The sequence below is a fragment of the Thermobia domestica genome, chromosome 10, assembly GCF_964235325.1.
Source record: "Thermobia domestica chromosome 10, izTheDome1.hap1.1, whole genome shotgun sequence".
In the NCBI taxonomy this organism is placed as follows: Eukaryota; Metazoa; Arthropoda; class Insecta; order Zygentoma; family Lepismatidae; genus Thermobia; species Thermobia domestica.
The window spans coordinates 161,581,707-161,707,311 of record NC_137463.1 but is presented as its reverse complement, the minus strand read 5'-3'; the positions used below and the strand labels follow the sequence as shown (position 1 = coordinate 161,707,311).

Genomic DNA, 125,605 nt, shown 5'->3' with positions numbered 1-125,605 from the left:
CTCCCGATGAACATACCCACATAGTACTAGTCTCGTTGTGATAGCGAACATCTTTAAAGGAATAATAACGCATCAAACTACTCTCATACTATATAGTATCTGAAGAATACAGGCAAAACCAGCTAGATCTTGAAAGAACAAAGAAAATACATATATATCACGTAAACAACCACAAAGTTTATTTTATTGCTAAAATGGAGTTTCACAACCGTTACAAAAGCATAAGCGACTATTTATAAAATTCTTGTAATTTATGTTATAAAAAGTATACAGAGTAACCACAGAGTAGAAACATCCATTTATTGCCAATTTAGTATGAATTCAATATGAATTTTGATTATACTATTTACTGACACGTACAAGGAACAAAATGTTATGATTTTAGAGTTGAAAGATAAGAAAAAAAAAAAGTATCTACTTTGCAGTTATTTGTTAAAAATAGTATTCATTCTTAGTCTTGAAATCCACTTGAACATTTAAAGGATAGATTACGTTCAAGATACAGGCCTAAGTAATCATAGTTGTCTGACTTTCCGATGCTGTTTGGTGTCACTTCTTTGTAAACCAACAAACTGCATGCGCTTTAATTGAAGTTTTAGTACGTGCACGAAACTCAACACTAAAAGCAGTAACAGATTCTGTTTTGTACTATTTCAAGAGTGTACATTCGATCCTTTCTAAGGCCATCATTGAACTGAAAGGTAAGAGAAACAGAAAAAATGAGCTTTTTGAGTCTCATGATGACCTCAGAAAGGACTGAATGCATACTACTACGATGGATAATGGAATAAGCGAAAAATAATTCTATACATTATTAATTATAGATGTCGATCGATGTTTTTTTATTATTATTTTTATTTTACATGTATACACAAGAAGTTTTAAAACAATTCTAATAATTTTAACCCGATACTCAAGTAAAATATATAGTAGCTAAATTTAACGTAGTTCTCTGCTATATTCCTTACCATATGAATACATAGAAACTTTATGAAATTCTCATAATTCATTGTCATTTTGTCCAAATGTAGAACAATGTAACATTCTCCGTCTATATTTCTCTCTTATCTTCTTCAAGTACACTAGCTAAAGATTAACTGAACTGAATTTTGAATGCCTAAATGTGTTTACTGGTTTACAAAAAAGAATATCATAATAGCACCGAGAAGACTCAATGAAACTTACAGAAAAATAAATATTTTGAATAAATTATTACACTTTCTATCATGCTGAATATTTTACGAGTAGAATTGTAAATTACTGTACAAAACACTATCGTGAAATCCGTTCGAAAAATTTTACAGAATATTAATAATGCACAGTTACTAGCAAAAATTGGTACACACATATCCACTAAAATTTTTAGTCAGTAAGTTCTGCATGAATTTACCAATTGGAATACAGTTTTCAATACTGTACAGAGAATTATTGTTCTCTTTACATTAAATGAAATTAAATTAAAATTGTTCAGCTCATTTCGAAATTACTGACAAAACAACACGTCGGATGTGTATACCAATTTTTATTGGTAATAAATATGTTTCATAGTAATTGAAAATAAGTATGATTATTACTTTTATTTTTTGAGCAAAAGATAGTTTATAATTTTATGAACACTTGGTTTTTATTTAGCAGATATTGTGCACTATATTATTAAAGAATTAACCACATGAATAACTATTCATATACAGCATGCTGGAAATGTTGTACCGTTTATAAAATTCTTGAAATATTTAGAAAGCTTTGTAGCTACACTGTGATAACTTTAAACTCTGTGTAAAAATGTAATGTAGAAAACTCCTTATTGTATGCTCTACAAGGCAAATAAAGCAGCATTGAAAATACAATGACTTCTTTTATTGATAACCATTAGTTGTTACACCTACGATGATAATGATTCAGTTGCTATTACACAAGGTAAGCATATTCATATTTGTAGTCAAGATATAATTCATCCTCATATACATAATTTCAATACTCCCCATGAAACTAGTAGATTCATTAATGTACATTTTATGTTCTATATACATACTTACGGACATCATTATATTGCTTCCTGCGCAAATCATAGGTTTACATATTTCTATAATCTTATTAATTTGTGATGTTGATAGAAAATGCTAAAGAAAGAAGTTTCCTCTGAGTTTATATTTACATTATAAGTTTATAGTCAAACTCTTTTGAAAATGCGTACGTACGAACAAAAATGTGAAAGCGTCTTCACGTTTATTTTTTTTATTTCCTTGTAAAACATTATCTAATCAATATTTTTATTTAGAAAAATAATTTAACTAACATTACGAACACGGCAATTTTATTCAAGTTTTAAAATGAAAGAATTATTTTATTAGTACCGCTTACTCCTTAAAAATAAATAATTCATTCCTCAAAATATTCTTTTGAAAAGGTCACCAGCATTAATAATTCTTCATAAAACTGTATAAAAAGTGAGAAAACTGAAATGATAATGAAAATGAAATGTTCAATTTATTGCCAAGTTGCTGTTCCCTATTCGCTAAGGTGGAGGCATAATAATTACTGACAGAATTAGTGAAATGAAGATAGTGGAAAGAAACAGATCTCTGAGAAAATCCTGAAACAACGTTATAAAATCAAATACGTGTACTGGGAGAGCATCAAAATGTCGTACAGTAGTTCGGATTCCACATTAAGCTGTAGGCCCAAGTCTCATATAGCTTCGGTGATTAAAAGACACGCTAAACTTCAATAAAACAAAACGACTTTGTATTGTCCACTAACTGTCCAATTTTAACATAAAATTTTGTTTTCTAGAAATAAACTAGAAATTAACACCTGCATTAATTTTACGCTAGTTAGTTTCATTATTAAACAGATTTAAGTCTACGTAATGTTGTTATGCTCCAGCATCACAGCTATGCTGTTGTTAATGGTTTTCATTGTTTCTTATTTATTTATTTCAAGTGTTTCTTTTTTTTATAATACATAACCGAAAAAATGTTTATTTAAATATGAGTATTTTAATAATTTTATGAAAGAAAGATATAACTTGATTAGTGAACCGCCTTGCAGACGGCTGCCTGGTGAAAATAGTATTTGTATATTTATCCAAACTGGATTCTTATTTATTTCAAGTTTCAAGTGTTTCTTATTTATTTATTTCAAGTTTCAATTTATTTGTTCTTTTGTCCATGAATCATCAACCAATATAAATTTTGATATTAAGAAACACATGATGTAACCAACATATTATCTATCTGCACCAATAAATAACTCTAATGGAAAGTACTACAGGAACGTGATCGTTGGTCTGTATCATATTGTAGAAAAAAAAGAAGAAAATCGATTTGCAGATATAATACTTCTGATTTCAGATGAAATGAATGCTGTAAATTAAATACAGACAGTGTTGCCAGAGCTACTGATTTTGCAGGAGATCTCCTGCTTTTTCTATGTTCTACTGATCTACTGCGAAAGAAAATGAAAAGTGAGCAATCTCCTGCTTTTTCTTTACTTCGAGAAGTTAAAGAAATGTATTATTATTAATATTAAATTGTCATATTTTTCCTTACATAAAAGGAAATTTCTTTGTATGCATACACAAAACTCCGTAGAGCATATAGTTCTATAGGTTTGCTGTATATAATATGAATACAAGGATACAATTATATGTCATCTCGTATATGCATGATGATTGGCGATTTTTATGACTTACTGTAAGATTTACGAGTATGTGTTATTTTAGATTGGGACTTGGGTTGGAAGAGTAGCTTAGATCACCTTTTCATGATCGTCAGCGAAAAATCGTCTTACGTCACGATAACTTGCGAGTGTATCATATAGTTATACCATCGCTAGGTGCATGATAAGGCTTTTTCCCACCCCACTTTGCTCTTTCACTATGTCTTACTTCACACACGTATGTATCAAACATTATTAATGTAAAGGGGGCATGAGGGTCTTTCTACCTCCAAAAGATTACCTAATCATCAGATAAAATTTTCCTTATGAAACATCTTGAAGTAATTAAAATTCAAATTTGTTTTGTATGTATTGTTTTATTTTGAAATGAAAGTAATAATGAATTCTGGACTGCTTGTTTGTCCATTGTCCCCTTAAGAATGGCAATTTTTTTCTTCCCCCTGGATTTGCACTAAAATTCCGCCACTTTATGTGTCTACTGCTTACTCCTGTTTTTTTATCTTCCGAATCTTCTGCTTTTCTAACTGATCGGTCTGGCAACACTGAATACAGAATAATTTAATGGTGGAATACGTTTGAGTTGTGCTAATTACTCAGTAAATTTATCTCTGAAGAAAATAATAATTAGTGACCTTTTCAAGGTAATATTAAATTTAATTTATATATTGTCTAAAGATATTTATTTTGTGAGTTATGAAGATGGATAAAATGTTTAACTAAGCAAATCTTCGGGAAGCTTTGCTTCCCCTTTTCCTATGCTACTGCATAGCCATGCCATTAACAAATTCTAGAATGCGTAACTACTAACTCGAAATATTTTCAATAATTCAAAATTATCAGTTTGATTTCATGATGGAATTTTACATAAATTGATATGTTTATTCGTATTCTGCTTGTAATACATGACGATGAAGCAGCACGAATCGAAAGGATATAATAAAATTACTTTCAAGACACATTAATTACCTACTGTGGCATAGCAATATTCACGATAATATTGTGTTAATGAAGATCCTGTTCTAAATAGTTCTTTTGTAAGCCTGTATTTTTAAGCCTTTTCATTACAGGTACCGTAGAATCTGTGTGTAATAACAGGAATAGAATGTTGCCAATTGTTAAATGAAGTTATATACTGTATTAATAGTTATACAGTTAATGGAATATGTATGGTGTATACATATTTTGAATTAATGCATATGGCAAATAATTTAAATAATTATTTAATATAAAGATAAGAATTTTATTTAGAATGCACATTCGCCCGTTATGAAGACGCCAGACCTAACTGTATGAAGAAGGATTGGGTTATACTAGGCTTCTGAAGCAAATGATACATGATGACGTATTACTATCTGAAAGTAGTTGTATTTTATGCCACATCTTCGGTAATCTAACGAACTAACAGCTTTATCTTTGTCTCAACATTATCATGTCTATTTGCACAGGATACGAGTAACTATTCAAAATTTAATCTAAATTAGAAAATGCATGCAAAACCTGAATAACATTATGTCAGCTTAACCTAATTTAAACTCTTGAAAGCTTACTACAAAACTTCTGAACTTAACCTAATTTTGCTACACTTCGGAAATGCACCACAATGATTAAATTTAAATTGTACCATGAAGGCTGCCAATATATGGAATTGTAAAAGAAGACAGTCTGATGCCTACCTTTTAGCTCTGTATTTCTTCTGTGAAGTTCAATATTGTAATGTCACTTTTCTGAAAAGGTTGATTTCCTATTATGTTTCAATATTTAATGATGCATTGCTATTTTTATCAATTATGTAATATCCATTGTACTTTAGCGTTAGCTTTGAAGATGAACTTCCATAAAGATATTATCCGTTATAATTACTTTCATGTATTTATTATCTGAAATAATTTAAGTGTCATAATTGTTTCTCTGCATTTGGAGTATAAGAAATTCATCCAATCGCTCATCCACGTATTTGAAGACACGGTGTTAAACCTGTCCCGTGCAGTGTGATTTTGGAACTTAATCGGTACCACACTTACTTTCCACCGAACCGGAATCAGCGTTATTTTCTGCGGTTTTCTACACGCGGTGGCGACCTAGAAATAATACAATGATTTAACAATTTTCCGTTGCGATGCTGCCGTCAAAGATCTGAAGAAAATCTGATGTACGTTTTTCTTGGAGAAGGACGGGAGTGCTACAGGGTGAGTTTGGCTCCCTAACAGCCAGGATTTGGATAGTTGATCTCAGTTCTTTTTCATTTTTCATCCAAGTTATGTCGACGAGATGTGGAGGAGCATCATCAAGACGGAGTTCGCCAAACTTGTAAGTCAAAACTGATTTGGTGGCTGGAACTGGATGAGACTTCGAACAACTATCTAGTGGAAGTTAGTGTTGAGTAATGATTAACCAACTTTATAATACGCGTGTGCTGAGCGAAATAGTTGACTTCATAACGCAAAATCTGGTTTTCTTTTATTCCTAACCGATAAGTGTAAGGAAAAAACAAACGTAATTTAGTGGTATTAAATAAAGTGCATGGCTAACGGAAAGGGAATTGCGAGGTTTCCCGAAACCTATGAAAAAGATATGGCTACTTTGGAAGTAGCGAAAGAACAATATAAGTGTTGCGACGAAGTGATTGTTACCACAAGAAAGGGTAGCAAAAAGAAAACTGTGAATCGTGAGAAAATAATAGTATGTGAGAACTGTCACAATATTTTTCATTGTAACTGCATCGAGATGGACGATGATAGTTTTAATAAAATTTTGAAGCGAGAAGTAAAATGGTGGTGTGACACGTGTAAGACGGACTCATCAGTGTTTCCTAAAGGTGACGATTGTGACGAAACTAAACCTGATGGCGATGCAAGTGAAGAAGGTAGAACTTCAAACGAAGATACCACTGGAGAAGACGAAATAAAACGAATTGACCCGAATAATGTAATAACACAAACAATGAAAGCTGATGAAATCACTACTGGAAAGAAACTTCCTCCAGATGAACATTCAGAGACAGAAGAGGAGAAGGACATCTGTATTCTCATGGAGTCTATACAAATGCGTGATCCAGAAGAACAACCTACAGTCCCTGTAAATATTAACAAAGCTGAAGATATGTTTGCACTGATGATGCAACGATTCGATCAATTCCGTACTGATGTAACTAACAGCATGACTGCGTTGGCTAGAAACATGCATATATTTGGAAAGGAACTAAAACATGAAATCCGTCAGGATTTGAATACTGCAGTTGCGGAGATGAGAAAGGAAGTTGAAAGCATTCGAAACAGGGAGGACATAACAGAACAACGGTTGGGAGTAATTGAAAATAATATCGAGCATTTAGCTGAAAAACAAGACGACACCGTTGCTAGACTGGTGACAATGCAGAATGTCCAAGATGACAATGTATGTAGAATTGAAAATAACGTCTGCAGAATTAACACATTGGAAAAAGAAATGAGAAGTCGATTGACGAAAGTAGAGAATGAGATACAATTCAGAGAGCGGAATGTGACATCACACCAAACGAATTTAGAATGTGTTGGTAATGAGGAACATCATGCCGTACCAGTGATGCTAAGTTCAGACACCATTTGCAGCACTACTGTAACCACAGTGACAAGTAATATTCCCAGTTTCACATCTAGTAAGTGTGCATGTACATGTACAAATGCTGTGAACTGTTACGAATTTTATGGAAACGGTATCTTTGGAAAATGGAGTGGAAGTCTCAACGGACAGAAGTATCACAAGGAAACCCATTTCGTCAGTGCGTGACGCACAGCAGATTGCTGAAGGAAAGAGCTCACCGCATAAGGGAAGTTCAATATCCAAGCGGAATGCATCACAGAATGGTCTACGAATTCAAGTGAGCGATTTAAGAGAGTTTCCTAAATTTGATGGTCAGTTGGACGGATCTGCGAAAACATTTCTGGAAGAACTGACGCAAACCATAAAACTCTTCGATTTCACGGAAGAGGAGAAATTAGTTATAGTACAAAAATGCATGGTGAAGAGAGCTGGAGCGTGGTTCCGAAGACAACTACCGGAATTGCGTACGTACCACGATTTTGTTAACCGCTTCCAACGGAAATTTATGTCATCTAGAATTGAAAGAGCACAGAAGCGTCAACTTCAAGCAATGAGATACGATAGATGCAAATATGCGTCTTTGTCTGATTACGTTTGGGATCTAGTTGACAAATACCAGTCCATAGCAACGGATTTCGACGATGAGGAACTAATAGAACTTATCCTCGAAAGTATTCCTTACGAAGACGCGAAGATTTTCAGAGCGAATCCTAGTCCTAATGTGGACGACCTACTTCTTAGGCTGACTGAAATGGAAGATGGTCGTGGTGATAATTCAAGAAAGTCGACAGATTGGAGAGACATCCGTAAGACTGATTCGAGAGTGCCACGTGTCAATTATGCTAAGCGTATGAAGACAGATTCCGCATCTCAGACGGATAATGAAAATAATAATTGGTCGAAGAAGTCGAATTTGTCGCAGAAAAAGAATATAATTAAATCCGCCAATGCACCAGCAAAGAACCAAAACTGGTCAGATGGAAGACCGTTAATGCAGGGTTGGTTTCCTCCACCTTACTATTATCCTCCACCATGGTGGAACAATCGACGGCAATATTATCCGCCTGGACGTAAATCAGCTAAAAGGCAGGAATTAAAAGATAGTAATGAATCTTTGGAGGATAAATGCAATAACGAATTGGAAGTTGATGTGACCAAATCAATAACTAAGGCGTCGACTTCACAAAGTAAAGTAACACCGGGAAACGACCAGCGCAACTGCTCTTAGAAGGGGATGCAAGTTGCGGGGATGTAGGAAACCCTTCTACCAATGATTGTTCCGTCCGATCCAATAAGGAGAGTATTCAATACCAAGTGTCATTTGTGATCGACAATGACACTGATAAAGAGGAAACTCCGATGGAATCCTACTGTTATCCGTCCCCAGTAGTTCAAGGTAAGATTGGTGATATTAGTTTAACTTGCGTTATTGTGTCTGGCGCAGAAGTGAACATCCTTAGTTATAGAATCTGGAAACAGATAGTGGATAAATTTCCATCGGTGAAATTACGTCCGTATTCGATAACATTAGGAGCATTTGCTGGATCAGAAAGTTTTCAGGTTAAGGGCCTTCAAGTTGTAAATCTTATGTTAAAAGGACGATTATTCGAAACACCACTGTTTGTGGTAAAGAATGTAAAGCCAGATCTTCTATTGGGCAGCCCATTTTTGAAAAAGTTTAGATGTGTCATAGACAGCGACAAGCAGGAATTAACTTTGATAGATAACAATAGTCAGCAAGTACGAATCGATATATCCAAACCAAACTGTGTACAACTTTCTTTACCAAATCTAGAAATGATAGATGTAATACATACTAGTAACACTATGAAAGAGGTGGAAATTGACAATGTGGAAGGTCCGGAGCCCAATGTCACTGTAGAACAGCTCACAGAAATGGTCTCTGCAAGGAGTGACATGGACGAGGCAGCGAAAAAGTTATTATTAAATCTACTCCTACGGTACAGACATTTGTTTACAGAATACCCAAGACGAATCAAAACCGAACCGTATTGTATTCAACTTACTGACGAAGAACCTGTTGTCGGAAAACTATATAGTGTGCCGCAGGCGATGCGAGCCGAGTTTGAAAAGGAGTTGGAGCAATGGGTTAAGCATGGGATTGTGGAAGAGAAATCTTCACCGTATCGTAACCCCATGCATTGCGTTCATAAATCTTCTGGAGGAGTTCGGCCAGTATTAGATTTGCGGGGTCTAAATAAAAAGGTGATATCTCCCAAGGTTCAAGTAGAACCTATCTTCGACATACTTGGGAGGTTATCAGGAGCAAAGTATTTCACCTCCTTCGATTGCGCTTCAGGATATTATGGATTACCTTTACATCCTGACTCATAAATATACAAGCTTTGTTTACTTAGGACGTCAGTACTGCCTAAAATCTCTCCCGATGGGTCTACGATCATCTCCGGCTATTTTTCAAATCATGATGAATAGCTTCTTTGGAATGTCTACCCGATCATATGTAACTGTGTACTTAGATGATGTTTTATGTATTTCACCCGATTTGGAGACTCATTTTAGACACTTGGAGAAGGTAATGAAGATTTTTGATACGGCACGATTTTCTTTGAACTTTAAAAAGTGTAAATGGATTTCAACAGAAATCAAATTTCTAGGACACGTAGTAAATGGAACCGAAATAAAAGCAGACCCGAAGAATACAGAAGCTATCCGATGTTTTCCGATTCCGAAGAATCGCAAACATTTGAAATCATTTTTAGGGATTATAGGATGGATACATCGGCATATACCTGATTACTCCGAACTCACTGCTCCATTTTATAACTTGCTGAAGAAAGATATACCATTTAAACTGACTGAGGATTTAATAAACAAATTTCATCAATTAAGGAAAATTGCCAGTAGTCCTCCAGCATTGAGTCAACCAAATTTTGACTTGGAATTTCACATTTATAGTGATGGTTGTAGTGAGAATCTTGCGGGTTACTTGGGACAGCATCTGCAGGAAGGAAATGGCATCAGAGTCATCGCATATGCAAGTCGTCGCTTGAAATTACACGAACTGTCGATGTCAATCTTCCAAATTGAATTACTTGCAATCCTTTTTCTTTGTGAGCGATTTGCTTATTACATTTTGGGTCGAGCAACGATTGTACATTGTGACAACCATGCAGCAACTTACGCTATCTCTTTGAAAAACCTGGATTCCCGTACCACCCGAATCATACTCAAGTTGCAGAGATTCGACTTGAAATTCGAACATGTACCTGGTAAGGATAATTTTATTGCTGATGTTCTTAGTCGATATCCACCGGAATTGGAAGCTGAAGAGGATGCGAACAGATGTGGGGATACGGTTAGAACTCCTGTCCATCACAAAAATCCTGTTATAAATTCTTCTCACGTAGCGAAGCATCAAGTGGATATCTTCCAGTTATATGGAAACTTTATATTTCGAGAGGATCCAGAATTATACAATCCAAATGACCTGGGAAAGAAACAATTAGAAGACGAGTACTGTAATACACTGCGCAATAAGTTAGTAAACGGCCAGTCGACGTACATCAAGATGTATAGATCTATGATTTTCGTTAAAAATGTCAAACGAGGTAGTTGGCTCTTGGTTATACCCCAATCAATGGCTAAAGAATTAGCGCGGAAGCTACATTGCAAAGGGCACTTTGGACAAAAGAAGTGTTTAGCTTTCTGCCGTTCTATCTTCCATTGGAAGACTTTGAAGAAAGACATGGTTCAGTGTATACAGGATTGCCTGGAATGTGCTAAATCGAAACCGAGAAATAATCGTATCAAACAAGAGACTCATCATTTGACTGCCCACTCCGTTCACGATAAGATCTGCATTGATCTAGAGGGAAAACTACCTGCGAGTCAGGGATACCAATATATTTTGTCTATCGTTGACGTTTACTCTCGATTTGTGTGTTTTCATCCTTTACGAAAGGCCAATACGGCTGAGATTGTCCGCACGCTGGAACGATATTACTTCCATGTGTTCCTTTATCCCTCAGCAATCGTCACAGATCAAGGTCCACAGTTTATGTCTGCTCTATGGAGAAAGTTTTGTCAGGATAAGAATATCAAACATTGTCCTACTTCCCCGTTCAATCCGAGGGGCAATGGAATCACTGAAAGAAAACATCGCGATCTCAATAGAATTATCAGAACCTACTGTGCGGAAAAACAAGGTGAATGGAGCAAAATGCTAAAGTTCGTACAAAACTTGTTAAATAACTCTGTGAACACCACGACTCGTCAGATCCCTTCGGAAATTTTTTTGGGATATTCTGCGGTTGACAGTTTCAAGAGATCATACCTCTGGCCTGAGGAGTTATATCCACTTGATATCCACGACCGAATCTTGACGCTTCATAACCCTGTACTTCCAAAGGAGAGTAGTTCAAGGCACAAAACTAAAGACATCCTTCTGAAATCAGGAGACTTAGTAATGCGTAGAACTCATTATCTGTCATCTGCCCTTAAAAGTGAATGCCCTAAATATTTAAACTGTTACGTTGGGCCATATGTAGTAACGAAAATTCTAAGAAATTGTGCGGTACTGAACACACTGAATAATCGTCCAGCAGGAACACAGAACTTTAGAAATCTAAAGCTCTTCAACTCCTCTCCTGAAGAAAGAATTAACCTGTTAAAGAAATATAACACTGTCTGTGAAAATGCCAAAAAGACAACTCCCTGATAAAGTAAAAAAAAATACCTACGGATTTTTCTTCTGGACAAGGGGGAGAACTGTTATGCTCCAGCATCACAGCTATGCTGTTGTTAATGGTTTTCATTGTTTCTTATTTATTTATTTCAAGTGTTTCTTATTTATTTATTTCAAGTTTCAATTTATTTGTTCTTTTGTCCATGAATCATCAACCAATATAAATTTTGATATTAAGAAACACATGATGTAACCAACATATTATCTATCTGCACCAATAAATAACTCTAATGGAAAGTACTACAGGAACGTGATCGTTGGTCTGTATCATATTGTAGAAAAAAAGAAAATCGATTTGCAGATATAATACTTCTGATTTCAGATGAAATGAATGCTGTAAATTAAATACAGAATAATTTAATGGTGGAATACGTTTGAGTTGTGCTAATTACTCAGTAAATTTATCTCTGAAGAAAATAATAATTAGTGACCTTTTCAAGGTAATATTAAATTTAATTTATATATTGTCTAAAGATATTTATTTTGTGAGTTATGAAGATGGATAAAATGTTTAACTAAGCAAATCTTCGGGAAGCTTTGCTTCCCCTTTTCCTATGCTACTGCATAGCCATGCCATTAACAAATTCTAGAATGCGTAACTACTAACTCGAAATATTTTCAATAATTCAAAATTATCAGTTTGATTTCATGATGGAATTTTACATAAATTGATATGTTTATTCGTATTCTGCTTGTAATACATGACGATGAAGCAGCACGAATCGAAAGGATATAATAAAATTACTTTCAAGACACATTAATTACCTACTGTGGCATAGCAATATTCACGATAATATTGTGTTAATGAAGATCCTGTTCTAAATAGTTCTTTTGTAAGCCTGTATTTTTAAGCCTTTTCATTACAGGTACCGTAGAATCTGTGTGTAATAACAGGAATAGAATGTTGCCAATTGTTAAATGAAGTTATATACTGTATTAATAGTTATACAGTTAATGGAATATGTATGGTGTATACATATTTTGAATTAATGCATATGGCAAATAATTTAAATAATTATTTAATATAAAGATAAGAATTTTATTTAGAATGCACATTCGCCCGTTATGAAGACGCCAGACCTAACTGTATGAAGAAGGATTGGGTTATACTAGGCTTCTGAAGCAAATGATACATGATGACGTATTACTATCTGAAAGTAGTTGTATTTTATGCCACATCTTCGGTAATCTAACGAACTAACAGCTTTATCTTTGTCTCAACATTATCATGTCTATTTGCACAGGATACGAGTAACTATTCAAAATTTAATCTAAATTAGAAAATGCATGCAAAACCTGAATAACATTATGTCAGCTTAACCTAATTTAAACTCTTGAAAGCTTACTACAAAACTTCTGAACTTAACCTAATTTTGCTACACTTCGGAAATGCACCACAATGATTAAATTTAAATTGTACCATGAAGGCTGCCAATATATGGAATTGTAAAAGAAGACAGTCTGATGCCTACCTTTTAGCTCTGTATTTCTTCTGTGAAGTTCAATATTGTAATGTCACTTTTCTGAAAAGGTTGATTTCCTATTATGTTTCAATATTTAATGATGCATTGCTATTTTTATCAATTATGTAATATCCATTGTACTTTAGCGTTAGCTTTGAAGATGAACTTCCATAAAGATATTATCCGTTATAATTACTTTCATGTATTTATTATCTGAAATAATTTAAGTGTCATAATTGTTTCTCTGCATTTGGAGTATAAGAAATTCATCCAATCGCTCATCCACGTATTTGAAGACACGGTGTTAAACCTGTCCCGTGCAGTGTGATTTTGGAACTTAATCGGTACCACACTTACTTTCCACCGAACCGGAATCAGCGTTATTTTCCGCGGTTTTCTACACGCGGTGGCGACCTAGAAATAATACAATGATTTAACAATTTTCCGTTGCGATGCTGCCGTCAAAGATCTGAAGAAAACCTGATGTACGTTTTTCTTGGAGAAGGACGGGAGTGCTACAATGTCTGATATCTTTGATATGAAAGAATAACTGTGACCAAATATATTTTCAAGTTTAATTAATGTAAATAAGAAAATAACAATAAATTCATTTGAAAGAAACTTTTACCTGAGCAAAGTAAAGTGTATGTCATACTTGCACATATTACATGATTTTGATTTTTTGAATCCAGATGTGTAAATAAATTTTACACATTACTGGAAAAACTAGAATGGAGGTTTGCAATAAACCACGGATTTAACTCTAAATATATAATGTAAACCGTTAATACAAAGTACCTCTAACAGAGTGTCTACTAAAATTCCAAAATGAAATTTCGTGACTTTTTCGCTATCTTTTCTTTACTAAATCATAAGATTTAGTAACATTCTCAAGAGCAAATTTGGGTGCGAATTTCTATGCATGCGATAGAAGCGTGCTCTTCTTGCGATTTGGTAGCATCTAAAGCCGACCATAGACATTTTTGGTAGTGAATTTTGACGTTTTATGGAAGAAAGTTTTCAAGTTTCTACTTATGTGTACAGATTTAAAAAAAAACAAAATAAAATAAATAACCCTTTCTCTTCCCTTCGTTTAATCGAGGCTCTCCTTCCTCAAGGCTACCACCTGGACCCAGATGGGATAGTTGAAGAAGGCTCTACCAAATGGATAAATATAACAGATACGGACCTTCCAGAAATCAGCAAAAGAGGTTCTCAGGCATCTTGGTACACACCAATAGCAGTACATTTCCATAAACTTCTTTTACAATCCGTTGCTGCTCCAGAGGATAAAGCTAGACTTCTTGCTGCGTCATCTCCCCATGCTGGTGCATGGTTAAATGCGTTACCTTCTCCCCAATTAGGTCTTCACATGTCTAATGAAACCTTTCGAATCGCAGTAGCCCTAAGACTAGGTTCAGCTGTTTGTGAGCCACATCGCTGTCCAGCTTGCGGGGATCAAGTTACCCAACGCGGCCTGCATGGCCTCTCATGCATGAAGAGCATAGGCAGAAACACCAGACATTCATCTGTTAATGACATCATTTTGCGAGCCCTCACGACGGCAGGAATTCCTTCGATTCGTGAACCGTCAGGCTGTTGTCGTTCCGATGGTAAACGACCTGATGGTATGACATTAATACCCTGGATGAGAGGCAAATATCTAGTATGGGATTTTACATGTTCGGACACATTCGCCCATTCAAGCCTGCCGTTGACCGTTGTGAATGCTGGAGAAGTTGCTAGACGTAGAGAGGCAGAAAAGGAAAGGAAATACAATAATCTCCGAGATAAATTTATATTTGCTCCAATAGCTATCGAGACCAGTGGAGCATGGGGTTCTAGAAGCCTTGATTTTATCAGAGAGGTAGGCAGACGCATATCTATCGTTTCTGGAGATGTTCGTTCAGCATCCTTCTTATTCCAACGTATATCCATTGCGGTCCAACGTGGCAACGTTTCGTCAGTTCTTGGTACGTTGCCACCTGGAAAGGAACTGAAGGAGGTGTTTCTTCTCTAGTGCAACAGAAACAAGCGAACAATAGAATAATAAAAATAATATATCAACTGTTCAGAAAAATTTTACATATGTATTATATTGTTATCCATTGTTTCTAAATACTACATACTATACGCCTTATCTCCGAAACTTATTTACATATTTTTACAATCATATATTGCTGTAAATTACTGTTTGATGCAAATGTATAATTTTAATTTATTTATTTTAAATAAATAAATAAATAAAAATAAAAAAAAGGTAAATTTCGTGACATTTTCTTGACTTTCATGACGGTTTTCTGATTTCGGGACTTTCATGACCGATAGACACCCTGTCTAACACATTTTCGAAGGTGTTTCAATATTCGGAGAAATAAGGGAGAAAAATTGCATCACGTCTACGAATTAAGTTACAGTTAGCTAAATTTTTTCTATACACAGCTTTTTCCTCAAAATAGCTATAGTTGTGTACCTATCTTATAATAATATAACTTTTTATATAGTAAACCCTAATATGTTAGTACAATTTATGGCCAAGACTAAAATGTCGCTCTAGTAATTTTACGTTTATGTGTTTATATTTTCTTCAGTGAAATAATCTTTCGCTTTAGACTTGCTAGATGCAACAACCTGTGTTCTGATGTGGCTTTACTTAAGTCATAATGTCCGCCAATAAAAATACTAACCATTAAATGCCGCAGCATTTAGTGTGACGACCAATGAAATTAATTATCCTCTTTTATTTTATTTATTTTTACCTTTCATTCGACTGTTGTTAATTAACAACGAAGTCAAAATAATCTGTAAAATGAAACGAACAGAACACAAAGGAAGGATTATGCAAAGAGCTTTTCTAAGTACAAGAATGCAAGTATAAATTAATAATAAGCTGTATACAAGAACATTTTCTCTTAAATTCTGTTTATTGTTATAATTTATAAAATAAATACAAATATATATATACATACATATAGTATGATAACTGTGTTAATACATACACTTGATTCAATATCACTTGTACCGATATAAACCATTGGTAAGAGAAAGCAATTGTATTAACAGAAACTTTCAACGACTAAATGCACACATACGAAGGATTTTATATTATTCATTTTACAAAACTTTTTACTTATTTACTTTGGTCATGAATTCACAATTCCATATTTTTAATTTTTTTTTTAAATATGGGGAAAATCCTAATGGAGAACTCATTGTGTACAAGAATACATACGTGAAAGAACGTGTCACATTTGTTTACACATGTAAGTATGAGATCATTTATGACAAGAAAATCTGTCAGTCTTCTTATTAGCGTCATCATAAATTATGCTATCACTTCAAGTTTAAAATGGTTCTTTGGTGAAACATATATAACGGAGCTAGAAATATATACGTTCAACTTTCAACTGCAGAGCGAAGTTTTTTTTTTTTTTTTTTTTTTTTTTTTTTTTTTTTTTAAAGGAAAAAAGGAACTTTAGTATCAACTAGAAATTACATAGTAATTTTTCGTCTCAGAGTTCAAATAAGCAAAGATACTGTAAACTCCCTTGTACAAAAGGATAACTTCTAAATCTCTAATAATCAATATTTCGTTAATCTGGTCAGCTTAATCTTTCAACACAATTTTCAATCTTTCCCATTTTGTACTAATAGATACACTGATGTTTAGTATTTCCTTGAATACGGACAACACAGAAATCGATAAATATGTCATAACAACCCGCGTTAATTTTTACTTCCTCTCCACATTATTTAAAAAAAAAAAAAAAAAAAAAAATCAGATTATAGAAAATGAAGGTACACGGGAGCAATAAATCTGTTAAAAACAGATATGAAATACATTGTTATCAAGTACAATTAAAAGTGGATGCGAATAACGTGTAGATTAACATAAAAGCTACACAAGGAAGTAGTGGAAGTGAACAGCAATTCACTCTCAGATTTTAAAGTGAGATGTCTGCCGTGTTTGCATATATGAGTTCAGACTCGTGTCTCTTTCCGTGCTTTTTTCAGCTTTCGCTATTCTTGAACTGGAGCTATCAACTATTATAACGATTCACTTCTCGCAGTGTCTCTAAAATTTTGTCAATTTCAGCACGATATGAACAGATTTGTTTGTTTTTATTCAGGAGCTTTTCTCTCATAGTAAGAGCATCACAGTTTTCAGGATGTTCGGCATTCTTCCTCAAAAGTTCTCTTACAATTGTCTGCAACTTTCTCTCCCTATATTCATGGCGTCTTTCCAAATCATTAATCTTTTCTTGAAGTGCTTCATATCTTTCGGTTTCCTGAAAATGGTAATTAGATAATTTAGCAACATTTCTTCTCAAAACTATTCAAGTTATCACCCTTTACTTCGATATTACAAACAAAACCTCAACTAAAAACTGGTCAAACAGTAACATTGACACTATATATATAAACATTCTCACGTAGAAAAATCTTACACCGTTCGACAATTAAGTAATGAGACTGCTTTCATTATGACAAACAAAGACCTATTTATTATTCAAAGTACATCCCTCCTGCGTCAATACAGGGAGTGGCACGATCACACAATAAATAGAACAACGTGTACAACTCAGTTTGCGATATGTTCCGCAATGCTGTTGTCACAGCTACTTCGAGTCCCCAACATTGTCAAAGAGTCGTCCTTTAAATGGTAACCTCAGTTTAGAGAACAGAAAATAGTCGCGGAGGGAGATATCTGGAGAATACGGAGGGGTGCTCCAGCACACACACTTGTTTTTTGGTCAAACATTCTTGAACAATTACTGTCCGGTGAGCAGGTGCATTGTCATGGATAAGGAACCAGCTACCTGAAGCTAGGTATTCAGGCCGAACACGACGAATTCTTTTCATGAAACGCTTCAAAACACTTAAATAAAACTAGGTATTCACTGTGTAACCTTCTGGTACAAATTCATGATAAATGACATCCTTACTGCTCTAGAAACACAGGAGCATTGTCTTCACTTTTGACTTCTAAATTCGAAGTCTCTTGTCTTTTGGAGATCCTGTAGACTTCCATTTGACACTCTGACGTTTAGTAGCTGGATCATAACGATAACACCAACACTCATCCTCCGCAACAATGGAAAGTAGGAAATTTTTATTCCTACGGGCCGTTGCCAGGATGTCACGGGCATACGGAATACGCTCTTGTTTTTGTTCCTCAGACAATGCGTGCGGCACAAACCGCGATGCGATCTTCTTCTTCTCCAAATCTTCCACTAAGATCTTACGAATTCTCTCTCTGTTAATACCAAACTTATCTTCCATGTCTCTCACAGTCACGCAACAATCTTCTTGCACACCTTCACGGACCTTTGCAATGAGTTCTTCGTTACCAACAGACCTGGACGACCTGGTCAAGGTTCATCTTAAATCGATTCCACATCACGTTTAAAACATTCACACCATCTGAAGATCTATGCACGAGACATACACGTATTCTCATACACTCTCTGTATCAAATCAACAGTCTCTGTGGCACTTTTATCCAGTTTAACATATAATTTGATATTCGCTCTCTGCTCCATGCTACTAGCGTGACGAGGACCTCTCAGTGACTGCTGGTAATAATGTTGTATTTCCCGTTATGCTTGTTGTGTGACAATGCAACGTTGCCTTGTAGAAGAGGCACATATTGGTTTACGGATTGTATTTACTGTTTCTCACAATAAAATCAGTCTCATTACTTAATTGTCGGACGATGTACATTCGCAAAAGATAGTTTTAATCAATGAATAATGAACTTGCATCTTATTCAGTAGTTCGGAATATCTATATTCATTTTCGAAATAAGATATTCAGTTCTTTTTTCTTGAGTTGTTCTTTCTTCTTCAGATTTTTCTCTTTCGTGTCTCTCTCAATCAGAAGAAAGTTTGGAGAAAATATGTACGACTCCTGAAATGTTAAGGGTGCTCTAAAGTCTGAAGAAAAATATACACGCAGAGAAGTATGGAACATACCAGTGTTACGACAACTGTACACTTGTTTTTAATCTTTGTGGACATTTACTGAAGAAATGGACACAATATAGAACAGATGAAAATTATAAGCGGAAATTAATATCTTCGAAAACTACTACGACTAAAAGTAAAATAACCAAGGCATTTTAAATAAAACATGGCATAATAAAATAATAGATGAATTGATTGGAATATAAAATCAATTTTTAATGTGAATGATTTGGTAACACAACAAGCCACTCAAACTGAGAATATTACAACTCAATATCTAAAACAAACAACGACATTTATAAATTGTGAATTTAATCTAAAACTTTTGCCCGCCACTGGATTACACCTTAAACTGTACATCAATGTCTCATATATCCTCGATACTGAAAAGGGACGCTAAAATTCAATCAACGAGCTCTTCTTCCCTCTATTAAAATTTGTAACAAGCAATATAAGAAATTAGCAAATCTTTCAACGAAAGAGGTAAATTAAAGAGAATGGAGTTATTCAATTCGGGACTTCGGACGAAGAGAACTGTCTCTGCTTCGCCACTGCACATGGGTAACACTCTACGAGTTGAAAAGGTCGTTTCACGTTCATAGTAACGATTTCGAATACCAGGAAACCACGTGTTCACACCAGAGAGCAACCCCAGAGCTACCAGAGCTGGTAGTGCGAAAGTATTGGGTGTTGATTTGCAAAGACGACGGATAGTGTGTGTGTGAGTGGTTACATGGCACCGAAAATTCCAGCCTTGTAGGAGGGGTACATCTGTGCCCTTTCCGACATTGGTTATCGTTATAGCCAGATAATCAGGGTTCCTACTCTCTTTTTCCAAAAATTTCCAGGACAAATCATCAATTTTCCAGGACTTTGACACAGGAAGGTATAACAGGATTGCAAGGTATAACAGGATTGCAACTGTAGGTTCAAAACTCACAACAGTGAAATGAAAAGTGCAGTAGCTTAAATACACAAAGCGGAGTGTAAATGTACTTCCCCCCCCCCACCCCTCCCAACTCTCCTTATAGCCATCCGATCCATTCACATCCAGCACATGTATTTTCATTCTTTCTACGTGACATTTTAATTGTGCACCGAATAAATTTACAAACAACAAAACTCTACTTTTCGTACACGGCATCTTCATTGCGTGACAGTGTGATAGATACAGTTAGAGGAAAAAAAGGAATTATAAGTCTTTCAACTGAGTATGGAGTCGGTAACATTTCCTCTCTATAGACATTCTATATCTTCTTTAGCGAAGGTCCTCTACGGATAGCATTTGGCTTTTGAAGCTTGTAAAGCAAGACTTCTGCTCTGCTTCATGTGCAAGTTGGTTTGCTTCAGTCTCCGAAGCTTCAATTGTTTCCATCAATTTCCTTTTCAGCAGCTGCTGTACATTTTCACTTTTTTCTTGCTCTGCACTTGACTTTCTCTTTCAACAGTCATTATTTTCTTTAGCTCTGCCATATAGCGCTAATTTGCATGGAAGGTATGATGCAACATTTCTTTCATGATGTTGATTGAAGTAAGGTCTTTATGGGAAAGTTATCATACATCAATCTCAAACCAACCAATGATTTCTCCTTCATATTTTCAACAAGCAGATCTTTATTTATGCTGTAGAGTCGTTCGACAGCAGCCTGTTTATGAGACAAAACCAGAAGCTTCTTTATGACTAACAACAGATGTATAAATTCTTCCCAACCATCCAACAGTTTTGTGTAAAAACAATCCAGCCTCTCAGAGTGCAACTTATATCCAACAAGTGCATCTTTAAACTGCTAAGTAAATTTTCCATACAAAACAAATAGCTGATCACATTCTTTGGGTGTAGCCCATTTCTTCTCCAACAGTGACTGAAAGACACTATGAAACTTTATGGATGACACACTATCTGGATCTAGGCATGTAAGGCCTATATTTCAGTGGACTCTTGTGTATGAAATACAACACCAATTTGCACAGGAATGTCTCGCATTCAACTCTAACCTGGAATTTTTCTCTTTCAGTAACGTTTCTCTCTTTGCATGTAGTACGAAGACTTTATGAAGATGCAAATCCCAAGTCCATATTTGATGCACTCACCATGTTGCTCTTTGATGGGGTGAATTGTAACAGTTTAACAGCAGAAGATAATGTCCCACGAACAGATTTCCGGATGATTATGCGTGTCACTTTCATTCCAACTTCATACAAATCTTTAGCTAGGAATGGAAAAATATGACATTCAGTATTTCTGTAAATTACAAGGATAAAAATGTATTTTCAAGGACATTTCCAGGATGTTTCCAGGACAAACTCAATTCAAGGACATTTCCAGGTTTTCCAGAATTTCCAGGACGAGTGGGAACCCTGGATAATTTAACAGTGCAAGACGAAGCCTTCCATGTGTCAAAGAAAGGTATCAACACAGTGTTGAATCGCTGAAAAGCGTACATCGTACCTGTTGCTAGAACTAGTCGAAGTGGACCTCGAATATATCGGAAGCCTAAGCGTCTCCCCGTTATTGTACGGAAAGTGAGCTCCCTGGTGAGACGTGAAAACCCAGTAACACAAAGAGCGATTGCACAGGCAGTCCAATGTTCTCCCGCAACTGTAAATCGCATCATAGGCCAAGATTTACAACTCGTGCGAAAGTACAAGGCTCAAGTTCATAAGGTGCGCGCTTCCCATGATCAAGAATGGAAGACCACCAGCTGAAAGCTTTACTAACGTCATCTGGTTGGTGACCGCTGGAAATATGTAGTGTCACTGGATGAAGGGTAAGTATATTGTCGGGATGTATAAAAAAAGGAACATCTACTATTGTCCACGTGATTCCAGAGGTCGATCGGAGTGGGTACGTGAATGTGCCGAAATTTTTCTACGTGGATTCATGGTCGTTGGTGTTTACTATAACGGTAAGCTTCCGTTGCGCAGAGTGGACAAAAAGGTAAAATCCATGCTGCCTATGACCAGAAGAACATTTTAGAGCCAGTCTATAGATATGATATTCGTTTCCTCTATGGCAGCGACCATCTTGTACTGTCATCCACATCCACCAGGACAAGACATCCAGTCATACGGCACGCAGTCCACGCAGGCATACATGGACCGGATGGCACGTGAAATCGGCATTCATGCAATACCCTTTACAGACATTCCTGTTAAATTCTCCGATGCCTCTTTCATGGACTTTTGTGGGTTTCCGTTGTGGAAACGGGCCTTGGGAACTGGGAACCAGACGTCTCCGCACAATTGAGGGTTTTTGGAAAGCGTGTCAGGAGGAATGGAATTGCTTGGACCAAAGTATTCTTCAACGCAGGCTCCTGCAATGGAAACTCCGCTGCAAGATCATTGTTGCGAAACAGGGGTATCACGTGCAACACAATCGCTGCTAGCGTCACGGTTTTTCTTAAGGTGAGGTGAGTTCAAACTTCGTTACCATGGACGTGTAACGACATTCTGTATATATACGATATATATATATATATATATATATATATATATATATATATATATTTGATTTAAGATTGCAAAATATTTGGATAAATAAGCATCAGACGGAAAAAATGTTTGAAATTAAAAGTTAATATTTTGGAGGGGGAAATTCAACTGTGATAGAATTAGTTCCCCACAGTTCCCTATCACCCCTTGGCGGCGGTGCGACGGGAAATTTTCAAAACTTAAATGGGGACCCCAACTTTTTATTGTAGATTTGGATTCTACACGAAAAAATAAATAAATTCTCGATTCGTGATATATATGACGCTGTAATCAGTAAAGACTGGTTTCAATCAGGTTTCTTCAATTGGAAGCCGCCACGCTGCCAATGAATCTGCGATAAACAATAGAAACCTTTTGTACTAAACATTCCTCGACTCGAGATAGCTGGTCTGTTCAGCATTCGGCGTCAATTCAGATAATTTAAATATGCCAAGTGAAATTAAGTGCAGTCTGTGGTGGTACTTTAACAACAAAAATGATGGAATTTCTTCAAGCCATTACTTCAGAGAGGAGACTCTTGAAAATTTAAATGTTATTTCATGACTTTTGGTATATTATATCTTCAGTCATCCTTCAATCCTTTTACTGATTTCCACTCCCTGAGGAGTCAATTCATTTTTCCATACCTATTAGTCATCAAATCGAAACAATTTATATATTCCTTCAACTTAACATAGACACCTTACAATAAAAGAAACGACTCCCTTTACATTAAACAGAAAACGAAGTCAATTTTGCGTAATTATTGAAATACTTTACATTCAAAGCACTGCTGACACAGCTTGCCCACTAAAATGTTATTAGTAAAAAACTTGACTAGACAGAACATGTAACACTAATAATGTTCAAAGAACCTTAGATAGTTGTTAAAGCTACATCTACTGTACATGATATTTTTCCGATCAAATAGGGAAGGGGGGGGGGGCACGATAGCTCAATGGTAGAGCGCTTATTTTTGATGTGTGAAGTCAGAGGTTCGATCGCTGGCCTACTAAGTTTGTGGTGGACAACATCGTGTCCGTGGGTTTTCTCCCTCCCTCATTATCATTCCACCGATTTTTCCATTATTGTGCACTTGACTTAATCATCTGTTTCCCTTAGCCTAAAGGGCATAGTCGTTGGACGTTAAACTGAATGCTTTAATTTCATTTTATTATTTCCGATCAAATAAAAGGAGTAATTTACTTGGTACAACTATGTGAAGTTTCTAATTATCGAACTATAATGGACTGTCTCGTTGGCAAGTTTCTTGTTTGTAAATCGAAAAACGGACAAAATACACATTCCTATCCAGTCACAGAGAAGAGAAAGAGACTAAGCAAAAGCAGAATATACTATTTTTCAAAAGGATTTTTTTTCGTTAGTTAGCAACACTTGTCTCGAATTCCCGGAACTTTGGATGATAAATACTTTCTTTAAATCAAACATTTCTCTGACTTGAATTGACATCCATCATGTTTCATTTAACATGGCTGACTTTTCCTTTGTAACTTTTCTTCCCCGGATTTTTTTTTTTTTTCGGAGCACTTAGTATGTTACTATGTAGAATGTGTGAACAAAAGTATTAGAACTTCCAGCCTGTTTTTATAAATGTCCAGGTTTGTATGTCATAACCTTCACTGAAACAAATTGTAATATTCATTGAACACAATAGAACAACATGAAATCAGACAAAATTGAACCGTCTACTTACCGGTGTTTGAAGACTTTTCAATACTGATATTTTTTTATTTAAATCAGTTATACAATCTTCCAAATGAGCCTTTTCAGTTTTGAGTACGAGTATTTCTTCTTTGTAATTATCCAACCTGGAATATCATAACATGTTTAGTATCAATATCAGCTCATTCTGTTAACAAAATCTTTATCTCACATGTAAGCATTCTGGTGTGCTACGAGTCATTTTCTGCTGCAATATAGTCAAAATGTAATGTTCCCGAAAAAATGTTAAAAGTTTGTTAAAACTCATGATTAACTAAGTGGAAACAAATAGCGCTTTCTCCCTCATCATCTTGCCTGTTGCAAAGAGGTGATAGTGTCTACCCAGTAAAAGGTGAATCCGAGTTCGATTTCTACCAGCTCAGATTTGTTTCTCCTCAATATTGGTCTCCATAGACAGGCAACATGCGAAAATAGATATTTTAAAATGTTTCTACTCCTTAAGTCGATTGCGCCTTGCCTGGTTGCGTTTCCATCTAGCTACGCAAAACCTGATAAGATTTATCTTTGAGATAGAATACGTTGCACAGTAGTTTTATGTGTGTTCTTGTTACAGTTTGTTTATTCGAAATATTATTTCATCTCCTTGTAACAACATTTCCCTCGTGAAGTACATGTCAAATTGCACAGCTATTTTATCACGAAGATAAACGGAATTGTTCTCGCCAGAGCGCCAACAAAAAAGACACTATCAATATAATAGCTGCAGGAGAAAAAGTGGCGAAAGTGAAAAGATACATGACCCGAAGTATTAAAGAAACTTTCGCCATTATAAGAAAGAACATTCAATATTCTAAATTGAACGATCAAAACTTTTATGTTCTACGACTAACATGGGTGGTTCCATACCCACCTAGAAATGCCTGTTTATGTGCGTATAATATCAATTTTGAACTTTGCGCGATAAATTTGAAGAACTTACTTGAAGGCGTGACACATGACACTTTGATTGGATGTGTGAAGTTGTTATTAATGTGTGAGCACAACGAGAAACCTATTTGTTTCAAGAATGTGGAGTCTGGCCTGGAAAGGGAGAACTCGCCTTTCAGACACTTGGTCTGGAAAACAGCAATGACTCTTCTGAGAACATGAGAGAACAATATATGTAACTTGGAGGAAAATAAACTTACTAAGAAAATTGTTGCTATTGATAATTTCACGGACGAACTTGGAAAATGGATAGTGAAAGTAGTAATACACCGACGTCTGAAGAAATGGCAATAACAACATATTGCAGAAGTGAAGGGAAGTGTAGAGGCTGAAGTTTAGCGTTCCATTGTGAAGTTGCTGAGAACTAGTCTGATTTTGTCACAAGTACAGGAGTATCACTGAAATAATGAACAAGTTTGAATTTTTACAAAAGTTACATATTTTCAAACCAAGGCCACAAGTATTGCAGTTAAAGTGATGACAGATGACATGATTCAACACATATATTGTTGGTAATACGTAAAATGTTTTAACTGCAATCACAAGGAGAAAAGATCATCATTATTTCTGATAGTGCCCCTAGCCACTTCACAAGTAGTTACCAACTGTTTGAATTGATGACGCCGCTTCTGTCAATGGAGCAGCTGTACAATGCTGTCGGACTTTGCGATGATATTGGAAGTCTGCTGAAGCACCACGCTACAAAATATCACATTTCCAGCCCAAGTACAGCTGCAGTTCAGAATGCCGAGAATTTTATAAGAATGGTGAAGTCATACACATCAACAGCCCTCACCCTGTAGTCCAAAGAGGAAGCTGAAGAATTCCGACAGCAGAAAATACAAGAACAGTCAACCAAACTACCCCTATGAAAGGAATCCAGAAGTCATATGTCTGGGCACCCAGTGATGGCCGAACTTATATTGCACGAACTTTAAAAGAGTAAGAAAAGAAATTTAATTTGCCCAAACAAGATCTAAGAAACAGCAGAATAATATTCCGATTCACGATCTACCAAGAGGGATGTTTGTGCCTGTGTGTATCACTGTGACTGGCGGCTTGCAGAGGTTATAGATATCAGTTATGAATTAAATGAAATCATTGTGAACTTTATGCTACCACATGGACCGGCTGTTGGATATAGATTTCCACCTGCCAGACAGCACCACTACCACCAGTATTCACTTCCAACTCGCGGTGTTTTTAAAAATTGTGCATGCCTTAATTCCTATTGGTTCAACAGGAAGGCATCACATAATATCAAAGGGAGATACTGATGCAATTAAATACACTTTTAGTTCATTAAATTGCAAATTTAGTTCTAAGTATTGTGCCCACAAGTCGTATGCTTTGGAGTCTGTAATACGTTTTGAAACTTGCACATACATTTTGAAAGCTTTAATATGTTTTAAAGCTGCGGAAGTTCTCCTTTTTAGGGAATATAATACTGTATGGTACTGATCAACAACCACAAAATCAAAATTTCTATTTTGCAATAATAGCGCATGCTTTAGCGAGGTGAGTGGTTGAGTTACTGCCACACTATTCCTGTATGTCACAGCGACAAATACAGACTATGAGATTTAAGCAACCACTACTCTACCAGAGCTCAGAAGCGACTGATTCGAGTAGCGTTAGTTAGCTAAGACCCTTCCCTCCCCCAATCCCGCTCGTGGTGGATGCGCTGCCCAATCTCATTACTTTCAGGACAAACTTGTATAAACCACTCTAAACACTGAAGACAGCATCCTATAATATTTTCCAACCAGGAGTCTACGTTTTTCTAACCAAAGAAAAAAAAACTGACCAAAGAAATGTGGGAGCTCATGTGGTTCGGATCCCATATTAAGCACTAGGTCCACGTCTCATAGTTTTGGTGCTAAAAACGAAATACCAACCCAAACAAAGAACCAAAATAAAAATAAGCACAATAATTGAGAACACTAAATATCTTGCCCGTCAATTTCATAAGACAGCGTTTACCTTATAATATTAATTTATACAATTAAATTTGAAAATCTTTATTGTCCGTTTCTCTTTTCAAAAACTTCAAAACAACTTCACTTTTATCTTCGTGAGCAAGGTTGACAATTTTCTGTTGAAATATTGAAGGAATTACATCTACCAGAATTTCTACTGATCTGGAGAAATCTATTTCCCTGACTTCTCCCTAACCTTTGGCAGGAAATTCTCTGACTTTCATGACGGGTGTCGGATCACGTTGATATATAAATAATGAATAAATAACGGTGAATCTTTATATATAAGAAAATTTATTCTATAAAGAAAAATAATAATCAATTGATCATACGTACATTCCACTTACCACCACCCATAAAAATCTGAGTTTTCCACAGTGATCATTTACAGTTGGCTAAGCTGAAATTGATGTCTAATTAATGTTAATATACATATATATATTATAGAATTTCCCTAACTTTCTGAGATTTCCAGTCTTTTTCCCTGACTTCCCTGAACAATAGGAATCCTATCTACGTACATACTTATTAATTACTTCCTTTACGATTGAATAAGACTGCAACGGAGCCAGTTGAAATACTTCTGGTTCCTGATTCAAGAAAAGTGTTTTTTTCAATATGCATAAAGTCTTCCGTTCATATTTCTTCGGTTATGTGAAAGAACTTGAAAATACATTTTTCTTTCAGAAAGTATAGATATCATTGCAGCAAACATAGGAACATATTCATTGTTTCTTTCCAGTCATTTCTTTATCAGATACTGTATATATTGAAAATTTAACGAACGGAGGGAGTACGTTTATTCTGAAGTAGTCCTTGTAAACCTATATGACAAAAAATATTAACTAGAAGAGAGGATGGTACAATTTAAAAACTTGATACTTATACTGAGATTTGTTGTGGACATATAGGAGGAACCTGAGATGAGTTCCTATTTAGTTTTAAAAAATATCATTCCTTTAATATTATTATTAAACAAAGAGAATTATATTCTTCCCCCCAAAAATTTGAACATATATATATTCACTTCCTTAAAACTAATAATAGAAAACTCAAAACTGTACTTGTTTATCAATATACAAGTATGTTTCGAGGAACTCGAAAATGTGGAATTTGATACCTCTAGTATGTGGTATAGCAATTAACGTTCTATATATACTATACACTAAAATATCAGCTTTAAAAAATGGATATTTCTATCTACTCACTGTTTAAGTTGTTCTTTAAGGTGACTAATGATCAACTCCATAGTCTGCAGTCGATTTTGAAGTTCTGCCACTTTGGAAGTTGAGTGCCTCTGAGCATGATCTCTGATTAATTTCTCAAGTTCATTTGAATGCTGCTGCTTTAATCCATCGACCTACGTAAATAAGTTCATGTATACTGACTGTTTAACTCGTATGAGGGTTTCACATCGAACTTAATGGCTTGTAAATAATAGTGAATTGCATAAACTATAAATGTGGCAAAACATAGATGACTTGTATGCAGTGTAGAATGATTTAAATCACACAATTAAACGTAAATAACTTAATTTAAAACAAATATTTACTAAGGGATGTTTAGGAAATATAACACTTAAATGATTGTTCAACGTATCTCTGTATCCTGCGTCAATTTTCTTTATACTAATGATATCATTTTCTCTCCTGTTACTTATTATTATTATTATTATTATTATTATTATTATTATTATTATTATTATTATTATTACTGTAGAAATTATGTACATATTTTGAAGACTTGATGGGAATTTTCCACATCATGAATTTACGGCAAATTTATTCATTGCGTAGTTTCAGAAATTCACTAATTCTACATCTGTACGTATCACCTACTGTATTAACAGAAAAACTCCAAAAAGGGAATAAGTACAAGAGTAATAGGAAAGAAAAAGTTACCATTAATATAAAGAAACTGGATGCACGAAATACAGGTATGTTGGTACATACTATAAATTGAAACAAATTTACCGACAGTTTAACGTTACGAAAACACTGCTAAGGAAAATGGGATTTCCCACTGAAAATTTCGGCAATTACTAAATGACAGACGTATAGTGAGATTACTACAAGTGGATACTTGTTAAGGATCTATTTTGCAAAGAAACTAATTTACTAATTTAAAAGTTCTTTTTAGGTTCATTTGTAGATTTCAAAGAAATCTGACTTCAATAACGCAGAAAGAAAAGCTACATGATTTGAATGACACAAAGTACTTATTTGTAGACACTTCAGCTAAACCGCTCGACTATTTTTTGTGCTGCCTTGAAGATGGTTTATGTCGAGAATTTAATTTCCTCTCAACATTATACTCTGTTTACAGTCACACACGAGTGATGAATAATTTACATATTATAAATTTGAAAAGCAAAGGGACAATATTCGCGCAAGCCACATTTTCCCTTATGTCATAACTAGAGCCGGAATTAATGGTAAAATAAGCTCATAATGGATGATAAAACTGCGAAATAAAATCTCAAAAATGGCATGTAAAATGGCACAATAAAACAAACGAACGAGGGCCTTTGAAAAAAAAAAAAAATAGGTACAAAAATATTTTTAAAAACTTCAATAGCCTAAAATCGAATCGAATAAAAAATATGGATCTAAAACAAAATGTTTCATTTTGCAGTTGTATTTGCAATTTTAAATTTCTGGACACTTCCAAATTGCGCAATCTGTAAGGGACGACATTTAACAATCCATTCATCGTTCTTCAACAGTAATAATCAAGCAAAATGATAAACACAAAAACACTATCACACTTTCAAAACACAATTCCGATACCAGTTTAGAAAACCCTCAAAGCACAAGAAATATTACAATAAAGTTGTTTTACACTACACTAGCAGTTTATTTCAGTTAAAAGTTATTTCATATTTTTGTTCTCTGAAATTATCAACAACTTTTTAAGATTTTCAAACGAAGATTGTGTGTCATGTCAGAAAGAATTCGCTTCAGACGGGAAAATAATCTTTCCACATCTACAGATGTCGCTGGAGCATACTGGAAACAAGTAATTTGGACAGGACTCAATGTAATTGTAAACAGTTACTTCAGCATCAACTTTCATAACACTAGGAACGTTCTTCAAGTTTTCTAAATCTGGATTACCACTTACAACACGATCATATTTTCGCAAAATATATGCGCCCTTGTCATCACATGCAACACTCAAATCATTGACAGTATAATTGAACGATTTCAGAAAACTAGATACTGCTTTTTTAAAGCTCGGTAATAGCGTCTGGAAACTTTGTAAAATGTGTTTTAGTGAAAGCTATGTCTTTCTTCAAGATATTCTTCTTAGGCAAACTGAGCAATCTTCATTGAAGACGCATCATCCTCACCAAACGCATCAATGATTCTTTTCTCAGCATAATAGAGACGAGCTGTAATCTATGTATCCTATGGGCTGTGATGGGAGCGAAAGTTCAGAGGCTAATTCATAAAAGGCATTGGTACACGACGGATCTTTCAGAAATATCTTGTTCATATTTAACACGAGATCAATATCCGGAAAATGAAAACGAAATTCCTCTGCAATTCTATGTAGCGCGTGTTCTACTAGATAGGAGACATGCATCATACTATTGAACAGAACCTTATGGGACTTTGCTGCGCTTTTCATGTATGCAGCTCCATCTGTGACAAAAAGAAAAACTCTATCATGTTTTACGCACTCTGGCCACAGAATAGTTAGTGATTTTGTAAAAATATATGCAAAGATGTATCAGTTACTCTTCCCAGAACTTTTGAAGCAATCAAATACGTTTGTGTGTCTTCTTCCCTTTCAAAGTTCCACTTACAACATTAGCAATGGAATGGCATTAGCAAAATATCGAATGTTTCATCAATTGAAATCCATATATTTTTGTCACGAACACTTTTTCGGGTATTGTCAATAGTTCTGTTGTATCAACATAAGTCTCTCACAGACGATTCACTTCGAACTTTTTGTTTTGTATATTTCTCGAGAAAGTTTCTAAAGGAACATCTGCGTTCATTAGGACTTCACAGATCTTTCGAAAAACTTAGTACGCGAAGCGGCATTCGTGAATGTTCCAAGAAGATTCTGAATCTTTCCAGCAGCTGATTTGCTTGTCCTTGCAGATTTGTCTTTTGCAGCGTTTTTATAGTGACAAAATAACGCTTTTATGAAGTGGGACAAAATTGCATTATGCCAAGCCTTTTACAGGAAGTGGCCCTTCCTTTCCTACAACCGTGCACGAATAAGAACATCAGCCTAATTGAGCAATAAACACCGAAAATACCACAACCTATTATCGCCAGCAATCCGGCACGAGAAAAAATTCAGAACTTTTGCCGCTAATATTAATGTATTGAGTCAAAGGAATGTAATATCCTAGCAAAAATGGCACACTGTAATCAACCAGAAAAAATTATGAATATAACAGACATAAATAGGTGCCAAATTTCAGAAAGTCTGAAATTAGAATTCATTTTTTTTAATATTACAACCTCTGACATAATAAAATTTACAGTAAATAAATAAGTACGAAATAAATAATAACAATAAACGAATTCGAACCAAAAGAATAGATGTTAGAAATAACAAAAGAAATCCATTACACTAAGTATATGTTGTATCTGGAGTAAGAATATACTGGTTTGTAGGAAAGATAAAAATTCAAAGACCTAGAAATCATTCCCAAAGTATACTTTCTATTCGGATTTCGCTCTAGCGGGAATTGAAGTTACAGGAATTTATAAGATGGGATCTTTGTCGCTGAATGTTTTGGGATGCGCTGCAGAAATACTAAATCAGAAAATAAACAACTTTCATACGTTTTTGAAAAATGAAAAGATGCACTCACATGTATTTATATATATAAATATAAAAATGAGTACATTTCAAAAACAAGCACTTATAGGTAAAATAAAACTACCTAAATTAGTCAAGACTCTCTAAACAGATTTTGGCAAAGAAAGTCGATAGTATGTTCATTAGTGATAATACAAGACTGTCAAATTTAAAAAGCTTCAGACATACCTTGAGATCTTACAGCTTATTTAAGACTGCAATCAAACTAATGCAAATTTCATTTATAAAATGTTTTATTATAAAGTTCACTGCAAAATGAAAGGGAAAAAATATAAAATACCCAATCTTTCAGGGTAACTATAATCTATCTTAAGATTCAAAAACAACTTTCTTCGGGATTAGTCCAAAAGTTTCTCTTAAAGCCTGCTCAATATCTGAAAATTTTCTTCATAGACGAGCATCAGTCAACTGATTAGGAAATAAGCAATACTTTAGCAATCAAAGTTGGGGAGGCAGTCTGATTTCTGCTGCACTTTTTCAGAGTTAAATAGCATGATTTGTAAACTAATTGCTGAGAAATATATCGGGAAGAAGAGTCCACACCAGTTATTTATACTTTTATTATGTTGTTAAAAAATCACGAAGTACAAAGTAATTACATTTTAAGTCTCTCTCTCTCTCTCTCTCTCTCTCTCTCTATGTATATATATATATATATATATATATAGATATATATATATATATATATATATATATATATATATATATATATATATATATATAATTCATTTTAATAATGAAGAAGTATCAACTGAAAACACTTACGTATTTTTTACTTTGTACTTTAAATTGTTCATATTGCCCTTCAATACTTGCAAGTCTATTTTTCAGATCAATATTTTCCTGAGACAGTCTGTCAACTTCCTCTTGAAGTTTGATGTTTAATCTATCTTCACCAGAGCCTGCAAAAAAAGATTTTTTTTTTTTTTCAGAAAATATCTCAATCAAATGCAGTGTAAGTTCCAGTTTGTTAAAGCTTATAAATATAATAGTATGAATGAATGAGTATGGTTTAATACGAAACTCAACCTCAACAGCGTGGCTATTTGTCTCCGACAGATACACTAGAAACATGCAAACACATATTATCAGTTAAAGAAGGCACTGTTACGGTTCAAAATATTGAAATAATTGTGTACTTTGATTCAATAGAAAATGGAAAAGGAGCGAAGATTGATTTGGATTTTACAATTTTCCAGTTCATTCTATATACGGTTAACACAAATGAAGCCCCACAAAGAATTGTAGAATGTGAAAAGGTAACATAAGGAGAGCTGCCTTGTCTCCTTTATTCCGAATTCCGTTTTTCTTGTGTTTAACAAGCCTTAAATATTGAGCCAATTACGACACTTTCTCATTTATGATTGAAGAGATACTTTTTTTTTCTTTCTTTCTTTCTTACATCATCATTTGAGTCAGAAATACTACCTTCCGTTCTTAGGTGAGACATACTAGTTCTTGCGGGTTGAGTTTTTTTTTTTTTTCAATCTGAACAACGAAAACCGGGACAAACAGGCTTCCGAAAGTCTTTTTCGGGACAGTTAATTTTTTCATTGAAAACCGGGACGTCTGCAACCCTATGAATGAACCTTAACATATTTCCTGTATACGTCTGATTTGATGAGTCACCCAACGCCATGGGGTATTGATGCAGATGGTAGAGTCCTGCGTGGTATGAAATATACTTATTTTTTCAAGTGTAAAGGGCTGGTCTGCAACATATGTTTTTTAACGAAATTGTTGTCACACTAAACATATCATACTATATTCGGGCCAATACAGTATTATGGTTTATATGTCATTCTGTAAAACGTGTAACAATTATATATATATATATAAACATTATAGGCAGAAATGATTCGCAATTTCCCCTGGAAAGTCTAATAGTTAGCGTCCCGTTTAGTAGACAGGATATGAAAATGCTAACTATAACTTAACGTGGAATTCAAACTACTGCGTTCAACATAATTGCTGCAAAATATACTTGGTCACGCATCCTAATTATCCGGTTATTGGGAGTTCATTTTGGGTATTCAACTATTATACAACTTTTTTTTTTTTAAAAAAAAGGGGGAAAAAGACTTACGTGCTACACTTTGGCTTGAAAATTTGGACGGATCGTACGTCTTATTGGGAATCCTCAATATATTTTCTACTTCTCCTGACGTTCCACGTGTATCTTCCATCTTGCTTATCTTCTCTGAAAAACAGAATTATACTGTTTAATGTAAAGTAAAATATCGTAACATCAAATTAATCATAATAAGAGATTTACAATGGTAAAGTACTTATCTTTTGTGTAAAGTATTCCAGTTTTAATTCCAGATCATATGGGCTTGAAGGCACTATCATGATCGAAGTTCAATCGGAATTGAATATAGGAATTCAGTATAAGACAGTCAAGACAAGTTTGATCATGAATATATAAACAGAAATGAAATTAAATTAAATCTTTAAGTCTAACATTTTGATAGATTAAAAAAGACGGACAAATGAAATTGAATGACAATGAAGTTGATAGAATGTAAGTAGAAGGAGACGGAAGAATTAAGAATTCGGGGCTACGACATTCTCAGCTACAAAGTTCGCATGGCCTCGTATCGAACCCTGATACTAGAAATGAGTCTTCTACTGTTTCTGCTCTCAGAGCTGATTGAAATTTGATTGAGAAAATACCATTTATATGCCACAAGTGAACTAAACAGCATATTTTCGATTTTCTGCAATCATATACTCGGCACTATACGACCCAAAATAATTATACACATTTAAAAGCAATAGCCAATGACATTCAAAAACTACATATTAAGGTGATAAGATCTAAGATACCCATTCCAGATTTCAGTTTTCGCATGTGTGGTTTCAGTGAAAATGTGATTAAGTACCTAAAGATCATAAAATTTCATGGTGAAAGATTCATTATTTAATGCAATAGCAAAAAGTGATGTTGTAAACTAAAATTAAATCATTTTCTACTTTGATACAAATGATACGATATGATGTTATTTACCAAACGTACACTGAGCATTTTCTCTCTAATTTTCATCTCGCATAATCAAACATCGAACTATGCGTTGGTGTGATTAAGATGTCACGAGAGACAGTTCATTTTCTAATATTTAAGAAATAACAACAATAATAATTCCCAACCAAAATACTTTTCCTCCCATCTACAAACTGTTGTAAAGATTCACAATGAAAATCTGACTCCGAATACGTAAGACCTCATTTATTGTATATGGAGAGATGGTTCTAGATAGTACCCTGAATTTTTATCACTATCCAACTATTATGGTAATAACTATGTTCGTAATATCAATCCATTTTTCACATCCAATACATAAACCCTTTCCGCTTGTTTTTGAGAATTCAAGAACTAAGCAGAGACAACGTGTATTGTTGACCAACTCAGCACAAATATGACCAATTTTTCTATATTCGGTGTCGAAAAGTTCTGATTTGTTATATACTAAACATCCGGGCTGCAGGCCAACCATACTTAAGACTGCATTTTCTTTAACTATTTGCCAACATACTAACCACTTTCTAATGGCAAAGTCGCATTACTTTATTTATCTTGCTCCTAAACATAACTTTACTCCGTTCACAGTGCTTCTTTCTTTCTTTTATATGCTATATATACATACCGACTGATCACCGATGACTACATCTCCCAACAGGGTATTAAATCTTATTGACACATGAATTTTGTGATGACGCAGGGCGCACTCCCGGTACTGTATACGTAGTCTGTCAGTAGTTCGTACATGATGGGTGACACAAAGGCTTACCAGTGTTTGAGACATCGTAGGGTCCCAAGGGGATGGTGTTTCGATCGCTCAAACGGCTGTACTAGTAAGGATTTCGTGCGCAGCCGCAGTAAAAGTGTACCAAGACTGGCGAGTAACGAATAATCGGTAAAACTGCAATCGACGTCGTACGATCCTTGAGGGTGAGCGTTGCAGTCATTTGACTGGTACGAACTCAAAGCCACATCACAGTGGAAGCGCTGCCTAACCAATACAACCTTAGCCAACTCGAAAATATTTCCTGTGATGAAACACTGTACACTTGCATGTATGGGATATTCCAACTGACGCCTCCGACATCACCTGACTAATGAACGCATGAGACTCTCTTGTATAACACAAGTACATACGTGAATTGGACGACAGAAGATTGTAAAAAAACGTCTGATGATACCAAGAGTCACGGTTTTTACTCCACTGCGTAGATGAGCATGAGTTTGTTTCCTGAAAAGCCACCGAAGAAATGAAAACCTCGTGCATATTGTCAATAGTGGAACAGAGTGTCGGTAAGTGTACGTATCGTGTGAGGTGTGTTTACAAGGCAAGGACTAGGTTCCCTAACGGTTGTAAATGACATGATCATCTTGGATTTCAGCTACATCACAATGATGCACTTTCTCCACCGTGGCGACGGTAACTTCAAACACGATAACTTATCTACCCATTGCGCACATCCTGTGAGGGAATGGTTGACGAAATACTACGCGGACTTCCAGTATATTCTATTGCACTCACTCCCCGGATTTCAACCCCATTGAAAATCAATGAGACATCACGGCACTGCATATCCAGTCTCTCGAAGCATTCCACCCTCATCTCGACTTAAGGGCAGCATTACACGCGACTTGGCTGGACTTACTAGCGGACAACTACTCATATCTCATCACACCTGTGCAACGTCGGACCGCTGCTGTACGCAAGAAGAAAAGACTAGGCCGTACAGAGCAAGTGATCATAATTCTGTGATTGGTGTGTGCATATACAAAAAACAGCAAAATTCAACTTACTGATTAATATGGCGCTGATTGTAATAGAGTAGCATTCTTAGTTTGCAACACTGCATGACAAAGTAATATTGTAAGATGTAGATTTGAAATGTATAATAACCTGGCAGAGTGCCGTTTGAAAATAATGTAGCTTTACGTTTGGTTGACAATACTGTTAACCATGTGGTATTACAGAGAGTATGCCAAACAATGTCTCCTGCAGATATTTGCATGGTACAAAATTTCAGGTTTTCTGTCTATTATTTTAAAAGTTATAAGGGCATATTAAGGTAAATGGTTCATCCTGTAAATATATATGATACATCCATTATATACAGGGTGGGTGAAAATTAATCTCTATTGAAAATTGTTTATATTTTTTAAAATATTGTATCGTCATCCGCAATAAAAAGTTCGCATATACTGTAACTTCCACATTTTCATTAATAACTCAGTTTTCTTACTATATTATCGCTTTTTTGTGCTTTCCTTAACAAAGCGGTGTAATAATGAATAATTATTTATTATTTTGGAGAAAAAATAAAGTAAAATAAGAAAATTATAAGCAAAAAACCTTTATTTTTATGAAACCTTACTCTGTCAAATAATTAAGCGAAGAACATCCCGAGGGAAATTACAGGGAAAATGACTCGACACAGTGTACAGGTGTTAGGAACACTCACTAACATGTGAAGCTATTGAACAGAAACATGAACTGAGCAGTCAACTACGTATTTTTGCCTTGAATATGCAATTCACACTTCATGCACAGTTCTAATATGCAAAATCAGTCAATATCTTTAGTTGAAATTACGGATAGGGTAACTGTCCCAATAATTGACAGTGTACCAGTAATTGACACTGTCGTCTTTTTTCCGACGCAACAAGACTGCGGGACTAGGTACAAGCAAATGCTGCTACCTTTTCTTCCTTTGCAGTGTTGTTAATCCCACACCACTGTTAATATTTGCTTCTAAGTAGTAGTTCTCCAAAGAAAACAGAAAATCGATGGACAGTGCAAAATAGTACTATAATAGCTATATTAGCGAAAGAAATAAACATGTTTATCCAGGTGGAAACTTATAAATCAGCTTGATAAGTTGGTAGAAAATTATATGGTTCATTAGAATAAGATATTAGGAGATGTCAATTACTGGGTCACAAGGTGTCAATTACTGGTGAATCTCACAAATCTTGGTGTCAATTACTGGTACAATGATCAACGTTTCGTATACATATTGTAAAAAATAATAATTATTAGTCTATTATTTTTATGATGGTCTATATAGATGAAGGAAGGATGCCTTCGTACCTCTACGAGAGATCAGTAAGCCAGGCTCATTTAAAGGGTGAAGAAACTTGCAATTTGTCAAACACCGTTCTTATACTGTCAATTATTGGGACAGTTACCCTATAGGGAGGAAATGACTATTTAAAACTTCAAGTGTGAACCTGCGCTTGAAGCGATATATTAGCAATATTACAACGTATTCTTTCAAAAGTTGTCTCGGTGATCAAGCGTGTTTAGTAGTGCTCATGAAATTGTAGCATCGGAGGGCGTCAGTTCGACTCTGCCTCCCGGATGTTTTTATTTATTTTTTTTTTCAATATATAAAAACATTTCTTTAAATATAAAGTTCTGTTTCGAAGTGCTTGAAAAAAAACAAAATCAGATGAACTATCACGTTTCAAGCCCAGTTACATTTATTCATCCAGGAATAAAGACGCTAAAATAAGGAACGTTAACATTGCTATAATGGGAACAGATTTCTGATTTGAATACCAACCTTAAATCACATGTCCAAAATGAAAATTATTCACGTTCCTGATACCTATTGTAATATACAGGTGTATATTTAGAGAAAGAGAGAGTATGTGAGAGATAGAAAACAATATATGCTTGTATTTTTAATTACAACGCAAAAAGTTATTGTAATTCATAATCTGGATTTTTACAAAGCGATTTGAACGCTTGAAGCGACTTAATATTCATAAAGCTTCTTTTTCTTGAAGCTTTTGTAATTAATGTCGCAAATAGTACGATGCTTTGTAATATGTACCAAAGAAATAAATGCATGTTTTTAGCAGGATAGTACCGTCTACTTTTTGTTTCTATTGATGGTATAAAAATAATGTTGAATTGATTTTAACACCCCTTTCAGCTGTAAGGCTATATGAGACGTTTACCTAGCGTGAAATCCGAACCACATGAACTCACACAGGGAATCGAACCGGCTCTCTTACGTCAAAGGTGCGTGTGCTAACCGCTTAGCTACGAAGGAACTCGGTATGAAACTAGAATACCACACATTACTCCATATTACTTCACCGAAAGATTTATGTTTTATGATCAGTAAAAATAGTATTTCTGGACACCGTAGCGAAAAGTGTATTTGCTTTTTCAAGCACTGTACGAAAACTACAAAGAATAAACACAGTAAAAACGAAACAAGGAAAAGGATTCAAAGTAAAGTGCTTTGCCTCTCTCGAATAAATCCCTCAATGTATTATAAGTACATATCTTGAGCATTTCCAGTAGAACTATTAAAACGCGCTGGCTTTATAACTTGTCTGTGTGGTCTAGTGGCTAGTATGTGCCTCTGTGGTGTACAGGGTCCCGAGTTCAATTCCCGGTGGGGGAACTTTTGGAATTTTAAATGTTCTCGATGTGTCTGTGTTCGTGTCCCTGTCATTCAAGGTTACTGGAAATAACTGTAAAATGTGTATAACCGAGTAGGAAATATACACGTGTTACTAACAAGGGGAAAGCAGACTTTGGTAAGTGAACTTCAGGGCCGCCTTTCGCGACGTAACTTAAAAAGAAAACAAGTGGAATTAGCGAGGCGTTTGAAATTACAATAATGATGATTGACGGTTCGGTTCCCAGTCCGATTTTCTTTCAATATAAGGATATTTGATTTTTTCTAAATATAACGTTATATTATGAACATTTGAACTGGTTATAAAAACAAAATCAGATAAACTGTCAGCCTTCAAATCTCTGTCACTTTTATTTACCATCTGTTTGTATACGAAGATGACGCTATGGAAATGCTAGCACTACCAAAGTTCAAATAGATTTCTAAGTTAATATCAAATTGAAACCACACGACAAAAATGAGAATACATGTTTCTGCTTTATATGTATAGTTCAATGATACCAAACACAACCCCCTATCCTCATCCCTTCGGCGGTAGGGGGTAACTTTAAAATTTTAAAGTGGGACCCCCATTTCTTATTGCACATTTGGATTCTCCAGAAAAAAGTGACTGATTTCACCCAGAATTGAAAACAATTCCTTCACGGGTGGCACTTTAATCGATACGGGAAAAGGAGGGGTACCAAATCGTTATGAAAATGTGGTTTGCCAGATCCGTGCTCTGTGTTCACACGGTTAGCATACTGAACTGCGGAGTCAGAGATACTGATTTCAATTCCTAGTAACCCTAAGGGAACACCAAATGACTACATAACAAGTAGTGACTATTTTCATGAATATATGCATAATATCCCTTAAAGTCTGATACCAACAAGTAAAGGATCCAAATGGATGAATCGAGTTGCGGGTTGCGAGTTCACTATTTTTACGACTCAACACTTTATTTGATTATTTCTATAACATAGCATAGGCCTTCCCTACTAACTTTGATCCCCTCCCTCTCTGTTTCTTATGGCGCTTAGCCGGTATAACTTTGCACATGCACATATTTTCACATCCTCTGTAAGACACACTATGTCTCATCCAGCAACTCGATTCATCCATTTGGACCCTTTACTTGTAAGATATTATTATTATTATTATTATTTTGAATGCCAATGAAAATGCATCTACGTCACTTTCACCGTTAAACAATGAAAATGAAAAAAACATAATAGCAGTGGACAAGACTCGATCGTGCGAATTTCTGTATTGTAAGCTCTCACTTATCCCCTGAGCCACGGAATAACACGTGGAAATCTTTCTTACGAAAGATATTAGTATTTTATAACAACACACTCTCTTTTATATAATTCCTATGCCCCTTGCTGTTATCGATGACATGAAAACAAAATGCTACACATTACCCCATATCATTTCACCAGTAGATTGCTGTTTTCTGATCAGTTAAAACAGTATTCCTAAGCGAAAAACTATTTCTTTTTCATGTATTCTACGAAAAACCTAAAGAGTAAACAAAAACGAGACGAGCAAAAGGATTCAATGTAAAGAGCTGTGCCCTTTTCGAACAAACCATTCAATGTATCAGTGCCTTGCAGTGTCATTGCAAACAATGTCCCACTGATGTAATGAATAACAACATGTAGTAAAGATCATGGGGTCTTCAGACTGAATTCAGCTTGTCATATGGTTTTGTTTTCTTCACCACAATAGAAGTTTTTCTTAATTATCCAGTCATGTGAGAAAAGCAAATTTTGCAGAAATATAACATTTTGTTTTGACACGCATATTAGCACGAAGAAATAGTTTTATTTTTTCCAATCCAAACCTGAAGAATGACCTAATGAATAGCGTTTATGGATCTTTCGATACGCACCATTCAGTTTGTTGTCGTCGGCAACGTTACGTTTTTCTTTTTCTTCTTTTTTTTTCTCTCGTTTGCGCTCATCACATTCTGTTCTTCAATGACTTCTAATGCTAAATTTAATCCGTTATTACTTCTTTCGTCGTGTTCAATTCCACCTGCAATGTTAGATTTAGGCATAGTTGACTATCCTCTAAATTGTATCGAAGTTTTGTCAAGTTTCAAGTGGACGTCAGCTTACCATTTTCTTCCAAGTACTAAATCTATTCAAATATTTATTTCAAACGGTTAATTTGATTTCCTGTGATGATCGGACAGACAATCACGACGTCACTTTTACATATTGATCGCCTTATTTGGAACTTGCCCCATTTTCCCCTCAAAAGTGGACTTCTGAGGACAACGGAAGATGGGCTCAGATATTTGAAAATACGGTGTTTATGTTCATCTGTACCTCTTATGATATGTGTGTTAATGAATGATAAAAATCCAACTGTACCAAATGCTAAATACTGTATATTTACAAGATAATTTCAAGTGCTTCATCCGTTTTGCTGTGAAGACAAGACACAACCTCGATGTTATCCTTCTTAAATATTGAGCAAAAATGATACAAATTGCCCCTCTTCTCTACTTAGTACCGAAATTTCTAAACACGGTCGGACACGTGCACACTCGTTTTAAATAAGGAATTTGTGTATCAAATTTCTATTTTTGGCATATATTTTTAACCCTCTCTCCTCTGTTAGGATACGCATTACAATAAAAATGGCGTGACAACAACCCAGTCCGAGGTAGGTGTTAATTATGTTAATAAAATTCATTTCAAACGGTTCAGCCATTTTTCGTTATAATAAACAACGTGTTTTTCATTTATATACTATGCAAATATAGATTAATAGTATTGTTACTGTCTTCTTATTTATTTATTTCAGATATTTATTGATATAAAAATGAGGTGTTACGTTCAATGTTTAACAATACCTAGCATTTTCCATGTTATCAACAGTGAAGTAGCGAATTTTGTGTCTAATATTTATATTATATTCAATTTAATGTGTCACGCTAGTAGCAAATGAAGCATGAATGCGAAAACATTGTTCAGTTTCAGTTCTCAAGAGATTTTCTTTAATGTCTTTCTATTATTTTGTCAGTAGCTTACAAAACACTGGCATCAGACTTTTGCATATATATTCTTTAACATTTTTCCCATATACTTTGCTCAAAGTTTAACCTGAATCATAACGGGAATCGAACAGAGACTACAAGAACCAAAAACACACGAGGTAGCCACCAGACCAGCAGAAAGCACAAGTTCTATTAACAGTATCATACAAATTTTCCGTGTGTATGACGACGTTTCGTCGACTCCAGGTCTGTTCTGGTCATATCGGGACACAAATGTGACTGCTTCCAGATCACGGAGTTCTTAACCAGTTTCATCACTGCTTCGAAATACCAGCATAATAATAGGGTCTGTTCCAACCCGAACGGATAAGAACTGACTGTGCGGTCAGATACTTTTTTCTAAAAATGGAGTTCGATTCTCGGCGGGAGCGCATGAATTTGGATCACACGTTCAGCTGTAACTCTGTCTCATATAGCCTCGGTGCTGAATAAGACGCTAAAATCAAGTCAGCTACTACAACTAATAACAGACATTCTAGAAAGACCTCTGCAGACCATTTTCTTCATAATAAACTTTTTTCCGTACCAAACAGGACAAATATATATATGTATAATAACAAGCATTCTGTAAAACCTTCCGAAGTATTCAAACACCTAAACAAAAAAATAAATAAAATAAAATAAAATAAAAAAAGAACTTCCACTAAAAATAGGTTCTAGCAAGCAAAATAGGCTATTTTTGGCATTATTCAATTTGATCAGTTGCTACATTTACTAATGAAATGTTGAAGTTACATGTTCTCCCTGAAATATATGCAAAGGAAAACATCTTTTCAACAAAAATCCATTGTTAGATATGTTAATTTATATAAAAAATCGGAAAACAGCAGCTGGTTGAGTGAGTTACTCCTTGGATTTATCGCTAGTTTAGTCAGTTTGTAACCGCAATAATATAATCATGGGACGTCAAATTAGTGTTGCGTTCTTCAAAGTTTAAAGTTCTAAATATATTTCAGATTATATCGAGAATCAAATTCAAAATGTATATTCAAGAAACTTGTATTTCAGCATATAAGGGCAAATATTTTGCTAACTTCAAATACCCTGCATTTCATTGGAGTTTATTTTATTATAAAAGAACTGCTTAATTCTATTATAGAATTGTTCATAATATTTGTTATATTACCTTCGATATTTTCAAGTGTAAATATATTATTTTTTTATTTCTTTATATAACGAAATGTAATGATATAGCACATTTTGAACTATGATCTTTGTTTTGTTAAGAACTAAAGATGAGTATTTTATATCTAAACGAAAAAAAATAGTTATATTCAATTCCAGAAATAAAGATGATGGAAACCATTGTGATAACCATACACAAAACAACTGAAATTATTCTCCTTGATCATAGCTAATTAAGGACTACACTTAAAGAGAATTCAATTTATTTTTGAGTTGTAAACTTATTCATAGTTTTTATTAAGAGTAAAATCTAGAACAGTTTTACGCTTGTAAAATCTACTTTATCTTGTTCGCTTGGCAATAAATATATGAATAATTACTTGCAGAATATCGAACCACATCTTAAACTGTAACCGTATGTTTCTTTTTACTGGAGTCCTACCTGGTCAGTGAAAAATGAAAAATAAGTAAGACTAAGATACAAACGCTAATCTCGGGAATGGGAATTCTTCACAGATTCAATGAAGTACGGAATAAGATACACAAGTTATTTACTCTATAAATATATGGCAATAACCGTAAGGTTCATGCTGTGAAAGGAAGTTGTTTTTTCCTCTTTTTCTTTTTACTAAGTTTTCCGATATTTCTATAGTGTCTTGTGTGAACTGCAAAGAGAGAGATCGTGCATTTATCCATTTGGTTTGGGATTAAGCCTTTAAAATCTTTTACAACATTTAATTAAATCGCGAGATGATACAAAGGAACGTGTACCGATTTCATTCTCATAGTAAGGGGAAAAAGATACTAGGTCTATCCCATGGAAAAAAACGCATTTTTTTATGTGACAGGCAATGCGCGCCTTTGGCGTGGGAAAGCGGGGGTCATTCCCGATGTGAGCTCATGTGGTTCGGATTCCACGTTAATTAGTAGGCCTACGTCTCATATAGCCTCGCTGTTGAAAGTGTTACGTGAATATAGACTAGACCAAAATTAATTATTGGTGTCCATTTCAGGATCACTCAGTAGTATCTTATTAAGTGGAGGAGTGTTACCTGAATGTAGACCAGACCAAAATTTTTCAGTGTCTTATTAAACAATTTATTTTAAAATAGAGTCTTGAAAGTGTATTCACGGATACAACAAGAATACAAAATACTTTTAGAAACAAACATTTGCAGTAAAAGGAAAAACAGAAACTATTTGTATAACAAAAATGTATACCTTTGTCAAAATATTTATGACTTGGTCTAATCTATATTCACGTAACACGTCTCCACTAAAAACATACTACTGAGTGATCCTGAAATGGACACCAATAAAAAAAAATTGGTCTAGTCTATATTCACATAACAAAAGGGACAATAAACTCAAAATCAACTCAACACTACTTTTATACCACCAATAGCAGCAAGGGGCAGACGATACTATCCCGAAAAACATGCATTTACTTCTTTGACACATTGCAAAGCATCGGACGATTTGCAACATTAATTACAAAAGCTTGAAGAGAAAGAATCTTTATGGACAATAAGTTTCTTACATAGAATATTCAACTATATAGAGCCTACTAATTATATTTCTTATTTAATTTATGGGGCGTGATGATTCACTGGTAGAGCGCTTACCTTTGGTGCGTGCGATCTCTGGTTTTATTCCATCCAAGTAAGCTTGTGGTGGACAACATCATGTCCGTGAGTTTTCTCAAAGCATTTCCTTTTCTTCCCACTTTCTCATTCCACCAATTCTTATGTCATTATTCTTACTTTAATCATCTTCTCCCTTAGCCTAAAGTGGAAGGGTTCTAGAACGCTGGTCCGTATATCAATTGAGTCGTGATAATAATAAAAAAAAAAAAAAGCAATTAACCTGGTTACTAACCTGCCTTTACTCGCTATCACTCGCTCGACATTACTATATAAACTGTGTATTGAGATTTGATAAAGAAAAGAACCAAACTGGTTACTAACCCAAATTCACCTCTATGTGCGGACCAGCGTTCTAGAACCTTCCCGCCTAAAGGGTGTAACAGTGAGATGTTAAATATTTAATTTATTTTTCTTATTTAATTTACCTCTTCTACATAATATTTTATCTAATATAATAATAAAATATTATCAAGTACTCGCAAAGCTGGGAGCGAGCTCAGAATCTACCGTTATGTGCGGTAATCTTATTAAATATGTTTCACTACCAGATCAGTTGTTGAATGTTTCATAATGCTATACTAAATTCCATTAACACTGAAGCGAAATAAGTAAAATTATGAGATTGACAGTTTAAACTGTACAGTATTGCAAAGCTATATAGTGGTGTAAATATTTACTCCATTACGCAAACTCTGTTTTAAATACAACCATTATTATACACTTCATTTTCATAAACTTGTTCTTATAGCAACTATATCAATTTCCTAATTAAATTCAATTTATAGATAATTTTGTCTTACATATCAGCTGATATTCATGCTATAAACTATACAATAAGTTAACATTCGATGTAAATAAATAAGAAATGTATGATGTCACAGATTCTGGAATTGGAATTTAATTCAATTTTAAGCAGTATACATTTTCTACTAAATATATGATTGTTTAAATTGCTTTATAACAATCAAGATTATGATTTACACTAACTATTTTAATTAAAAATACAAGCATATATACAGTATTTTATCTCTCTCACGCACTCTCTCTCTACATATACCCTGTGTGTTGCAATAGGTATCAAAAACATGAACAATTTTCATTTTGGACGTAATTTTTATGGTTGGTATTCAGATCACAAGTCTGTTTTCATTATAACGGATGCGGTATTAACGTTAATAAGGATTGTTAACGTTCCTCATTTTAGTGTCTTCGTATATAGCCTAAATGATGAACATAGTGAATAAATGTGACTGAGCTCTGAGAAGTGATTGCTCATCTGGTCTTGTTTTTTTCAAGCACTTCAAAGTAGACATTTATATTTTAAGAAAAGATTTCACTATATCGACAAAAGAAAAAAATTCCGCACTCAGGCTCAAACTGCCACCCATCGATTCTAGAATTTCAACAGCATTGCTAAACCCGCTTGGTCACGGAGGGTCATTAACGCGTTGTAATATTATAAATTGAATCGCTCCATGCGCAGGTTTACACTTGGAGTTTTAAATAGCCATTTTCTGTCTTTTTCAGTAATTTTAACTGAAGATGTTGATTGATTTTCCATATTGGAACTTCGCGTGAAGTGTGAATTGTATGTTCATCTCAAAAATATATTATTTTCTGTTCCTTCAATTTTACGTATTTGTGAGAGCTCCTTTACACCTGTGCACTGTGTGGCGTAAATTTCCCTGTAATTTCCCTCGGGATATTCTTCGCGTAATTATTTGACAGACTAAGGTTTCATAAAAATAAAGGTTTTTTGCTTATAATTTTATTTTGCTTTATTTTTTCTCAAAAATCATAAATAATTATTCATTACTACACTGCTTTGTTAAAGAAAGCATAATAAGGAAACTGAGTTATTAATGAAAATGTGGAAGTTACAGTATATGCGAACTTTTTATTGCGGATAACGATACCAACTTTACAATGGTAGAATTTATTACATAATATCTCATTTATATCACGGTGGGTATCGGTGGAGGACAATGGCGCAACATCTAACCTTACGTGAATGGGCTCAGCTGGCAACATGGTATGGCAGAAATGGTGGCGAAGTGTGAAGGGACCTCGTGCTTCTGTTGATCTAAAGATTATAAATAATTGCCATTCGAAGTTAATGGATACAGGTTCTATAGCGGATATTAGGAGACGCGGTCGCCCTTCAACATTTAGAATGGAGGAATATGTGCCAGTGATTCAGGAAATGTTCACTCGAAGTCCTCAGAAATTACAAAGACAGGTATTTCGCGAAAATCGTTTAACCTAACACACAATCCGAACTGTTCTGAAGGAAGAGTAGACTTTTCATCGGTGGAAACCACATTACCCTTAGGAGTTAATTTTAGAATACTGTGATCATTGGTTGGAGTGTGGGAAGATGATGATGCTTGGTATGAGGACTGGTCCGATCTCTCCGGCAATACCCTGTGATTAAATGAAGCCGTATTTCATGTGGGGAGTTTGTTAACCGGTATAACTTATTTTATTGGGCAGGAGACGATCCGAGGCTGGTTGTTGAAAAAAGTCAACATTGCTCGAAGGTTATAGTGTGGTGCAGCATGGCATCCACGGAAGTAGTGGGTCCGTATATAATTCAGGACAATGAACGCAGAAGGGTGCCTTGTTATGCTTGAAGATTATGTTCACAATATTGTATTCACATGGAATAATTATATCAACCTAATCTATATGCGAGAAGGAATTCCGCTCATTCGCATGTCCTGTCCATGCGTGGCTCGACACCTATTTTGCAGGACGCTGAGTGAAGCGTTATGGTCTGACTGAATGGCCAGCAAGAAGTTCTCACCTACGTTCTGCGATTTCTTTTGGGAGTAAGCGAAAAAGAAAGTTTATCACACAAAACGAGAAATTCTTGATGAATTTAAGGGGTGAATTCGCCACGTTCTTGTCAACGCGCCACTGGAGTATCTCAGAAGTCTGTCGCAGATATCCTCAAACATTTACGAAAATTGGTGGATAATGGTAGTGCTTATGTGGAATTTTCGTAATGCATAGTAAATCTACCACTGTAAAGAACAAAGTGTTCTTCCTTTACTGAAAACTGATTAAGTATTTAAAAAGTTATACATAATGTTCAATAGGAAGTTAATTCCCGCCCATTCTGTAGACATGAATTAATGTGCGCAAAACCTTTAGTAAAGAAATTAGGTCTAAATTGCTACAGCGTTTCCATCACACTGTGCATATTTGCATTTAGGAAATAAATAAATAAATAAGTAAAAATAACAAAATAAAAAATTAACCGCTTTCCGGTACCATATAAGGAAAATCCTTTTAATATATTTTTATGCTTAAAAAGAAAGAAAGAAAGAAAAAAAACTTTCGGTATGTTGATGAACAATGATAACAAACCAATTCCCTTTAGTTCTAACCAACAGAACAAAGCATCTCTTCATGACAATTCTATTGTCACTGCACCAGGTGTAGCCAAGACGGACAGGCACCAGCCGACACTTACTAATAGAAATTTCTTTGGACTAAAACATTTTTATATGTACCCTCACATCCAAAATTATTGTCGCATGTCTATAAATATGTTGTTGTAGGAATATAATTTGATAACGAATTCACGCGGTATTTCTTATAATGTTAGTATGTGTATAATCGGCAGAGACATGTATGTCACAAATTTCATGTCAAAAGAGCAGTAAATAAGAAAAATAAAATAAAAATAAAACTTTCTTCTCCATTTAGCAACATTTTATTTTACTCATTCTAATTTTCGTATTTATAATTCTTTTCCTATGAAATTTACCATAAATATACATTTCTCGATTATACACACAGTATCAGTATTAAAAGTACCCTGCAAAACCATTATCAAATTATATTCTTACAAGAAGACAAATATAGATATGCGACAATCATTGTTACAGTGTACGTTGTTTATGAATATTCAGTGTTATTATTATTATTATTATTTTATGTAGTAAGTTAGTAACATTTTACATGCTTGAGAAACTATAATAATCATCGTCTCACGAAACTTAGTTCTTCGATAAGAAAATCAACGCTGCAGGAACAGAATATATTACATAGAGTATGGTTTCCATATGCTTTATATACGCAATTGCATTTGCTCACATTGAGTATTTAAACGAACTACTCAACCCTTCAGGAATTTCCCAGTTGGAAGAACAATGTTTCAGGCCACCCTTAGAAACCATCCTCTTAACTCTCAGTGTACATCTATAATTTGAATAAGCAACTAGTTGTTCTTTTCTATGAAACATTATTTACGCGCAGAAAAATTCATCCTAAAATTGGATTATAGTATAATGGGTATCCCACTGTGATGTACTGTTAATTCAGAAGTAAACAACAGCTCAAGGAATATTATGCATTGTAGGAATATTCTTGTATACAACAGCATTTTCGCCAAGAGACAATCCCTTGGAGCTGCTGGTCCCCTTTTAGAGTGGAGTATAGTGTGAAAAATAAAGACGTGAAATTTTATAACTGAATCTCGATAAAGATGGCATTTCATAGAAAGTCGTTATAGGTTTTATAGTGTTACATAGGTCACAACATCGAAATAATAAGTTTTATAGAAATTTTTACATCTTTTCTTAAACTAGAATTGCAAAGAAATCTTCGTTGTCCAGGTAATGTATTTTTTCCTTGGTATGATTGAAGGTGTTCCGTAGTCGTCTTATGTGCATGTATAAATTTTCATCATTCCGAACCACCGTAAGAAAAAAGTGGAAATTTAGCCACAATTATAGGTCGTCGTCCAGAGGCTCAAACCCAGCACCAATTCGAAATCAATCGGTAAGACTTTACTCTATCACTTACTTTTTGCTGAAGCACTGGCATCTTTCGATAGTTGCTTTTCTCTTTCTCTTTGAAGCTGTCTGTTAGTCTTCTTTAATTCATCCACTTCTCGCTTGAGGCGATGGATTTCCTTGTCCTTTGTCGTAAGATCTTCTTTCAAACCTCGAATTGAAGCCAATAGATTAGCATCCTCCTTTACCACAGGTACGGAAGCAGATTTCCTTGGTTGTTTCGGTACAGTTTCCACGTGTTTCGGGGACTCTTTCTCGATCACTTCCTTCCATGATTCTGCTTGACGTTTTAAAAGTGCAATTTTCTCCTCCAGCTCGGCTATGTGCGATTCATATTTTGCCTAAATTAAAATTAAACATACTTTAGCAATAAAAACTATCTCTAACTACTAAATGTATACTAAAGGATGGTTTCATGTAGCTTTTACTATTCATTTATTTGTTTCCTTCTACTTTAATTTCTAGTTAATTAAATAAATTTATTTACATCAAACTTTCAATATTACAATTCTACATATTTATGTGAATTTATTTTTTCATCGTGATTGACTGATTTTAGGTTGAATCTATACAAAATGTAAGGAACGAAACCTATGCCTTACTATTTATGCTATGTCGGAATTTGAATCCAATGCAGTTAGCGAGTTCGAGACAATTATCCAGTATCATCTCTTAGAGAGTAGATCCTTCTCCATGACACAATTTCGATTCCAACAGTAATGAATTAGTGTCATGGCATATATTCTCCTTTCTTCTAGTTTTGTTTTATTTATTTAAAAGTTGTCTTTGAAAGCACTTACAATTTAGCGTCATCAAACATATAAAATATCAAAACATCTTTTAGGTATTATATAAATGGAAATACATTGAGAAACTATACTTAGTTTCAATGTTTAAAAAAAAAAAAAAAAAAAAAAAAAAAAAAAAAAAAAAAAAATCGAGTAATAATAGAATCATATTTTCTTTAAACAATACTAGGAAAAATAAAATTACGATTTTAACTAATGGTGCAAAATATATATATATATATATATATAAGGATTTTCTTTTATAAACTATAAAAAAAAAAATGTTCTTTAGCGAAGAAAGAAGCATTTGTACAGCTACATATATTCAGATGATTACTTCCCGAGATGTAAAACATTTACTATGTCATTTTGAAGTTAGAAGTTGATCCGCAATATAGCTTAGTAATAGACTTTAGATTTGTGAAACCAAGTAGGTTTACAGATTTGTAGAAGGTGTTTGTTTCGCGATTAGTTTTTTAAATTACTAGAAATGTAATTTTCTTAAGTGTAAGCATATACCTTAAAAAAAAAAAAAAAAAACTTGCAGGCGTTCAGTTCCCAGGCTATTCTAGAATCTAGATAGTTAACACTCGTGATGCAAGTATACCTGCAAGAGATTCCTCAGAAAGAATTATCTCCATTAGACTACAGGAAAAATCAAGTTTTACTAAGAATTTCATTGTAAGTTCATACTGACGTAAAACGCTTCAAGAACAATTCAAGATAGAACAATAATACTTATCTTGTTTCTTCTTGTAAGATTTGCTATCCAATAATTCATTTATTGGCGTTATATCTTTAATCTTGAAAATTATTTAAGTATGATTGCGAAAATTGGACAATCGATGAGTAAGTGAAATTTGAAACTGGACTGCAGTTATTACTTCTTACTACGTTTGTTTATTTCGACTCCATCTGATCTGAAATACGTATTTTGTTGCGCACTAATAAAGAATAGATTGAAAATAAACTGAAATGGTATAGTTAATATTATTTTAGTATTAATACCGGTGTGTGAAACGCAGGAAGAATTTAGTTACAAGGTTGAGTCGTAAGTCTGGTACACACCATAACTGTATTTACTATAGCACAATAAAAGCAGGTTAATTTAAAGTATAGTCTCTCGTGTTGGACTATCCAATCACCTTCCTGTCAGTTTCTCGATTCCACGTCGATATTACGTCTTGTCCTTAGAGACAAGGAAGTCAATCACAACTGTTTAGACCTAGTGCCGGTTGGTGAAGTAACGTGATTTCAGAAAGTACGCCATAGACCAAATCAGATAGTAATCCAAAGGAATAAGGTCACTACTATATGCTGGGTGTGGCATAAATTCGACATAAGTTTCTGTTCCTTTTGTTGGGTTTTTTAGGGCGAGTGTGGTTTTGCGTTATCCTGTTGCAGTATGACGCGCTATTGGTTCACTAATAGACGATATTTTTGGTGTAGTGCAGCACGCATCCTCCCCAACTATTGAGAATGAAACTCAGGATCAATGGTACGATCACTAGGAACGAAAAAATGAAATGAAATCTTTACGTTTTACGTCCTACTATTATGCCGGCTAGACTAAAGGAGACTGTGATGATGAGAAATGAATGAAATGGTAGAATAAAGAAAGTGGGAGAACCATGAGAAACTCACACATATGGTGTTTGAACACCACAAAGTTCACTTGGTGCGAGCTGGCACCGAACCAAGGACCCCATGCACCAGAGGTGAATGCTCTAGCACTGAGCCACCGCGGCCTTACTCGCAACGAATTCGAAGAGAATTACCCCCTCGTAGTTCCATCACAAACAGCATGACTTTATGCTCGAAACGGTCCCGTTTGACGACCGGTTCTGAGAACTGGCCCTTACTCAACCACTGTTTTTGCACTTTGAATTTCGGAAAACACACTTTTGTCTCGTGTCAATCCGTTTTAGCAAACGCACACGCATTTCGCAGCACTCGGCACACTTCCACTCTCCTCTCGCCTGATCTGCGCCTGAGACATTTCAAGTTGGTTGACAATCGTTTTGTGCTGGTGGATTAATTTTCCTCAATGGCATGTCGTATGAGCTCGAAATTTGTTATTCTGGGGAGGGGGGGGGGACCTTGGCTGATCTTCGACAATTTACAGCCTTCATGAAATTTCTGGAACCAAAGAGCTGCTGTGTTATGGTTCATTGCATCTTTCACCTTCGCATGACAAATGTTTTTGGTTGCTGCTGCAGCGTTATGCCCAAGTTTGAACTCATGCAGTAACAATTCACGTATCAGACGTTGTTGAGCACTCATCGTGAATGCCACTACAAACTGACTGAAGAGATGCTGAAGAGAGGTGGAAATATTGCAAGACTTATGACTTATCCTTGTGCCTGATCATTTTTTCTACTTGTATCATGTGACACCTGAGTTTATCGATCGTGTCTTGTAGTGTCAAGAACAGTGAACTTAACCCTAGACAGTATATGTGAGGTCTATAAGACCCCAGCGAAGATTTACACAGACGGTGCATGTGCTCCATTAAAGTTAAGACGTTATGCGCTCGTGACTTCTCATTTTTCTCTGAATTGTTGCTGGTTACACTTACTGATTTATATCTATCAACGTTTAACCGCAGGACAATTATTTGAAGTCAGAAAATGAAATATTTTCCATAAATGGAACCTTTGATTTGTATATAAATAAACACAAACACACTAAATGTGAGTTGGCGAAACTGTTACGCGTATGTTGTATTTTTAATGTGAATATATTGTTTTGCTCAGCAAATAGTTTGTTTGTGTTTAATTAGAAAGCGAAGTATTCGTGCAAGCAAAGAGGACGATGTGCGGCGAATGTTGTTTTAGTCGCAAGGTGCTACTATTGTCCTAGAGGAAAGGATCGTAAGATCAACATGTTTGCAAAGTATGGTAAAAGCCTCTCTGTAAGGACAATTATTTGGGAGTCACAGAATACGGGATTTTAAGAGTAAAATGGTCTTGTTTTATGTATAGGTGTAAAAATAGGTAAAAAATATATGTTACAAATGATATAAATGTAAAAAATTTGAAGAAAATAAAATAGTTTAATTCAGAAACTTCTGAAAATTATAGAAGCAAGTAGGGGTCTTCCTGACCCCACATTTACTGTGTAGGGCTAAACTATAGATTTTAATATTGAAGTAAAAAATTACACTTGCTTCAAATTGTACCTTCATGGACTGAAACTGTTGTTCTATAGCCTCCACATTTTCCTGTGCAGACGTTTCTTTCGCCATTAATTCCTCTTCCAGTGACTGAATTCTCTTCTCTAGAAACTGCACATGGGAAGGACCAACTATACTAGAGTCACTATTTGCTGCGAGTATCAATGCAGATATTGAATCAGGATGGTTTCTTTTCAATATTCGTTCCATTTCCTTCACCTAAATTTGTAAAAATGTAAATCAATAACTAAAGTATGTAAGTCAGCAAAATACTGTATAGATGACTATTGTAAATTAACTTGCCGATTTCAAAGTTTAATAACTCGAAATTAACAAGAAAATGGCTACTTACCAATGAATCCTCCCTTGAAAAATCTTGATACTGGCAACATTGATCGAACTTGGGTACTTACCTTTGATGCATACTTTGGATCTGGCAATAGTGGCCTAACATAGACACCACGTTCTTTTTTATTCAGTTCATTCTTCTTTCACTCTGCTCTGTTCATCTTGGGATCTTTTTGTACGTTACTTTTATATAGTGGTATGTATTCCTGGTTTTACTCCTTTTCTTTTCCTTTCCATTTTAATCCTATTTACCTTGCCACTGAGGAAGGGACCAGCTGAGAGTTCCGAAACGTCAAAATCTTTAAATTTTTCACGGGAGGATTCATTGGTAAGTAGCCAATTTTTTTGGTAATTTTGAATATCCCCCCATGCGCCCATGTAATTATAATTTTAATAACTCGAGTTTGTTTATTCATTATGACACGCAACACATGTCAAATAAAATATATATATATATATATATATATATATAATATATATATATATATATATATATATATATATATTTTAATATATAGCGTAATGTTCCACGTCAAGAATGCTCAATATGAATGCCTTTTGTAACTTGGCACACATCAATTCCTCACACACACACAACAATTCCAACAGTTCAAAGTCAATAGATGCAACTGCTTCTTCAATGCGTACTCGAAGTTTAGGTAAACTCACAGGTATGGACGGCTCATACACTTGGTTTTTAAAATAACTGCCCCCCCTCCCCCCCAACACACACATACATGCAAAATAAACTCCCAGGACGATATCTGGCAACCGGGGAATCAAGGAAGCAGAACCTGACTTACGACTAGCTTGTCCTATCCATTATTTGGTAACTCCCTGTTGGGTTTCCTATTGACATCCCGTTGTCAATGAAACGGGCGGGGAAAGATGCCCCTTCCTGCTGGAAAAATACAATTTTTCATGTCCTCTCCCAGCTCGAGAAAAGTAATGTCTGCAGAATGTAAGAATACGAAATTCCGTTTTCAGTGTCCTCAAAAAAACACACGGCTATACACTTTTTAACGGGTGATAGTACAGAACACGTTCAACTTGGGAAAATCATGGATATATTCTTCATAACCATGGGGATTTTCCAAAGCCAAGACACTCGCATTTTGTTTGTTTACTTTCCCGAAAGATGGAAGATAGTCTCATCATCACTAAACACAACTGACTCAATGAAACAAACTCTTTTCATAAAACTTTCCAACACAGAACTCAAATCTCTTATCCTGTGCCTGCAACAACTGCAATCAGTGTGCGGTGAAATTTCAAACATTTTCGCAGAATCTTCCACACTGTTGACTGGTTCAAGTTCAACTCTTTGCTTGTACGAACCGTTGACTTTTGTTGGCTTCTTGTGAAAGTTTCACGCACACAATCAACTGTTTCCTCATCAACTCCTAGCCGGCCTGTTGATTTCCTCTTGTAGATACACCTACTTTCTTTAAATTGTCTGAGAATTGAGTGCCCGCTTAGTGGATCTAACGCAAACTTTGTCCTGAAACTTCGCTGAACACTAACTGCAGACTGTTTTACATGAAATTTAAGAAGACAAAATGCTCTCCTGTCTTCGCTTCCTCCCATCTTGATTTACTGTGGCCCTAGTGGGGAATGTGTAACTGAATATCAGCTTTGCCAACCAATAAAACCTTTTGAGTTTTTCTTTAATTTTACATAAGCTACATGTCATTGTGAATAAATAAACGTGAGTTACTAAACTCTGAAACCAGAAAGATCAGTTAATAGCCCTGTATTTTATAAATTTATTGAAACTCTACACGTACTTATTCAGATCTTAAGTTAATACTTAACAGACTTCATTTTATGCAAATTGTACTAATATGAAACAAATTAAACATTTTTGTTACTTTGTATTTGCGTGTAGTATAAGTAGACCCTGTCTAATATTATATAATAACTCTGGTTATTGTGCCAACAACTTTGCGGATCATTGAAATATGGTATCTGGAAACAGTGAATACAATTGAATACAGTGGAATGAGGTTATAATATATGTTCGTACTTTTTTCACGAATAACAGTACAAATTGTAAGCACAGAATGTAAAGATGAAATGATGAACCCTGAAGATGGCCATAGGAAAATGGGTGGTTAAAATATATAAGGACCATTGAAAGATTCACACAAATACAAGGTAACGAACATTTGATTTATTTCATATTATATCTTAAGTTAATAACATAGTAGTCGAAACGAATTTAAGACTCAATAGAAATTCCACCCAGAAGTTCGAATACTAGAAGAAGGAGAGAGTACGTGGTACTGTTCCCAACATGTGTCCAGGGAACATCCCAAAGATGTCTTACAATTTCAAAAGTGTAAGTATCCACCTTAATGGCACGTGTAACCAACACGAATGGTCAAACAAAGAGTTGTTCGCACAATCAACCGGTCGTATAGATGCTTAATATCTGTCAGGAGTATGGGAGCTAACGCTCGCTGTAGATATTGACATAGCAGGGCGATGTTTGTTGCTCGAGCAAGGCTAGAGGTTAGGCGCTTTCCAATACGTTCCACACGTGCTCGATAGAGCTGACGCTCCCAGACACAGCATGCCAGGGTAGAAGGCGAATACCAAGTGCAGCAAGCTGGGTTGCCTTAGCAGTGTTCAAATAAAATCGGATTAGATTGACGACGTCACGAATGAACGAAGCACTTGCCATATTCTCCTGAATAACGACCACAACGAGAGCGGGACGTGTAGCTTAATTGTGCCCGATATCAAAATGATAGATGTGAATGGCAAGTGCAAATACACCTGGATTCACCCGCTCACCTGCACACTTACGAAAACGCACATAACCGTCATTCTATGCGAAACAGAAACGACTCGTATCGCAGAGTACTGTGCTCACCATTTGACTTGTCATTGATGTCTCTTCCGGCATATTAAGCTCTCGGCAACGATCAGATATCAGGAACAATCATATGAGAGGAACACAGGAACTGACAGAATTAATTGTTCATGCACTTACAAGCAAGTGTTGTTTGCTTACAGGGAGGCTACAGTAGTTCTGATTGCCAAGCTTTAAATTAGGCAATTCGAACCATCCTTTTGCCTAGGCGCTGTTGGTGCGTTACGAGGGCAAATGAAATTTTTGAGTTTTACGTCCCACGGTTATGCCGGTTAGGCTAAAGAAGACGGTGATGATGAGAAATGAATGAAATGGTAGAATGAAGAAAGTGGGAGGAAACGGGAGAACCCCGAGGAAACCCATGCACACGGGCGTTGCGAAGGCACTGACGGGGAGAAGGGAGATGACGTCTGCTGCGCAAACCTAAATCTTATCTTGTATACTGTATACAACTGAGGGACCACTGACAAATTGACTCATGTGAGCGACAAATCTGCGGAATGACCAAGTTAGCAAGCTCAGTAAACAATAATTACAAAGAATAAATTCTAAAGATAGAAGTGTATGGGAAAGTATGGGGAGAGAGGGTGTATCATTCGTATGATAAATACACTATGTGATCAAAAGTACCTGCACACCTGGTTGAAAATGATTTACAAGTTCGTGTCGCCCTTTATCGGTACTGCTGGAATTCAATATAGTGTTTGCCCACCCTTAGCCTTGACGACAGCTTCCACTCTCGGAGGCATACTTTCAATCAGGTGCTGGAAGATTTCTTGGGGAATGGCAGTGCATTCTTCACGGAGTGCTGAACTGAGGAGAGGTATCGATGTAGATCGGTGAGGCCTGGCACAATGTCGGCGCTCCAAAACATTCCAAAGGTATTCTATAGGATTCAAATCAGGATTGTGCAGGCCAGTCCATTACAGGGATGATATGGTCGTGTAACCACTCCGCCACAGGCCGTGCAGTATGAACAGGTGCTCGATCGTGTTGAAAGATGCAATCGCCCTCCCCGAATTGCTGTTCAACAGTGAGAAGCAAGAAGGTGCTTAAAACATCAATGTAGGGCTGCGCTGTGAGAGTACCACTCAAAACAACAAGGGATGCAAGCCCCCCCCCCAAGAAAAACAGACCACACCATGACACCACCACCTCCGAATTTTACTGTTGGCACTACACACGCTGACAGATGACGTTCACCAGGCATTCGCCATATTCATACCTTGCCATCGGATCGCCACATTGTGTACCGTGATTCGTCACTCCACACGTTTTTCCACTGTTCAATCGTCCAATGTTCACGCTCCTTACACCAAGCGAGGCGTCGTTTGGCATTTACCTGCGTGATGTATGGTTTATGAGCAGCCGCTCGACCATGAAATCCAAATTTTTTCACCTCACGCCTAACTGTCATAGTACTTGGAGTGGATCCTGATGCAATCTGAAATTCCTGTGATGGTCTGGATAGATGTCTGCCTATTACACTTTACGACCCTCTTCAACTGTCGGCGGTCTCTGTCAGTCAACAGACGAGGTCGGCCTGTACGCTTTTGTGCTGCACATTTCCCTTCACGTTTCCACTTCACTATCACATCAGACACAGTGGACCTAGGGATGGTTAGGAGTGTGGAAATCTCGCGTACAGACTTCTGACACAAGTGACACCCAATCACCTGATCACGTTCGAAGTCCGTGAGTTCCGCGGAGCGCGATGTCTAATGACTACTGAAGTCGCTGGTAATGAGTACCTGGCGGTAGGTGGCAGCACAATGCACCTAATATGAAAAACGTATGTTTTTAGGGGTGTCCGGATATTTTTAATCACATAGTGTATATAGAAAATAGAGAGAATCATTTCTTCTCTCCACACTATTTATGGCGAAAGCTTCTCTTAATACTAACTGCTTTTATAATAATATGTTGTTTCGTACGGCTTCTGATCAAAAAAAAGCCTGGACTTCCAAAAAGACTTTCATGACAACTGGAAAATCTAATGAAATAGTCCTCCTTCTCCCTTATAGCCGAGCTTACTCCATCAATTTGGTCATTTTTCTCATAGATTTTTTTCTTTCTCTCTTATTTTCATAAATAAAATGCAAAATTATTCTATCAAAGTAATCATATAAATAATAATTGTGTGTATTCAGTATGTTTATTCCAACAACACTTTAATATTAGATAACACATTATTATATAATGTTCTGAATTCTAAAATTCAGTTTCAATTATTCTGTAACAAACGTTGTACAAGGAAACTTATAAAGGTCACAAGTGTCTCACGTAGTTAAAACGAAATAAACAAAAAACGTAATAAGAATAGTACGACAAGTTACTCTCCTATTAATATTCATTCTCATGTTCAGCTGATTTCTCGATAAGAATGTGTGTGCAGTCCACTACCCCTATAGGTCGGGAAACGTATATTTTTCGCATTGCCATACAATTTTCGCATCCAGAAGCGCTGCAGCGGGTGAAGGAGATTTTATCCATTGTTCAGCTTTTCGTTTAATTTTTGTCACAACTTCCCATATAGTTCTTGATACTGTGGATTGATGAACGCCAGGGCCCCCAATATAACGTAAGAAAGCTCTAATCTTATTCTCATTATTCGGAGCCCCATCTCTGGTTTCCCGTAAATCGCCAAGAAAATGCTATGCTATCCACTGTACATTTTGTTACTCAAATCTATATAGGCGTATATAGTCTTGCACATCAGTCTCTCTCCGAACTTTGTACACTTTTCTTTTTGGCTTCACATCCATAAATTCAGCCATTTCGATCCACTCTCACATACTGTGAGACAGGTACTGAGGTAGTTCACGAGATTTGTAGATTAATCTCTGCTAGTTGAGATTATACTCAACTTCATCCATACGAAAAGTGAGAAATTACAGTATGTTTTATAAGTTCCGAACATTTACTCAGGTGCCTGAGATTAAACTCAAATGACGTCACGTTATCTAGCATTTTATGCGTACAAGCTTGAGATTAAACTCAAAATCTTGAGCAAAGAATAAGATCTCACTCTTATGCACATCACTCAATGTCCTAATGAAACCGTTCTCCGTATTCTCACTTATGCACTGATGTTTTGAGAGAAAAAGTCCCAATGTGAGTGCAAAAATATAATTTTAGTGGCATGTTCCACTCCATGAGTTAAAATCTTTGCAACATGTCATTAACAAAAGCTTCATAATTTTCAGCTTGTATACGTAAGAAAACATGAACATACCGATTTAAATGTCTTTTTCTCAATTTCCGAGAGTTTAGTTCAAAGGCCCTGCAGGATTGCTTTAATTTGTGGTTGCCTGACTTAAATTTGAAAATTTCTCCTTTAGGCACGTAAAGCCTATACCTTCTCTGTTTAGTAGACATACTTTAATAAAAATCTTTAAACCAATGGAACAAAACACCTTAAAGATTCACAATTGGTTTACGGGCGTTGTGGTTTGCTTTGCCACGACTCACGTTCATTAAAAAAAAAAAAAATATATATATATATATAAAAAAAACTTGATTTATCACTGTTGCATTCCTGTAAAACTACTAGTAACTTTCAACTCTCCCCAAACATGGAATTTGAATTTACTGTATTCGATGTAGTCCAATATTGCATTCGTAACTTCATACGTTTCCTTTATGACAATCAGACAGAAGCAAATTCATGAACACTGTCAATATGGAGAAGCACTGCCTTCACGCTTCGTTTCGAGCTATCACAAAACAAGCGCCAATCAGTGGAATTATATTCATGTCTCAAAGACTGAAATATTCCATTTCTATCTTTGCAATAAACAACGCTTCCATTTTCCACAAAATAACCTGTAAATAGATTATCGTTTCCTTTTTCTTCTTCAACTTTTTTTTTAACTTCTTTTAATATCTATACGTAAGATATCCTAACTTTGAAACCAACAATTCCACTTTTGTTTTAGAAAGACTTAGGTCCTCATATAGGAAAATTGGTAAAAGATATCGAGAAGCAGTCTTCTGCAATCGATTCAGCGTCCTAAGAAAGGATTTTATATCCTAGTCTAACCCATTATTGCAATCGGAAGAGGCAGAATTCAACCAATTTCGGTTTCCACGTTTATCAGCATAGAACAAAAACGGTAAAAGATAGTGACAATTGTCTTTGCAATCGATTCAGTGTTTCAAGAGAACATACCATTACCACCCGCAATACTCTACTGAAACAGGATGTGATTGAAATTTACTAGTATTTTCGGATTCAATACTGATTTCCTTAAAACAAAAACGCTCATAGATATCGGGAAATGGATTTTGCAATCGATTCAGCGTCCCAAGAATAGATTCCATTTCCTCCGTTAACCCTCTACTCAAACCGAAAGTGGTAAAGGTCAACTATTTCCCGTTTGAAGAAACGGTAACAGATAGCAACAAGCTGTTTTTTGCACTTGATTCAGTGCTTCACGAGAACACACTTTTACCACCTGCTACATTCTATCAAAATCAGAAGTGGTTCGAATAGTATTTCCGGCTTCAACACTTATTTTCATAAAATAAGAACTATATGGGATATCAATAAAAGCTTTTTTTGACATAGATCCAGCGTTCCAAGAATGAGTTTAATTTTGACTTGATCTATCTGTTAAAACAGGAAGTGGTGAAAATCTACGATTTTTCGGTTACAATATTGACTGTATAATTGATAAAACGAAAATAAAAAGACAGAAAGTTTTCTGAGTGGAATCAGTATCAAGAACATGTTTCTTCAGTGGTTTTATTCTTTTTATTGCAACCGGAAGTAAGAGACATCAATTAACACTTCCAGTTTCAATGTTAATCTCCATAAAATAAAACAGTAAGAGACAGCGAGCAATGGCTACTTGATATGGATTCAACGTCCGAGGAACAGGTTCTATCTTCGATCTTACTCGAGAAGTATAAATACACTACTTGAAGTTTCAGTATTTAATTCGAATAGTTTGGAAGTCTACTGTAGTTTCATACTGTGAAACGACACTCACTTGTTTTAATAATAATATAAAGAAGAAGAAATGTAGTACTACAAGTCATACCTGTCTTTGCAGATCTTGGATGGTCTTCTTGTCCTCTTCTTTCTCGAAAAGTCGCTTTCGTTCTTCCGCTTTGATCTTAGACAATGACGCTGTTAAGTTGGAGATTGTCACTTCAAGCGATTCAATGAACTGTTCTTTCTTTTTAAATTCCTTTTCTTTCTCTGCGAAGAGTTCGAAGTTATTCTCATGCTTTCGAAGAAGTTCTTGAAGAGATGCAAGTCTTCCCGTAAGAGTTTCTAATTCCCTGTCTTTCAATTCGTTTTCTGATTTAATTTTGCGTAGCTCAGCGTTCAATATGGAAACACGATCATCGTTCACTTCACTCTTCTTCGTGTGGTACTTTTTACATTTTTCAACCTCTGCTTCTAAGCTTTCCTTCACTTCTTGAATTTCAGCCAAAGAAGACTCAAGAATTTTATTAACGCCCTATAAAATAAAAAAAAAGCGCTATTAAAACAAATACATATGAGAAAACAAGATAGAAACCAAAATTTTAAATTTGAAGCTTACCTGGTATTTTGTTTTGCCGAAAAGTCAAATTTTCAGCGATATATTTCGAAGTAGTCTCGAGCTTCTTTCTCATGCTGGTGATCCTCCGCGAATTCTTACATTTCTCCTCTTTACACTTACAACAGATATAAAGGAAGAAAGGAGGATGTGAATTGCGCAATACGCCAAGCCTGAGGAAATAGTGCGAGCCTACTTCGAAATACATCGTTGAACCCAAGCCTGAGGGAAAAATGTGAATCTACTTCGAAATATATCGTTGTATATATATATATATATATATATATATATATATATATATATATTTTTTTTTTTTTTGGGGGAAATACAGGAATACCAGGCAAGCTTCATATTTATTCATGGTGTGTTCTTTCTGGTATTTAGCTAACTGTGACTTTCTTGATTCAAATTCTTACTCTCCCGTTAAATGACATTTACATTATTTTAAAGCTCGTACATTTATCTACAAATCAAATACATTTATTATTCATGAAAGTTTAAAAAGAAAAGCAAAGTAACTTTATTTCTTCTTCTTCTTTCTCTGTCTTTTACTTTATAGTGTTTAATACACAATTTACATTAATGTTTTCATCACCACATAAAATACATGAACGGTGATAACTTGACATACCTGAAAAATTTCGGAAATCGAAAGGTATACTCTTGAACAGAAAAACTTAAATCAAAATACAGAGAAGGTGATTCTCTTCCTTCTAAAGCTATAGAAAGCAATTTAGCTGCATTGAAATTCATGGAGGATAACAGTAACAAATAATACATCCTTATTTGTTTTATAAGTGTAAAACTAAGAAAAGAACAATATTAACAATACTTTCTAGCATTCAAGAAGAAAAGTGATATTACTCATTTTAAAGCAAATTTTCATACGCCAAGTTTCATCGAAATGGGAGAAGTTCGGCAAAGTAAATAAAAAAATGAAAAATGAAATCATGTAAGTTTTACGTCCACTCTTATGCCGGCTAGGCTAAAGGAGACGATGATAGTGAGAAATGAATGAAATGGTGGAATGAAAAGTGGAAGGAAACGGGAGAACCCCGAGAAAACCCACGCACACGGTGTTTGTTCACCTCAAAGTTCACTTGGCGCGAGCTGGGATCGAGCTAAGGACCCCATGCACTACAAGTGAGCGCTTACTACTGAGAGCCACTGCGGCCCCCAAAGTAAATCCAGTATCAAAAGCATGTTCCCAATCACTTTCTTTGAATTCAAAAAATATTTAATTCTTGAATACATTATGATAAAACTCAAAACAATCTTTTAAATTACAGATCTTAAAAGGAAAGAAATGAAGTGAAGTTAGCTAAGTAGAGCCAGGTGTATCCAACTAAATAACTTAAAATGTATTTATTAGTTATTTGTTTTATCCATATAGTTCGAGTTATTTATGTGATATAGAACTCACCTCTGGTGCCTAGAACCGAATGCTCGATCTTACGGTATGTGAGTTTCTGGATAACTATAACATTGCATTCGTAAGTTTTCGTACGGTTCTCTTTTTTCCCACATTCTTTTCCATGAATTATTTAATTATTCTATTTTACATATTTATTATCCGTCTCCTTTAGTTTGCAGGAAGTGGAATGTTAAATTAGTAATTTCATTCAATTTCATCATTTATAATTAAAATTAGTACTATAAAATGTAAGCATTATTAATCAAATTATTTTCTTACTCAGAAGAAAAAGTTACGTAGACCGGAGAACACTACATTGAACAAGATTTGATTTGAGTGAACCGCCATGGAACCCGTCTTCTGGCCTGCCGTTTCTACTTTCAGAAATAGAACCACAGGCAGCGCCGGTAAGTCTATTCGAATAGCACTACTACAGTATACACACAGAAGGAATACGGAAGATTAAACTAACATCTCCAGAAATGTTGGCCAATCAGCACGTTGAAGCGTGGAAGATGAGACGGATTAATAATGGGCAGACCTTCAGTGATCGGTGACTGGTACAGAGGTATAGATGCAAACTGCATACCAAAGAAGTCGTAAGGGGAACAGTACCCAGGGGAAGATCAATATTCATATAGGTACTGTTGGTTTACTGACTAAGCACGTATGGAGATGTTAGATTCCCAGTGGGAAACTTAGCATTGGAGCGCATTACTATGGTTCAGCTTCCACTTTAAATTGTAGGTCCATGTCTCATATGGTCTCAATGCTTAAAGAGACGCTGAATTCCAATCCAACAAACCAACATACAGGTACCCTGTTTAAAAGGAAAATGAGCAGAATCCCGAGTGCCTCTCTCTTCAAGATTTCCGTTAACTGACAAGCACGATTATAAGTTCACATGGAGTCCCACAGGCGGTGATATTTATTCAACCGCAGATAATCAGCATAAGTCGTGTAAGTTGATTGCAAAGATGAACAACCTTACAATTTTTTCTTCAGTTACTTCTAAAGAAGTGCACGATTTGGTAAAGATTACTTAAAAAGTCTGAGTAAAGTACTGTAATTTTTTAAAAAATAAATAAATAAATAGTGGACCACACAGAGCTTCGCTCGCACATTTAATAACTGTTCTTAAACATAATTTCCTGAACGAAAATAAAACTGACCTGAATAGTACTAATTTCCAACTGTAGCTTCACAATAACTTCTTCTTTGTCTTTGAGTTGCTCTCGCAGATTGTCGATTTCAAATTTATCAACTAACTGGAAGCCTGGTTTATTTGTAGATTCAATTTGACCAGATCCTTCACCAGACGTTAGGGCAGATATCTGGTTTTGATATTCCTTCTATAAAGCAAATGAAACATGAATTTATATAACACAAATAATAATAATAATATAAAATAATATTGATTAAACACTTCAAAATATCACATATCTTTTTTTTTTTTTTTCAACTTTAGATTGATTTGGAGTTGGTACGGATATTTCTGGTATAATTATTTAATCTAGATGGAACAAAAGGGTCCTGAAGTGGGAACGGAAAGTGAATAACCAAAAAACAGTAATCAGACACATTAGAATAGATACATTAATAACTTTTAAGATAAACGTTTTATCGGAGACAAGGGAAAAAAAGTAGATAAGGAAGAAAAATCAATAAACAGAAATGCGCTCAGATGGGCGCCATATTGAAAGGCACAGTCATGTGATGGTGCTAAGCTGAACGTACAAATAGTATATTTAGCTGAGGAAGATAAACCTAGTGGGACGACGCAGAAAAGCAAAAGAGTAATAAATGATGAGTAAACCTTACATAAGAATAACATATTGAAAAAAGCACTGAAAAGTAAACATATAGATGAATGTACATATTAACACATAACAATGAACAATTAGTATAATCTATAAATTACACTATGTAACACACATTTTGTCCTTGGGTTGTAAATGTTATTTTCCAATAATATGCGATGAAAGAAGACAGGAATGCGATATTTTAACTAATAAACTTTGGTTTTGCGACTTACACGACGAAATATGTGTTTTAAATTAGCTATATGGGCTATGTAACAGGAGGGGTCCTTGAGGCGATACTTCGGATATTTTTTCATCTCAACTTGCTACATCTTGGAACTGGGTGATTACTGTAACACACGAATGAAGCATCGAAGCAAGAATTTTGGCGAAAACATCAGGTCTTCAGGTATATATAGTGGGATCTATGAAATTATTTTCTTGCTATCTTTATGTATGAAACAAATATTGTACGTTTTCATTTAGCAAAAAAGAAATGTTAGCTTAGTCTGTTGAAGCTTTGAAAATCATGTTGGAAACCTAGGTCTGTTTCACAATAGGTTTACTAGTAACAAAATGTATATTTAATAGTGTTGCCAACCTTTCGAATTAGCTCATTTCTATGATTGTTAATATTTCGTATGGCAGATGTTTGGTGAACTTGGTTCTTATTTTTTTCAATAGAGCATTTTCATAATTACCTAGGTATATACAAGTATGCACATGCACAAGATACAAGGAAAGTGTCAGATGACAAACATTTACTTATATTCTCTATTTCAGATATAACATCAACGAAGTTTAAGCATTCTCCTAACTCATTTTGCTACGCTTGTGGCGACTTCATAAAATGCAGGGGAAGCCATTTCACATTACAGTCATGTCCTAAGATATGTGAGGCTAGCAAGTCATATTTTAGAATGTCTGTTAGTGATCTGGACAAACTATGGACCACTTATGTATTGCGTAAATACTTCAGAAGAACCTCGGATAATAACTATTAAATGTCTCTATTAAAATAATATAATCCAAGCTTGTCTCCTATATTACTATATTCTTTGCATTCCTCAGTGTGAGCTCCTTCGTGGCTAAGCGGTTAGCGTACGCGCCTTTGGCGTGGGAGACCCGGGTTCAATTCCCGGCGGGAGCTCATGTGGTTTATGCATTTAACTGAGAGGTATGTTTCCACAGTTGTCTAAAACAAAGGTAAAGGCTACAGGTTTTACAAGTGGACAAGGCTCTCCAGTTCAAAAATTTCCTCAGACACTTACAGAATCGGAAAGAGATATTTGGTAGAGCTGTGTCGCAGTGATTCAAAATTTCCTAGCACTCATAGGGCAGAGAATTATGTGATAGACAACCTTGTGAGGATCTATGGTAAAATGGGGTGGAGGATGTTCCTGAATCTTTATGTTCTTAACTCACATCTGGGAATATTTAAGGATACATGGGTGCATACTCGAAGGAGCATTAGAAGCGCTTCCATCAAGATATTTATTTCGAACGTCGTTATCAGGGTCAATACAATGAAAATATGATAGGTAATGATACCTAGTCTTAGACTCGTGAGAGTTAAGTATGCGTCAATGTAGAAAACGAACACGCTTCTAATACTGACAGCTCAATAGATGTCTTATTTTAGACACTTCTTTTTCGAGTTCTTGCTGAATAGATAAGAAATCAAATATTAAACGGATTTTTAGGGAAAAGAAAATACCAGTATAGTTTATAAAGATGCAATACCGTCAGTCCAATGCCACAACCGCGAATATCCTAATTTGGACATTTTCACATTTTCATGCAGTTCCGTATAGTTTTGCTGTTGTAGAACCTTGTATTGAACTCATTAGCGTTTCAGGAATTGACTATAACCAGAACGGAGTGCTCTTTTACATACAAGGCTTTGGCATTTAGTTTTGTGTGTCCCATAATACGAAAGTGCACTTAGGTGAAAATATCAAACTTAGCACATTAGCGGTTTTGGCATTGGACCGATGATTTATTATTTTTTTAGTCCATTTGTACAATGTTATCATGATGAAACGGACTGAATACGTATATATTGAGTTGGTGTATTTTTGCTACTGTTCTAATCTTATAAAACATCAAGGTTGCCAGTACCAAAAATTTAAGTGACAATTCTGGAAAAAATAACGCAATTTTTATAAATCATTCAGCACTAGTTTCCCCCCTTGTGTAAAATATTGGAAGATAATATACACCAATTAAAAGCCTGTTTATTTCCTAATACAACAAGGTACAAAACGTTTATTTCGTACAAAATACAATAGAGTTAAGTGTTTGTAACTAAAAAGAAGCATTTTTTCTTTTAAAATAGCATGATTTTACGGCTGTTTTTACAAAACAAAGTTTCAGGTAAACAAATACCATTTTCCGTCAAGGTCAGACTATATGAATCGGAAAATAACCATAAGAACCCAAGGACAAACCGAAAGTTAAAATTTGTTACATAGTCAAGGATTGATAAAAAATATTTAAATGATAGGAGATTATGTAGAATGAAAAGTAAATACCAAAAAACGAAGAAGCTAGCACAGACAAAAATAGTTATATAAGAAACAAAGTAAACTTAGTGAGGAAAGATGTTATATATGATTAAATCTAAAAAGATTGTTCGCAAATAGATGATGATAATAATGACGGAAAAGTCACTCTGAGAGCAACATACAACGTGTTTAAGAAATACAAAAGGAACATTGCTCCTGAAAATAAAAAGAAACCGGAAAAACTCACTTTTGGACCACCGGAAGCTTCAGAAATTAAAGAAAGAAGCAGATAATCGGATTGGAGTTAGTGTTGGTAAAAATAGGAGTCCAAATTCAGTGTGAAGAAACTTGACCTGAAGAGAAATCGATGCAATATGAATCCCGATATACCGCTCCCCCCAAAAAAATAAAATAAAATAAAATGTCGTACATTGCGGGAAACAGCACCGAAGAGTGATATTGTCATCATTATGGACGACGAAAAGTACTTTTCGTTTCCAGACAATAATGATGTCACAAACCAGGAATTTTACAATGCAGACAAATCAACCACACTCGTAAGTGTAAAAAATATTCCGAAATCGAAATCTGAGTCGAATGTGTAAAAGTATCTCCAGCTTTTTGGTGGAAACGCGAAACGGGGCAGCAATGAACAAGGAAGTGTATATTTCAAAATGTCTGCCGAAACTGCGTGCATTTGTCAACAAGTATCATCGGTACGACGAAATTATATGTATCTATGCTAGATCTTGCATCTTGCCACTATGCCAAAATCTGTAATTGGTTGTCGGCTATTGGTTGTACCAAAGCATGTCAGTCTATCGAATGTGTCGCAAGATCGGCCAATTAAGAAGAAGCGAACAATATTATTGCGACTGGTTTACACCAATGGTTGGGAGGCAACGTCAGCCAAACAGTTACCACGGCGGATATGTATTGTACCAAAAACATTAACGTAAACTTTCTTCAGCGCATAATGGCCAGTGATTGCAGAAAACTGCGACAAATTGAGGGTAAAGGTTCATTGTTCCGTTTGCGTAATAAACAGAATTTAACAAACAAGCCATAGTCTCTTTCTGTTTCCTTCCTTGCTTGAAATAATTAATTGCAATTTGTGTCGTTATTTCAGACGCACACCTTAAATCGAATGCTGATGAATGCTGCAGTAACAGTATGTAAGTATAAGATAGTCTTATTTACTGTAATTTAATCCTAATTCTTGTCTAGACTACTTTATTCAGATTTAATTTAGGATAATTGGTTCAAAAACTCACGGCGCACCACATAGATAACAATATTTACTATTTTATATACATTAATGTGTTAGAATGGATACGTTAATATGTTATTCATGAAGTTTCATAAACATCATCAGCAATAATGTTAACGTACATATTGCTTCAGATATCAGACGCTATTTCTAAACAAAATATTTTATCAGAATTCCTTATGTAGCTTGACGAGTATTTATTATTATTATTATTACGGTCGATAATTGGTCGATTACGCTTAAACCCTCATGAATAATATGAATTAATCTGAGTTGATTTTGAGTTTAACGTCCCTTTCAGCACCGAGACTATATGAAACGGGACCTACTGATTAATGTGAAATCCGAACCTCATGAGCTCCCGCCGGGAATCGAACCCGGGTCTCCCACGCCAAAGGCGCGTACGCTAACCGCTCAGCCACGAAGGAGCTCATCAAATAATTTCATCTGCGTATGGGCTCAATATTGCTAACAGAATATTTGAGAGGATTTTATACGATGCTGACAAAAGAGAGATGCCTCAATAATCAGTTTAGTCAACTTCCTTGTGAATTGGAACAACGATTGATTCCTTCCACTTCTGTAGCAAATGCTTCTTTTTCCAGATGAGAAGAATGATTTTGTGTATTTTCTTCAACAATTGTTCTCTTCCAGCTAATAACTCATCAGGAATTTTGTCTACACCAGAATTTGTGTTCCTTTAATAAATAACTAACTAACTAAATAAATAAATAAATAAATAAATAAATAAATAAAAAGAAAATCAAGGAGATTACGATGATGATGTAATGACAATGAAACCAAAAGCATAAGAATTAGAACTACAGAAACTGACATCAAATTAAGTGATATCTTTTAATTTGCAATTTTGCTATCATCTGTCATTATATAACACGACGATTACAAAGTATAACTGCTACTGAATTTGCCCACCTGAGTCTCCTGAACTTGAATGCAAACACAATCACTACCCAAAGCATTGTATTCCCAGCAAGATTTAAACCTGTGACCATGCGCTCCAGCCAGAAGATTACGAGGAAGCTCACACAATTCATTATCATAGTATTCTCAAATATCTAATTATATGACGTGCCTTTGTATATCTTATTTTTGATCATTATTATTATTATTATTTTACACACGTTTTGTTAAAACTAACGAATGTTTCACACCGTTTATTAATTTTCTTTCTCAATGAACCTTGCCTGCAATATATTTTACATTATAAAAAAACAAACAACAAAAGATCCTCTACAAACATGATTTCAGTCCAGACATAGTTACCTGAACTGCATTGTTCTTAAATGATAGTCATACTACTAGCGTATAATATGGATATGAATTACATCCTTTACTGTTGTTGTAACTTGCTTTCGTAATAATAATAATAATAATAATAATACAAAATATTACAAGCAACTTACGCGCAGATGTTTGATTTCTGCGTAGAGTTTTTCGTTTTCTCGTTGATAAGAGAAAATGAGTTGCTCTTGTTCTTGCACTTCTCTCTCCAACAAATCAATTCTGCGGTCATTTCCATCAGTTATTTTGTCAACAGTTTCTTCATACTTTTCTTCTGCCTTCGTATTTAAATCTGATATCTGGAAGCAGAGAAAGATTCGTAAAACAATTTAGCCTAGTCGAGTAGCATATCTGAAAATATTTCCTGTAGCATTACCTTCAAAACCAGACAGAGTCTATAAATAAATGTAACACTAGAAGAAACTGCAAGTGTTCATATTAAGTCACGTTATTTCTCCGTCAACAGGCCATATCCTCAGTTACGAGCATTGAAAGAGAGAGAGAAAAAAAAATGGAAATACAGAACTGAATACGTGATTGCCTGCTAGAATGTAGACATGTTCTGTAACCAATTACACGTTAAAAGCAGAAAAGAATTTATTTGAAAAGATGAGAATGGAAAATCTTTTCAAAGTAGATTGGTTGGTTGGTTCCGTTGAGGTTTAAGCATCTCTTTCAGCAATGATGCTATGAAACAAGACCCTACACCTTAAAGTGGAATCCTAATCACATAGGCCATCGCCGGATTCGAACTCGAATCTCCCGAGTTGAAGATGTGTACGTTAACTATATATTTAAATTACAAAAATACATATTATTTATGTTTTAGTCTTATTTAAAGCTAAAAGGAAAAGGAAAATTAGTTTACGATTACTGACTTTCTATGGGACAGTACTATGTTGTTTTTCCTCAAATTATGAACATGTTTAGTTAACGTTTTATTGATAAGCCTTCAAACACTTGAAATTTCTGTATAACTGTATACCATATACAAAACTAATTTAATATTTCCAGATAGAGAAACTTCATTTTCAATCGTCTTCGATTAATGAACTCAAAGTTGGAAGTATCCTGACTCAATCTAAACGTCCTTTAAGTGGTCATTATATTTACATAAATAATTAGCTAGTAAAGAAACAATATATGAATATTTTTGATAAATTGTAAACCAGCATTGCTATAAAAAAAAGGAGTATGAAAAGAATGGCTGACATCATCGGAAAAATATTAACTTCTATTACATTCAGACTTGATGAATATTTTTAATTACCGTGTCCTTAACGTCAAAGATTAAAATTTAATAGTTCTATTAACTAACTCAACGGCCTATGAATCCGGTAAATTCAATACTCATTCACAAAAGCTCTCCACTAATTTTTGTTCTTAGCCAACTGGAACCAGTTTCTGCTTTGTATCCCTATCTCTGCGAGATTCATATTAATATTGCCTTCTCATCTTCGTCTGGTCTTCCTAATGGTCTTCTTCCGATTGGATTTCTAAGTAAAATCTTGCCAATGTTCTTACTTTCTTCCATTTTGGTTACATGACCTGCTCATCCGAGCCCCATGAACTTGATGACCCTAACGATGTTAGGTAAACAGTGTAATTTATGCAGTTCCTTGTTATGAATTTCTGTTGTTCCCCATTCAGGTCCCTCAGGATATTATTTTCAAACACTTTCAGTCATGTGTTCTTCCCTCAAAGTAAGCAACCATATTTCGCAATCATACAGTACAACAGACATTTTATATACACTCATTGACCAAGAGAGAGAGAGAGAGAGAATCAGGAGAGAATGAAATGAAACTTCACGGGTTGCTACGCCATACAACTTTATTGTAATCATTAAAATATCAGATCAATCCACAACGGGTTTGGTTGTACGAACGTAATATATGTTGCATATCAGTAAGTTGTCTTGTAGCCTCCTCTCGAGTGCGGATACATGCATTGATACAGCTTAGACGTGGGTCGTAGAGTCGTCGTATCGTTGCATCAAGCGAGTTAGTCCATAACTACTGTAACTAGACCTTAGATCTTGTAGATCGGCAGTAGTGTTACGTTGGCGTCCGAGCTGGTCCCAAACGTGCTCAATTGGGGAGATCAGATGATCTTCCTGGCCAGGGAAGAACTTCAACATGACATGCAGTCCATATACACATATGCCATACATGTGTGGCGGAGCGTTATCTTGTTGAAAGATTTTACCAGCGTGTTCTCGTAGAAGAAGTAATATATCTGGATGCAAAACCTCACTCATGTATCGCTGTGCCATCAAGGTTCCGCGAATTACTATGAGAGATGATCGAAAGCCATATGCGATGGTTCCCATACCATGATGCCAGGAATAACGCCAGTGGCTCTTATTAACTGCATGTGACACTCCTCCGGGCGTCAACACACACACATACGATAATCGTCTGTCGTAATGCAGAATCAAGACATCGCTATAAACGATCCATTGCCATTTATAAGGATTCCTTGCTGTTCGAAATGCAGCACGACTTCACATGTTGTTGTCTACCCATTGGTGTTAATGGCAACTTACACAGAGGATGGTGCACCTGCAATTCAGTTGATACCAGTCGCTAAGATACGGTGCGGGATAACTTAGGGTCTTCTACAAAATCGACTACTTCTGTCCGGATGGCAGGCACAAGTGTCACAGGATTACGTAATGCTTCACACACATGCGACAATCCTCCCACGCTGTGGTCTGTCGTAGATTACCGAAACCTTCAGTCGTGGGTTGGTGACTTCATGTATTCAAGAGCTCCAACATTCTGCCCACAGTAACATCGGAATATCCCACATGTCTGGCAATCGCACGAAATGCACAGCCTTCGTATGCAACCCAGCGATGAGGCCCCTTTCAAACGTCGTCAAATGCTGCTAATGTAATTTAATGCGCGACGAGGCATTGTGTATTTCCTGACCTTCCTGCGCTGTACTGACTACTTTCTCACGTTTCATAACTGACTGACATGACCAGAGTTGAATTCCTTAGTGCTAACATTATATACTCTCGTGGCTATTCGAGGTGTTCCCGATCTTTGAAACTCTAATCGTTTACACTCTATCCATAGTGCTACACAACTACCGAACTGCTGTTGATTTGGACGACTCTTTTTTTTTTTTTTTTTTTTTTTTTCAGTGTGTGTATTTTAAATTCAATTTCCTCGACGGAATTCGCGACAACGAAAGAATTTGGACTGAATAATAACATGAATTTTCTGCTTTCAGTAGACATTTAATTTATTCATAAGTGTGATTTTGGTCTGATAATGTTGATCTAGATATTTGAAAGTATCCACTTTGTCGAAAGTTCTTATATTTTAACGTATCAATAATTTGCAGTATGATGGTCACGGCGAATGTCCATGTATTTAGCTTTCTTTATATTTACTTCCAAATACATGTCCCTGCAAGCGTTTAATAAGACCTCTGCACTTATTCCTATTGTTCTCCTATCATCCTCTATTATATTTACATCAGGACACGTCAAAACCTGGTGAATACCGTTCACCTCTATGCCCTGGTTGCTAACCGTTTTTCCTGACCTTCCTGCACTGTGCTGATTACTTTCTCACGTTGAACATACTCCGGAACAAACTTGAATAATAATGGTGACAACATATCTCCTTGTTTTAGGCCATCTCGACGTGAAAGCTCGTGGACAAGAATTTTCCTACTCGGATTTTGCTTTTGGCTTCATTAAGAACATCTTAATCTAATTACCTTTCTCAGTATACCAGATTCGGTAAAAATGTTGTACAATGTTTACCTCCTGACAAAGTCATAGACCTTTCTGACATCAATAAACAATTGATGTATCGGGAATTATATTCCCTTATCCTTTAGAGTATTAACGAGTGGTAAATATTTGGTCGATAGTTGATCCATTTCGCCTAAATCCACACTGAAAAACTCCAATAATTTGAACTACTTATAACGTCATTTTTTTTAACATAATGTTTGAAGGGATTTCATGGGATGTTGACAAAAGAGAGATACCACGATAATTTTGATATAAGAGAAATGCTTCGATAATTTTATTACAATAAGTTTTGCCTCCTTCCTTGTCAATTGGAACAATGATTTCTTCTTATTCCAGATGATCAGAATAAATGTGTATCTCCATTCAAAAATTTTCTCCCTCTAGCTAAATTTAATTCAACAGCAATTCTGTCTACATCCAGAGATTTGTGTTTCTTTAATTTCTGTATAGCAATTTCTATTTTTGTTCGATTAGACTCTGAAATTGTGGTTCTGCTGAATGGATTCCGCTTTCTCCATAAATATTTCTTGACAGCAAGTTGAACAAATTTTAAAAGAAATCTTTCCATCTAATCAAAATACTATCCGTATCCGTAAGAATTGTGTTGTTCCTTTCCTTTAATATATAAGTGCGAGATTGACAGACTTTCTTAAATCCGTTGGTCTTTGTATAGTCCCGACTATTTTTGTTTTTACTACTGTCTTGAAGTCCAATAATTTTAGCTTTCAAAAATTGCATTTCTTTGTTCTGGAAGTTTTGGAAGTTTCCGTCTGATGTCAACGAAATTTTGTGCAGTTCAGTCGTTCGGATATTGTAGCAAGGCGCAGTTTTGCCCGTTTTCTCTTCTTTGCTAATTTCGTGCACTCCTGGTCAAACTATCGTTTGTTTCTATATCTGTTTTCGCATGATCCAATTTTTCCTTTGCTAAAATCTTAATGCTATTTCTAATTTTGGTTTCAAGTACCGTCAATACTAGTGCATTCCAAGTTTTTTAAAACAAGAATTATTGTACACTTCAAGCTGGTAGTTTTTTCTCGCCTGACTCATTTCTAATTTTTTCAATTAAAACTCTTCCTTATCAGATCTGAATATTTAGTTTTTTTTCAACGATAATTTATCTCTCTCTCTCTCTCTCTGCTACAATCGCTGCTACCAGGTAGTCAGTGTCACAGTCAGGTTCTCTTAGTGACCGAATATCAATTATGCTAGATTGTCTTCTCGTATCTAACAACGCGTGATCAACGATTATGCGTTTTTTCATCTGATGAGGTGCAAGTATATTTATGAATGCTGCAAAATGGGATTTTTCTAATCTTTCCCGATGGTGATGGTGTAAAGTTTACGAGACTAACGTTGTTGTCATTACCTTCCTTATACAGAGTTTCGTTCACTATAATCGGTTTGAAGAATCCTTTCGCCCTAAATTCACAACCAAATCCCCTAATAAATTTTAACATGGTATCGCGGAAATTGGTTAAATACACGTTCTACTTCATCATCATCTTTACCTTCTATTGGAGCATATACATTTAGAACAATATCGCACCACCGACCCTTCTACCATTAACAAATTCAACATATTTAACTGCTAGTATTATTCGTTTGTGAAAGAAAAACCCTTGATTTTTTTCTTTTACTCACTAAAAAAGATCCGATTCGCACTGCTTTCTAGTTCTATTGATACTAATATCTAATAACATTAGTTGATAACAAAGTCTGCTTCCTCTTGCCTTTCAGTAATTTGAACTGAAGTAAATACACAAATTAAATACACAAATATAAACCCCAAGTAATAATTATACCAAACGGTTGCAAAAGCCTTTACACGAATAGTCTTAATACTGGAGTTAAAAGCAGAAAGAACTAACCTGAGCGTTAAGAATATATATTTCCCGTTTCAGCTTAAACATTTCATCTTCGTATCTTTTCTTTAACTCTGCAACTATTCTCTCGTTTTCCTTTTGTATTGCATCCATTTCAGCTAAAATAGAGGTTAAAATGCATTAGATGTTGAAATTACATTTATTATTAAAATTGTATTCATTGATGATCAATAACTGCGTATTGGATTATTACTCTCAAGTTAAATAAACAGTTCATTCAGTGACACGAAGTAGCATACTAGCATTTCGTGTGAACAAATGCTAACAAATTCTCACTCGACTATAAGAAAAATAATGTCGATCGATCTAACTACTTTCGAGGTAAGCAGCACCACGAAGTTAAGTTCCTAGTTATGACTTACGCAAATGCTCTTCAACGTCTCGACAGCTAGTCTTAATTTCGGGCTAAAATCACGAAAAAAGTTAACTTTTACTTTGTTACTTTCTATTAAAGTGATGTGTAAATATAATTTTTGCACACTTCTATACATCTTTTGTTTTATACACTCTGAATACTCTGGTGTGTTGTTATTCATATATGACAATAAAATTTGAGAATATTAGACACATATAACCCTCAAGATTGAATCTGTGTTTGCACATGTTGTAGTGGCCCGTCAATTTATTTTTTTTATTTTATATATTTATTTATTTATTATTATAATTAATAAGAAAACAAAAGATTTTGTAAAACTTTATGAAAACCGGCGATCCTGTCAAAAAATTCTCAGGAAAAATGTGAAAAGGATGTACAATGGACTAAAGAGAAGTTATTTTGCAGATTTGGAAAATAATACTTATAATAACAAATTTTACTTCTGGAACAATTTTACGAAGTTGCAAAATAAACAGGTACCAAATTTGATTGCATAGAAAGGAATCAGAGTTTTAGCAAGACATATTGTGGAAATTTTTAAAGATTTATTTTGGAAACCTCACAAGGAGCAGTAGTAGTAACATAACAGTTCCAGTTATACACCTAAACGAGACTGTTGAAGTAATAAGCAAGCTTCGACCTATAGCATCTTTAGGACCATATAGCATCCCTAATTACATAATTAAAGCTTGTTCAAGAGAAATAACTCCAACATTACCAAAAATGTATAAAACCTCATTAAGATCTGGAACACTTCCATCTAAATGGAAACAAGTGCATGTAGTATCAGTTTTTAAAAGTAATGACAAATTGAAACCAAATAATTACAGGCCAATGAAGGTGTTTTCTAAAATTATAAAGGAAATTCAATTGTAACTAGTCTCTGCGAAATAACTAGTTATGTTCACTACACACTGCAACAAAGGTCACAAACGGATGTGATATATATTGATATGAGTAAAGCCTTTAACTCAGATCATAAGCTATTTTTCAAAGAAACTGTCAAACATAGGAGCATCTTTGTACTTAAAGGTTTTTGAAAGTAATTTGACAGGTAGAACATACCAAATGAAAACAGGAAATGTCTCGTTATCCACCATTAGCAATGTAATTCCTTAAGGTTCTCCTTTGGGACCATTACTTTCCACAATTTTTATTTGATTTGCCAATAGTTTTAGACAATTCTGACATATTACTCTATACTGACAACATTAAACTTTTTAGAACAGAAAATAAGATTCAGGACAATATTATGTTACAAGATAATTTACATAGAACTGTTGCATGTTGTAAAATAATGGTATAAACATAAATTGTTTAAAAACTATATGTACGACATACAGTAATAAACCTCAGTATTACGTCAGTCAATACGAAATACAAGTCAATATTTTGAAAAAAAAAATCATACAGTATGAAATCTACGCGTAATGTTTGATAGCTGTTTATGTTTTAATGAATATATACAAAACATATATAACTTAGCGAAGAAAATAAAAGGCTATCTATCTAACCAATGGCCTGTTTTTTGTCAACCGGATATATACAAATTGTTGGTAAGGTCAAAATTAGAATATTCATCAATAGTTTGGAATAGCTTTGTAAACAAATTGAAGTGGCTCAAAAATTTTAGAATGTTATGTTTTAAGTTGGGTTTTGATTATTATTCCATTTCGACAGACTACTGAAAAGCATATTTTAAACTTGAACCATTAGATTTGAACTAGATTTTAAACTTGAACTAGATTTGAATAATATGGAAAATAACCGCTGCTAACCGCTACTATGTAGACTAAATGTTGAGTTAGAAACCCCAAAATATGGTATATGGCTAGAATATTGTTTCAACCAAATGACACGAAACATGCTTTTATCACTTTTAACTAAATATAATAATTTCATATATTAAAATTATATCTGATTTTTATTTCTTAATGTGTTCTAGGAATTTCGCTAGGAATTGTCAGAGCCTATATTTGTTACCAGCGTCTACAATTACAGCATTGAATTGTACGACTAGGTGCTGTATTTTTGCTATCAACTGTTCTCAGCACGTTAATGAAGATTATCATTATTATTATTATTATTATTATTATTATTATTATTATTATTATTATTATTATTATCATTATTATTATTATTATTATTATTATTTGCATTTACATTCGCATATTCTTTTCATACGCAAGTTAGTATGATGAAATATATGCATACAGACGTACTATGTGAAAATATACATACAGGTACTATTTGAATGACCACATTTTGCTGAGTTTCTCAGTAAAGTGTATTGGTATTCAGAGGAAGCTCTGTTTTCTTACTAAGCGCTACGCAGAGTTACAAGAACATTTCTTGAAATCAGCGTTACGTTTCACGGTTATGCCGTATAGGCTAAAGAATGAGAATGAATGAAGTGATGGAATGAAGAAAGTAGGAGGAAACAGGAGAACTCCGAGAAAAAACATGCTCATGGTGTTTGTACACCACAAAGATCCCTTCGTGCGAGCTGGGATCGATCCAGAGATCCCACACACCAGAGGTAAGTACCTTTTCGAAGCGCATGGAAAAGAGGATGCTGTTGATGATTTATAGTTCCGACGCGGCTTGTGAAATTTAATAATGTAATTTCAGCTTAGATCATGCGAATCAGGCTGGAAGACCTTCTACAGCAGAATACTATCTCATGAAGGTCCAACTGTGGCTATTCCTGAATTAACAACTCGTCAGTTAGTTCATCCCTGAATTAACTCATAAGAAATACCAAGAGTATTGTTCATGAATAATTAATAAAGCTTTAGTACATATTTCGTCACAAAGTTCCAATTCTATATAAACAGACAAGGAAGAACAACATGGAATAGGTATATGACAGTACACAGTATAGTATAGTATAAAATTGATACATGTATCGGCAATACATTTTCAATTTTTCACTGAAATAGGAACCAACCGGAACTCCGTTATTAATATTATGTAAGCGAAAGGTGGCTGGACATAAGAAATGGATTATGTACACAACAATATATTATAGCAATGATCTTCAGAAAGCTGCAAGACTACCAGTTCCAATTTGTGGAGGCATTTCAGAAGTATTCTTCACAAATTCGGACTATTAATCTAGATATGCATAACAGCAACGTGAAGAAACTACATCAACACATTCGACAGGAATTACCGAATAGATAGGGTTGTGTTCCATCACGTCTTCATGACTTTGGTCGCATACAGAAACTTCTATAATACTAGCGGAAATCTCTTATAATTTACCGAACACTACGCCATTTACCAAACACTGTTAGAGTTCTAAAGTCTAGGAGGGTCAGGAGGGCAGGTCATGTAGCCAGAATGGAAAAAATGAACGCTTGCAAAATTTTAACTGGCAGTCCAATCGGAAAACGACCATAAGGAAGACCTAGGTGCAGATGGGAGGACAATATTAAGATGGATCTCGCAGAAGCAAGAATACAAAGTAGAAACTGGATCCAGCTGGCTGAGGACAGAAATCAATAAACAGCTTTTGTGAACGCGGCATTAAACCTCCGAGTTCCATAGGCCATAGAGTTGTTAGCTATCATACTTTTAGGCTACATATCATTAACTATACTATGTAATTTCGTTTTGCTAGTGTAATAAACGAGCTTAATGAGGTTATATTTCAGTATCAGTTTCACTTTAGTAAGTGGCATGACTCGCACAGGTTTAATTTTTACGTTTACAATGAAATTAGTTTTTCTTTTTTCTTTTTTTTTTTTTTTTTTTTGTTGTTGTTGTTGTTGTTAAGTGCTAGTAACAACGTAGAATTATAAAATCACACCTCCTTTTTTTCAAACAAAAAATAAAGAATAACCTTACCTTTCAAACGAAGACATCTTTTCTGCTCTTCCAGAAGTTTGTCTTCAACAGAAAAGGCAATTTCTGACATAGAGAGAGATGCAGCATTGAATAAGTTCTTGTTTGTTCTTCTATTACTGGGCTTAGAATTTTCAAATTCAGTTCTTTCTTCCGTTACTGCGGGAGATGCAGATCCGTATTGTTCTGTACTAATGTAATTATTTTTAAGGACTTCCTTTACTATTTCACAAGAGTTAGAATGTTTCACCTCATCTGACCTGTTCTCATTCGTTTCAGATTCAGTTCTTTTCTCAAGAGCACAAATATTATCACTAAGACCTATAGTACTTTTTTCATTAATACATACAGCTTGGACAGAATTTTGTTTGTCTGTGGTAGGATCCACACTATATGTATCAGGCTCGAAATTTGTTGCCCCTATTTCTTTCAAGGCTACAGCTATTTCATTCTTCACTTCTTCATTTATTATCTGCATTATAGCATCTTGATCTAAACCAGGACTTTTATTGAAATATTCATCTGATAAAGCATTGCTTAAATTATTATTATTTACACTTTCAGTTTTGCTTTTATCAGAACAACGACTTTTACATTTTGTATCAGATTTTTCAGATACAGATTTAACTGTCTCGTCGTTAATACTATGATCATCACTATGTCTCTGTCCACTATCAATAATTTCTAAAATTGATCTGTCAACCGAGATACGAGCAGAAGGTAACGCTGTTTCTAACATTGATCTGTCAATCGAGGAACGAGCAGAAGGTAATGTTGTTTCAAGCTCTTCTGCCTCTTTCAGAATTTCTTCAATGTTTCTCTCTTTGGTAACCACTGAAAATGAAAAAGACAAACGTTCATAATTAACATCCAATATATATATATATATATATATATATATATATATATATATATATATAAGTCTAGTGTAATATTTATTAAATTGGAAAACAAGTTAGCAAATAAATCTAACTTTTCTTCTTAGCTAAATACACAAAGAAATTCTAATGTTATCATGCTCGATATTATGAATATATACTGCTGAGTGTGGCGACACTATACATATGTACTATTAAACATCGGTCAGTGTTTACTTGTCCTCCATCGATTTTAACACATTCTCTAGAACATTGAAAAGAGTATTAACGATATTAAAGTATCTGTGTCAATTTTCTAGTACTTACAATATACTATTTAGAAAAGCCGTTATCACATTGTAAACATTGAGTTTAGTAATGTAAAACATTTTCTGAACTGATATACAAAGAACAAAAGACAATACACGAATGAACCAAGATTCAAAGTCGAGTCTCCCGCTAACTGTGGTGATGAGTTAACCACAACACTACACAGTACACTACTTGAACAGCCGAACATACTACCACATGGACTGTACCGAAACTCTTGTGCTTGCACAACAATGCGCATATTATATGGACTGTACCTCTGACGGCTGATTTACATTATACGGGGAGCATGAAATGAAAAAAAAAAAAAAAAAAGATATTAAAAAAAGAAAGAAAATTATAGAAAAAGAAATTTGTTGTGATTAATATACAAGTACATACTTGTGACTGGCTAATTTCTTGATGTAGTTATTATGAACCTCCAGACATTTCTGGAAGCGTAGCACAAGCTTCTGTATATCCTTTGTGTAAAAGTCTACCGCCTGCAAGCCACGTTTTAGGTGAAGGGAAAAAAGAAAAAGAAAAGAAATCGCTGGGAGCAAGATCATAGCTGTCAGAGAGGTTAGTGAATAGTTTCCGTTGAAATTTTTGAATTGTGTAACAGTACGAGCAGCTGTGTATAGGCGGGCATTGTCATAGATCAGAAGAATTCCAGAACGTAGCATTCCTCTCCGCCGATTTTGGATGGATCGCCACAGACTGCTCAGGATTTGGCAATACACATCTACTGCAATTGCTCGTTTTGGTTTCAAGAATTCCGTAAGAATCACATTCTTTTAGCCCCAAAACACAATTGCCATGATTCTGTGAACTGATAGTGTTTGAATTTCTTCGCTTTAGGAAAACCAGAGTGCCGCCATTGCACTGACTGTTGCTTCGACTCTCCAGTAGTGTACAATATTGTTTCATCCCCCGTCACTATGTGAGAAAAGAGGTCTTCCCTATCCTCTCCCCAGTGGGCCAAAAAATCACGTGCACCTGTCATTCTTTGCTCTTTGTGAGCGTTTGTCAACAACTTTGGCACCCAATTCGCGTGGGTTTGAGAGTTTGTGATAACCCAGTTTGTCAGTCACATTTTTTTTTTTTCATTGTTTTCGCAGGCATTTCTGGAAACTCTTTGGTGAGTCAGTTATTGTTAACCGACGATTGTATCGCACTTGCCCGCTAACACATTCCACCAAACTGTCTGTATAACCGTCACCAGCTTATAGAAGCATTTTTTGTGGACGCTCTGTATATTTTGGAAAGACAGTAATTATTTTTCGATTTATACTTTATTCTGCGACGCAAATAAGTTCTTTCTTCGGTGGGAATTGCTTCTTTCCCACGCAATTGAACAAAGAAGTTATTATCGTCTATTCGTATATATATTTAAAACATTGCTTTCTGGTGAGAACATTTCAGTGAGCAACGAAGGTTCTCAGTATTTCTCCCTGACTTATTAATATGCACAGTATATATATTCTACAGTTATTTGGAACTGAATAAAGTGCTTTCGTTAATCGTTTATGGAAATATTGCAGTAGGTTAGAGCAGATCAAAGCAAACCAGGTGTCTGAGCACCAGGGCGACGCCAGCCACATCGCTTTACCAGTTTGTTATCTAAACATTCTCACAGTCAAGTTATCGCAGTGTCTCGTGCGTTGTGGCCAGTGGACTAAAATTAACGTCAACTCTTTTAAAGTTCTATTTCATGTACATACAGGTGTTTAACCTGAGTGCTTTTAAGAATGAACTGCCAACATTGGTCAGTGGACCAATGCAGCTCGTATCTCCAACCCCTAAGTTCGAGGAGTCTTACTCCGGAAGTGTGAGCACGTCGCGTCGGGAATCAAATATGATGTGCTAAGGGGCACAAGCTATTTATTAGCCGGTGAAGGACGTTTTCTTACGGCTAGCCCCAATCAGTAAAAACCAGGTTCACACACCTTGTGCGTACGTTATAATGCGCCCTCCAACATTATCATTCCTCTTTGGAGACTACATAATTTTGCTGAAGACTCGTGTAGACTCTTCAGGGTTGTTTGGAGCAGCAACTATATTACTTCGTGGGATTATCCTGGCAACTTTTCCCCAGTGCTAATCCCCCAAGTGCATTAGTGGTGTGAGAAAAATATATTTAGTAAAATTATTATCTTAATCTTCAATCCTAATATATAAAGTGACAAAGGGCTAAAGTATAGCGAAAAAGTAAAATGTGACTTTATTAAAGGAAATAATTATACATATTCAGTGTTAAGTGTTGTGATCGTTTCTTTTCGTCATTTTTTAAAATAGTATTTTAACAAATAAGCATAGTTTCGTTTAATGCAGTGCGTTTTTGTTGTGTGTATGAATGATGTTTGTGTGCGTTGTGGTCTGAGTGACCGTCTGATCGTCCGTGAGGTTTTCGAGACGAGACATCCGAACCTCTCGGCGTCTGATGCTCTTATTATTGAGATCGACGGGCAATTCGGAGAGAATTTAGAAATCCCTTTTTGGAGATGTCAAGTAAGCCCAGGTACCCGAAACATACTCATTGGCAGGACCTCGGAGGACAGACCCCGGAAAACAGTTATATAAGTAAATGGTACCCGAACAGCGACCCGATACCAGGCGATTATATCTGCCTGAACACTAGACCTTTTGCTGTAATCATCGACATGAACCTTTTGAATGTCCTTTCCGAAACCCTCTGCATCATTGTCTGACTTTCACTTCACACATTACTGTCGGTTTGTAAATAACACATAATTTCCAGTAGATGTCAGTTGAATTCTGTTCTTCGGCGTTCAGAAATTCTATGACAGATCTCACTTTACATTTGACGGATTTTTGTATTATGGTAGCCATTTCCTGTTACTGATACTCGCACGTATGCAATTTCCTCGGACGAATCTATCTTTGTTGCAAGCACAGAAAACTAGGGCATGCCCTCTGCACAAACATAACTTCAGTGTTTGTAACCCCGCTTAAAAATCATCATCTTTTTATTTATTTATTATTTTTTTTACATGTACCTCGTATGATAAATGGAGAAAATAACTGATATTATGTCACATCAGTTCCTTAATACGGACAAACCCAATGATACACGAAGTGAAAAATACACCATGGATCGAGATTCGTATCCAGATCTCCCGTTGACAGTGCCGATGCGTTAACTTCTACGTTACTTAATCCACTTCTTTAACAGCAGAGTCCGTGTAATATAAATCAGTTGTTCCTTGTATTTATCATTTGCATTTTTAAATTATTCTTTGACTTCTACAATGTTTGAAGAAATGTGTAAAAGTGATTAAGAGATCAACATTAATTTCACTTTCCACTATAATACTTTAATTATATTTAGTCACATACAGGGCCGTGACGCCTGTGATAAAAAAGATGAAAGAGGCAGCCTCCAGCTGTGCAACGGTAGTGCGTTAACCGATAGGAAACAATTAGAGTGAGAGGCAAACAGCCGATGAGCCAAATCTATACGCGAAAGGGCATCACGGGATGAATGATAAGTGATATGGAATAGTGTTACGCTGTCAAGTTCTGCGTAAAGATTGTATATCGGGATAGAAGACGGCGGAAATAATAATAGCAGCTTACGGCAATGAGTGCATTTTCAGAGCACAAGTTTTTAACTGGCACAAAACATTTGAAACAGGAAGACAAAAAGTAGACGACAACAGCGATTCGCGTGCCATGTCACGACAAAAACGGAAGAAAATGTGGACTGTGTGCACCATTTGTTGGATACTAACATATGCCTGAGTGTCTGTTTAATAGGATAGGAATTGGGCATCTCAAAAACAACAGTTCATGAGATTGCAGCAGATGGCTTGCAGATGCAAAAAGTGTGTCCAAAACCAATGCCCACTCTCCCCTTTTCGACTAGTATTTTTCACGAATTGTTGGAAAATTCCACGGCTGACAAGGGACATTACCCAGGTGTCCGGCTCCGATTTCAAGAGTTGTGATGTGGTTATTAGAGATTACTGCAGAAGTCACTTACTACCCTTTGTAAACGTAGCGTTAATGAATGAACAACCATGTAGATACATATAAGGCCTAGGGGAAAGTCGTATGGTAGGTATGACCTTGACGACAGCCTCTTGAAACCCGCCATTTTGAATTAAGGTCAAGTTCTTTAAATGGGAATAGGGTAATATGATACATAATTTCGGGCTAAAATTTAATCAGGAAAACAATGGTGAAGTTAGCTTTAAGATACGCACATTTGAGAAAAAGTTACAGGCATATTAATTGTTTATACTTACTATGTGCGTAAGTCTCTTATCTCCGCTTCTAACCAGTGTATTAATGATAATAGGTGGATAAAAGCTTCGGTAATACATATTATGCCTAGAGGCAAGTGGTATAGTAAGGGTACCTTGACGGAGCCATCTTGAAATCCGCCATTTTGAATTAAAGTGAAGTTTTGAAAAATGAAAACCATAGCATGTGACACCTCATTTTAATAGCAGTTTTACCCCAAAAGCCAATGGTATGCTTATATTTGCTCTATAGTTAACCAGTATGAATTTAGGACTGCTTCTAATGTGCCCCAAACGTCCATTATTCGATCTTTCAAATTGGCAACACTAATAATTTTCACCGCATGTTTTAAGATTCCAACTGCACTTTGCAATTGTTGCCATGGCTCATGTTTTCTAAATTTATTACATTTTTTAAGAGTTGCGATTTGTCAGTTAATGAATAGTGTTGGGATAAGCATTCAGCAATCTTTCTGAATTTTGAAGACTTGCAATGTAATTATTTATTTCCTATACCTGCCCTTTAAACACTCGTTTACTGACATGAATCATCGCACAACGAAACAACTCCAACTTTGCATTCAGGTAAACCGAAGACGTAGCCTGTAATTGATAGTAGATGAGACGAGAAAATCAAATGAAAATTCATTCCAAAAAGGAAAACGAAATGATTGTTGTGTAAATCAATGATCTTTTGCTTTGTTTTATATTTATCTCTTTATTGCTTATTTATTTATTTTCTATTGCATATTAGCTAGTCAGACAAAAATGTCATTCTGGAAATCTGAACCATCTAATATTTTATTGTGAATTATTACAACATAAAAGAAAAGAGTTTATAATCACAGTGGACATGATAATAACTTCGAGAAATTGAACCCTTATCAAGAGGCTTTTACAGTACATACAGGATAATAACCTAAATCTAAAAAAGGTCAGATAAATAACTTGTCGCATGGAAATACGTTTAACCAATATAAGAAATTTCTGGAATGCCTGGGAATTGACTATAGCCACCATAATATCCTCGTATCAACATCTTCATAAGAATACGAATAACAATTACGTTCAAAACAAAGATAATAGATTTAATATTCACAACTCCCAGTGATCCCACTTACATCTCAGTGTTATAACTTTTAATTATTAATAAATTAACTTTAGTTTTGGACAGTACTAGAGAACAGGCTATTTGATCCTAAGTTTGGGCCTATGAACACGGTATTTATGGATGCCGAAATGGTATGTCATTCGTTTTCTAGCGATTGTTGTCGAAGGTTCATATTTGTAAAATTTATAATCAGTTTTCATCGGGAACTCGATTAAGTTACACTTCTTTATAAACAAGTTACCTGTTTTCATATTATGTTCATGGTACAAACAGCGTGTTGGGAACAGTCACATTATGCCTCTTTGATATTTTCTATCATTCGTGCTGTTCCTTAAAAGTTGTACTTATTAAAAATATTTTATTCTTTGTCGTTTGCGCAACATGTAAGCTACGTTTCCTGATAGTTTTGTGTTCATATAACAACAGTTTGTTATAATTTCATTTGTATTTCTTTGCGTCGCATAGGTCTATAGGCTCCCCATGTATTCTGGGTTGAAATAAATAATTATATTACAAGTCTTCAAAATTCAGAAAGGTTACTGGATGCTTATCCCAACACTATTCATGAACTGACAAATCGCAACTCTTAAAAAATATAATAAATTTAGAAAACATGAGAAAAGGCAACAACTGCAAAGTGCAGTTGGAATCTTAAAACATGCGGTGAAAATTAGGAGTGTTGCCAATTTGAAAGATCGAATAATGGACGTTTGGTGCACATTAGAAGCAGTCCTAAATTCATACTTGTTAACTGTAGAACAAAAATAGGCATACCATTGGCTTTTGGGGAAAAACTGCTATTAAAATGAGGTGTCACATGCTATGGTTTTCATTTTTCAAAACTTCACTTTAATTCAAAATGGCGGATTTCAAGATGGCTGCCGTCAAGGTTACCTGTACTGTACCACTTGCCTCTAGGCATAATACAGGGTTAGCCTAAAAGAAATACACAGGTTGTACTATGTACAACATGTTATGTATTTTTTTGAGCAAGACGATTTTACCTATGATATATGCGTACATACTTGAAGTTTTGCGGCTGACACTTTTAATTTTGTTTCAGTGACGAGTGTGTGATCTAAGCGGCCTGGCCCTCGAACTTGACCTTGACGTGGCTTGGAGGAATATGGCGAGTCAAGTTGAGAAGGCGTTCTGTGTTCTGGAATACTAACTAACTAACTAACTGACTAACTCTATGGCCTATGGAACCCGGAGGTTCAATGCCGCGTTCACAAAAGCTCTCCACTGACTTCTATCCTTAGCTAACTGCATCCAGTTTCTACTTTGTATTCCAATCTCTGCGAGATCCATCTTAATATTGTTCTCCCATCTGCGCCTAGGTCTTCCTAACGGTCGTTTTCCGATTGGTCTTCCAGTCAAGACTTTGAAAGCGTTTCTACTTTCTTCCATTCTAGCTACATGACCCGCCCACCTAAGCCTCCTAGACTTGACGACCGTAACAATGTTGGGTGAACCATATAAATTATGTAGTTCCTCGTTATGAAGTTTCCACCATTCTCCATTCCCGTTCCTCTTGGGTCCGAATATTCGTCTCAGGGTCTTGTTCTCAAATACTTTCAGTCTATGTTCTTCCCTCAGAGTAAGTGACCATGTTTCGCAGCCATACAGAACAACAGGCATGATTATCGTTTTATATATTTTAAGCTTCAAATTCCTCGAAAGAATTCGCGACGACAAGAGATTTTGAACCGAATAGTAACACGAATTCCCTGCTTTTAGTCGACATTTAATTTCTCCGTGAATATGATTTTCGTCTGTTAATATTGATCCTAGATATTTGAAACTATCCACTTTATCAAAAGTATTATTTAATATTTTAACGCGTCCATAATTTGCTGTATTCCGGTCCCGGCGCACTACACCAAGGCAAATTCAGTTACTGTAGTGCAACGTTATTTTAGGACAAAGTATGGGAAACAACCACCCACATGACAGTCCATTTATGACTGATTGCATAAATTTCAAAAAACAGGTTGTCTGTGTAAGAAGAAATCCATTGTCTGTGTAAGAAGAAGACCTACAGTGTCAAATGAAACAGTTGAGCTCGTTGAGACTTTGCAGCCCGAGCAAATCAACGACACGTGCACGAAAGAAACTTGATATCCTTCCAAAGACTATCTGAGACATTCCACGCACAAGTCTCAAGTTCTATTTATATCGATCGCAATTACTGCAAAGTCTCAGTGAAGGTGACAAACAGCAACGTTTAGAGCTTTGTGTGTTCATACAAAATCTTCGTGAAGAAAAAGATGACTTCCTTCAGCTGCTTACATTTGGGGACGAATCAACCTTTCACATTAGTGGTGTCATAAAGAAACATAACGTGCGTGTATGGGGAAATGAAAACCTTCACAAGATTGTGGAGAAGATTAGTGACTCCCCAAAGGTTATCGTGTTTTGTGCTGTATCGCTCAAAAAGGTGTATGGACCGTTCTTTTTCTAAGAAGAAACCGTTACTGGAAGAACGTACCTGGACATGCTGCAATTTTGGTTGATGCTACAACTTGAAGAGCATAGTGACAATTTCATATTTGTGCAGGACAGAACCCACTACTCTGGCATTCCGATATAAGGGGTTACCTTGACGAAGTTCTTCCTAGGCAGTGGATAGGGAGTTCAACTGATGAGAACATGGCTACGACTCAATGGCCACCACGAAGTCCAGACCTCACACCATGTGATTACTTTCTGTGGGGTTTCATAAAAGATGAAGTGTATATTCCCACCCTCCCTCAGAGTCTGACGCAACTAAAACAACGAATCAGAGATATTGTAGCATTGGTGGACAGTCAGTCTTTGATGCGTGTTTGGGAAGAATTGGACTTCACACTAGATGTTTCCCTTGTAACCACACACAGAACATCTGTAGTTGTATTACAAAAACTTCCAGATGTACCCTACAACTCATGTAAGTTATGTCACCATGTCATTAAAACTCTTCATTTGGGGGACCACTGAAGTTGTCTATTTCTTTTAGGCTAACCCTGTATGTATTACTGAAGCTTTTATCCATTTATTATCGTTAATACGCGGGTTAGAAGCGGGGGTAAGGGGCTTAGGCACATAGTAAGTATAAACAATTAATATGCCTGTAACTTTTCCCCAAATGTGCGTATCTTAAAACTAACTTCACCACTGTTTTCCTGATTAAATTCTAGCCCGAAATTATGTATCATATTACCCTATTCCCAGTTAAAAAACTTGACCTTAATTCAAAATGGCGAATTTCAAGAGGCAGTCGTCAAGGTCATACCTACCATACGACTTCTCCCTAGGCCTTATATGTATCTACATGTTTTTTTCTTTCATTAACACTCCGTTCACAAAGGGTAGTAAGGGACTTCTGCAGTAATCTCTAATAACCACATCACAACTCTTAAAAATTATTTTTAAAAAATGACAAAACCATAGAAAACATGCACCATAACAAAAATTTCTGTCATCACAGATAATGCATACATACCCTCTATCAGGAAACAAAATTTCATTCAAATCGGAGCCGGACACCTGGGTGATGTCTCTTGTGAGAAAGACCTACAGCGTGTAATTATTGAAAAGGTGATGTGTGGGTTTTCGAATACCACTTGGAAACAAAAAGACCGAGTGCAAAGTAGAACACGTACGAATCATCCCGTCCGAAGAAAGTAAAAATGTTTAAATCTAAAATGAAAAACCATGATGATAGCGTTCCAAGATTGCAAGAGAACTGCCACAACGACAGACAGAAAATAGAGTTTTTTTTTACAAGGATGTGCTCGAAAGACTCAGAAAATGCACCGTCCGCGTCTGTTCTGTGGATCGCAACGATGTGGATCCTGCATCACGATAATGTGACTTCGCACACCGCATTCGTTATCACGGGATTCTTAACTACAAAAGGTATAATAACGCTTTTTCAAGCTTTTTCAAGCACCATATACGCCGGATCTCTCATCCTGCGATTATCTCTTCTTCTGAGGCTGAAGAGAGACTTGGAAAGATACCACTTTGCGACCATCGAGGGCATTCAACAACCGGAATAAGCCGGACCGTGACAAGCAACCGGAACCATAAATACAGTCCAGCACGCATCAAACAATGAACAGATCGTTGGAGGTACTGCGTTTACGGAAGTGTCTTATTTTAAGGAGATTTACGCGTATTCGACAGTATTGTGAAAATTTATTTTCCAGAACCAGTCTTATTAGGTTATTAGTTTTCGAACAGATTTTGAATAAATCCAACACATAATGCAAGTCGCCAATTTAATTGGGCTGAAAAAAATTGAGAGTGATGAAAGTACATGTCCGTCAAAGAGCCTATTGTATATTTCTAGAAGTTAAAAAGCACCTCGTTAAACGTTTTATCTACAGTATTGCTGGCTATGGTACTGAAGGCTGGATTTTATGAAAAGCATAATTGGGAGATTGAAACCTTTTGGGATATGGTGTTGGCATGCCCGTATTTATATATTGTGCGCACCTGTGCTCTAAATTAATTTGCCGCCTCCTCCCCCGCACAAACTTATCTCTCAAAGAAGGAAACAAGCCCTGATTTTGCAAACACACCTGCCCTTGTTGAATGGCAAGTTATAAAAGTTATAACATAATTTTAAATAGCCTAATTCTCTCAATGATGATTATGATGGGGTTTCTGTCCGAAGATAGGTGTCTCACCCGAAGGTCCCTGGGCAAGGTGAACCAATGGCAGTTTGCCATTGCCTTCCATAGGATGATTATGATCTACTAAGGACGAGACCTACAGCTTAACTTGGGATCCGAACCACTTGTGTCCCACCGGGAATCGAACCCGAGACCCTTTGATTACAAGGCAACGAGATTAACCACTCATCCATTGGGGACACATTCTCTCACTACTGGCTATAATTTATTCATGTAGGTTTTACTTAACGTCCGAATAATAATTGGTGATAACTGATAAGAAAAATGATTGTTTATATTATTTACCGCCAGTACTGGTTTAATAGCATTCATATTAATACTACAATAAGCTGTCTGTCTTTAGTGCTTTTCAACTCGAGAACCATAATGGATAGAAACATGAAATTTTAATGATTTGAAGCTCTCAGAAAAATTATCCAAATGACCTGTTCCAGGTTCCTAGGTCACACCTGAGCTGAGATATGGGGGGTGCAAAGTCCTCATAAGAATAACATGGGGCATTTTAAAAATAATTGAAAACGATCAATATTAGAGTTGAATTCATAGTTTTTGGAATCGCTGAGATGAATAGTGACAGTTTTAATCCAATTCAACATCAAGGTCATATTCTACTTCCCAGGGAGGGGGCGAGATTTTAAATGTAATCGAGAACAATATATATTTGTGTTGAATTAATAGTTTTCGAGGTCGCTGAGTTATCCGTATCAGTTTTCATGATGTTCAAGTTCATCATCAGCTCTTGGGGTGGGAGTGACTTTTTAAAAATAATCAGATAAGCTAGCTAATTAGTAACTAGTGTAATTAGAGCGAATTAAACACATTAACACATTTTGTCGCGCTTGCGCGGAACTCTGCAGGTTGCTAGTTTGAATATTACTTTATTGTAAATCTTTTTAAAAATTCCAAAATTTTGCTGTTTCGTAAATTATGCCTCCCTGTGCTCGAGCACAGAATAGCACTTACCTAAATACAAGCCTGAGTGTTGGAGACAAGCTCTCGAGTGTCTTGAGCTGCCACGATAAGTAATAATGAAATTTTCAGAAGAGTCGATGAAAAAATATTATCAGATCTAGATAAAAGGAAATCTAAATTAATTGTTATCTACTATGGCATCTCGATGCACCACACTGATTGAGAGCTGATTTTCGGGCATTACCGACAGCTATGGCTTTAAGGCCGTCGGGACGTTTGCATGAATTTATTGCGAGCAGGACTGAAAGCTCCTCCGGGGGGACCAAATTCAATAAGAAAGACAAATTGCATTAAAATTTATAAAAGCACCCTTAAAATTAGGCAATATTTGCAGAAAAGTAGGGATTTTGGGGGGTTTAAACTCGAGGACCCACTTCCTGCGTATGTCTCTGGCGAGTTACTTTCTTTTCAACAAGAGAACCGCCGCGAAACCTACAGCAAACTTTATGTAAAAGCCGCATATATCCCATGAGACCTACACGTCTACCTTCAGCTTCAGTTTCACAAGGAAAGGTACCTACAATTCTAAATTTTGACCCTATTTCGTACCGAAATATGCTTTTTATTTTACGTTCTTATAACTTCTATAAGTTTGTATCTTTAAAAAAATTATCAAGGAAACTGAATCAGATGTAAACCTATTGATTGATTGAGTTGGAGTTTACCTTTGCAGTTAGAAGCCTTGCCAAATGTATATAAGTATCGTCTTGTCTAGATTATCAAAAGGTTGTTTCTCTTTTCGTCTCGATTCTCGAGAAGCTTGTTCTCGTCTTGTCTCGAAAATTTCTTGTAAATCCATTGCAGCTATTTGCCATAATAAATTTTAATTTATGTTCATAAATTATTAATATGCACGATTCGATTTGTTTAATAATAATAATAATAATAATAATAATAATAATAATAATAATAATAATAATAATACAATAATATCAGGTTGATTACAATACTTATTTATATTAATAGTATCGTATAATCGTATAATATGTTTTAAAGGGGAATAAGGGTTTCATGTGCTGTGTAGACATGGATAATTTATGTTTTGCCGCGAGTAGAAAAAGGTTGCGGAACACTGCAGTAGACAATGAAACTTACTGTTAAACTAACTGGTAGCGATCGCTTTCTTTCGTCAAGTTGAACTGATTGATAAATAGGTTACCCGTATGCAATCGCTGAAAGTACCTAATATTTGGAAAGTAAATTAGAATCGCATATCAGAAGTAAGTGACTGAAACTGTCCAATTCTGGTACCAATCGTTTTCTTCCAAGTCAAATTGACTGATATATAGTTTGTATGTAATCGCTTTAAATAAATCTCCGGAAAGTAAATTAAGTATAATGTACCGGAAGTGGGAGAACGAACTGTCTTATTCCGGTCCTGATCGCTTTCTTTCGTCAAAATGAATTAATATATCTTCCTGTGTGTAATCGTTGGAAATACACCACCCGCGAAAACAAAATTATTCCTCCCAAACTGACCTAATATCACATAAAGATTTCTGACCGTCTCAAACAGTTTTAATTCACCAATGCCGCACACAGATTTAAGGTTTGCTTACCCAATAATTACTAAGCAGAGATATAAGTCTACTTCAATTTCGACGCATTTCTAGCTACTTAATTTTACTTTCGTCATACACAAATACAGTGCAAATCATCATTCACCTATCAAAATAAATTCTCATTTTTCAGGTTGATTTGAAATAAATTTGAAAATCAACTGTAGTATTGTAGAATAGAATATCGTTAATATACAGAAAGAATAAAAGTGTCAAGACGTACTTGAGATACGTAAAAGTGAGATGAGCATTACAAAGACTACTATTTACAAAGTACAAATTTTTAGCATCTAGGCAATCTCACAAGAGAAAATCTACATTCTCTGAGATTTTATGTGTAATTGAATGAAAAGCGTTGACAAATAAAATTAAAAAAAAAACATAAATAGTTGCTTGCTTTCTATCTATGGTCAGACTAATGTAATCAGCAACAAAAATTAGAGCATTAGCAATGGTATGATTTACCGAAAAATCTGACTGAAATGGATTAAAATGATTAAATTCCATTAAATAGGTCGAAATTCGGTAACTACCTATAAATTATAATGCCTCTGATGTAGGAGTTAAAATGCTGACTGGTTGGAAATCGTTGCAACATTAAGAATTTTTCGAACGGTTAAAACTTTGCTTGTTTCCAAGGAAACAGTAAAGCTAATATAGATGAAACAAAAAAGAATAAATTTTAAGGTATTCTGCATTAACTCACTTAATTACAGTATCACCTTTTGTTATTATTTTCAAGGGGTCCTCCTGTTTTCCAGCAGTGCCTTCTTTGAATGATGGAGAACTATGACTACCAGCTTCTTCAGACAATACGCCAGGACTGGGTGTTTCTTCCAACTGCCGGATTTTCTGCATAATTTTGTCAATATTTGAATCACTGGAATCATTAGCTGAAAACACAGATATACAATATATATATATATATATATATATATATATATATAAACATAATTTATTTATTCATATATTCATTCAGAAGAGAAAGTTAAATATAACTAATAAGGAAGGTGATTTGTGTAGTTGTTCTTCCAATAAAATAATAAAAGAAACGTAAAAAGCTGCACTATTAGCGCTGCGTTCTAACAGCAGCAAGTAATTTCATTTTATTTTACAAAACATATTTCTTTATATTTATATATATACCGTGTAACGTGGGTTCCTGTCACCACGGCATGGGGCGTCCTCAGGTTGCGGATCGAGGAGAAGGCCTCTAAATATATAGGTTTGCTGCGAATATACTGAATAAGCAGTCGCGGACAACCGACTAGGAGTGGTCCTCCAGCTTGGGGGTTTGGGTAAGGCTAACAAAATCATCCTGTAAAAAAAAAAAGCACTTGCTCAGAAATATTCACAAAAGTCTCGGACAAGGACTGATAACTTGGCACGACCTCAGCAAAAGAAAATGGACATGAGATTTGGAACATGGAATATTAGAAGTCTTTATAGGGCAGGCGCGTTAAAATGTGTAACTAATGAGTTAGAGAAATACAGGATGGACCTAGTAGGAGTTCAGGAAGTTAGGTAGGAAGGAAATGGATCTATGAATTCCGGAAATTTTACGTTCTTTTACGGCGAAGGAAATAAAAATCACCAGTTAGGAATAGGGTTTTTCGTTCAGAAACGAATATTACCAGCAATTAAACGGGTTGAATTTGTTATTGACAGACTTTCTTTTATTATTCATAAGGGACGGTGGTGTGATGTTATTGTTTTAAATGTATATGCCCTAACTGAAGATAAAGATGACGATATAAAAGACAGTTTTACGAAGAAGTTGAACAGATATTTGACCAACTCCCGCGATATTATATGAAAATTCTATTAGGGGATTTCAATGCGAAGGTAGGACGAGAGGATATTTTCAAACCGATTATAGGGAACGAAAGTCTGCATAAGGAAAGTAATGACAACGGTGTTAGACTCGTGAACTTTGCAACATCCAAAAACCTAATCGTGAAGAGTACAAAATTCCCACATCACGACGTTCATAAATACACTTGGACATCACCAGACGGAAAAACACATAATCAAATTGATCGCGTTTTAGTAGATAGAAGGCGGCAATCTAGCTTCATGACAATAGTTACTATATGTTAAAATATAATAGAGCAGAAGGTAAACAAAAATTTGAAAAACCGATATGCGTTAATACATTTTGTTGCGCATACTGCTACTTTTCTTTCCTAAGTGATTCTCAAAACTACCGTTCTTTAAGCGAAGTAGCTAAAGGCGTTTGTAACTTCTTTTTTGTTACATTATGTTTTTAAACATAGTATTAAGTAATTCTTGAGAAGTCTTGCTACATCTCTGTAATTACTGTAGCAATGAAAATAAAAATGCAAACATTAGTGTATAGAAATATTTAAAATAAATTTATAAAAGTTCGGTGATTTGTTCCATTACCTCTTAAAAAAAAAAAAAAAAAAAAAAAAAAAAAAAAAACTATTTTACGTTAAATTTCGTAGCAACATTACCTTTTACCAGGAAGGACAATTTTATTCTTTTAAATGCTGATGTTTCATCATATTTAAATAACCTTTACGCATTTAAAATTAATACAAGGGTAGCCAAAGTCTTCCCTTGTTCTGGTACACAACATACCTGCATTTTTACAGTACAATGGAAAAGGTTAACATTCAAAGTATGGTACCTCGTGTTGGACTGCCTGTAGCCACCTTCCTCGAATCTACGTTGAAACTAAGTCTTCTCTTTAGAAGCAAAAAAGTCAATCATTGCTGTTTTCACTCCCGCTGGTTATTGAAAAATACTGATTTCAGCAAGTGCGCCATGGACTGAAACAGGTAGTAATCGGAAGAGACAAGGCCAGGACTATATGCCAGGCGTACCATCAGTTCAATGCCATCAAGTTGCTGAATTTTTTGTTGCGTTTTTCGAGCACTGTAGTTGTCGATTATCTTGTTGCAGCAGGGCACGCTTACGGTTCACCAATGGTGTAGTGGAGAATACATCTAATTTAACTGTTCGGAATAAACGTCGGTATTGATGGTACGACTGTTAAGAACGAACTCTAAGTGAATCGCCCCCTCGTAGTTTCACTACACACAGAACACACCTTTATGCTCGAAACTTCTTTGTTTACCTGGGTTCTGGAAGTTGGCCCTTGCTTAACCGCTCTTTTTGCACATCGAAAGAGCCACTTTTTGTTGCAGTGACAATCCATTTCAGGAAACTCACACCACGTAGATTTTGCAGCAGTCGTCGGCACATATCCACTCTCTTGCAGGTCTGACTTGGGGTCAACTAATGTGACACAATGTGGCAGCTCGTGATAGTTTTCCCGAGTTCGTGAAGATGACGCACTACAGTGGACTGGAACATGTCGAGTTGCTTTAACAATCGTTGTCTGCTAGTGGATAGATTTTCCTGAATCGCGTGTCATATAACCTCAGGATCTGTTACCCTGGGGCGACTGGACCTTGATGGATCTTCGAAATTTATACAACCTAAACGAAATTTCTGAAACCAATGAGTTGCTATGCCTCATTTTTCTTTCGCATACGGTTAAAAAAAAAAAAAAAAAGTTTTAGGTTGCTATAGCAGCATTATGCCCGAGTTCGAACTCATACAGTAACAGTCTAACTGTAACACGTTGTTGAACACTCACGTCACTGCCACTAAAACTGACCGAAGATATTGACAGAGTGGTGGCCTATGTGTTGAACAGTCCGCTTGCTACACTATCTCTGGGGCCAATATAACCTTGTATTTACGGTTTACCTCATGATTCTGCTTTTCAAGTTGTGGAAATATTGCAAGATATATTACTAACTTTTGTAGTATCCAGGAAACTGATAGAATGAGCTAAATAAGTTTCTTCTAAAGATATGATATATGACGCTTTCTTAAAATTTCCGTAGCCTATATTTATGTGCCATGTGCGTGGATTCTTTCGGGATTCTTCCGTTTCCCCTCACTTTCTTTATTACCACCATTTCATTTATTTTCATCATCACCGTCTCCTTTAGCCTACACGACATAACTGTGGAACGAAAACACAAAAATTTATTTTTTTTTCTTTATATTTACATGACTCAATTCTTGAAATCTATTACTGTTTGTAAAAATGAAGAGAGAATGAAGTTTATGGAATATTGTGCTATTTTCTATGCTGCAAAACTGTCTTAACAGGACATACGTTCAGACTGAGTTGACAAAGAGTCTATCTTTCCAACTACCAATATTTAGTTTAATAGCCACGAGCTTTTCAGTAATATAAGCAACTACCTCATGAAATATCCAGCGTTATTCGGGTAAAATACAAGAAATTGTAGCTCTTTTAAACAGCAGTTCACACACGAGTTTCAAACATTCTTTGGATTCGTTTTCGAGAAAATCGCAAAAGCCTTAAAATAAGAAGTAGCCGTTTTTGAAAAAATCGAAAAAAAAAAAATTGAAAACAGACAGTAGCTGAAATCCTACATAGCCTATAGTATGATCTCTTCCCTACAATTACCAAGAAGTATATCCGGCCAACGGATGGATTTGCATAATGGATCAACACAACTCAGCTTTATAAGTAAGCCTATAGTCATAATGGACAAAATCGCCAAGGCTCCCTCCTGGCTACGCCAATCTTATACAATAATATAATTATTTAACACTTCTCTGTAACGGAAAATAATGAAATATGAGTTTATTTCTTTCTTCTTAAAAACATGAATAAGAAAAAAATGCGCCTTCAATTCAGTTAATTTTCTTTCGTGACGTACACCACTATTACATTTAAGTCGTCCACAATATATTCATCTTTAACTTAACGGCTACCTTTACGTGTTTCATTGTCTCAGATTAGTATACTACCTAACAAAGATTACGTGTTGCAGTAGATGGATATTCTATTTTGACAACTATATATAACGAAACATATTCCGCAACGTATGAGGTTAAATCAATAAGTAACTGCAATATTTTTTTCTATTTCTTTTCAGGTTGGCTCTATGGTATTATGTGCTCATCAGACGCTAAGTGTCACAGTTAGCTTCGCCTGTGGTAGGTTGCAGCGTTATCATATCAGTCTCTTTGCGCTGTTGCGAAGTAAAGATGACCGCACCACTCTCTGTGTGCACCAAACAAGAATAACGTTCTATAGTATGTTTCTTATGGTCTGAAAATCTACACGGAGCGGAAATTCACATAAGACTTTTAGCACAATACGGGGACAATGTTGTGCCACAGTGAAGTGTTTATCAGTGGACTGAAGAGTTCAAAAGTGGTCGAACGAGCGTCAGCAAAAAAACATGGCGTCAAGCTACAGCAACAATTGACGATACTATTGAAAGAGTTCATCCCTTGTTTCTGAATAAGAAACGAGTAATGTTGATGAACTGGCAACTATGTTCATGATGTAACTTCATTAACAGTGGCAACCTATATGCAAGTTAGTCATGGTTCTACATATGGCATCACGTATAATAGGCTCAACTTTCACAAGGTCTGTGCGAAATGGGTTCCGAAAAAACTCCATGAAGAGCATAAGCGAAACCGTGAGAGAATCTGTCAGCACCTACTGGATCGTTATGCTAACGAAGGTGAAGCGTTTCTCATGTGAATCATCACTGGAAATCAAACACGAAATCATCAGTTTGAACTAGAAAGCAAACACCAGACCATGGAATATAAGCACCGCGGATCTCCCGTCAAGAATAAATTCAAGTCAACCTTCTGCAGTATTGTGAGACTCATAAGGGCCAGTCCTGGAACATTGCCAGGAAAACGGGTCAACAATAATCAGTAAAAGGTACAATGATATGTTGGTAAACAAGCTGAAGCTTGCAATTAGTAATAAACGCAGAGGTCGATTGTCGAAAGCCGTTCCTGTGTTGCATAACAATGCGCATCCACACACTGCCGCCCACACCGCTCAAACTCTTCAGACGCTGCGTTTTGAGGTGTTGGAGCAACCTGTATTCAGTCCCGATCTCGCCCCGTCGGATTACCATCTGTTTGGTCCACTTAAATATGCTCTCAGAGGCCGTCGATTCAGCTTCGATAAACAGGTGAAGGTAGCGGTGCATTAGTGGCTTGTTGCGCAGCCAAAAGCGAAAGCCTTCTTTTGGAGAGGGTATCAGAAAGTTCGTGCAACAGTGGACCAAGTGCATTGAAAAGCAAGGTGACTGTGTTGAAAAAATTATATCAACAAAAACATTGTACAGTGAAACCTCTCTAAAGCGGACAACCGTGGGGAATCAAAAATTGTCCGCTATAGGGAGGTGTCCGTCTTAGAGAGGTTTCGATATTTTCTTACGTAAATTAGTAAATAAGTTGATTACAAACTATTGAAGGTAATTTATCAAACCGTTCTATGACTGTGGGCATGTCGACATTTGCGGATTCTCCACAAATCGCTTTGAAAGAAATTTCGTGTCTAATCCGAGACTTTTCTAACCACTCGTTCGAGACCTTGAAATCTGAAACATTCATTTCTGTTGCTACTTTCAAATTCTTAGCTTTTAGCATCGACCCTAACACAGGATTTTTTTTTCATTCCGCACTCTACAAAAACATTCACTTGCACACCAACTTTGTTCAAAGTAATGAGACACTATTTTCATTGTCATTTCCACATCACAACTTTATTAACTTGTCTTGGTTTTATATTATCTCAGGTGCTTGTGTTTTACCGATACAAAAATTTTCAGCTATCCTTCGCACACCTCAGTATTCTTCGAAAATTCAATCAATTCGATTTTAACATTAGCGCTTCTCATGGCATTTCGAAAGCTCACAACAACTTACACCTTATTGCTTATTCGATGCAGAATGACTTAAAAAGATTTCCGTCTACAAATAGAGGCACTAAGACAATATGCGAATACGCGTACAAAATATACCAAACATGTCTTCTGCTTGAATCCAGCGGAACAGTAGAATGACGTGTCATCCCAAATGGCAGGAAGCTGTCAATCACTTTTGATTCTAAACCAGGTTGGGTGGGAGGAATGCAAGCAAAGGATAAGAGGGTGTTGTTAAACAAAGACGCTGCATCTGAGTTTCTGAGCAGCCAGTTGACGAGGAAAAATGTTATTACAATGCTTCCTTGGTGATACATGTATGCATTTCTTAAAATGTATTTTTTTCTGTACTTTTCAACTTATTTCTAGAGAAAGTGTCCGTAACATGGAGGTAAATAATACCTATAAGAGACAGAAGACTGTCCGTGTCCGTACTAGAGAGTGTCCGCTTTAGAGAGGTTTATCAACATGGTTTTTTCCTATTACAGTGTTTGGGGATTACAAAATATGTCCGTTATGAGAGGTGTCCGCTTTACAGAGGTGTCCGTTAGTAGAGGTTTCACTGTACTCTTGTGGTAATAAATAATAATTGATTGCAGATACTTATTCTCTCAGTCTCATATGTTGGATGTACCATTTAACTAAATCTTATAACACTTGTTAAGTAATAAAATTATTTTATTGTCCTACCTGTAGTATCATTTTCAAAATCATCTTCGAAATAAGTGTCAGCATTAGTTTCAGTGTTGCCTATACTCCTCTCTGCATCTCTATTGCTTTTATCAGACAAAGGACTGTGAAGTTCTGAGTCAAACTGGTCATCTGTGTCTAATGCATCATCTGCACTGTGTTTGTCAAGCATCTAAAATATATATACATATACCATTCATATATTTCCACAATACAAAATATTGAAGTATTGTACGTCGATCTCTAGAACACGTAAAATAAATTCGTATTATTTTTATTAAAAATGATTTATTTGTTTATTTATTATTGTTTATGATGCTGCATTTACAAACAAGAAAAATGGATGTCTGGATGTTACATTATTTTCATTTACATTATTAACAATTTTTAATATACATTTTGTGTTTTTTGTTTGCTTATGTTTCGTTTGTAATACATATAAGGTTCAGTTGTTTGAATATATATATTTATATACTATATAGTATATAAATATATATATACTATATAATATATATAGTATATATACAAATACATACACTTTACTAATATATAATTAACAATCACTAACAGCACCAGTGAAAAAGCAACTCCGCTACGGCGTTATGCTTAAGGTCATAATCTTAGCAGTCACATGACAGAATTGAAGAAGAAACGCTGGAAACAAGTATCACGATGATTGAGTCCAGGATTCGAGCCCGTGACTTCTCGATTGCAAGAACGCTGACCACTATACTACACCCGCACAGCTTGTTTTAAAATTTAAAAAATAGAATATAACATGATTTCACTTTATTTCGGGAGTCATGTTGTTAGCAGTAGTAATTCAAGTTTATTCGTTATTACTCAAAAAGATTTACAGTATTTTGTTTAGGTTCCTTTATGTACCGTCCCTGGTTTATTGTAATATCTTTATATATACTATTTTAGTAAAGATATCGAAGTAATAGGTGCGACAAAACGAACTGAAAACCCTGCATAAGATGCTAATGTTCATCATTGAAGTGCAGAATGGAAGAATGTAAAACTGCTGGAGACAATCATAGCGTCCAGTCGTGTATCACTGATTAGAATGTTTTGATGGTAGCAGAGATAATAGAATAAGCGGAGAGGTCACTGGTAGAATATACAGAGGAAAAGGTTGCAAAAGATAAAACAAATCACTTACACTCTCCGACAGTAAATACAGATAAATATTGTATTTGGTCTAGGAATTAATTCGTGCGGGTGGACAAGAGATGGCGCAACGAACGGAGCGTCCCACAGTTCCGTGTATCCACACATGTGTTGCAAACCCCTGTCATCGCGTATCGTTCGTAGTATAGGGCAGTGGATTAAAGCGTCAACAACACCAGTTTGTAGTTAAGTGAACATGGCGCAATTTGTGCCTGATAAAGTGTTTTTGCGGGGTGTCCTGCTGCATTACTTTAACATGCAGAAAAGTGCGACTGAAAGTCATCGTATTTTGGTGGAAGTGTATGGTGACCATGCTCTAGCTGAGCGAACGTGTCAGAAGTGGTTTACACGGTTTAGAAGTGGTGATTTCGGCTTGGCAGACCAAGAGCGAGCTGGACAGCCAAAAAAATTTCAAGACGAAGAATTGACAGCATTGCTCGAGCAGGATTCGTGTCAAACGCAGGAACAACTTGCAGCAGCATTAGGCGTTGATCAAACAACAGTCTCCAAACGCTTGAAAGCCATGGGAATGATTCAAAAGATGTCACATTGGGTTCCACATGAAGTGAAAGACAGAGACGTTGAAAGACGAAAAACCATTTGCGAATTGCTGCTTCAACGACAGAGCAGAAAGGGGTTTCTGCATCGAATTATTACGGGTGATGAGAAGTGGATCCATTACGAGAACCCTAAACGAAAAAAGGCCTGGGTGAAACCAGGTGAACCAGGTCCATCACAACCAAAACGAGATATTCACTGTGCAAAGGTTATGCTGTGCATATGGTGGGATATGAAAGGTGTGGTGTACTATGAGCTCCTGCAACCGGGTGAAACTATGAATGGAGAACGTTATCGACGACAATTAATACGTTTGAAGCAAGCTCTGGCCAGAACACGACCAGAATGGGAGAATAGACATGATAAACTTATTGTTCAACATGATAACGCTCGCCCACATGTCGCAAAACCGGTCAAAACCTATTTAGAAAATGTCGGATGGGAAGTTTTACCCCACCCGCCGTATTCACCAGACGTTGCTCCTTCGGACTACTACTTGTTCGATTGCATGAACAACGATTTGATTGGACAGCGGTTTACTTCTTCAGAAGATATCGAAACATGGGTCTCTGACTGGATCGCTTCCAAGGATGAGGACTTCTTTCGCCACGGAATCCGTACATTGCCTGACAGATGGGCGAAAGTGGTGGCTAGCGATGGACAATATTTTTCTTAAGGTATTTATGTATTTTGTGTTTGTACTACAGCTTCAATGTGTGCGTACCAACCGCACGAATTAATTCCTAGACCAAATACATAGATGAATTGATTGATGTTTACAAATAATAACCTTCTTTAACCCCGTATTCTTGACTTTGTAAATTATGGATTAATTGCTCACCGGAACCACCTTCAAATTCTAAGGGATATGGAAATACAAAAGGAATAAGGGATACAATTGGAGAAGAAAATAATATATAAAAAATAGTACACAGCCATAACGTTTATATTTCCCGTGCCTTTAGAAAACGAAGGTGATCCCAGCAAGAAACTGAATGCGTATTCTCTGAAATTAAGACGAGCCATTTAGTATAGATAACTAATACTTTTTGAGTAACATGGCGGTCGTAACACCAGGGAATGAATCAATCATGATTAAAACTTCTTCCTCTTCATTAAATGAATACAGAAACTCCGCCTGGATTCGATACATCTTTAGAGTGTAGGGCTTCGTTGAGTTCCACCTGACGTCCCATATCAGATTTCTTTCGCCACAAGGGTGCCTGAAAATAGATTCCTATTCATTTCTTGATCCACTTATTCCGTAGAGCATGGCTACAAGTACAGGAGCTGGCAAGTATTTTGAATCAACACTCCAAAGATTATCTTAACCAGATTCTACATAAAACAACAGTTACGAAGAAAATGCACAAATTTTTGCATAACAATTGCCTATCTTGAATCATACAAGTCCTGAATCAAAAGTTATAATTGTTAAAAACACAATTATCTCCCACTATTAGTTATGTTTATCTGAAGTATTCATTAAGTTTACAGCTCTGTCTACCAGGACTATCAGGTCACACGGTTTAATTGGGCCAAACGGTTCTATACGGGTCTATCGGGTGCAACTAATTTTCATAGGGCAAAAATTCAATATCGATCTAACGGGTGAGAGGTCCATTTCCTCCCATAGAGCCTCCCTGACTCCCGCAAACAACCCTCGCTTCGTGCTCATTTCAGATGCTCATGTCGCAGTCGGTCGCCTGTGTACGAGTTGAATCTATTTTGTTGTGGACGAGTAAAGAAACCATTTATGTCATATTCTAAATATGATACTTGTTGCTTGAAAAAATAAATCTTGTCCTTGTTTAGTTTGTGGTTTAGTTGTCTCATTTTTCTAAAACTCTTGACAGTTCTTCAATGACATCGTTCTAATAATCATCCTCAAATGAGTCATCGAGATATGCCGTAGCTCCTAGACAATCAGTTAACAAGTAACAGCAAACTGTTGATATATTTGGGGCGCGCTACTTTATCTAGGAAGAAGCTTTCGTTGTTCATATAAACCCCATAGTGTATTAATGACCAAATATTTAGAGGAGCGATTCATTTCTTCATAATTTCTAGATGAGCTTGACGCAGACCTAATAGAACGAAGTATATTGCACCACCCAAATTTATTTAAAATGTCAGAGATCTTGGGGAGAGAATAAGCGAACTTATCAGTAAATCAGCTGATGGTTTGAAGGAAATCAAACCACAAACGCAACTCGCCATTCTATTTCCGAGTAACAGCATTGCCTACTCTGCATGATACTGGCTGTAAAATATTCATATCAACATTCTATCAAAATCTGTTTCTCCAATGCAATCTATTCTTACTGAGTCCTCCGTCAAAGGGTATAGTACAATTACCCGAAATTAGCATGATTAGCATGAATTGCAACGCTGAATGCAACTATGTATTATATAACTAAATGGGGATCTTATTACATTTTGCACAAAATGCACATGAAGAATTATTATTGCCTTATTCATGTTAGATTTCTCTAATTTGTCTTTGAAGTAACATCCTTTGTTTTCACCACACCTTTAGCATTCATGGATAAATTCAAGCCACATAGTGGCAAAGCTCTGAAAGAATAATAATAATAATAATAATAATAATAATAATAATAATAATAATAATAATAATAATAATAATAATGTGCTATAATGAGCGTTCATTCTTCAAGAAAATGCCAACTCTATTTGAATCTTAAAATTGATCCTTACTGTTACAATAGTCCTAATCGTCTTTATAAATAAATAAATAAATAAATAAAAAAAGGTCAAGCTATGCAGCATACGGGAAATATTTTTAAGTACCGTACTTCAAAAACCACATCTTTCAACTGTTCTTTTCTAGTAATAACGAAACAAGATTTTGCTTTCTCTTCGCTTAATACTCACCTAAGACCCAAACACGTTCCTCCGCTATCAGCGAGTAAGTTGACACCAGTACATTCAAACAAGAAGACACTTGAAAAATACTTACTATTAAAATAGTTTTACAACACCGCTAAAAGGAAAGAAATTGAGCTGTACACATGAAACTGATATTCAGAAAAAAATAATCATGGGATTAAAAAGAAAGAAAGTTACTGGACTTTAAAAGGTATGAAACTGAATATCTTACATTCTCTTCTGGAATCTCTTCTGAAGTCGGTTTCTCTTCTTTAGCTTCAGAGAGTAATGAAGCTTGTCTATTATTTGCCTTTGAAGTAACACCATCTTTTGTTTCCCCGCTAACTTCCAATTCGGCTACCGAAGGTTGTTTACTTACAGATTTCTTAAACCAGTCTCCACCTTTCACTTTATGAACACGCGACTCATGATCACCAGAATCTTTATGCTTGGCATTTTCATTCGACCACCAGAACCTGTTTTCGACATCGTTGCCCTTTTTATCTAAAGCCAAAGAACTTGTGTCATCACTGTAGTCGTCTGTGGATAAGGACTGCAAAGAATAAAATAATAATAATAATAATAAAGTTAAGTCAAGAATTAAAAAAAAAGAAAAAAAAATCATTTCAATTTCTCATAACAACTCAAAGCTTTTAACTTTTATTCTTCGAGTGAAAATCTTTTGTACGGATTCTATATTAAAACCTCAGTAGTTAGCTGTCTGCAAATGAAAAGACTGCTAAAAACCAGGGGAAAAAAAGTCAATACATCCACACTGCACCACAAAGTCGAACTGAAATATAAGTTATAACCTTCAAATACTGACGGGTTTGTAACCGTGATTAACGCATGTCGAAAATACAATTTTTCTTTTTAATTGCCGTAAATTCACATGTACGTGTAGAATACGGAAATGTTATTCACAAATAAGTAACGATAACGAGTTATAATCACAGTTCTTCTTTCGCAAAAATCTCCGATTTATTGGTAGGACAAATGACTAGCCATCATGGTACTGCAAGCTAATCGTAAACATAAAATGCAAGCTTTATTTTATGTTTGTAAGTGTAAAATAATTACAAGTCCTATAGAAACTAGTATCACTGTGAAATCAACGTTAAGGTACTTGTAAATGCAACATTAGCACTAGCACTAGTCAAGCTTAGTCTTCTAATCTTTGCTTGTAGTGACTACCTAGCAAAGACTGAAGCAAATTTCCTGCATAACAAATCGCTTTTATAGCAATTTAGTCTGCAAGTATGTTGTCAATCTGTACGTAATTATTTGGACATTCGCCAAGAAAATAAGAGTATTAGGATATTAAGGTTAAGGGTTGGAGAGTAGGTCCAGAAGTATGAAAAGTACATAAAATTTACTGGGAAGAATAGGTGAATTGGTCTTTTATCATGAAATTCATGCTAACAAAAGAAGTGTAATATATTTTCATTTTTGTTGTGTGTTGTTGGTACTATTTTGAGTGAAGGCATGATGACATGAGACATTATGATGTAATGAGGAAATTAATTCCCAGTATTCAAAGATGGAAGTTGTATGTGACAGATGACATTTCGATTTTGAGTTTTATAACAACCTCGAATGTGAACATCGTGTTGATAATGTAAAATGTCATTGGCAAAAGTAGGCAGTGAAAGGTACTTTGGCATTACTGTTGTATCGCCGGACCAGACGAAAGTCGAAAGAAAAGGATGATTATTTAGCTTCTCTCCCAAAATACTAGGGGACCCAAGCAGTTGCGAGGGAGTGCGTCCGTAGGAAGCAGGCGCGTCAGCGGCGGTAGGTATGTTCATAAATGAGAATAGTAGAGAAGCACTTTATATGCCATAAAATGCGTGGCCTATGTGTTGCACAGTTTTGGGGGATACTAAATGCCATCCAAAAAAGTACCAAAAGTAACTAAATTAGGGATGTACAGATACCACTTTTTCACCGATACCGATATTAAAGAGGCGATACTACCGATACCGATATTTTTGGACACATTTCTTATATACTATCAGGAATTTTCAGAATAATGAAATTATCAACATAGCAATAGGGTATATTAGATATAAAGCCAAAATTTGACATACGAAGACAAAAGGCAGAATTTCATATTAGGTTATATATACTCTTTAAATTTAATCCAGCTCACATAAAATGTACTAAAAAGCAGCAAATACTTATATAGTATAAACTTAATTCTAAGAGTCAGTGATCGATATTTAGGGTGATAATGTGCTTTGATAGTTACATTGCATTTACGAGTCTCTATTACATACATACAGTGGCGGCGATTGGACGTTAAAAGTGGGGGGAGCAAGAAATGATCAGAATATTTGTATATCAATGTTAGGTTTCCTAATTTTTTCTAATTGGAACTAGCTTGCGGCACGAAATGCATATAAAATAAATAAAATCTTAAAAAAAAAAAAAAAAAGTTAATACACCCCTATTATCTGGGAACAAATAAACAGACGCACACAGAAACGAATTTTCGTCTTAAATGTCGATGGAGATTTCCCCATTGGAATAGTTAACGATTTAAAAAGCCTATGTTACAAAGAGAAGAAAGCAGGATTTTCTCCCGTTACCTGTTCAAAACGGGATTTTCCCTAATCATCCTCTGCATGACACTCGTTTTCATACTGTGGTGTACATGCATCTCATTTTATTATTTTCATTATCTTCCACAATAGAAATAACAGAACAGAAGCGAGATTATACTTATTTTCACTTTAAAATAATTTATTAAGAAATTTGATTTAAATCAACGATTTTTATTTAAAAAATCAAGTGATTTAAATCAATCCACCCTGAGAGGGTTATTTAAGCGAAGTCGGAAACGATAAAACTACTTATTAACTTTAGAACTAATTGTTTTCAATCAGCATGTAGGAGAAAATAATGACAAAGTGAGCGTCTTGTGAATTTCTTCCATAGCATTTTCTTCTGAATCGAAACTTCTGTCTCGTTTGAGATTCAAATGACGGGTCTGCCATGGGTGTCCGAACGGGGAGGGTAGGGTGGGGCCCGGCCCCCCTGGCCCACGAAAATGTATACGTACTATAGCATACCACGTATATTAAATACCAGACGCAATATAGCAACCATGGAAAACTCCTTCGAAAACTTTCTTCGGGCGCCCATTATCCTGACTGAGGACCTTTGGCTTTTCCTCACCAGTATTTTGGCATCGAGGGACTAAAAATATCAGTTGAGTACGAGTAGGGCAAACTAAAGGCGTACACACGCATAAAGAAATCCATTGTGCAATTGATAATAATTTAGATCAATTTAAGTCTAAAAGAAATCTATGAAATATAAGTGTCACTGTTAATACTAAACAAATTGAAAATAGTTCGGAAAATGTATCGGTAAAAATCGGTGTCCATTTGCCGATACAGATACCCCCAAAAGTGGCCGATATCATCAATACCGATATATCGGTACATCCCTACACTAAATTAGAATAGATTAGATCAGGTTTGGTTAGATATTCTTCTTTTCTGTAGTTCAAATTCGTTTCTACACTTACGACAAACTGTTTTCCTGTTTAGAAGACCATGTCTTTCACAGAATTTCAATAACTGACACTCTTTATTTTGGTATAATTTGATAAAACTCAAACACGATATCTAACAATGTTGTTATTTACGCACCATTTCCACATGCCTTTCCCATAAATTATAAGAATTCCTCTCCACCAAAAAGTTCCTTCCGCCTCTACATACAGTGCCGCTTACATCAAAAGCAACTAACAACAAGTATTCTTTTAACTTCAACTATACCGATCACCTAACTTTCACTCACTCTACCTCACAAGACAAAATACTAGGGATGTACCTATATATCGGTATCGGTGATATCGGCCACTTATGGGAGTATCGGTATCGCTATCGGCAAATGAATATCAATATTTACCGATACATTTTTCGAACTCTTTTCAATTTCTTTAGTATTAAAAGTTCCTCCTCTACTTTTTGAAGTGATCACTTAATGTATATAGTTTCATTTGGAAATATAAAGGTTTTGTACTATTACTGGTTCATAGAAAAAAAATGCCGCCATACAATATTTGTCGTGGCGTGATACGGTATTGGTTATTTGTCTTCCCGTGGAGTTAAGAAAGCTACATGAATTGCATTTTAATTGAATTGCATGATTTTGCAAAACAATAAAAATCTTTTACAAGTTATTCTTCAAGTGCACAAAAATCGACGGTTCCTAAAATGTTTTTTTCTTCTTTCTAATACTAAGGAATATTGATTAAAGAGAGAGTAATAAGAATCAACTTCTACATTTTTCATTGTTTTGCCTACAGCATTTATAATATTCCGCAGATACAAATTGGTGGTGAAAGGAAAAAAAAAAGTTTGCCTTTTTGCTAGAAGACACAAGAATGCCCTTTTCGCAGAAGCAGCAAAGCCCTTTTAGTTGGCTTTTTTTTTTAACAGAAAACAAGAAAGAAACAGTTGAGATTGCTTGAAGAGCATTGCCAGAACGAACTTAAAAGATTTTTTTTTTTTTCGAAATTTATATGAAATTCAATAGATGATACATTTACATATTTGGAACCTGCGTATTAGGGTATATGTTGAATTAGCTATATTGAGCTGTCACTTTTCATCACCGTATATAAATTGAAAATAAAGATATAACCAGTGGCCACTGGTTACTATTTGTTAACAAAATGTTCACTATCCTCTTAAATATTGATCAACACCAATATCATCTCTCCATGACTTACGGTTCCCAAAAGATAGCTCCTTAAATCTCCCGAAATGGGAACTTTTGGGCCAATATCTGGGGAACGGTGGCCACCGGTTACTATCTAGTACCAAAATTTCACCATTCTCTTAGGTATTATATGATTTCTCTACTGTATGACTTACAGTTCCTGAGATATGGCTTCTTAAATCTCCCGAAATCGGAACTTTTTTTCCGGCCAATATCTTAGGAACGGTAACTCATAGAGAGATGATTTTGGCGTTGGTAAATAGCTAAGAGGATGGTGGACATTTTGTACTAAATAGTGACCGGTGGCCACTAACTAACTGCCCAATGGCCAAATCACCCAATTTTAGTCAATGGCCAAATCAATAATAAAGTGTGAAATACAGTATACGGTATTTTAACTGAAAAAATAGTATCCTATTAATTATACAATCTTTCGTCAAACAAAATGTTAGAAACAATCAGCAAAACTAACATAGACATACAAATATTCAGATCATGTCTTGCTCCCCCCACTTTTAACGTCCAATCGCCGCTAGAAATGAGTCGTTCGTGAATGATTCGATCCAAAAGATCGAATCTTTTAGGTGAACGAAATGAATGAATCTCAAAAAGGGACTGATTGATTTGGCTGAATCGTTCAGAATTGAAAGTGTTGCGCTCGGCAAGGAATGAAAAGATCGAGTTTCCACAAGCAATAGAATGGAATAAGAGCAACAGAAATTTTCGCGCATGCGTATAAACCAGAAGAAAGCATAGCAAATGGTATTCACTTCCTGTGTGTTTTCCTCCGGAAAACCTTTGTCCAGTGTCTTGCAAACTCCGTCTGGACATTTTTCCAGCTCATGGAGGGATCGAGGCTCCAGGGCTAGCAGGTGGCGTGGAATATCACTACACTGAGGCATCATTCCCGATGAATGAAACATTCCGTATTGTTCTGTTTTTAACACCTTTTGTTTCATTCATATTTTTTAAAAAATACTTAGATACGAGTAAAATGATAGGTCGTAATGACCAGTATTGTCTTGTCACTTTTACATAAAAATAAACAGTAAGTTTAATTCTTCTCCTAATGTATATACACACACAAAGGGGGCAAATGTTTAAAGTAAATTACACATGTACAAATCAAGCGCAAGCTATAATGTTTTACAAATTTGAATTTAGAAAAAGGATCTGCCTAACTTTGTTTGAACTTAATTGGCTTCTTCTTTCTGTTATTATTTGTCCTCCCTTAGAAAAGTCTCACAGGGCACAGAAGTTGACATTATGTGAAGTCTTCTCTTCATTATTTCAAAGAGACGTGGATATAAGAATTGCCTGTCTTTCCACCACAACAAAGGGTTTTCTTTTCTATTAATAAGACCTTCCTGCAAATATTTATGTTTCTCTTATCCCAGCAGCAGTGGAGTTCTTTGGTTTAACTAGGCTTGAAACCTTCTTATCGAAATCTTCCCACAACAATCAGGTCTCTGTTTCTCTATTCAAAGCAGCAGAAGTGGTAAATTCAGTTTCGGTGGAGGAAATAATGATTCCACTTGCTTTCTTTGTTATTCCTCTGTATGTAGAATTAACTGCTTGATTATCACTGAAACCTTGTTTCTTGAAACGCGGATCCAGTAGCGTCGCTTCAACCAACAACATATCTTCTTCCACTTTATCAATCTTTCTATTAATTCTTTTGAAATTGTTTCCAGCATTGACGTTATTTCTTCAGGAAAATTCCTCTCTGCACTTACTTTTGATCTGTTTAGCCAAGGCTTTACTTAATAGTATGTATTTTGATATTGTGACCCCTTCTCACTACTAATCTCCTGGGTTACCTCCTCAAAACATTGCAAAAACACATATGTTTCTTGTATTGTTTCCCACTCACTATTAGTCAATTGCCCCAAATCCGGATTCAACACGGCTAAAGCGACTACTACTGGCTCCTTGAGCTTCAGTAATCTCCCAAGCATATAAGTTGAGTTCCATTTGGTTGGAACATCTTGCTTTAGTTTGAGTTCAACATACCCCATCTGCTGCTAGATTGATTTAAGTTTTGCCGAGGCTTATGGGCTTCTTTTGAAAAATTCTACAATAGCCTCTGCTTTTTTCTGCATATGTGTTATGTTCGTTATTCCTGCCTGTACAACTAAATTTAAGGTGTGAGCAAAGCAAGGAATATGCCGCCAACCACCAATTCTAATTGCTGCCTTATGTTGGCAGCATTATCACTAACAATTGGACACCTTATTTGAAATTCTCCACTCCTCAAAACCACGTTTGATTTCTGCTGCCAATTTTTCTGCAATATGCTTTTCCTGAATTTCAAAACAGCCGAGGAGGTATGATTTCAATTCACATTCGTTGTTAATGAAATGTGTGGTTAGTGCCAAGTAATTTTGGTTCGAAACTGAAGTTCAACAATCAATTGTTACTAAGACGGATGTAACGCCATCAACTTCATTTCTTACTTTCTTCATTGTTTGATTGTAGCGGAGAGGGATAAAAGAATTGCATATGGTTTTCCTAGAGGCAAGGTTGTAGCCTGGACTAAGTAATTTAACGAACTGACGAAATTCGACGTTTTCAACTATGGTGAAAGGGGGGTATTCTTTAACAATCATCCTAGCTAATTGTTCATCAATTTTCTTCGTTTTGTTAGGAGCAAGAGGTTTCTCCATAAACTGTGAAATTTGACATTGTCTCCTAACAGATATTGTTATTTGAGGAGCACGGATAGTTGCGGGATGTGGGATTTCTGTGTTGAAGATGATTGGCCTGATGATGAAGTGGAAGGAACTTCTTGTTCTTCAATGGGAGGAGTGGGTCTTGGTCTTTTTACATCTACTGTTGGGTGTTTTTTTATTTTTTTATTTTATCAATATGTCTTTTCAAGTTCGCCGTCGCCCCCCCTCCCACACACACACAGAAAGATATTATGATTGAGCAAAAGCCGCATTTTGCTTTGCCTGGTGCTAGTTTTGTGAAGTAGTGCCAGATAAGACTACGCTTCTTATATTCTTTTTTATCGTTTTCCATTTCGATTCGCAAAATAAGATGTTTTCCTTAGCGGAATGACACAAACACAAAACAATCAAAAAATAATAAATATGATTGATTAAATAAAAAGATATATAATTTTCAAATGACACACACAAATGAAAAAATGAAATGAAATCTTTAAGTTTAACGCCCCACGGTTATGCCGGTTAGGCTAAAGGAGACGGTGATAATGAGAAATGAGTGAAAGGGTGGAATGAAGAAAGTGGGAGGGAACGGGAGAACCCCGAGAAAACCCATGAGCACGGTGTTTGTCCACCACAAAGTCCACACGGCGCGAGCTGGGATGACACACACAAATGGAGAGCGCTAAATATTTTTCAATCTCTACCTGGAGTCCACGAGAAAGAGCTGCACAACACCACTCGCTTTTGTTCCTCCGAACTAGAAACTGACCAAAGACAATGTCCACCACCAAATGTGTTGAAGAATTTACAAGAAAGGAACGACAGTTTAGCTACTGCTAAAGTTACTTAATTTCACCCCTCACTAACCATCCCCTTTACCAAGAATATTTCCGAGTGAAGAAAGAAAAGATGGGTTTTCGAAAGACCCCTACATTCTGTTACTCAAACGACTTAAAATAAATGCATGTGCACTGAAAATAACATACCATGTTCCTATTCTTGAGGATGTGTGTTGAGTTTTTCACCGTTCCCGAGTATGCAATAATTATATAAAATAAAATACTTCATTAAATTATATTATTCTTTTCATTATTTAGTGACGATTGTTTACCAAGAAATAACTTCATATGCTACCAAAGTTACATACAAACAAGGAGATATTCATTTTGTAGGTATTTTGAAGTTTAACACTCCGTTTTAACAGCGAGGTTATAGCCTATATTAGACGTAATCTACAGCTTAAAGTGGAGTCTGAATAACTCTAATTGTGTTCTCTACCATCGGGAATCGAACCAGGAAGTCTTTGTGCCGCAGGTATGCGCACTAGACACTACAGCAGCAGAAGAGCCGGAATACAAGTTGGAGTTCTATATTTTATAAATAATAAGGTGCTATCCATTTCTATACCTCTTACCAATGACTTTAATAATTTCAAGTTTTACCCATGTTATTGTTAATATTTAGGGTGCTGTCATAAGATACTGGCTGTTCAGATAATAAGTAAATGGCTATTCAACTAGGAAATAGTTAAGAGGAAGGTGCGAACTCTATCCCGAAATTTCGTTTTATAATGTAATGGTATATATATATATATATATGAATGTTATATACCGTAGTGGGAGTGGCATTTACTGCTCCTTCGCTCTCAAACTCTAGTAAGACTTATGGTTCTGATCCGATCTTAAATAGTACGTCTTGTGCTTAAAACTTGCTCCATTCGGATAAAAGTCACAAATGAAATTAAAATTTCAGATCGACTTACATTCAATAGACTGTCTACAATTTGAAATCGACTTTGTTGTCAATACACTCCCAAACATTGATTCAATACAACCATACGCACCCTGAGTATGAGTGAATATTTTGTCAGTACAAGGTGGGGTTAGGAGCATCGTTAGCTTCTTAATTCTGAGAACGTCGGATGGGTTTTAAAAATATAATCACTAAGACACATATTTGCTTATTCCTTTCCCGCACTAAGATATTTTCAGATCCATTCCATGCACAATTTACAGTGATCCAGTGTTAGTGTAATACACGCGTCAAATTGAAGAGGGCCTGTGTTGAAGCAATAGCTTATTATAGCCTTTATTAAATATTCTTGTCTTAGTTTCCTTACATATTGTATATTTGTAAAAATTTGGGGGAACGTGACCGCCCCGACGCCCGTGGTTGGGTGGGTTGGATACAAGTTTCTGGGATTTTCCTCACCCCACCAAGTTAATACCGAGATGGTCTCCCAAATATTGGCTGGGGCTGCCTCCTTTCATATCTTCTCTTGCTTCACAAAATTAAACATCCACATGAGACGGCATTTCAGGGGCCTCATTTAGGGGGAGCAGGAGAGGTCAATTGTCCCCTCCCCCAAGAGTTTGAAGGATACATATACTTTAATCGATTGTCTACTAATATACTAGAAAAAAACGTGAAAGTTTTATGTCGGTGGTGCTCTTGCCCCCCTCAAGCTAAGTCTAAAATGACGCCCCTGCGGCATTTACAGTATGATGTAATTGTTATAAGAAAGGAACAAATATCAGCTAGGATTAATACGTGTACCTTCTCTTCTATTGTTTTGAATATACTGTTTCCCAATTAGGCTAGTAGTTAGCGTTCTTGCTTTGTAATCAGGAGGTCATGGGTTCGAATCCGGAAACCGGCCATCCTGATTGATACTTTCCAGGGTTTTCCTGTTTCACCAAGCAAATGTCGGGATGGTACCTTAACCTACAGGCCGTGGTGGTCGTCTTTCTGCTTCCTATCTCAATGTTGTCATCCGTGCTGATCGCTCCAGTGCAAAATGACCTGAGGCTGTATCTGGTAGTTTAGTAATAAATAAGTAAAAATAAATATATAAACAAAATCCTGATAAAGACAAAATGTGTGCCATCAGTGTGCAACTAGTAACATTTGTGATAACTGAAAAAGTAGATTTTTCTTTCAAAAAAAAAAAAAAAAAAAAAAAAAAAAAAAAAAAAAAAAAAAAAACAGAGAGAAGTTCAGGTTTATATTGCATCTTTTTTTTTATTTATTTATTCCGCTGTGTTTATTCCGAAAGAAAAAAAATAGCACAGCAGTTTCCTTCTAAAATGACCTCAGAAGAGAACTGAACTGATTTGGCTGGATCGAGATTGGTTGTGTGGAAGGCGATACGCGAACCGATTCTCAGAAGGCCATCCAGATGGTGGAAAATGGTGAATGACAAAAACAACTTTGTGCGTGTTTTCGGAGTGAAAGAACGTGAAACATGAGTTGAGTATACTGTGTGACCCCCGCTCAGCCCGAGATTGTCTCCTTCTCATCTCCCAAACATCAAGAACATGTTTGTTTCTCAGTTTCGCGCGAAGCGAAAATTAATGTCCCTTTCACATTATCCGGCGATTTGCCGGATCCGTTTCCGGCGAATTGCCGGACGAGGTAGAAAGACATTGCAAGCAATGAAGCTCTTCACATATGTGCGGCGGTCGCCGGACATTTATCCGGCGAGCAAAAACAGCCCGATCTCCCTGCTAGAATCCGGCGCGGCAAATCGCCGTGTATAGCCAAGTGGGACATTCCAAGCAATGAAGCTCTTCACATATACGCGGCAAACTACCAGATGGGTGGTGGGGGAGAAAGCAAGTGTTGCCAGGAAAGAGCAGAAAGTGGCTGCTATAATATGGGAGCGTGTGGTTTTGTGTGTGTGTGGAATGTGTTTGTGTATGTGGTTATGTTCTAGCCCAGTGCATCTGGAGTAATTAACCTATACAATATATGGGGAAAGATGACATGTAAAATTAATTGAAAACGACCAATACTTCTGAAGTATCGAAATCAATATAAATTATTATTTTTCTATGTAATAGAAGATTGGGAGATATCCGGGTAGCACTGGACAAATGAGATTCTATAAATTTGTGGTGACCCAAAATTGAAATATACATTATCAAATATTTCAGCAATGCAGATATTTATGTACTATTTTGCTACGCAAAGCAAGAGAGAATTCATGATGTGATATTTAATAATTATACCGTACTTTATATATTTTATAATTATCTGGCTGTAATTTCTTGAATAGTCCTCTGAATTCAAGGACTAGAGCAGTGCTTTAAAGAGACTTGAGTCAATAGTCGGAACGCTTAAAACAAAAGAATAAACCCGAAATAGTATAATAATGATAATAATAATAATAATAATCTAATATAAATAAAGAGTTTATGTGTCTGTCTGTCTGTCTTTGTGCGGCCTGGGGACCATACGAGTTGACCGAAAGTTACCAAAATTTGGTCACGGATACCTTGGTCCAGGCTCCAGATCAAGCCGATGCGATTTTTTTTTTTTTTCAAAATTCGAACCAGGAGATCTCAGGGGGGCGTTTACCAGGACATGTAAAAGTAGTAGAAAATGACCAATATTAGTGTCAAATCCATAGTTTTCGCGGTCGCTGAGATCAATGGTAACACTACCATTAGCGATGACTTCAGCCACCATTTGTCACCAGAGGAGGGGGAGGGAGGAATTTCGAGACATGTAAAAATAATCGAAAATGACCGATATTAATGTCAAATCCATAGCTTTCGAGGTCACTGAGCTCAATGGTGAAACTCAAGATAGCGTTTACTTTCACATTTAGTCCCCATCAGCTAAGAAACTTCCCCATTCGTCCCCATCAGCTAAGAAACATTTAGTCCCCATCAGCCAGGAGATCACCGAGACGTAAAAATAATCCACAATGACCGATATTAGTGTGAAATTCACAGTTTTCGCGGTCTCTGAGATAAATGGTGATACTTTCATTAGCGATGATTTTCAAATTCAGCCACCATTGTATGCGGGCCGGAAGTCACCGGGGTGGAGAATTGCGAGACATGTAAAAATGATCGAAAATGACCGAGTGTCAAATCAATAGTTTTCGCTGTCGCTGAGATGAATGGTGATACTCCCAAGGCGTTGACTTCCAAATACAGCCCCCATCGACTGGAAGCCAGAGGCATTGTTTTTTCAAAATTGGAACCAGAAAATCACAGAGGCGTTTACTTTCTATGTAAAAGTAGTAGAAAATGACAGATGTTAGTGTCACATTCATAGTTTCTGCGGTATCGGCTGAAGGCCAGAGGCGATTTTTTCACAATTCGAACCAGGGAGGGGGGGATGTTAGGGGGTTTGCGGACGAGAAATGTAAACCTCTTTCTGTCTCTCTCACACACGCACAAACACATACAAAAATAAAAGAAAACTATAGTATGTGTTTTTATGGTTGAACAGCCCGAGAAAGCACGAATATTTCCGAGACAAACCGATGCGGAGAATGGAATTGCAATGAGAAAGAGCTTGAGATGAGTGAAAGAAGGAAGCAAACTACAGAAGTCGATCAGGAATGAAATGATCGGAAAGATTCGTTCTTTTTAACCAATCTTTGAAATGAATCGAATCCGAGAAAAGAACGAAATTTCCCATCACTAATCACCGCTACTGTATGTATGTAATAGAGACTAGTAAATGCAAAGTAACTATCAAAGCACATTATCACTCTAAATATCAATCACTGCCTCTTAGGATTAAGTTTATACTACATAAGTATCTGCTGCTTTTTAGTACATTTTATGAGAGCTGGACTAAAGTTTTTTTTTTTTTTTTTTTTTTTTTTTGTGGAATTTAATATGAAATTATGCTTTTCGCCTTTGTATGTCAAATTTTGGCCTTACAATCTTGATCATTTCATTATTCTGAAAATTAATGATAATATATAAGAAATGTGTCCAGAAGTATCCGTAAAAAAGTGGTATCGGTACATCCCTACAAAATACATTCTCCAATTTATCTGGGGGGCCGCGGTGGCTTAGTGGTAGAGGGTTCACCTCTGGTGCTTGGAGTCCCGGATAGACAAGGTTCTAGAACACAGGTCTCCCCATATAGGTTAGCAACTAGGTTGATTTCTTTCTGTACCAGTTTAATATTTAATTCACACAGTATTGCCGAGCGAGCGTTAGCAAGTGAGAACCCCGCAGGGCATGTGTTTTCTGTCATTATTACAGGTAAATGGGAATGTGGGCCTGTCTCCTAAAACTTTGCCTCTCGGGTTCGATCCCAGCCCTCGCCATGTGTACTTTGTGTTGGAAAAAACACTGTGTGCGTGGGTTTTCCCCGTTTCCTCCCACTTTCTTCATTCCACCATTTCATTCATTACTCATCATCACCGTCTCCATTAGCCTAGCCGGCATAATCGTGGGACACAAAACTTGAAGATTTCATTTCATTTTTTTCCAATTCATCTAGCAAATTTTCTAAAATTGGTCCGCCGATAACCCAGTACTTTTTTTGAGGACACCAAGCTGTCAATAGAAAAGGTATTTAACCCAGTATATAAGCAACATCCTTGTTTACGCGCAAACCCACCATCTCTGAAACGCCTGCTCCCTACAAACGCACCTCTCACCATGACTTGGGCCTGTTGCTGCGCTCCTACATTGACTCAGATAGTATTCCTGCTGGATATAGTATACATGAAGCTGCATCAGTTCCCGAAGGAGCAGGACACTCATACTTTTACGTATTACTCATTGAGTATGTACGAACTTACAACGGGGGTAACGAAGCGACTTTTATTTACTTATTGACTGATACGAAAATAAAAAAGAACGTGCCTGTACTTTATATCTGCATGTGTAGTGCCTTTGTACTTTATCTATGACTATATGTGTGTGGGGGGAGGGATTTAACGCATATCGCATGTCTTGTGCACATGGATACTTCTTACTATTGCACTACGTAGACAATTTATGGTATTTCATGTAGAAGTGGTAATATAACACAGAAGAAACGCAGATCAGGGGGTTCTCATGTATACTATTACCTTCCTGCTTTTTAGTGGTCATCTAACACAGGTTGATTTTTTACTAGTTTTTATGGCATATTTTCGGACGCAGTATTTACACATAAACGGTAACAACCTCTCAAAGTTAATGTGCATCTAGATACGTATGATACACTTTAAAAGGTACAATGAATTTTTCCATAAATAAAAGTTTCGCGTCTTTTCAGCCCGAAAATAGTGGACCTAAGAGTGTATGGCCGAATAAGTTCCGTATATTGTAATGAAATAAGATAAAACTACCTACAATTGTCTCAGTAAAAGATTCAAATAGAACATATATTTAGCAATATTATATCAATCGGTCTTTTGCATATTTAAAAATACCTTATTCAAATATTCTTCAAGTTTTTCATCTAAAGTAATTTCACTGCTGCTGCTAGCCATTATATCATTCAATCACATCATACAATGTAAAATATAAACAGTGAAGTATACATTTAACTTCTTTGAAGTTTCTCACGCAGACTACACAACAGTGTTGCCAAAACTTGATGACACAATGTCTTATTTAGAGATACGAAAGTTCCATTTTTCATAAATTTTCCGGTTGAAAAGACAATTGTCAAATGGTAGAGGTAGCAAATTGAAGACCGACCCGACCAGACCCGTGACCCGAATTGACTGACCCGACCCGTGATCCGAACCGATTGATATGACCCGACAACCCGACCCGAGCTGACCCGATTTACCCGACCCGATTTACCCGACCCGACAACCCGTCCCGAAGTGACCCGATTGACCCGACGCGAATATCTCGACCCGAGTAGCCTGACCCGACAATCCGACCCGACCCGACAACCCGACCCGTTTGAGAGCACTATGATCACGACACTGGGTGAACGCCAAAATGCACTCTCATTAGGAATTAAACCCGGACCTCGTGTACCGAAGTCTTACACGTTAGCCAAGCGGGGATTTATATATACATCTTAGGGAATATTTGGCACTTTTGAGGTTTGGTTATTTTTTTTATAACTGATAACAATGTCCGACGTGGGAGAAATTTATTTTTTTCTTGCTTTAGTTCTATGTGACAATGCCCGACTTGGGCCGGGTCAACCCGACCCGTTTGAGAGCACTAGTCGTGACCATATTCTGTAATTCTACCTCCTCTTCACATAAAGTTGGGGCTCTTCAAAAACTTCGTTAAGGCAATGAACAAAAGTAATGCAGGATTTTGTTATCTCAAGGAAAAATATCCTCTGGTTAGTGACGCTAAAATCAAGGAAGGGATTTTTGTAGGCCCCCAAATAAGATGTTTGATTCGTGACCAAAAATTTGAGGATCTCAACTCCGGTTGAGAAAGCAGCTTGGTGTTCACTTAAATGTTTAACAAAGAATTTTTAGGAAACCAGAAAGCCCCAAATTACCGTGAAAATATGAGTGATTTCCTGCAATCATTCAAAAAAATGAGTTGCAACATGTCCCTTAAAGTTCAGTTTCTAGACTCCCACCTGGATTTACTTCCTGAAAACCTTGGAGCTGCTAGTGATGAGCATGGAGAACGTTTTCATCAGGACATTTCCTCCATGGAGAAGAGATACAAGGGACAGTGGAGTTCACAAATGTTAGCTGATTACTGTTGGACACTCAAGAGAGATGTTCCAGAAGCCAAACACAAAAGAAAGTTGACAACTAAAACATTTTAGGTAAGGTAAGTAAGTGTTCATTTATTAAGATACCACTCACTTCTTTTGTATTATTTATTAAGTAGACATAAAATTATGTTTTAGTGCTGTTCCTGTTTCTGTATCACTATATACAAATAGCAAGTTGAGACAAAAAATGTTATAAACTACTTTTTGGAGGAATTTCCCACAAATCCCTCTAGAAATTCCCTCATACAAACAATGGTGACACGGTGTATACATCATTGAAAATATGTTTTATTTCAAATCCAATGAGGTAAAAACCGTGCTTATATTGTAATTTTCTTAGAAGTTATATGTGATTTTATCTGCACTAATGAATATGGTAAAATGAACAGGACACATAGCATATTTTTTTTTATATAAATATGTTTATTTCTCTAGAAAGAATAATGCGATTCTTATGGAACTTAGAGGGCTTACTAAGTATAAATCAAGCTAACATACAATATAATTTGTGTGTTTATGTACCTAAGGGTACGCGAGCTACAGGCATGAAATCGTGAAAAAAAAGGAAATTTGAGGAAAAATTTCCCTAAAATCTTTTTGTCACCGGAAAACTGAGGGTGATTGGAGAAAAACTGATTACAGATTCGAATTCTACGTGAAAAGTTCTATTAGAATCAGGTATTTTCTTCCGTGTGCCAGAAAAAAAGTATTTTTTTGTCGAACGATTTAGTTGGCTCATTTGAAAGATTTTCGTTTGTACCGGATTGTACCGTAGTTTGTTTCGTTTGTACCGTCCTGGATTATGAAAAATTAACGAAACAAAATGGAGGCTCAGGTCAAGCAGGCCGTCAAATCACGACTTAATACACCGGGTACACATGACTTGTATGTCATATGAAAGTATATGGTTAGTACCGGATTGTACCACAATGAGTTTTAGTTTAACTTTAATAGATTAACCCTATGAAAAATTTAGAAAATAAAATTGGGGGGCTCTGTGAACTTGCCCCCCCACCACCACCACGTTGTACTACTATGAGCAAAATAAATGACGCGTCTCTTTATTTTGAAGTTTTTTGAAAATATCTCCGTTTTCTTTATATGTTCGGAATTTCGGAAGGTTTCCCCAGCAGCATAGGTTAATAACAAACCCGTTTTTAATATTTGTGTTAGATATTAGCTTAACATAAATACATTAGAAGCAAAAAACATTAAATCGACAGAAATCTCGAGAATTACCAACTCTGCCAAAGTGGGAAATTTTCAAGAACGCGAGGGAATTCTTGAGTTCAACACGAAGCAGCGACATCTATGTCACTGAGAGAAATGTGGATTAAATCTATAAACTAAACTTTTAACGAAATATTTCTAATATGTCTTATTACGTGCATTATATGTAAACTCCAAATATATGAATCTATGCCGAGTATTAACGTATAGATACAGCAAATAGTGGAAATTATCTATGGAAAAGGACGAATTGGTAGCACGATCGTAATGAAAAATTGTCTTTACCGGAACAGGCTCAGTTCACGTAAGAAAACAAATAGCTCAGTTAGTTAAAGCAACTAGTCTGTATGCCGAAGGTATTGGGTTCGATCCCCATGGAAGTGCTGTTGTCACTTTTATCACTATGGTTATTTTTTATGTGGGAAACAATCAAATTGTAACATATGTGTAAAACTTATGGCGATACCATAAAAAGAAAAATGTCGTTGTCGCACTTGCATTAACTAATTAACTAACTATATGGCCTAAGGAACCTGGATGTTCAATGCCGCGTTCACAAAAGCTCTCCACTGACTTCTATCCTTAGCTAACTGCATCCAGTTTCTACTTTGTATTCCAATCTCTGCGAGATCATCTTAATATTGTCCTCCCATCTGCGCCTAGTCATGAAGCTTAACCTCTCCTCCGCAGTCCTTAGTTATGCGTACGTACTTTCAGGGGCGGAGCAAGGGCCGAGCGACTGCCCGGGGCGCCAAAACGAGCCTCAAAATTATATTTTATAATGTGTTTTCTACTGACGTTTTTGGTTATATTATTGTAAAGTAGTGGCAATTACATGATCTTTTTCCATTTCACCATGGAAGAAGAGAGTTTCATAGTATTAAGGAGGCTGTACCGAAAAATGGAGAGAGGGCATGTAAAATAAAGATTGGCGGGAAAGTAAGTATTGTTTGTTTGTTTGCTTGACGTTTGCTTGTTTTCTTTGTTTGCTTGACTTAACTTCCACGGTTATGCCTTAATGGCCAGGGGAGATGTGGATACTAATTATAGTGGAATCCGAACCACTTTTATCGTTCAACAGTAATCCATCGGGAATTGCACCCGGCACCACAGAAGGCAGGCGTGCTAGCCACAAGACCAAACGGGGGGGGGGGCGGGGTTCGTATTGTTTATAGCAGACCATATTTGTGAAATTTTCCTAGGTAATTAATTTCGTTTTGAAAAATGGGTTTAAAATATTAAAAACACTATGATAAAATGTAAAATATAGGCTAGTACTAGGGAAGAGGGCGCCAAAAAGTCAC

General features: G+C 35.8%; 1 protein-coding gene across 3 annotated transcripts; it reads right to left on the bottom strand.

Moving 5' to 3' along the window:
* Nucleotides 1–16,342: 16,342 nt before the first annotated feature.
* On the bottom strand, nt 16,343–121,954 carry LOC145662801 (centrosomal protein of 162 kDa-like). Of its 3 annotated transcripts, XM_081728687.1 has the most exons (16): nt 121,798–121,954; nt 107,444–107,764; nt 102,592–102,763; nt 95,869–96,039; nt 81,392–82,222; nt 77,149–77,261; nt 71,625–71,801; nt 65,794–65,973; nt 62,701–63,126; nt 54,436–54,648; nt 50,477–50,807; nt 34,470–34,583; nt 33,149–33,285; nt 28,744–28,895; nt 24,601–24,715; nt 16,344–17,738 (listed from the first exon to the last, which is right to left on the bottom strand). In XM_081728687.1, exons 1-16 carry the CDS (start codon nt 121,855–121,857, stop codon nt 17,490–17,492), a joined length of 3,762 nt encoding a protein of 1,253 aa, XP_081584813.1. In that variant the 5' UTR covers nt 121,858–121,954; the 3' UTR covers nt 16,344–17,489. The 3 variants fall into 3 exon arrangements, with proteins under 3 accessions (XP_081584814.1, XP_081584815.1, XP_081584813.1); XM_081728688.1 differs by lacking the exon at nt 54,436–54,648 and having other exon boundaries at nt 16,343–17,738; XM_081728689.1 differs by lacking the exons at nt 102,592–102,763; nt 107,444–107,764; nt 121,798–121,954 and having other exon boundaries at nt 16,343–17,738; nt 95,853–95,990.
* Nucleotides 121,955–125,605: the final 3,651 nt, after the last annotated feature.

Bases quoted from the DNA above. Each gene is read 5' to 3' on its own strand.
- LOC145662801 (XM_081728687.1), bottom strand. From the start codon at position 121,857: ATGGCTAGCAGCAGCAGTGAAATTACTTTAGATGAAAAACTTGAAGAA. The intron at 102,764-107,443 runs GTAAGATATTCA...TATATATTTTAG, and splicing joins AAGAGATTCCAGAAGAGAAT to ATGCTTGACAAACACAGTGC. The intron at 33,286-34,469 runs GTAAGTCTTTTT...CTTTTTTTGCAG, and splicing joins TTCAAGCCAAAGTGTAGCAC to GCTCTGGTGAAGATAGATTA.